The sequence below is a fragment of the Homalodisca vitripennis genome, chromosome 5 (assembly GCF_021130785.1).
Source record: "Homalodisca vitripennis isolate AUS2020 chromosome 5, UT_GWSS_2.1, whole genome shotgun sequence".
NCBI classification, from domain to species: Eukaryota; Metazoa; Arthropoda; class Insecta; order Hemiptera; family Cicadellidae; genus Homalodisca; species Homalodisca vitripennis.
The window spans coordinates 183,154,587-183,286,708 of NC_060211.1; the positions used below are offsets into that span (position 1 = coordinate 183,154,587).

Below are 132,122 nucleotides of genomic sequence, written 5' to 3' on the forward strand. Positions count from 1 at the left end.
TATCGTATTGAACGAGGAAACTAAGCACACGCATAACTCTGTAAGTATTCCTAAGATTCTCAACCTCTATCTAAACATGTATCGAAGTGTTAAATGTTTAAACATTTGAAAACAAACGATAAAGTATATTGTTATTCGAAATAGGCAGAGCACTAAAACACCCATATGAGGAAGAACAGTGGTTAAACTTTAATCAGAATAAACTTTGAAACTCCAAGACCCAATTCGTTATTTTGTTTTGTTTCTTAAGAGGTATCGTGTATGTAATACTAAATTTAACCATATATTGTATATTTTTGGTTTCATCACTTTATTTTACGTACCCTAAATCCTTAATAAACTGACGGTTTTATTCGCTTGAGCTCTACAACCTTTGTAATTAGAAGTTCGAAGCCCTCTTGTAGCACAGATGTTCTCATAGACGTTTACCGAGGATACTGCGAAAGTCTACTACGCTACGGTATAGCGGTTTGGGGTAATCCTTCTTCTCTAGACAGGCTGTTAAGATCCCAGAAGTCTGTTCTGAGAACAATTTTTAATCTGCCGTAAATCCGACTCTTGCAAAGAATATTTTTAAAATTTCAATATCTTTACAGCGCATTCATTATAATACATAAAAAGTTCTCATTCTTACTTATACAATTCTTTATGAAATTCCTAAAACAACAGACTTCCATGATTTTAACACAAGAAATAAAACTAAACTATGTTTTCCACAGCACAGAACGGCCAAGTTTGAGAAGAGTCCGTTTTACTCTTGGTATTAGGCTGTTCAATAAGTTACCGGAACGAATAAGAGCAGAAACCTCCCTTTCCGGGTTTAAGAGATCGCTGAGAAACCTCCTAAAGAGTTCAGTGTTTTATTCTCTTAAGGAATTTCTCGAGTTTAATTTTTGACTTGTAGAGTTCCTTTCAATTTTTACTTAGAAAGTTAAGATATCTCGATCTTGCTTTTCCTTGCATTGTCTGTACTTTACTCCGTTATTTTACTTAACAAAATGCGGTATTTGTATATTTTTCAATTTAATTGAATTCGTATAATTATAGGGATACATTTCGAACCAACAAATTAAAAACCACTTGATTTTATAACAATATGAAACACTAAAAATAAATAAAGTGACCTGAACGGAAGACGTAATAAATGTATAAAATGATGAAATAAGTAAGCCAAGCCTTTCAAGTAAGATTGGATCTAAATCTGGGCACCTTTCATAAACTACATCTTCATTTGATATTTTCATTTGTATAGCAGTGAATGAATGCGGGAAAGTAAAATCCACCATCCGAACATTTAGAGCAGTTTTCCGGCTCAGATGTCACATCAAACCGCGCTTGTGCTGTGTGAAAAGGTGCCTCAGAGACTCCTTCATTTGTGTGGTGCGGCTATACGGCATACACTGTAGCAGAACCTCCCGCAGCCATATTGATCCCTCCCCTCCAGCCGCCTCATTGCGTCACTGCTGACGTCACAGTGACGTCATGGCTGAAGACCCCCCTCACCGCTCGTCTACCACCACTGCCTAGAATAGACATGAAACGTGTCACAGGTACTTTTGTAGCAGGCTTGTGTTTACATGACTTTCAGATTCGTCCAACTGAAACATCAAAACTTCCATCTTTCCGACCACCAGGAAAGTCTGGATGGTTAAAGTAACCACCATGAGTATTACAAAATTACTGCAGAATTCCTCTGGACAGTATTTTTTAATCACATTAAAAACGATCTAAAATACCATTTTTTTTTAATTTAAAGAGAAACTTTTTATATACAATTTTATGTTATGTTTTATTTACCACATTGCATAAAATATTAATTTGCTTTGAAACTCGACAGAACAAGTCGGAAGAATACCAAGATAGAGATGACGTTTTTATAACTTACACAATAAATCGTGATGGTTTTCTCCTAGATCCAATATAATATTTCTTTCACAGTCCACATTGTTTTGATCCATTGTAGGGCATAATCAGTTTTCTAAAGTGATTGGCATTTTAGGCATGAGTTTTACACGCAGGTGTGCCTTACAAATAACAACTAACGGCAGGACACACTTACCGTGAGGCATGGTAATATTTTGTTGTTGGAGAGTGAATGATGTTATATATTGCCTCTTTCCTGCTGTAGGTTAATAGCAATATGACAGATGGCGATTCCCGGATTCCTACAGTTTTATGTTAGATTCCGGCCTTGCCTCTGTTGGTGTGTTGCCAAACACAGATCCCTTGCCAAAATCCATTCGTTTTACCTTACATATGAAACCTATATACCTTTATAAGACTCTGTATCGTGCAAGAGATGAGATTGTAATTACCTTCAAGTGGCTGATAAAGTTCATACTTCATAAATTAAGATATTACAGGTATTATGTTGTTATTTTCAAAGAAAACATGACTCAACGACGCATCAATGTTATGAGTCACTAGAATTTTATACTTTCAATGTTAAATTGTTTTACAAAACGGGGAGAATTAGGTAGATCTTTTTGATAACTGAAATTTTCTTAGTTTATTCTCGAGGAGTTTACACGTAATAAATATCTTGAAAACAGTTCGAGATAAAAGGTTTTGTTACAAAATGTTTAGGGAAATGCTCATATCATTTCCTGAACACTTTTTTCTAGGTTCATAAATAACGGAAATCATATGTCACATGAAATTATATGAATATGAAATTAATGGCGTACCGTACTGGCCAATGAACTTTCAAGCTGGTCAACGAACTTTCAAGCTGGCCAACGAACTTTCAAGATGGTCGAGGAACTTTCATACCCGCCAAGGAACTTCCAACGAATTCAAGCTGGTCAACGAACTTTCAAGCTGGCCAAGGAATTTCCAACGAACATTTAAGCCTGCGACGATATTCGAAAACTGAATTTGGAAAGAATGGGTCCTAAATATTAAACGAGGTCGTGAAAACGTTGATTGAAGGTAGGCATATACGATATTAACACCAAAACACCGTGCCGGTTCGTAGAGGGAGCGGGCAGCCAGCTTTGATTTTGTAACTCCGACCACAGAAAACTCCAAGATGTCCTTGCCCTATGGAAGTCAGAAGAGAAGAGGACAAGAAACCTAATTCCCGATATCTAGAAAACCTGAAAAAATACTAGAACCAATCAAAAAGCCAGAAAGCCACAGAAACATCTAGAAAGAGAACAACCATCTGGTAAAACAGATGGCTCGACCAGCTGTAAGGAAACAGCTCCCGGTCCGTCCAAAGACCAACAAAATAAAGTGGCAAACGCCACATCCTCCCCCTCTACCCCGGGAGAGAAAAGAAAAAAAAAACTCAAAAGGATAAGGTAGGAAGACAAGGACGGAAAGATTAGAGACTACAACTGGTACTGCTGTCGTTAGCAAACAGCTAGAAATAGCTCTAGTATGGATATCCTGCACGCTCGCGAGGCGCTCCAAAAGCGTAACGGCTAGAATCCATTCCGACTGACCACACTACTCCAAGATTAAATCTTTTTAGTTTAAAGAGGCTTGAGGAAAAGCCTAGTAGTAGTAAAAAAAAACTTGAACAAAATTAAACTACTTTCTGTGGTAGCTACCAATCAATAAAGGTCTGAAGTGTTGACACAAGGATGGGTTTTTTCGTTTGTTTCTACATCACTAATACGCTTGGTGGTCAAAAGGCTACAAGAGGGTGTTCCAGTAAGGTTGGGAAGGAAATTAAATAAGTGTACACTTATTAGCCAAAGCTTATTAGCCAAAGCACTTCCTAAAGTCTCCACCCTCCGGGTATCTCCACCCCGGAACCCAAGGGCCACTTAAGCACCCGAATGGAAACCCCGAACGGCTGGCGGAACTCCTTGGACCGCCGGGAGAGTATTTACTCCAGACATAAGGTCTGTATTTTTTTTCTTCAAAGATGGGAGGAACAGAAGGGATGAAGAGACCATTCCAAAGCGAAAATTAAAAATATGAGAAAATTACACCCATCATAATATCAACAGACCCAAGTTCGTGTTGTAAAGGCTAATTAGGTAAAAACCTGGTACTGGCAAAATTTAGCAAAAGTGGGCCAGTACTCTCCTCCCCCTACGGGACGGCTGAGAAAAAAAAATTTGGTGGCCAGTGGGAAAAGAACAAAACCAAGTTTTATTTTTCCATACTAGTTTTTTAAATTTAGAGACTTGGAGCAAATAAATTCAGGCTCTTAAAAGGCGTGAAGAAAAACTGTAGAGCTACGGGAAGAGCTTAAACGGAGTAAGGAAATCATTTGGTCGTGGTAAAGTGGTTTAATTAGGAACTTTTAAAAACAAAAAAACAACTAGTTTCTAAGTGTTGGCCAGGAAAGGCAAAAAAAAAAAACCCTGAAACCTACGGAAAAGAGACCAAAAAAAAACTAACTGGGCCAAAACCCAACAAAATTAGGTTAACAATCAATAAACCTCTAAAACAATAACAATAAAAAAAGCCTTCAAAGGATAACAGTAACAACAGTAAAAAAAAACACTTCCAATATTAAACACTAAACAGCAAATAAAATAAGATAGCTGCTGGAACATTTAGCAGCTTCAGAGACAAAATTATAAAGTCTTAAAGACACAAAGAGATAACAACAACAACTAAACTACAAAAAATATATAGACAAACTACAATCTTCAACAATATTTTCAACAATAAAAACTAAACCTATCCATCGCTGCTAACTTAGCTGAATAACAAAGAATTCCACCTACTGCCAAAAGACTGACCCTACTAAGCAAGAGAAAGACAAAGAAAAAGGAAAAGGGAAAGAAAATGTAAGCTTGTGTTGTAAAATGTAATGGGTTGGCCGAACCAAGGATAGCAGGGCTGCGCGACTGCATTAGGGAATGTTAAAAATAAATAAACATAAAATTCGCTCCCCAATGTACAGCCTAGAAAAATTGCCCCGAAAGCAAAAAAAATTCTCTAAACAGCCAATGCTAATCCTGATCCCCCCGTGTATATGTACTGTAAAAAGAAGAGGAGTAAAAGTATCAGAGTGTTAATGTGGTGTAAGGAAGAGAAGAAGAAGAAGAAGGAGGAGGGAAAAAACTAAACTAACATCACTATGCCCTAAACCATCCCTATAAACGTCCCGGCAGCGGTGCTTTGGTCTTAGATAGGCCCAAAATATTTCTTTAGGTGGGAAACATGGGCCGACCTAATAAGTTTCCCTGACTTGGGACACCTCAATGTCACGGTGACTGGAGAGGTAAAATCATGAATAACCAGAGGGCGTGACCACAGAGGTTGCAGTTTGGCTGAAAATTTGATTAAGCCGCATTACTCAAATTTACTCGTCGAAACATTGCCAAATCACCGATACGAAAATTAACTGGTAAACGACCTTGGTTGTACTGCCGAGCAACTTTTCGGTGTGTGCAACCTCCAACCGATCCAAGGCCTGAGACCATCTCCTCTGCATGTCTCTGGAATCTTGTGTTTGGAGGAGATCATCCAAATTCCAATTGTTTTCCAGGGGGAGAAGTAATTTTGTAGCAAGGAAAATTTCAGCAGGAGAGGTGCCAATTGACTCATGCTTAGCCGAATTAAAAAGCGGACTTGGAATAAATGGAGATTAGTGTCCCAGTCAGTATGATTTTGAGAATGGAAAATTCTCAAGGCAACGCCGAGGTTTTTATTAACTCTTTCAGCAATTGACGGCTTCGGATAATATGGCGAGGTCATAACGTGTTTGATACCAAGTTCCAGACACATGTTATCGAACTGTCTGGATTTGAAACAACCACCACGGTCGGTGACGAGTTGTGAGGGGAAGCCAAAAATACGCGAACAAGCCCTTATGCAAAAGATTCACCGTAGTAGGAGCGGTAGCATTTTTTAGCAGGCAAAATCACTGTATATTTTGAAAAGGCGTCAACGATTGTAAGAAGCCATTTGTGGCCTTTTTTTGTTCTAGGAAGAGGTCCCACGTAATCAACAAACACCCGTTGAAAAGGCCTGGTTGCTAATTGAGAAAGCCAAAGGGCCTACCTTAGTATTTTGTCCTGTTTGCATCTCTGACAGAAAGGACAAGCCTTTACCCTCTCTTGGATATAGCCTGCTTCAGGTCGGTTAGAAAAGAAAATTTGAACTAATCCGATCCCAAGTTTTCTTGAATCCCAGATGAGCTCCGAGAGGTGGACTTTCATGGTAAACTTTAAAACAATAGGTCGTAGAGTTTGCTAGGTTACCACTACTCTAGGTTTGGATTGATTAGGCAATTGGTGAACTAAAATGCCTTGAATTACAGAATAATTTTGAATTGGGATTAGTACCCTTCAAAGATTTCACAATATTGCGAATTTGAGCATCTTGCTCTTGGTGGCCTTTGATGTCTTTGAAGGCTTCCGGTACAGAAAAAGAATAAAAGCCTGTGTGTGGTCGGTTTTATTTTGAATAGTAGAACTCTGTGATGAATCGGTTTGGGGCTCAAATAAACGCGAGAGGCAGTCGGCCACAACATTGTCTTTGCCCCTAACATGCTTGACAGTAAATTGAAAGGCATTGATGAGAGTGGTCCCAACGTGCTATTTTTCCTACCTGGCGAGGATTGTTAAGTAACCAAGAGAGTGAGGAATTGTCAGTCTCAAGCGTGAAGGAACGATGCTCTAAATATTGTCTAAATTTTGTAAAGGCATAGACTACTGCCAAAGCTTCTAAATGGAAAGTTGAATAGTTTCCTCTCGTGTACATTTAAAGGGACGGCTCGCAAAAGCTATAGGGTATATTTGGCCCTGGATTTCCTGAGACAGCACTGCACCTACAGCAGTACCTGAAGCATCAGTTGACAGAATAAACGGGGCATCAAAATTTGGTAAGCGTAGGACCGGAGCAGAGACTAAAGACCGTTTAAGTTTGTGAAAAGCATTTGTTGCTCCTCACCCCATATGAAATTTACATCCTTTCTCTTTAACCTATTCAACGGCTCACAGATTGACGCGAAATTGGGAATAAATTTAGAATAAAAGGCACACATTCCAAGAAACCTGCTAAGCTGCTTAGTATTTTTTTGGGTTGAGGGTAGTTGTCGATAGGGCGAGTTCTATTTGGGTTGATGGTAACTTTCCCATCTTCGAAGACGTGGCCTAGAAATTCTATTTTATGAGAGGCAATGACCATCTTTTCTGGGTTAACTGTTAACCCTGCCCTACTAAGTCGGTCAAGGACTAAATCGAGATGTCTTTGGTGATCTTCCAGATTTTCAGAAAAAATAACAAGGTCGTCGAAATAGCAGAACAAGAAATCAAATTTCACACATCACCAAAGATTTTATTATCAACTGAGTCAGTATCATGCTACCACTAGCTAGAACCAAAAGGGAGGTAATTGTAATTCCCATTGGCCAGTGCTTGTGACAAATGAAGTGTACTTCTTGGAAGCCTCATCAAGTGGTATCTGGTTGTAAGCGGACACCAAGTCTAACATAGAAAAGATCTTAGCCTTGCCTAGAAATTGAAAAGAAGACTCTACCGTAGGCATCGGAGTTGAATCGAGCTCCAAGACATTGTTTAAGGCGCGGAAGTCAACCACCAGGCGTGAAGAACCTCCCCTTTTTAGGTACTAAAAATGCTGACTGGAGTAAGGGGAAGTTGAAGGTCTAATAAACGCCTTTCTCCAGAAGGCCTTCGATATGCTCACGAATTAAAGCCATTTTCGGGGGAGCATAATGATACGGACGGCACCTGAACGGCTTGTCTGACTTGACAGTGATAGAATAAGTCAAAAGGTTAGTTTTACCCAGCTGTTTGGTCACAGTTTCGGGAAAACACCGCAGAATATTTTTAAATGTCTGAACTTGGGAATTATCAAGCCTCTCTCCAAAGATAGGTCCCAAACTAACATCCTCTGCCTGTTCATCCTCTTGGTTTTCGGCTACAACTAGTGAAGTGTCAAAGGGAAAAGACACCTGGCGTTGAGCCGCATTAATGCTCATTTCAGAGGCCTGAATGAAGTCGAGTCCAATCAAAACAGGAACCGGTAAGTTGTTAGTAACAAGAAATGGGAAAGTCCAAGAGAAACAAGCTAATTTGAAATGAATATGGGCCAAAAATTGAAAGGAGACATCTGAACCATTTGCAGCTGTAGCCGTCAATGAAGTTTCTTCAACTTTCTTCACGACACCCTTGAGAGTTTAGAGAGAGTATCAAATACGCTTTTAGCTACGATAGATCTGGTTAGAACCAGTATCAATCACAGCAGAAGACTTAATGTTAGAAAAAGCAATAGGAATTTCTAGGGGTTTGACCTTGGGCAAAGCCGGAGCTAAAGGATTAATGGGCCTAGTCTTCTTGGGGAATGCCGGCCCTTTCAGCGAATTCCCCTTTTGGAGTTTAAATTAACCGCAGGATTAGCGGAACTATAATTATGGTTTTGATTATTCCTATTATAGGAAAACCTCCGTTCCTGGTTTGGCCTACTATTGTTCCCTGGTAGCATATTATCTTGCAATTGATTAGAATTACAAACTTTGGGGGTTCAGCCGCTGATTGAAAGCATTATCATAGCCATTTGCCCTTACTTTGGCCCTGCCTAGAATTATTGGGTTGAGAATGAAAGTTCTGGTAAGGTCTACTATTATTGTAAGGCCCGCTTCCTTGCCTTTGGTTTACCTCCAAATGAATGGTTAGGATAAAATGTGCTATGGGGGGTTCTCTTAGCGGCGTCTCGGTCGAAGTTTGTACCCGACCACGCTCTGCTACCAATCTGCGACGATATTCGAAAACTGAATTTGGAAAGAATGGGTCCTAAATATTAAACGAGGTCGTGAAAACGTTGATTGGAAGGTAGGCATACGATATTAACACCAAAAAACACCGTGCCGGTTCGTAGAGGGAGCGGGCAGCCAGCTTTGATTTTGTAACTCCGACCACAGAAAACTCCAAGATGTCCTTGCCCTATGGAAGTCAGAAGAGAAGAGGACAAGAAACCTAATTCCCGATAATCTAGAAAACCTGAAAATACTAGAACCAATCAAAAAGCCAGAAAGCCACAGAAACATCTAGAAAGAGAAACAACCATCTGGTAAAACAGATGGCTCGACCAGCTGTAAGAAAACGGCTCCCGGTCCGTCCAAAGACCAACAAAATAAAGTGGCAAACGCCACAAGCCGGCCAGCGAAACTTCCAACGAACATTGAAGTTGGCCAAGGAACTTTCAAGCTGGCAAACGAACTTTCAAGCTGGCCAAGGAACTTTCAAGCTGGCAAACGAACTTTCAAGCTGGCAAACGAACTTTCAAGCTGGCCAAGGAACTTCTAACGAACATTCAAGCTGGTCAATGAACTTTCAACCTGGCAAACGAACTTTCAAGCTGGCCAAGGAACTTCCAACGAATATTGAAGCTGGCTAACGAACTTTCAAGCTGGCAAACGAACTTTCTAGCTGGCCTCGGAACTTTCAAGCTGGCCAAGGAACTTCCAATGAACATTTAAGCTGGTCAACAAACATTCAAGCTGGCCAAGGAACTTCTAACGAACATTCAAGCTGATAAGATAGATTTTTGTACCAAGTTTCAAATAGTTTAGGCTTTTTACAACCTACGTTATATAGCATATATACATCAAACATTTTGAACGGGGAGTGGTTTTGGGCTCTGTGGGCTCTCATGTTGGTGAAATTATGCAGAAATTTTCTTTAAGTTTTACTAAGAGTAAAATTTCAATAAGTAAACCAAATCTATCTAAAATCTATACACGTTACAAACGTTTTAGTTTCATAAACTCATTACTTACGTATAGTTGCCGACTTACTTCTATAAAAATAGTTACTGACCTTCATCTCACGTATAATGGAGCCGACATTTAGACAAAAGCTGACATTTACGTTCCATTGCAAAGCTTTCTATAGAATGTCAGGAGACGAGACCGCTGCTGTCACAAACCCACGGGACCATTATTCGCCTCTATCAAATTTTAGTGTTCTCCCATTCTTTAATAGTTTAGGCAATCCGTCAAATTATATATATATATATATATATATATATATATATATATATATATATATATATATATCACTTTATTTTCGTCAGAGATGAAATTAAACAATCGTGATTTACCCGCAGTTTCACACACAATTTCGTGTATGAGCACTTCTGATTTAAGTGAATTGTATTTCGACGCCAATGTTGAGTTTTCCTTGTTGCCACGATCAAGAAAATATGCCAAAACGTGTCATATGGCCATTGTAATTTACTCCATTCTTAGCATTTCTTAGCCATTGTAGATTTTGCTTTGTTTCACCGATAATGATAATATACGTATATACACAGATCTGAGTACTTGATGTCAAAAGACAACTAATATGGGCTTTATAAAAGTCTTTAAATTAATAGTAAAAGTTAGTAACCTTATCTTTGATGTCTGAATTACAGTATTAGCCAAACACTTCATATTTAATGTTTGCTAAAATGTACAGTTGAAAGTATATTTTATCTAAAAATTATGATTTTCTTATCTTGACAAACTATGTGCTCAACTGCTATTTCAGAAAAGAATTAAATAAGAAATGTTGTTACTATCAAACTTTCAATTGTTAAATTAATTTATTAACATATCGTTGTGCTGCCATAAACTAATGTTTACAGAGAACAGTTGATTACATTTAACAGTCTCTTTCAATTAATGATATTTGTTTGCGGTTCTGCAACTTTAGAGATCAGTGAGGCGTAGCACGGAAAGAATTTTCAAAATAGGATTAGGGGTTCCTGATATTCATACCAGGGATCCTAAGAATGTACACGCAAAATTTCAGTACAATCGTTTAAATAGTTTACACGTGAGTGCGTAACGATCAAACTCACTTTCGCATTAATAATATTAGCCAGGATAGCCTGCTTACAATATTATATTTAGATGTATTACATTCTATACGTAACACAAACTAATCGCGAAGTCAAATTTCAATTTTAATGTTTACAAAATTCCTACGAGCTTGTTATATTACATTCATGAATAACACATTTGAATTCAATAATAGCAAAATCAGTAGTTGAATTTGTTCGGATTTCATTTGAACTGTTATGATATTTATATTTAATTCAGGAAGAAATTAGATTGAAAATATCTTACGTTATACTCTCAAATAATTTTAAGAGTTTGTAGAATTTATGGGTCATTAGACATTGAACAAATCAACGTTAAATATTACAATGGTGTATTTGTTTACCAATTTAATATTAGGGTATGTTTAATTGCAATGAAATAATGTGTGTATTATTTAATAATATTAATCCCACTCTCTACAGGTTTGAATAGTAATCGTAAGAGAAATCACGGAATTGTTCTTCATTAGTAATTAAAGTACTGTATTACTTCAGTATTAATTAGTATGGTTTGTATGTAATCTAGAAAGAAATTAAATAGAAGTTCTTCCTCGTTGAGTTTTTGGAAATTGGTTTTCTAAAATTAGATTCCAATTCTTGATATCTTGAATCCTCGGGAATTGAAAGCAGCTTTTGTTAAAGTTAACATTTCTAACTCGTGTAACCATTCTCCAATCGGTGATCTAAAAAGTTAAACAATTTGCTTTAAACTCTCATTTATCCATGTTCAGAGTAGTTCCCTTGCAAATTATTGCATTTCGTAATAAGCATATCGTCATGTAAATGATTGTATTTGCTACAAACCTGAAAGTCATCATCCAAGTTTACATCATCGTATACACCTTCACTGACTTCTTTCTTTAAAACAAAAAACAAAATACTCAGATTGATCATTAACCAATTAGTTATTAAACCTGGATCCGAATCCGAATGAATGCTTTCTACAGTGAATGCAGAGTAGGTGTTACGAAGGTTATAGTTTCTAAGACATCATATTCATTACAACTATCCCACTATAAGAGGTACGCTTGGAGATAACAGCTGCAGACACCGTATTTCTTAGTAACTAGTCTACCGATTGTAGAGTCTACCTTTCAAGAACAACAAACATATTTACTTCTACGTATATAAGTTAACACAAAGTTGGATGGATCCGTTCTTTTCAAAAGTGACTAATACAGATGAATGCTACCCCACATACCGGCCTTATACCCGGAATAGTATTAGGTTTTACCATATGATCCAATTCTGATTTAGTCTTAGACTTTAAGTTATAAGAACTCGAAGAGAACTGGAGACAGAACATAAAACATAAAACGGTTTGACAGCGTATCGCTTCCCCTTTATCATCCCAAAGCCATTAAAACGCAGAGTTAATTGACCACCCACTCTGTCCTAGAATTTATGTGGTCTGCAGACTCATGCAATTACTTAAATGGTAAAATTGCTGATTTCTCAAGAAATAAATGGTTATCTTTGGTTTTCTATCAATTTACCTTTAAAATATCATTGACATGTACGTAAATTAAGAGAGGTTGGCTCTACACTAAGATTTAATTCAAAACCAAATCTGAACCTGAACCCTTGATAAGGTATAACTCAGGGACTGTGTTTATCAGCAATCTGTTTAGTAAATCTCATTATTAGGTAATCACTGATTACGAGAAAAATGACTAAACTAATATTTTTCTCTACAAATATCAAAGAACTGCTCGTTAAGAAAAAGCCTACAGCACCCATTCACCCAATGTGCAGTGGTATTTTATTGTACTACCTCCTATGTTAATTGAATTACTCAGTTTTTGTTTTTGTTCAGTTTAGCCGTATTTATACCTCTGGTATATTCCCACTACTTCAACGTGAAGTACAATTCTGCGACCAATTCAATTGTCCACCCATCTTGCTTTCACTTTCTCCCCTATGATGTACAAGGAGTAGGTCATGCCTCTGCCTAGAAGTATGGATCCTATTAAATCAGTTGCCAATAAGAATATGTATTCTAGACTACTAATACCTTTTAGTCATTTTATTTGAGAGTGTCTCGTAGGTTAAAAAAACTATTTACAATAGACAGAATCAGAAGAAAGTAATCAAAACTTTATCTACTAATTGGCGTTCTAGCATATGCCATGTGTAGACATCATTGCATCAAATCTGTCAACGCCACCCACCCATCTATTTATTGTAGTTGGATATACTTTTATGACAGTTTACTTTTAAAACTATTTCTATATTACTTACTATATTAATCACCAGTAATGTGATTTTAATTATATAACAGAATTGAGCTGAGACTTCTCTCCAATAAACTGCAACCACAAATAATTCAGCTGCAATAAAGTGTAGTCGTTTTCGATTAGGCTCATCGTATACTTGATATCTTGATACTAATGCACTAATGTACATAATACATTTATATCAGTAGTATTAGCATATTATTTCCTATACTAATCTATAGAAAAATCTTGATCTGTTAAAATTGTGTAACAAAATCCTCTGTATGTTATGCTGAATAAAATGATAAAGAGATCACTCTGGTGATGTAAAGTTATAGAATTGATAAACAAAATCATAGATGTAGATTTTTCTATTTATTAGGAATGCGCAAAGTTAAGACATTACTAGATCAGAAAATGACGAAAACGTTTCATTGTTTAATTTGTAGTTTAAAATGTACTACTTTATATGGGACTACATAAATTACAATATTACATCTAGTTAGTAAAATCGACAAATAAACACGTAACATGCTTCAGTACATTTTTTTTTGTTTTTTACACTTGTATCAAAAAGGGCATGAGCAGTGGTATTATTTACCCCTCCGCACAGCTGATGGACTTGTCACAAAATAATTCACCTACTTCCTTAGAACGCTGTTAGATGGTGACACTAGACTGAAAGTGACGACTGCACTACCAACATTTAAAAATTAAACTCATAGCCTGTATATTTTTTCTGTAGTGTTGTAAAATAGTATATCACAACCCTTTAAATGACAGGATTATTATTTTCTTAGAGAGATTCTAAATCTGAATTGTATGGAAATAATTCACTGCTAAAAACTATTAGCACACGTCTCTAACATTGTTATATTCAGTATCAGTCAAACTTAATGAGGGATGTTTGTTTCATATATGACTCAAATGTTTAATCTGCTTTCAGCCATAGTACAATAAGTTCTTAGTCGGATAGTTGGAAAGTGTTTTCCAGAAAATATGTCTTGAACACTTGCTCAATTTAATTTAAAGAACTAAAAATTTTGTATAAATTCATAGTCCTCGTCTATGTTTTTGGTTTTAGAGCATTACTGTGTTTTTACATTCTCGTGTTTATAATAACCGTTAAATGCCGAATTTGGATCATATTAAGTTTGACCAATAACAACTCCGATTTCAAACACAAATTTCAAGAATTATTCAAAAATATTTAAAAAGTATGTTTTTGCTTTAAGTGTAAATGTATTTTTTCTTTTTAACCATCATTATTAAATATGGGAGAAGAGGTTGTCCAAATATTATAAGAATAGCTGTATTAATTATTATGCGTTTTAAAATCACATTTATATCAACAAATTACTGGAAATACAGAAATACATATTTTATATTAAAAAAAGAAAACAAATGTAGCATTGATATATCAAATGGTAGTACAATAATTCCAAATTGTTAACATTAAATAATTTAATGCTAAATCATATAAAAATACCTTATATGTGTGTGTAGTCAACATGAGATAAGTGACTCGGCCTCCTCACTGCTGATAATTATGAAAAACTCTTTGACTGTTTTCTTAAAACTCTCTAGAGAACGAGAATTGAAAAGCTTGAAATATCTAAAACTATTAGAATAGGTAATTTAGATATAGAATATGTAGTAAATGAAAACTGTTTGTTGTCGCAAATCATTTGTTGGTAAATAGTGTTAATTCCAACTATATTTGCATATCTCGTGTTGTAAAAATGTGGGATTATAGAAAAGGTCGAGTCAATAATTCTTTTTAATATGAATAAATAAGACTTTAATAAAATTGTTTTAATCGGCAGAATTCCATTTTCTTGAAACAGTAAATCAAAGGGATACTGTTCTACACTTCGCAAAACCAGCTTTAAGAATGGATTTCTATAGCTAAACTTTTAGTATGTGAAAAAGCACCCTCGAGCTAGAATGCCATAAGAAAAAGAAGATTGTACATAAGCATAATAAGTTATTTTAGTTTCTTCAAAACTCGAAATGCCATTTAACTGCCTATAAGCAAATATATACTTTGTTGTCTTATTTTTAAAAAAGTTATGTGATCCATCCATTTAATTCGAGAATCAAACACAACACCCAAATATTTGTATGACCAAACTTTCTCGATTTTATTACAGGCACTGACATTATTATAGTGATTATTGCAATTATGTATAATTAAATCGTGTAATCTGAATTTGATATAAGAGAAATGGGCATACATTTATTTTTTGAAACGTCATAAAACATACTGGTACATCCATTTTTTTTTAACTGTCATGAGATCACTTAAAGATTATTTTGAACATCCTGCCAAGATTTACCTTTTATAATGATTAGAGAGTCATCAGCAAAGGAAATTATAGACACAATCTGTGGTCTGTTTGCAAAGTAATTCCTAAACCGTAAACCTCTGAAGGTCTTAGAGTTTTGATTATGAGTCACGTTTTATTTTTTTTCTGTTGTACTCTTTGTTAGCCATGTCGTGTTAGTCTATGGAGAACATATTGGATGTGCATCTAATATGGAACTCTTGGATGCCACTTGTCACTTGGAACGTTGTGCGCTATTAAACGGCAAACGATGGAAACAGTGATCATACGTTTTAGCTCATTTATCCTAAAAAAGAATTCTCTCATGCCTTTGAGTATACATTTATAATGGAAGTTAAATCACCTACTTTAACTGTTCCACAGAATATGTTCACTTGACTGTGATGAGACAGAATCTGACACCTTTGGATTGGGAGCGATTTCCTCCTGGATGCCTGTATTCAGGAATTGTTTTATTCTTCTTCTCTTTTCGCTTCGCTCCGCAATCAAATCAAATTTGGAAAACCGTTGTTGGTAGGGTTAGAATACATTGTTTGTCAGTGATTTAGTACATATAATATCCATATTTATATATTATAGTAGTTGAAGGATAAGACACATCTTTATAAGGTTATGCACGTAAGTATTGATCATAGTATAAACGAATTTATATGCATCACTATTCATTATGGTACACATAAACTTAGCTGTGCTAGGTCTAGATTAAGTGAACATTTTTAAAGTTAGGCCTATACCGACCACATATATGCTTTTTAAAGTACTTGTTGCAATATATTGTTATGTGTCAGGCTGTAGTAGCGATTTACCAGACAGTAACTTATCCACATCTGTCTTATTGTAGGACCTAGAGTAAAGTTTAACCCTCGGACTGCCCTTAGTATTTTCCTTAAACGACAAGCTGTTTTCCCAGTTGGCAAGCTTTCTTTCTACAATTTGTAAAAATAGTTTTTTACTGCAAAATGTATTTGGTATCATTTTGTCCACAATTGTTCAAGTTAGTGGAGATTTTTCTTGTTATTTGCATGTACAAAAGGTATACGAATATATGTTGAATGGCAGTTGGAAGGTTAATGAATAAACATCCATGTCACATTGTCTCATATATTTTTATTTTTAAGGGAACTAAGAAAGTGACTGGACAAAAACAAGTGTGGAAGGTCTACAACATTTAAAAAAACTGAAAAGGAACTAGAAATTAAACAGGTTGACAGTGATAATAATGTCATCTGCCATCAGATTGAGCTGTGACATGTAGGTGCCGCACTCATATGTGGGTAAACAACAGAAGATGTGATGGCTGCAGTATAATAAGCGGCCACCAATACAATTGAATCATCAATATTCATGACCATCTAAAAATACTGATAACAAAATGTCGGACTAAATTACGAAAAGGTATTTCAAATAACAATAAAGTTTTGCTGGTTTTAAAATCTTAAAAATAAATATATTAATGTAAAATAAAAAAAACTATATTTATAAAATGTTTACAAACAAAACAATAACACTTACCAACCTTTACTATTTTCAAGGATAAGCGTGTCTGACTCCTTGTGAAACAAAGAACACTTTTATAATGTTATTGTTAAGCTGCCATTAGTCAATAACCATACACATGATTTCACTAAATGAGTGAATTTTTTTGAATGAATGATACGATTTATTTTTTTTTTAAGCCTAAAACGTAACTCAGTTTCGACATTATTGCTCCAAATTAATTAATTCAAAGTAAAATCGTGTTTAGAATTTGACTACTGTAATGCCGGCAATTAGAATGATGTACTGCAAATGTTCTTTGCTTCACAAGGAGTCGGGCACGTTTATCCTTGAAAGTAGTAAAAGGTAAGTAAATGTTATTGTTTTGTTTTTATATTTTATCAATATAGCTAGCGTAGTAGTTTTTTAAAATTTATTGTTAATATATTAATATTTAAGATTTAAAACCAGCAGAAATAAATTTTTATTTGAAATACCTATTACGTAAATAGGTCGTACATTTTTGTTTTCAGTATTTTTAGATTGTCATGAATATCGATGATTCGGTAATTAATAATTATTCAATTATTTTGGTGCCACTTATTATATAGCAGCCCATGTGCAAAACATCAACAAAATAATTAGTCTAATTAAGGTAACATTAAGCCCAAGCGTCCAATCCATGCCACCGGTACAGTGCCGCAATTGAAGTCAAGTTTCATTCTAACAGCACAAAGAAATCTTTGTATGGGGTTCGTATAACACTGGCAAACTCCAACACAAATCTCACCTCAATATAGGCGAATTTTCTAACATTGACACTCAACCCAGTCCTAGCAATTCTTGTAAGAAACTTTGTAAGTGCATGAGCCCCTCTATTAACAAGGTAAAAGTACAACACACTTAGGATGTGTCGTAACAGGCTTCACTGAGGTTGCATACAAAATTTCAAATTTTGCACTCAGACAGAAAAACAATCATACAAAAATTATACATCATACAACTCATTCTTGTAGAAATGTAAGTATCATGCAAAATTTGAAGTCTACATGAAAAAAAAAATATGTCTTTCTCCACATAGCCTATCTTGCCACATGATATATTCAGATTTTTGTTCATTAAATTGGGTGTCATATCAGTGTATAATAAAAGTCTACACTATAAAATTATGTTGTATGTGTTATCTATAGTTAGGGTGTAATCTCTTGGGTGTATTGAGTTTGTTTACAAACTTATTTATTTGTTCTCCTCTTTTCTCGTTGCCATCATGGTTACCCATAAGACCAATGTAAACATATTCGCTAATGCACAGCCAAATCTCATGGAGTGACATGTACCATAATGGAACTCGGTGTTCCTCATGTACAAATGAAGCTTCATGCACCATTTCAAGTCAATAGGAGAGTTAGCTTTTAAGATATAATGAGAATAGACAGAAATGAAATTTTTACAGCTCCATAAATAATAGGCTTTGCTAAAGCTCAGTCTCCAACGCTATTGTTTATGAACGCCTAAACTTTTATTACAGAACTGGAAGTATACTGCTTAATTTATACATGGTAATGCACTATTTATACATAGTTTCGCAACAAAAAAATACAGTATACAGTTTAACACTTTATACCACAATAACCCTAATAACGTAATAATAATACTAACATTAGGAAAATATGAAGAAGAAATAAAAAACTTGGTATGAAAAACGAGCTAACACAGATATATGCAGAGCAGATTGTGTATACATAACTAAAAATATACACCATCAAATGACAACAGATGCAATAAAATGTGCTCTTATCTAGAATATATGCCTAGCCAAGTATAGGAATTGTTATAATCGGTTTTAGGTAACGTAGATTTGAAGTAAATTTTATTAGTTGAATGGTATTTTAGACTTTAAATAGTCTAAAATTTGTGTGTGTTAGGTCTTTATAGACTAAATTAAATATTAAAAATTTTCTAAATGTAGACAAATTCTGTAGCCCTATGCATGAGTGAAAAAGTGTAAGAACAATGTATGCATAGAAACATTTTAATAGTATATATAACTTAGTAGACCTAACTTAAAAAAATAAAACTGTGTAACTTATTTAGTTTATCAAATAATTTTTAGTGCCATTAAATTAAAACGGACAGCTATGTCGGAAGTTTAAAATGGTTACAACTCTATTTTCATCACCTTATTTTTCTATCTAAGTATGGTTCAGGAATTGCTGATATTATTTGGCTCTGAAGTAATTTGTAAAAGATTAATGTGACGTGTTTTGCCTAATTATGGCGTTACCATCATCAATTTTATAATTTCAACTCAGTAACTTAGTTATCCTGTCACAACTTTTATCATGACTTGTTGAATAGCTTGGGCCACTGATTGATTGTTTGTGATTACTGATAACAGTGATATGTACTTGAATTGTTTGTGTTTCAAAATTTGATTATTTGGTTCAACATTAATTGTTCACATGATAGTTCATGGTGGGACAAAATAACTCAAGGTTTTAATTGTTTTATCAATCTTTTAATGTAAAGTGAATTGGGGAAATATGCTGATTATGACAATGCCCTGCTGTTTTAGCCTGAATTAAATCACATTTATTGTAGAAATGATCTGTAATTTCTCTGATACCTTTTGCGTAAGTCTGACAGTTGATTTTTAAAATACGGTCAGTGTATTTTAAAAATGATAATCAAGATAGTGATGTAATGTATATCATGACATAATTATATAAGGTTTATTGTTTCCACTTTGTATTAGAGGTTCATTTGTGTGTTTGATGATCAATTCTAATTCTTTTGCCCTATTGACAAATGGAAATTCACTGTTGATGGTTTATGTTCCAGAAAGCTGAGTCAAGAGCGTGGATTTAGCCTAATGAAGTGAACTGTTGAAACCATGGATATTTACGATTTATTTTCAAAGTTTGAACTTGATCTTTTACCACGAGACTGGGTTCAAAATCTGTGGAAAGATGATTTTTCTGAAGCTGTGGAATTTCCTACAGAGTACGAAATGTTTTTGGAAAACACAGACATCAGTGAACTCATGACTACTGCCAGTAGTTATATTAGAGAGTGGCTGGAATCAGCAGACAGCAGTTCTAACGCCAGCAGAATGTCTGTGTCTGACAACAGATCTAGTATGAACTCAAGCGTGGTGGACTCCAATTCCTGGCAGAATCTCATATCGAACAATGTGCAACACAAAGCTCTAGTCGCGATGTTGAGCATTTTCGTCCTAAGGGGAAAGACGGAGAAGCAGTTTGAAGTCAAGCGACTCGGGCTGATAGCAACAGATTTCTACCTTATGTTGCTAGCAATTCCTGGTAGTCAAGTGTTCCACATATTCAATCCAATTTTGTACTCGCATGCTGTAGAAAATTTGAAAATCTGTAGCGTACTGACTGGATCATCAGGGAGTTCAAAACCAGCACCTAAGAAGCGTAGAGGAAAGCACCAGGACGATGATGATTGTGAAGATGATGAAGAAGTACACAATGATTCTGATGACGAGGGTGAGCTGGTACCCTCGGACAGAGCTAAGGTTGTTAAACTGTTAAACAATGTTTTAACTGACTTATCGTTTACACTAAAAAGGTTTCAGCTGAAAGGTCAGGATGACTCTTTACTCATCACTATTCAGATTTTGATTCTCATCACTAGGCTAGAACGCAACTCGTCATCAATATTCTCTAAATCACCACCTCATAATAGTCCCTCGTACCTTGCTTACAAAGCGTATAAGATTCTGATGGACTTGGGTTGTCCAGAGCACGGAGATGTGGAAGACACTGTAAGGTTTATCATGAGGGAGATGATGTCTGGTTTCCTCATCTTTGATCAGAAAGGGCTAAAGTTAACACCTAAAGAAGCTCTTGTCATCAAAGATCACTCGATAAATTTTGTGCGCAACTTGCTGATTTACCTCAAAGATTCTGCGTTCAACGGAGTGTACACACTAATACAACACATCATAGTGAGGATACCTGACAAGGCAGATTTGAGAACCAAAGGAGTGCAAGTGGTTATAGAGCTCCTAGATGTCTTCCCGCATTCTTTGTACTCCAAAACAGTAGTTTGGGTGATGAGCGTGTGCCACAGTGAACAAGCAAAGTACAGGATAACTGGGTTAGAAATTGTCACTAAACTTTTATATGGGAATGAAAGAACCCCTAGTTCACCTTTAAGGCCTTTCACCCCGTCTAAACGAAGTTCGAACAAAAGAAACGGATCTGCAGATGATGAAGGTGAAGAAGAAGAGGAAGAAAATAATATTTTAAACACAACAACCTGATTTTTCTACCACGAAATACTTGTTAGGAACAATTTTTTCAAGATTCAGAGATACTTCATCGACCGTTAAAGCTAAAGCTTTAGCAATTGTGGCTAATCTCATTTCGTCCAATAATAGAAATATGAAGCATGAAATGGAATCAATTTTTGTCACTCCTTACTTACACACTGACAACATTGAAAATAGTAACGTGTATGAGAAGAATTTCTTTGATTTTGTACACTTTTTGAAGAATTTGAAGAAAGAAACGAATCCAAATGTGGACCCTTTACCAGGGGCTAAGGCAATCATTGATCTCCTTGAAATATTTGTTGAAGATGAGAAAGTATTTGTTCGAAAATCTGCTCTTCAAGTTTTGGCAAATATATTCCTTATGAATGAAAAATGGATGAGCAAAAAACTTTTACAGGTAAGAATTTTAATTCACATACAAGTCATTTTTATCACAAAACACTTTATTATATTGATTATCTACCAAATATTACTGATTATACTGTAGAGGAGTTTCAAATTACATAAATAGGACTTAATATTGAAAAAATTGTACAACTTGTCGAGACTAGTATCCAAGACATAACTATTCTATAAAAGGATTATTGGAAAATATATTGTCCATCCATATTCTCTTGCTGTACATCATAAATAAATTACTGGTCATTGGATGAAGTATTCTTTTAACATTGTGTTTCTTGTTACATGTAAGATGATAATTTTTAATTTATATGCATAACCTTACAGACTTTGGTTCATTACCTTTAAGTTTTTGTAATCCTTCTGTTCTATCACAAAATAGAACGAAAAACATACTACTGCACCCACAAAGTAGGCCATCGTTGATTTTCCAGTTGCTTCCTTTGGTTGTTGATGTTAAAAAGCAATTATTGAATTTCTTACATTATTTAGTGTTTGTCCCTAACAGTGAAGAGACAAAAACCATGAGGACACCCAGTGTATGTCCCCCACCCCCCCCCCCCCCCACCCCCCCCCCCCCCCACCCCCCCCCCCCCCCACCCCCCCCCCCCCCCACCCCCCCCCCCCCCCACCCCCCCCCCCCCAAGGCTCAATCTTCACAGTGGAACACTCATGAAGAGCAACAGCCGAAAAAAAGCAAGACAAAGTCGAAGCAATGTCAAGACAATGCCGACAGTTTATTTTGACCAGGACGGCGTTGTTCACCACGAATATGATCCAAGAGGCCAGACAGTGAATAAGGAGTATTATCTTGAGGTCCTAAGGCAGCTACGAGATGCAGTGCGAAGGAAACGACCTGAACTGTGGACAAGCCGTGACTGGATCCTGCACCACGACAACGCACCAGCTCATTCCTCAAATTTTATTCAGCGTTTTTTTGGTCAAACACAACATCAACCAACTACGACAGCCTCCCTACAGTCCTGACATAGCTCCTTGTGACTTCTGGCTATTTCCGAAATTAAAAATTCCTTTGAAAGGAAAAAGATTTGACGTTGTTGATCAAATAAAACAAAATGCGACGAAGGACCTGTTAGCCATTCCGCAAAATGAATTTAAGGAGTGTTTCCAGAAATGGGAGGAGCGTTGGAATAAGGTAGTGGCTTGTGGAGGGGAGTACTTTGAAGGGGATCAGATTGCCGTTGCCGCCGAGTAACGTCAGTTCATGCCAGACGTCTAGGTCGGATACTTTTTGGACACACTTCGTATAATCTCTTATGGTATACAGCCCTGGAATTGTACCAGTACAAAAAAACATTCTGTTACTCCAGAAAAAAGCAATCAGAATAATTACTTACTCTAACTATAGAGCTCACTGCAGACCATTGTTTATAAGTGAACCAAAACAGTTTTTAAATTTGTACATATTTTATTGTTTAGTTAGAGTTAAGCTGAGGATTGATTCTTCCTTGTTTAGGAATGACATTCACAACTACAACACCAGATACAGAGATTTACTTGATTTACCTCATGTTAGGCTTAGCAAGACACAAAACTTTCATTCTTACGTAGGCTGAAGTATGTTCAACAAACTTCCTAGAAATGCTTGTGATATTGATTTTAAATGTTTTAAAACAAAATTGTACAGTTGGCTACTGAGAAATGAAATGAAATGAAAAATGTCTTTATTAGAGGCGAAGTTAGGACTATGATAGTCCTCTCTACCACTGACTGAGGAGTCTTTTTTACAGTGTAAATGAGTTTTTAGATCTTTCAAACATTGACATTAGCTTTAATTGATGACCTTGCCTTATATGTGACATTTAGGCCTATGTTTATCTTTTGTGTATTTTTTATATATAATGGACTTTTTTACTTTTTATCATCATTGTGCATTACCTTAAATGGAACTTTAAGTGGTAATTAGTTTTGTCCTTCAAATATTGACTAACTTTCATTGTTGTACTTGGCTTTATCCATGTTACCATTTGGTAATTGTTAGTTTTAATTTTCTGTGAAGAATGGATTTTATTACTTGAATTCTATTTTAACTTTAAGTAAAGATGTACCAGTAAAGACAACTAGTTACTATTATTTGTTTTGTAATGCCTTGTGGCAATTTGACTTCAACTGTATGAGTTACCAACTTGTTTTTGTTGCAATAAAGACTTTGACTTAGTGAGCTGATAAGTCAATAACTCTTTGATTTTGTTGTAGTTTCTCAAGAGAACAAAGACCCCTAACCTGGAAGAATGGTGTTCCGAGTGGTGAGCCTTAAGCCTGGCGAGCTCTGCCTCCTTCTCCTCCAGCAGAGTCTCCAGCCGCCTCACTTTGTGTCTCAGCTCTCTGTTCTCCAGCTCCAGCTGGTTGTTGTCTCGGCCACTGCACAGAGTCTCGTGCGATGACTTCTCCGGCCTCTCGTAGCTCTTGCTGCGCGATGAATGCAGCTTCCGTTCCAGACTGCGCTTTTCGTTCTCCAGATGGCGCATCTTTTTAGACAAACATGTCTTTAAAAACAATTTTTAGCTATACTAAACTAACCATCTAACTTGCACAACACATATGTAGTTTGAAAACAATGCAATATCCAACATACTAAATAACTAAAGAAGCTAGGGAAATAATGATCTGATGAGTTTAAGTTGAGGGCGAAGTAGGAGTCATTGCTGCGTAATCGTAGCGGTTTGTGAGAGTACTGACTTACCAAATTAGACACAATACCCGGTGTTTACCTAATTATTATAAATGTGTTAATACACTCACATTCAATCTAGATATTTGTAAAACAACGTTTATGTCAATGCAGGGCTTAGTGAAGAAATTAATAACCTATTGGACAATCTTTCGAGGATTTGGTGTTCTGCAAAAACCAATCTGGTAGCTTATATCTTTATACTTCAAAGAATTGGGACCATTAATAGAAAAAGTAATGAAAGTAGAAATAGGACACATTGTCAATATACATTTTTTTATAAGTCTTACTACTATGTTAAGAGCGCTATAACCTACTTTACAAAATTTCTTCAATTTTCTGACATGTAAATAGTACACAACAGTAAAAACACGATACAAAATATAACTTTGCTGTCAATTAGATCCAGCCACAGGCTAATTAATTCGAAACAAATTAATTGAATTCAAACCTTATCATGCATGGCCTCCACTTTGATCCTCAATTCACTGCGTTCCTTCTGTAATCTCTGAAGCTCATCATCAGGCCCAGCTTCCGACGGCCAATTGGCCAGTCGAAGTTGAGACTCCAACCCTGATCTCTGCACCTCACAGTTGCTCAGCTCCTGTAAACACAGTCATTCGTACACCGAACTGATCTTTACATCTGTCTGCGTTAACTGCTAAGCACAGAAATAATTATTAATCTGTTACAATTTAGAAGATGTTGTCTACTATAGAACATTTACAAGAATCAGAATCAGATTTTATTCACCATTAAATAATATCTCTATTACAATAGGTTTCGTCATTGGTACATAAAAGTACTAAAATTAGTTTAAAATATCTAAACAATCAGAATTTAAAAATTCATCAGTAGTGTAAAAGGCTTTCATAATATGCCACTTAGAAATAGTAATTTTGAACTTATTAATAAGCTGATTCCTAACTATCATTGGTAACTTGCTTGTTAAACATCTTAAACTCTTGGTAGCTAAAGCTCTTATGGCTTTTATCAAGTTTTAATCTAGGCAAGGCCAAGTTAGACTTATACCTAGTGTCATATTCATGTATTGAACTCTGACTGTCAAATTTATTTATATTTTCTCTAGTATAAATTAAATTGCTATAAATATATAGAGAAGCAAGGGTCATACATAATATTCAAGTTTGTGAAACTGACTCGACAGGAATCACTATAACCGAGTCCAGCTATAATTCTTACTGCCTTTTTCTGTCATAGAAAGACTTTTTTTGCAGAACTTGAACTACCCCATAGTCTTATTCTATAATTAAAATGAGTATTAAAAAGGCCAAAATATGTCATTAACAGTACATCTAGGCTTACAGTAGTTCTTAACTTACACAACAGGTAGTTTATTCTTGCTAATTTCTTACAAATATTATTTACATGTACATCCCACTTTAATGTGGTGTCAATATGTATACCTAAAAGTTTGACATGTTTAGCAAAGTCACTATCAACAGACAGGTTATTATTTTTTTTTTTATTATGTTTTCTGTTTTGCTTTCATTAGTAACTAAACTATTAGCTGCAAACCAAGTTTTTGACAATTCAATTGCATTATAAAATTTACCTTTAACGTTATCTGGATTGTTACCTGAACAGAGAAACATTCAACCTGAACCAGGCAGACTGAACTTGTATGAAGCTGAAACTTACCAGAAAGAGAATTTTGACCAGAAAGTGGAACTTGGACTGAGTGAGATAGTATTGATTCTTGTAGTCAAGCCTTTATATCTTTTCAGCCTCACAGATCACAACCATGGGAAAATCTTTTAGACCAAGGATAAACTGATATTCACACCTCATAATTTCCTACCTGGCTAGTACGGGCGTGCTGGTCCGTCAGCTGCTGGTGTGCGCGGCGCAGCTCCTGTAGCGCCTGCTGCGTGGCGTCCAGTCGTTCTGCCATCACTCTACGCTCATTTTCACTGTTGGTCAGTGACTTCTGCAGCTGTACAACAAAAGCAAATTAAGCTTGTACAGCAAAGAACTATGCAATATTCATGAACTGGTTCGGAAATTATTACAATAGTGTTGTACAAATAAACAACAGAATCTGTAAACAATTTTACGGAAATATCAATAATAAGTTTATTTATATTTCCTACAGAGCCATCTCAATTTTCTTACAATACAAAATGATGTCAAGTGATTAATTTATCTACACATGTATGTACCCTCTTTGAATGTATAAAAATAACTTTCATTACAAAGTGTTATTTCCAAAACTAAGTGTAAAAGGAGGATTATAACTTAAGCCTACACAATTTGTTAAGGAACAAACACTCAATTTAAAGGACATTAACCATAATTTACCACTAATATAATTTTAGAGTTCACATTTAGCCAATTTTTCTTTCTTAAGCTCAACTATTTTTGAAATTGAGAATTGTGATTGTAAAATAGTAGAGTAGGTATTATTGTTGAAAAGGAAGTGTGTGTTTTCATGAGCTCCATTTTATTACTCCATCGTTTAGTCGTAAAGAAAGAATATATATATATATATTTTTTTTAAAGTGCTTCAATTTTAATAAACATGTCATTAATGAGAAATTTGTTTATTCTTATTGATACCTTCTGTTAAAATAATTTTCACAAAAATCAAAAATTTTTTCTGCCTAAAGACCCAAGAAGTAAAGTCCATTACTGATCATTGGTCACAGTAGTTTAGGAGATAGGAGAATAGATCAAATATGCACATGTTGAGTATAGATCTTTATCAACTTCCCCTCAGTGCAGCGTTTGAAATCTGACACTGTCACACTAGATGACACTCTCTAGATTGCAGGAGTCAAGTCTGAGACAGTGTGACTTTTAAACACTGAACTAAGCAGAAGGTGAAATGAATCTAAAGTCAACTATGGAATTAAATCAAGCTATAAATTAACATATATTATATTCCTAATTAAAGAAAGCGTCCCATAATAACAAAACCTCTCTAATTCCTCCAAACCACTAATACCCACTGAAAATCTTCAAAAATTAAATTTCATAATAGAACATAACACGATTACTATATGTATGATATCACCATCACAACTTTATACATTTAAATCACTTTTTTAATAAGTTAATGCATAAGAATATTCAGACGAAACCAGAACGACACTATAAATTAATCAACTTAAACAAACAATAAATTACAATTATAACAGGAGTTCTTTTTTTTTTCTGTAAAATGTTTTGTAATATTAATTTTTATCCATTGATGGAGTTACGATTCTCAACGCAATTGTATATTGCCTAAATGGAACCAACCTGTTTAAGTTTTTCTGTGCTTGTCTGGGAGGTTTGACTGGTATCCAGAAGAGTGCGTTGGAGACTCTGTATCTCAACTCGCAACTCTGTCTCTGTAGTGGACGCTCTCTCCAGGGACAAGTTGAGTTGCTCAATGGTTGACTTGAGCGAGGCACATCGTTCCTCAAGTGCTGTCAGACTGCGAGACTGGACCTCACTCTTCTCACTCAGTTTCTGTACATATAGAATAACTATGCTTTACACTAGCCAGGGAAGACCATGACTTGAGTGAGGCACATCGTTCCTCAAGTGCTGTCAGACTGCGAGACTGGACCTCACTCTTCTCACTCAGTTTCTGTACATATAGAAAAACTATGCTTTACACTAGCCAGGGAAGACCATGACTTGAGTGAGGCACATCGTTCCTCAAGTGCTGTCAGACTGCGAGACTGGACCTCACTCTTCTCACTCAGTTTCTGTACATATAGAATAACTATGCTTTACACTAGCCAGGGAAGACCATGACTTGAGCGAGGCACATCGTTCCTCAAGTGCTGTCAGACTGCGAGACTGGACCTCACTCTTCTCACTCAGTTTCTGTACATATAGAAAAACTATGCTTTACACTAGCCAGGGAAGACCATGACTTGAGTGAGGCACATCGTTCCTCAAGTGCTGTCAGACTGCGAGACTGGACCTCACTCTTCTCACTCAGTTTCTGTACATATAAAAATAACTATGCTTTACACTAGCCAGGGAAGACCATGACTTGAGCGAGGCACATCGTTCCTCAAGTGCTGTCAGACTGCGAGACTGGACCTCACTCTTCTCACTCAGTTTCTGTACATATAAAATAACTATGCTTTACACTAGCCAGGGAAGACCATGACTTGAGTGAGGCACATCGTTCCTCAAGTGCTGTCAGACTGCGAGACTGGACCTCACTCTTCTCACTCAGTTTCTGTACATATAGAATAACTATGCTTTACACTAGCCAGGGAAGACCATGACTTGAGTGAGGCACATCGTTCCTCAAGTGCTGTCAGACTGCGGGACTGGACCTCACTCTTCTCACTCAGTTTCTGTACATATAGAATAACTATGCTTTACACTAGCCAGGGAAGACCATGACTTGAGTGAGGCACATCGTTCCTCAAGTGCTGTCAGACTGCGAGACTGGACCTCACTCTTCTCACTCAGTTTCTGTACATATAGAATAACTATGCTTTACACTAGCCAGGGAAGACCATGACTTGAGCGAGGCACATCGTTCCTCAAGTGCTGTCAGACTGCGAGACTGGACCTCACTCTTCTCACTCAGTTTCTGTACATATAGAATAACTATGCTTTACACTAGCCAGGGAAGACCATGACTTGAGTGAGGCACATCGTTCCTCAAGTGCTGTCAGACTGCGGGACTGGACCTCACTCTTCTCACTCAGTTTCTGTACATATAGAATAACTATGCTTTACACTAGCCAGGGAAGACCATGACTTGAGTGAGGCACATCGTTCCTCAAGTGCTGTCAGACTGCGAGACTGGACCTCACTCTTCTCACTCAGTTTCTGTACATATAGAATAACTATGCTTTACACTAGCCAGGGAAGACCATGACTTGAGCGAGGCACATCGTTCCTCAAGTGCTGTCAGACTGCGAGACTGGACCTCACTCTTCTCACTCAGTTTCTGTACATATAGAATAACTATGCTTTACACTAGCCAGGGAAGACCATGACTTGAGCGAGGCACATCGTTCCTCAAGTGCTGTCAGACTGCGAGACTGGACCTCACTCTTCTCACTCAGTTTCTGTACATATAGAAAAACTATGCTTTACACTAGCCAGGGAAGACCATGACTTGAGCGAGGCACATCGTTCCTCAAGTGCTGTCAGACTGCGAGACTGGACCTCACTCTTCTCACTCAGTTTCTGTACATATAGAATAACTATGCTTTACACTAGCCAGGGAAGACCATGACTTGAGCGAGGCACATCGTTCCTCAAGTGCTGTCAGACTGCGAGACTGGACCTCACTCTTCTCACTCAGTTTCTGTACATATAGAAAAACTATGCTTTACACTAGCCAGGGAAGACCATGACTTGAGCGAGGCACATCGTTCCTCAAGTGCTGTCAGACTGCGAGACTGGACCTCACTCTTCTCACTCAGTTTCTGTACATATAGAATAACTATGCTTTACACTAGCCAGGGAAGACCATGACTTGAGCGAGGCACATCGTTCCTCAAGTGCTGTCAGACTGCGGGACTGGACCTCACTCTTCTCACTCAGTTTCTGATAGAGTGACCATGACCAGTGAGGCACATCGTTCCTCAGTGCTGTCAGACTGTACTGGTAAGGTTCATTGAATGAGATAATCTTGAAGTTGTGAAGAAGTAAAAATATAGAATGTTTATGCTTATCCATTTTTTACCAATATAATAAAAATATATATTTTCAAAATTTACTTAAAATGTTATGAATGTTCACAATAATTTTTAGAAAATTTCACAAATATTAAAATTAGAAGATTATACTAATTTTTAAACAGAATTATTTTACTGGGTGTTTATAAATAGGTATCTAAGTTTTAACACTTTTTTTTTTACATATAACTTAAAATTATAATTCATACATCAAATCAAAGAACAATTCAGTTTTGTTTGTTGTCACTTGTGCGCATGCAGACGCAATGTTTTCTCTGCCATTTGTTAGAAAGTGCTAGTAGCAAAAATGGTGTTCATGAACAGGGCTTTTTTGTGTTCTGCAGTTTGCAAAGACTGAATCTGTAGTAACTGTGCAACGTGCATTCATATATAGTTTGGTTGCGCTTTTTCAAGTGATAATAACATCCGTAGATGGTATCATCAGTTTGAAGATACTGGCTGCCTTTCAAAGGGAAGAGTATGGGACGACCAATGGTTAGTAAATAGAGAGATGAGCGAGTGAGAGAGACTTTCGCGCGTAGAAATCAGTGCGCAAGACTAGTCATGAATTAGCAGTTGCAGTGGATGACTGTGAAATGCTTACAAGTATGTTCTTGTGGTTTGCAGTTGTTACAGGCTCTAAAGCCTCCAGAGTATGGTTTACGTGACAATTTTGAAAACGAAATGTTGTTGCACGACAATGAAGATTTTCTGGATCATGTTGTTTTCAGTGATTAATCAACATTTCACCTCAATGGACATATGGAGACTCACAATGTGTATCTGGGGCTCAGAAAACCCTCGCAAGATGTTACAATTGGAGCGAGACTCCCCTAAATTTAATATTTTGTGTGCTATATTTAGGTGAAAAGTTTATGAGCCTTTCCTTTTTGGAGAAGGAACTGTAACTGGTATTTCTTGTCTTGATGCTCTAGAAGTATTTCTATTTCCTCAATTGAAAGACCCGATGAAGAACCAAACATCATTTGGCAGGAAGACGGTGCACCGCCTAACAGGCACAACTCAGTACACGATTGGTTGAATGTCACTGTACCCGATCGCTGGATTGACCGCAAGGGGCTAATGACAGAGCTTGTTTCGCATGGCCTCCACATTAATGTGATTTCTATCTTTGGGGATTCATAAAGGATTGTGTGCATGTGCCTCCGCTACCAGCTGACCTACCCGACTTAAGGAACAGGTTTGAAGCAGCTGTTGCGACAATCACCCCAGACACATTGATCAAAGTTTGGGAAGAACTGGGCTATCGACTTTATGTGTGCCGTGTGACGAATAGAGCTCACATAGAAAACTTGTAAGCTTGCAAGTATAACTAATTGAGTTGCTCTTTAATTTCATGTACTAACTATAGTTTTAAGTTTTATATAATAAATGCTACAAAATGTTAAATCTCAGAATCATTATTTTAATTTAGTATTAGATTTACAATATTTTTACATAAAATTTATTTGATAATGTCACTAGTATTTTGTACCTTTGCTACTGTAAAAATGATACAAGTTGATAAAGTTTTATCACAGAGTATTCATTCTCAAATAATGAATGCAGTATATATTTTTTTAACTTTTTTTCACATTTCACAGATTATATGTATGATTCACAAATACATTTGAAAGAATTATCACTGTAGTTGTAATATGTTTGTAAACAAACAAATGTAAAGTTTATAGCAGAAGTTCATCCACTTTGTACTTTTTATGTAAGTAGAACAGACATCAGATCATTCTGTAATCCCGGAAGGGTTTTGTTGGACAATATTAGCCGAATGAAAACAATGACTGACCTTGACTGTAGCTTCCTTCTCTTGCAGCACCATCTGCAGCCTCTGCAGGTCTCCCTCGAGACTCATCCTCTGCAACTCCAGCTTGGTGGCTCTTGCCTCGCTACGACTGAGCTCCTCCTGCAGTCCTCTCCTCTCCGCCTCCGCCCTCGACACCGCCTGCCTCATCTTCTCCAGCTTCTCCTAGGTGCAGAGTACAGGACAGGTATAAGTGGTCAATCTAAATATCACCTTCGACATCAGCGAGTAAATTTCTAACTTTGATATTAACACGTTCGCTGCTAAAAATCCCTATATAGAGTTCCGTATCTGCTGAAATTTTTTAAATATATTTTTACCTACTTTTGGATGAAATATGATAGAAATATATGAAAATTACTCATTAGTCACAAAAACTATCACTCTCTACCATTTTGGGAATGCGGTAACTGTGGTTACCGTTAAATCCTGAGGACAGTCTTCCTTGCCAGCTGGTAACTCTAGTTACCGCTCGCACTAGGGAAGACTCTTTTATGGCAGTGGGAATATTCCAAATGAATACATCGAAGCTAAGTGAACTGTATTTTATTCGTTTTAGACAAACATAACAATACAATATTTATATGTAAATGTGTAAACCAAAATTAATGTAAAATTTTATAAAAATATGAAAAAGTTTATATACATCTCTGCTAACCCACTCAAATTCAGTTATTATTTACAAATATTTGGTGAGTAATTATAACAAAACATATTTAAATGTTTACTTGAAATGATTGTAGTTTACAAAAAATATTGTAGTACATAAGTTTATAAAAATATAAGAAGAAAGAAGATATTTATATCTTTCTTATAGTTTACTAAAAAGTTTATCAAAAACGTTTTTATCAAAAAAGTTTAAAAATCAATATTGATACAAATGTGTATATAAATCCTAACCAACCCACCCAAAAGTCGTTTATTATTTAAAAATACGCCTAAAACTTGGTTGATGTACACCACTTGGTCCTGGGGGAAGATCCATTGATTGAGCAACATCACTTACTACTAAAAACACTTAAAAATCATCAAAAATAATGAAAAAGTCTAATGTGAAACGAAATACAAAAAATGGGGGGGAAAAGTACCTCCCGAGGAGCGAGAAATATAGCATTGTGATAGCTCGAGTGCTGGCCGCACACTGACCTCATTTCAGAACAAAGGCTCTGTGGTAACCATAGTTTATCGCCCGCTCCTTAGCACATCGTAGCAGTGGTAACCAGAGTTACCGCCCGCTCCTAGCACATCCGTAGCAGTGGTAACCAGAGTTACCGCCCCCGCTCCTAGCACATCGTAGCAGTGGTAACCAGAGTTACCGCCCCCGCTCTTAGCACATCGTAGCAGTGGTAACCAGAGTTACCGCCCCCGCTCCTAGCACATCGTAGCAGTGGTAACCAGAGTTACCGCGCCCCGCCCCGCTCCTAGCACATCGTAGCAGTGGTAACCAGAGTTACCGCCCGCTCCCTAGCACATCGTAGCAGTGGTAACCAGAGTTACCGCCCGCTCCTAGCACCTCGTAGCAGTGGTAACCAGAGTTACCGCCCCGCTCCTAGCACATCGTAGCAGTGGTAACCAGAGTTACCGCCCGCTCCTAGCACATCGTAGCAGTGGTAACCAGAGTTACCCGCCCCCGCTCCTAGCACATCGTAGCAGTGGTAACCAGAGTTACCGCCCGCTCCTAGCACATCGTAGCAGTGGTAACCAGTGTTTACCGCCCGCTCCTAGCACATCGTAGCAGTGGTAACCAGAGTTACCGCCCGCTCCTAGCACATCGTAGCAGTGGTAACCAGAGTTACCGCCCGCTCCTAGCACATCGTTAGCAGTGGTAACCAGAGTTTACCGCCCGCTCCTAGCACATCGTAGCAGTGGGTAACCAGGGTTACCGCCCGCTCCTAGCACATCGTAGCAGTGGTAACCAGGGTTTACCGCCCCGCTCCTAGCACATCGTAGCAGTGGTAACCAGAGTTACCGCCCGCTCCTAGCACATCGTAGCAGTGGTAACCAGAGTTACCGCCCGCTCCTAGCACATCGTAGCAGTGGTAACCAGAGTTACCGCCCGCTCCTAGCACATCGTAGCAGTGGTAACCAGAGTTACCGCCCGCTCCTAGCACATCGTAGCAGTGGTAACCAGAGTTACCGCCCGCTCCTAGCACATCGTAGCAGTGGTAACCAGAGTTTACCGCCCGCTCCTAGCACATCGTAGCAGTGGTAACCAGAGTTACCGCCCGCTCCTAGCACATCGTAGCAGTGGTGGTAACCAGAGTTACCGCCCCGCTCCTAGCACATCGTAGCAGTGGTAACCAGAGTTACCGCCCGCTCCTAGCACATCGTAGCAGTGGTAACCAGAGTTACCGCCCGCTCCTAGCACATCGTAGCAGTGGTAACCAGAGTTACCGCCCGCTCCTAGCACATCGTAGCAGTGGTAACCAGAGTTACCGCCCGCTCCTAGCACAATCGTAGCAGTGGTAACCAGAGTTAACCGCCCGCTCCTAGCACATCGTAGCAGTGGTAACCAGAGTTACCGCCCCGCTCCTAGCACATCGTAGCAGTGGTAACCAGAGTTACCGCCCCGCTCCTAGCACATCGTAGCAGTGGTAACCAGAGTTACCGCCCCGTTCCTAGCACATCGTAGCAGTGGTAACCAGAGTTACCGCCCCGCTCCTAGCCACATCGTAGCAGTGGTAACCAGAGTTACCGCCCCGCTCCTAGCACAATCGTAGCAGTGGTAACCAGAGTTACCGCCCCGCTCCTAGCACATCGTAGCAGTGGTAACCAGAGTTACCGCCCGCTCCTAGCACATCGTAGCAGTGGTAACCAGTGTTACCGCCCGCTCCTAGCACATCGTAGCAGTGGTAACCAGAGTTACCGCCCGCTCCTAGCACATCGTAGCAGTGGTAAACCAGAGTTACCGCCCGCTCCTAGCACATCGTAGCAGTGGTAACCAGAGTTACCGCCCGCTCCTAGCACATCGTAGCAGTGGTAACCAGAGTTACCGCCCGCTCCTAGCACATCGTAGCAGTGGTAACCAGAGTTACCGCCCCGCTCCTTAGCACATCGTAGCAGTGGTAACCAGAGTTACCGCCCGCTCTCCTAGCACATCGTAGCAGTGGTAACCAGAGTTACCGCCCGCAGCGAACGTGTTAACAAACATATTCTGAATCTTATTGAATTCACCCATCAGTAAAATATTTTTTTAATAACATAATATCTTTTTATTTTATTTTTTTAAGTACAGAACAAACAAACAAAAATCAATATTAAAGACAAGAAAATACAGGTGAGTTTTCCTAGTTTTTGTCTTCACGTTGAATCTCTTTAAAGTAGTTTTTTTTTCAAAAGCTATCTGAGCTTGAAACAAAATTATGATACATGTAAACAGTAAATAACCATTTATTAATTCATATTTGTACGCAAGAAATTAATACTTTTCTTACTAAAGTCAATAAAACAAATAAGTGCATATTTTTATATTTTATAGTTTTTACTAATCTCTATTGGATATCATTCCGAAGTCAAACAAAACTTAATGAAGTTTTCTTTTATAAACATTTTTTCAACACACAATATACATAACACAATAAAATAGGTTTTATTTCATAACAAATTTATTTTTTATTTTATTTTGAGCTAATCAAAGTGACTTATACTCCTTTATATTAATTTGTATTTATGATATTGTTTTAACCGTGAAAAAAGCCAAACATCCGCTACTATGAGAGCAGACTGTGAACGTAGTACGCCACTACAATAACTATATAATATAAAATGATAATATGGATTATTATTCATAAGGATTAAATTTTCAGCCTATTTTCCATTAAATGTACAAAAAGTATAACTGAAAGTGACCGACCTCGCACTGAGCCTTCTCCTCTGAGCCTCCACTGAGGCTCAACTCCAGGCTGGTCACTCTCTCCCGCAGCAGCTGACTCTCTTCCGTTTTCTGCTGGAGAGCTTCACTCTGTCAGGTAGAAATACATTTATTTATTTAACACAAGATACCAACCATCTATAAAATAATAAAATAGAACATGACAGGAACAATACTGTTATCAGCGTTACCAACAATATTGATATTCAAATTCAAAAAACTTTATTCATATAATTTGTACAGTTACATTTAAAATTATACAAATAAAAAATGGCATCAGTCATATTTTATTTAAAATATTTTTATATTTCCATAAATTCTTCAAATGAATACAACAATTTATTGGTTAAAAATGTTTTAAGGTGTTTTTTAACAATAAATCATTTTCTATATTGAGTAAGTCTTTTGGAATTATTATTAACTATAAACTTAATTCCTGCCGAGCTTGGTTTCTTATAATGAAATTCCAACTAGTGTTTATGTAGTGCCAACTGGTTTCTAATTCGAGTAAAGTAGTCGTGACTTGACCCTAATCGAGGTAATTTGTATAAAAGATTAATAATTTGTATAATCGAGGTAAACATTTGATCTGACTATCATTACTGTTTCAAGTATATACATTCCATAAACAGTTCAGATTCCCAATTTAGAAAAATAATCTTTCACAGAACCCCGGTCTTTTAAATTTAGTTTTAATCTAATTGCCTTTTTTAGAAGTTTGCAGATTTTTATAACTAGTGACCCCATACAATGTAACACCAAAGGTTTATTTGAGAATGTATGTGGGCATAGTCAATGGTTTTTTTTGAACTTCTACTAAATACTTTTGATTTTTTTTTTTAGTTATTTTATTTTTACTGCAATTAATCCAGGAAAGTCTTTACAATAACATAAAAGAGTGCATATATTATTTAAGTTTGAAATATTCATATTTAATAATATTTTGGTATTTATTACTAGTCATTGTTTCTTGAATTTATTGTTATCATTGTTGAGTTTTGGTGTTATCGCTTACATTAATCTCAAAGATTAGTGTAATATGTGAGATTTGAAGCTGTCACAGACTTGACTCCTGGAATCTGGAGTCCATATCCTTTTGAAGAGAACAAAACCCTCTTACAATACCTACATTATGTGTAGAAGACTCGGATGCTCTACATGCCTTGGGATTGTGTTTACAACTAATCTTTATTCTTTATTGAACATATTCTTAGAGAACAGTACAATCGTCAGATTTTATTTTGTTACAGCATGTTAGAAAGTTCTGTTTAAAAATTCATTTATTGTGTAGAATGGATGGTCTTGAAGCCAGAGTTTTAGTTTGTGTCCAAACTGCAGTCGGTCTCTCCTCTTCAGTTCTAGTGGGAGGGCGTTCCACAGCTTTGCTCTGACATACGTTGGCTTCTTCTCCGTGGACGCTAGGCGGTGAGCTGGAAGATGGTAGTTTGCAGCATGTCGAGTGTTGTAGTCATGTTGCTGTGCTCCAGTCATCACTTCATTGGGTGATTTCAGGTGTACGTAGGTCATAGCTTCTAGGATGTATAGGTTAACCAAGGTGAGAATCTTCAGTTCTTGAAAGGCTTGCCTGCATGATTCTCTTGTGCGTAGGCTTGCAAGGATCCGAATTGCTCTCTTTAGGTGTATTAGGACAACATCGTAGTGCACTTAATTGTGTACCTAATGACTCAATGACAACATCTCTTGATCTCGACTACACTCGGTTGGGATACCAAAGAGAGCTCTCTAGTGGTCAAGGTGTCTCAGATGTTGAAACAAAGATGATCTATAAAGATTCATGAATGCCTTTATAGAGCTCAGTTTGCTTACTCTACTGGTTTGAATATTTTGCAAACTACATTTACAGCAGATTTAAGAGTACACTGACTCAAGTCAGAGATCTATACAGGTACATGACACGAGCTAGAGAGCACACAAGGCCACAGCTATTGAAAAATCTTTTTTTGGCTGGGATCAGGTTCATAAAAAATCTCATTGAAATACCAAAATTTGAAAACAATCGTAACAAGCAGTCATCAGAAAAGGTAGTCCTTACCTGTGCCTGCAGAGTTGCATGCTTCTGACCCAACTTGGCCTCCAGATTGCTCTTCTCCTCCTGTAGCTGTCTCAAGGAGGTCAGAGCTGTAGTCAGCTTGCTCTCACTCTTTCCATGTACATCCTGCGCCTCCTGCAGCTGCTTCTTCAGTCCCAGGATCTGAGTCTTCAGGTCATCCTGTGGTAAATATCAGTAGCTGTCAGTACTGAAAGTCTTGATAAAGACAAAAGGTCCCACTTTTCTTCTTCACAAAATGTTATTTTTATGAGGCACAACTTATTGATATCTGGCCGTGTAATAATACAAAAAATGGCTAAATATCATCATTACGCTTCTACAACTTACAAATTGTTCTATTATCCAGTTTGGCTTTGGCGACTTCATCGCCATACATTTATTTGTGCATCTTTAACCTTGTCCTTGTTAAGTTTTTATGACACTGAAGAAAAGGATATTTTGTAATCCTCATAAGCATTCTATTTTTATAATATATAATGTTGGTAAATGTCCTAAATTCTTTTGTAATTTCAAATAATGCATTGTCTAAAGTTAGTTTTAAAGAAAGAACTAAGAACCCATAATCCATGTCATAAATCAAATGAAGGAAACGTCTTACATCAAATATGAAAAACATTTGCTGTACAATGGATTAAAAATTATACAACACAATTTCAGATTCAATTAAAATGGAAAGAAAAATAAATGGATTTAAAATTGTTGCTTTTAATATTTACTAAAACAAACACTTTTTACGGTCTTTGAAAATTTTAATCAATGTAAACAATAACAATAGTTCCCCCAAGAAAAGATTTAATCGTTCATTGTTCTTCAACGAGTTAGTTTTGGACTGTGTTTTTTACTCTTTTATAATTTGCATGGCTGTCACTGTAAATTTTCTTGATGGAATTGCTAATAAATTGTTATAAGAATAATGACTAATGAATATTGTTATTGTGAAGTAAACAAAATTTTGATACATACTCTCTCCCTTTCAATCTGCGCCACTTGATGCATGAGATTGCGGACTCCCTTCCTGACCACCTCAGGATCGACGTCGAGGATAGCGTCTCCTCTAGCACTGTCGCTGTGGTGGTCTTGGGCTACAAACATACATTCATTGAATGTACTTATAAACATTCTGTTGATATCCTGATTTAAAAATTAAACACCAATAATATTTGTAATTTAATGTAAGCATTAACTTGCTTTTACAAGGTGACTCTTTGTTTAAACTTTGTTATTGACGATGAAAGGTTTGAGAGGAAACAGGATTTCGGACATATCGTTTAATGTTACAAAAGGTATACCGTGACACAATGTTTCAAGTATTGGAACTTATCCTCTTTGTCAGGTGGGGGGAGAGAGGGGGTGTTAATACATACAAAAGTAAAGAATAGAAAGAAGGGAAAGAAAAGTATGTTTTAAACACAAACTTATTCAGGCTAATACATAAAATTAGCAGACCGCTAAGTTAACCTTTGGTTGAGGTTAGGCCACTTTGGGTACCAATATTAAAAAAGAACTAACTAGAAAACCTAAAAAGATTTTACCAATGAAACAAACCTCAACCAACAAAATCCAAACACACACCATGACACTAACGTCTAGGATCAAAACATAGGGCCAGAAGCGCTTTGCCTTTACCCTTTCCCCTACTATCCATCGCTTTCCTGTCCCATTGTTTCAGATGACATGACACGGTACCAAAGAACGAGCTGACATTCATTTTCTTGTTAGTATCCCACATTTACCTGTGCTGGTGTGACGTGTAATTGTGCTCATGAATTCTCGTACTCATGACTTGTGCTCGGGACTTGCATCCTGTGCAGTGACAACACCTAGACTGGACCTCAAGCAGCTTTTGGGTATGTTTGATCCTTTTCCTTTCTTCTTTCTGTTCTTTATTTTGTATGTACTAATACCTCCCCCACCTGAGGAAGAGGATAGATTTAATCCTCGAAACGTTGTGTTATACCTTTTGTAACACGTAACAATGGCATATGTTCGAAATCCTGTTATCATTCCAAGCTGACTCTGATGTATAGCCCCAGACTAGACACGTGCAGTTGGGGACCAAAGTGTTTGCTGCCTTCAGCCATATCAGCTGTCCATCAGAGCCTGCATCCTTCCTTCTCCTACCACTAGATCATAACTTACCCTGAGACTTGCAGCGGACTGGGCTCCATCGCCGGGAAGGACTGGTCAGCTTGTAGGGCAGACTGACGCTGCCGTCCAGCTGTATCCCTGCTATCCTGCGAAGAGTGGATCCAACACTACTCAGCTTCTGTTCAACATCCTTCTTTGCTGACTCTAGCTGCATCAACTGTCCGTCCAGAGCCCGTACCCTCCCTTCCGCTCCTCCTAGTCTTGCCTGGAACGAGTTCCTTGAGCTGAGTGTTTTGTCGAAATTAAACATCATCAAATGAGTTTACATTGGGAATTTTGTGTCCACAACGTACCTTTAGCTCTTGAATCTGCTGAGTAGCATCGGCCAAGCAGACCTCCAGGTTGTGTCTCTGGTCCTCCAGCTTGCGCTCTCTTGCTCTCCCATCCTCCAGCCGCACCACTAGCTCCTGTTCCCTTCCTCTCCAGCGTTCCTCCTCCTCATCCCCTCTTGTCCTCAACCGCAGCACCTCCTGTCTTGCAGCCTCCAGTCCTGCATCCAGCTCCATCACCTTTATTTCATGTATAAATTTTATTACTTAATAGGGTACTTGTTGTGGAATTTAAGATGAAACTTTTTTTAACCTTAACATTTACATCACTACTATCATTAAATATAAGTTGACAAGTCCACAAACTAAATATACAGCTACCTCCCAACTTAATAGTTTGTGGGATATTTTGATATGTCATCCTACCTTTTCAATTACAATTTCGGCTTTGATAATACTACTGGCAAATATTCCAATTTGAGTTTTTGATTGAACATTCAGCATTCTAGACACACAAACTTTTCACGATTAATGTGGTCAGTTAATTTAAAATCTAATTAAAGTTAATATTAAAGTTTTGTTTTTTTTAATTCGAAACTAAAATTTTATAGACACGCATTTGAGTTATTTTTTAACAGATTATGGATTATAGTAAGAAATTACTAAAGGTAAACCGCTTACAAAAAACACTGGGTGATTTAAGTTCACATAGGGTGGGGTAAATAGCCCTCTGCCACTGTGATGCCGCCCTCTGCCAGTATCCTCACCACTGCTCGGCACTTGCCTGCTTGCTCTATCCCCTGACCTGGCCACTGCCACTTAACGGCTAACCTCACACCAAAAAGCAAGCTCCTTGGATATGTTTTATAGCTTCATCAGTTCATTCAATTAATATTTTACGCTTGGACTGTGAAACTTGTATACGCCTACACACAACCGCTGCAGTGTACACAAATGGTGTGGGTGAGACATGATTCCCACAGCTGATAAACAGAGACAAGGACATACTCGTCCCACTCCCGAACACTGCACACCACTCTCCCTCCTGTACACGGATGCTCAGATATTTGTTTCTGCGCAGATTTCTTTGTGAGCGGTTTATCTATAAAAATCATTTGAGCTATTATACTTTAGGACATTTTCATTTTTTGCAAAAGACCGAGATTTTTAAAAACTTTTTATGGATAAACATTTTTTTTAATATTGCTTGTATGGTCACCAATAACACAAAAACCCCCAAATTTTCAAAAACCGAAATACTCCATGAATTTTATTTTGGCCATTCTTACATTTGCAGACACATAAGTACAAGTAAACACTTTCCAATCACCATTTTTTTTTACTCAGTGGGGCCTCCCATAAATTTAAAGTGGTAACAACAAATTATTCCATTTGACCTTTTAAATTACATGTAAGATATCACAGATCAAGAAACAGAAATTCCTAAATAAAACTTTTTATAAAAGTAGTCATTGGTATTAGTATGTATTTGTGTAGCATCCAACTGTGGTTGTTACCAACACAAAAGTAAAGGAAAGCCTTTGGCCTGACTCCACTACTCTCCCTGCTCTCTCACTCCTTCCAGTACCTGCTTGCGCAGCTGATGACTCTCTTGCTGGGCCCTCTCTCTCTCCTCAACCTCCGTGTGAAGCCTGGCCTGTAGTTCCCGGGCCTCCCCTTGGGCCTGATTCAGATTCAGGGTTATTCTATTTATCTCCTCCTGCAGCCCTTGGCTCTGCTGGCTTCCCTGGCACATCTGCTTCTCCATCTCCCTGTTCAGCGTCTGCAGCCGTGCCCTCTCCACTTCTAGTGAAGTCCTCGTGTCTTCTAGTGCTGCGACAGTCAGTTTATTTAATTTCTTTTCACACACATAAACATAAATTAGGAATAGGAGAAGAAAAATACAATACAATATGAATATACCAGCACTACAACTACAGACTAAGATTACATACATGATATCTTCTGGAAGGCTTCCTCTAGAGTACGAGCTTGTTCTCGTTTCTCCCCTTCGCTGCGTTTGATGGTCTCCCGCAGCTCTTTGTTACTACTGTTGTACTTCTCTTTCTCAAACGTTGCGTCACCCAGCTGACGTCTCACATCAATCAGCTCCTTGCGCAGCGACTCACCTCCGTTCTCCGCTGTGGACAATCATTCAACATTACACTACTTTATTCAGATTTACATAACATTCTTAATAACAGGGGTGGGTACCCAGCAGGGATCACTCCTAGCTGGTTTATACCTTCAGTTGAACCTACCACTGGGCACAGCAAAAACCGATGTGTCACAAATCTGGGCAACTTTATGGATGTCCAGGAGTGGTAGATCACTAACCACAAATGTCGAGATTCTGGGATTCAAGGGCAATTCGATAGGTATAGTCTACTGCGGGAGATGATTGTTGGGGTTGGTGGGGTTACTAGCCTCAACAAGGGTGTGCCCCCCTGCCTACTTTGACTGGAGAGGCTGGTTCAGAGCTGGCCTTCCCTTCTTCTGGGGGGACATGACTTTGAGATTAGTGCCCTAATTCTTCCTCGTTGATCTCGACAAGAGGCGGCTCCTACTCCCTAATCTTACCCATCCTGAATATCCTGTCACTCCGGAAGCAGTGCTAAGATTCTTATAGGACTAAGTGCAATTTATAAGCTTCTTGTCCTAAGATAACAAAAATAAACCAAAAAAGGGTGGGTTTAACATGAAGTTTGGAGGGGTCACAACTGGGAAATCTGGGATTTATGAAATACCTACCATGGAATGAGGTGTCCGGGGACTCTCCCCCGGAAAATGTTGAAAATTACACATCTTAAAACACATTTAACGCATTTTAGAGCCCAAAATGTACCTTTTATATCAAATTAAAACTAAATAAAATACATGTTAGGAAAATATTTGAGGAGAGGTTATGACCCCTGTGATCCTCCCCACTAAATCTGCCACTGTTCAGTAGACGGTTAAAATATTTCTGTACTTTCACAAAAGTAGTTGATACCAACTACTGTATACTAAACAAGTAAAACAAGAGAATGTTGTAATCTGTAAATAAGAGTGCTGTATAACAGGTGGGGTTTTCTAACAGATATTAAGGTTGGAAGTGCAAAAGAATTTTGTGAGCAATTGATGAACTAGTATCTTTATTCTGAGTTAAGAGTTGTAACCTTTGGATAAGAGGATGTAAAAGACTATTGCAGTGGTAGAGATGTTGGCATTTTGGTTGAGGAGAATACTATGATTGGAAGGAGGTTTATAAAGATTTAAGATCTTGTGGTCATTCATGTGACTGTTCATACATTTATAGAAGGATTCAGAAATTGGATGTATGTATTAGTCAGGGCAGTATTTGCATTTTACTTGGTAGGTGGTCAAATAGCATTGCTTGAGTATGGTATATATGGCAGAGGTGTAGCTGGTGAAAGTAATGAATGGTTTTGTAATTTTTTGACAGTGGTAAGAATTTGGAGTTTGGTACTCAGAGTAAAGTATGGTTAGGGTCAGGTAACGCAGAATGGACAAGCACATGCTCGTGAGAATCTACGTCTGCGATATAGGAGTAAGACGATCAACATTTTCACAGATAGTCAGGCAGCACTGATGGCGCTGGACTCTTGTGTGTTCAAAGCCAAACTTGTCTGGGATTGCTAACAAGTCGTTTCTTCCTTTGTCAGAATCAACAATGTGACTGTTGGGTCCCAGGTCATGGGGGGATCCCTGGAAATGACGGAGCTGATGCCCTGGCCAACTGGGGCTCAGTGTCAATTATGACAGGCCCTCAACCGTTCTGCGGTATTTCAAGGTGTGAATCCTTTGGGGCTGTCTCTAAATGGGTTCGCGCTGAACATGAGAGAAGGTGGAGGTTGCATCCGGGCATGAGAATGAGCAGAATGGTACTACAGTTGCCTTCCTCCAGGGTGGCGTCTGATCTTCTCTCACTAAGTATATCAATGTCTTCTCAGGTTATAGGTCTGATCAAAGGACATGGTCACCTGAAGAAGCATCTTCACAGATTCGGTATCCTTCAGGAGGATCCGCTCTGTAGAATGTGCGAAGAGCAGGAGGAAACTGCTGAATACTTGCTCTTTGATTGTCCTACCATAGCAAGGGAGCGGTATGCCATCTTTGGTAGTTTGGACAAGGGTGGTAAATTTCCCCAGGAGGACCTGATAGGTTGTTTTCGGCGGTTTGTGGAACTGCTGAAATCATAGACTGGTAGACCTCATGGTGTGATTCCGGGGTGCGCAAAAGGCCCTTGAGGCTTAAGTGCGTGGCAATAGGCCATCCCATAGAAGAAGAAGAACTCAGAATGGACACATAGTGGAGGTTTCAGGATTGTTGAAAGGTACGGATTAGATTTTTTACAAGAAGAGTTAGGATGTGATGAAACCTTCACTTACTATCAAATTGAGGCTAGATATACCAGGTTTGCAATTGGTAATCATCGAGATTACCTCCTCTTCCAAAAACCCAGATTTACAAATTTAAAAAAAGCACAATTTTTTGTATTTTTGTAAGTTGATAAATAATTGTAATGGAAATTAATACATTAGATCAAACATTCTTTTTGAACCAAATATTTATCTCAGAAGAAATTATTTTTAAATGCATTACTAATTTTTTTAATAAAATATTTTGCAAACATTGATCAAAAGATATTGTTGGTGCATTATTATTCCATATTTTGTTTTCAATTATTTTTGCACAGTGATAACAAAATTAATGAAAGCACTATCAAACAGAGCTATATATAATTCATAGCCTCCCTTTGTTTTAAATTATAATTGAAATATAAACAGTTATGTAATTTTATAACATGTTTTCCTTTATTTCCATCTCAAAAACAGTAAAGAATGTGAACCACAACCTACATTCTTTGAGTCGTCTCTGAGTTTCCTGCAGCTGAGCTTGGAGGTGGTCGAACCTGTCCTCCGAGAGATGCAGCTGAACCTTCAGCTCCTCACATTCCTGCAGGGCTGAGTCTCTCTCCTTCCTCGTCTCCTCTATCTTGTTCTCCAGCCTGATCTTCTCTTCTTCTGCCTTCACCCTGCCACATCATCCACCACATGGTATATTCACAAGAGTGGTATATTCGATAGGTGCTGCCATCGTCATGGCAGTTTGGTGGGCTTACAGAACACAATTAGTGATTTTTTACCTCTTAACTTACATATAGCCTGCCCTAGTAGCTTTACTATTGGATATTAGAATGTAACTTATCAAGCTACTGTCCTCTTCCATAGAAACTTTAAATCTTTTTCAGGCACATAAACACTAGTTGTGTTTTGAGTGTAGAAGTTCCCTCCTCACTGACCACAAAAAATAAATTTTGGATGTACACAGGACAACTGGAAATACATTTGAATTTCAAAAAGACAAATATAAATCTGGAAATTTGAAAAATAACTGAGAGAAATGTGGAAATCATGTTGAGCATTAACTGCTTGACCATGTTCAAAAATATAACAAACCAAATAGTGTCTGCAGTCAAATCTTAACACAACCTTAAAATGGAAATCTTCCAACAATCTTGTGTGCAAGGGTCACAAAAAGAATTAGGAGCATCTCAGTTTTGAGAGATGAAAATCATTCAAAATGTTTATCGGTGAAACTTATTATAACATTCCAGACATTCAAACTCTATTTTAATTAGACAGAAAAACATTTTATAATTTCAAGGAGTAAAATTATCACATTCAAGAGTGGCAAAACTGCAACATAACATTATATCTATACATTCATGACATTGTGATAAAAGCGCACCTTGCTCTGTATTGGAATCAACTTAAAATGAGTACTTATATACTACTAACATGTATTATTCAAGATGGAAATAAAATTAGTAAATACAAATTAATAATTGTTAATACTGCGACTACAAATGAGACCGATGAAAAAAATGTTACAGTCCTGAATATGAAAAATTAAAAAGAATGAACATTACTCAAGCAATCGAATATGAGTCATTATTGTTCATTTATAAAGCAGTTAAAACACAAGGAGAGAGTATGATAATGTAAGGAGAAGAAAGGTCGGAAATAATAACAGCTTTCATTGTCTTAGTTGGTTGTTAGATCAACAAATTCATTAATAAAACTACTCAATTAAGTCGAACAAATTCAGTTCCTTTCAATTTTGTTACAAAACTTCTGAAGTATATGTTTGTTTATACAAATCTAATCAAATAACATTTATTTCCACATGTGATTTGGAAATATGTTGATTCACTTGAAAACAGAAGTAAATATTTTATATTGAAAAAGAAAACAAATGTAGCATTTGGATATCAAATGGTAATACAATATACAATAATATTCAAGTAATACAATTTAAAATATTTAACATTAAATAATTTAAAGCTAAATAATATTAAAAACGTTATATCACAAAGAAATAAATCAATATATTGAAATAAAAAAAGCAATTTCAATAAAAAATATATATATACCTAGTGAATATAGCTTTTATGATTCAGTTCATTTACTACCTAATTTATTTATTTATTTATTAACGGACAAACCATTTTACAATAAATTACACAATAGCTGATACAAGCGAATTTCTGTATAATTAAAAATAACATAGGAGAAGAGCCCACATGGGCCTTAATGGCTGTGCGTAGGCTCGAGTTGAAATTTTTAGGATTAGGCATTTTACCTTGAGCAGCAGTGTGTAGATTAATTTTATAACATTTTAAAGAAAGAGAAAGTAGACAAAACAAATAAAGATATTGAGTGAACAAAAATTAATAAAAATAGGATAATTAATTATGTAAACAGATTTTTCTATCTTTAGTTTGGAGAGGAGAGGAGAGGGGACAATCACATCAGTCTATGTCCGTCTGTAGTCAACAGAGGTAAGTGACTCTGCTCCTCACTGCTGATTAGAATCAAAAACTTCTTGACATTTTTCTTTAAAACCTCAAAAGAGGGAGAATCAAACAGCTTGAAATTTCTAAAACGATTAGAATAATTTCTATATAAAATAAATGTTAGATAAAAACTGTTTGTTGTCAAAAATGATTAATGTTGGTTAATAGTGTTAATTCCGACTATATTTGCATATCATGTGTTATAAAAATGTAGGATTATAGAAAACATTGAGATTAAATGTTTGTAAATATTAATAAATAAAATAACATTTTTTAATTGGCAGAATTCCAGTTTTTTGAAACAATAAATCAAAAGATGTCTTCTACACTTCGCAAAACCAGCTTTTAGGATAAATTTCTGAACTACGGCTAAACTTTTAATAAGTGAAGAAAAAGCACCCCTCCCCCCCAGCTAGAATGCCATAGGAAAAAAGGATTGTACATAAGTATAATAAACGATTTTAGTTTCTTCAAACCTCAAAATGTCATTTAACTGTCTAAAAGCAAATATATATTTTCTTGCTTTATTTTAAAAAAATAATGTGATCTCTCCATTTCATTCGAGAATCAAACACCCAAATCTGAATTTTATGTAAGAGAAATGGGCATAAATTTAGTTTTTGAAATGTTAATACACAAACCTGGCCTCTTCAGTCCTAGCCCTGATACGAGCTAGTTCATCTCGCAGTGTATTTATGGTGGCACGGTCCTGTTCTGTCTTGGCGGTGGAGTCTCGCCGCAGTCTCTCCGCCGCAGACCGTTCCTCCTCTAACTCTCGCTTCAGACCACATAACTTGTCCAGCAGGGCTTGCTGGTCATGGTGAGCTGGAACATGAGTGTAGAGTTCATGGTTATGGAGTTGTTACTAACACAGTTGTTAAACACGACTCTGGTCAGTTTTTAAACACGACTCTAGTCAGTTGTTAAACACGGCTCTAGTCAGTTGTTAAACACGGCTCTAGTCAGTTGTTAAACACGGCTCTAGTCAGTTGTTAAACACGACTCTAGTCAGTTGTTAAACACGGCTCTAGACATGGGCGGAGGTACCCTAACAATCACATTGTTTGACAGATAACTAGAAACAGAAGAAGAATGCCACTTTCAGTTACAAACAAATTTATTCTGTGTTACAAAAATTCTTGCCTGAAATGAAAATGTATTTTTCAGAGCACTGAAATCCCAAATTGTAATGTATAATAGTATGAATGACAATAGTATTTTAGTGCTTAGTAACAACTGTTTTTATGTTATCTGGGAGCTGTGGCATATCGCTTAGTAGAAAGGAGACTCAAAACTTGTAGTGTATTTTATTTTAACCTTTTGAAAAGTAAGATATCATGCAGGGCTAAGCTGGCATTCAATACACAATAATACGAAGCAGCCTGTTGCAAACCGTTGTCCTAAACTAAACCAATGGGCACAGCAAAAACCGATGTCTCACAAATCTGAGCAACCCTATGGATGTCCAGGAGCGTCACATCACTAACCGTAAATGTTGAGATTCTGGGGTGCAAGGGTAATTCGATAGGTCTAGTCTACAACTAGTGGGGTTTGTTCCCTACCTCAGAGGTTCTTGCTAGCCTCAACAAAGGGTGTGCCACCCCCTGCCTGCTTTGACTGGAGAGGCTGGTTCAGAGCTGGCCTCCCCTTCTTCCAGGGAGACATGACTTTGAGATTAGTGCCCTAATTCTTCCTCATGGATCTCGATAGGAAGCGGCCCCTACTCCCTAACCTGAATATCCTGTCACTCCGGAAGCAGTGATAAGGTTCCTATAGGACTAAGTGCAATTTATAAGCTTCTTGTCCTAAGAGAAAAAAACATTCTTTTGCCAGCTTTGATGATTATATATTCTCTATAGAAACTAAATCCCATTCAATCCCGCTCAAACATGTTGCTACATGTCATAGAAAAATTAGGAAAATTAAAAAACACTGATATTGTTTGAAGATGTATGAGAGTCGTGTTGTAAGTAAAAATCATTTTGTAATGTACAAAAAAGTATTGTACTTAAAAGCTATTATTCATTATAAGTTCCTCATAAATTTAAACGATTCAATAAACTTCAATGAGACATATTTTTGCATTTAAAAACCAAATGATAGAATAGACATCACAGTTCACAGGCTTATGTTTTCTATAATTAACAAGGCAGAAAATAATTATTGTACAGCCACATATACTAAATAAATTGATAATAAACGATCAGCCAAGAGATATGGAAAACATGAACAATTTTATACAGTATTATAGCAACAACACATAACATGGAGGGTTTCTTCAATTACTAAGTCACACTACTTGTCAACTGACATTAAGTTGAATAAGTACTACTTATTTGTTCAGTTATACACTTTAGTAGAGCAGGAAAGCCACAGTAAGATTTTGTCAGATATTTGGTGAAACACATTCATACAACATGCTTTTTGTTATTTTCCAATCAAAAAGTCTCTACAAATAGAATTCGAATTCATAGGAAAACAAAAAGAAATCTCAATGTAGTGTTGTTTTATTATTGTGGGAGTCATTACATGAATTTTTCTTGAATTCACATCCAACACCTTTGTTGACTGGAATCTGTCAACGATTGTTGACTGATTCCTTTAAGGTATACAGATTTTATATTTTATTAATTAATTTAAGTTGTATCTAAATTTTGAAAAATCTTTAGAGGTAGGTGTAACAAAATTTGAAATTACAGAAGTCAGTCAGTTGTTACTAGATTCCAGATTTTAGGAATCAGGAAGTTGTAACTAGATTACAGATTTCAGGAATCAGACCGTTGTAACAAGATTCCAGATTTCAGTAATCATGCAGTTGTGATTCTAGATTTTAGGAATCAGTTAGTTGTAAATAGATTCTAGAATTTAGGAATCATACAGTTGTAACTAGATTTTATATTTTAGGAATCAGGCCGATGTAACTAGACTCTAGAATTTAGAAATCAGGCAGATGTAACTAGATTCCAGATTTTACGAATCAAAGTTGTAACTAGATTTTATATTTTAGTAATCAGGTAGATATAATTAAATTCTAGAATTTAGGAATCAGACAGCTGTAACTAATTTCGAGATTTCAGGAATCGGGCAGCTCTAACTAGATTCCAGATTTCAGTAATCATGCAGTTGTAATTAGATTTTATATTTTAGGAATTAGGCAGCTGTAATTAGATTCTAGAATTTAGGAATCAGACAGCTGTAACTAATTTCTCAGGAATCGGGCAGCTGTAAGTAGATTCCAGATATTAGTCAAAAATCTTTTAGAGATTTCAGTCAACAACAAAATTGAACGTGAATTTAAGAAACATTAAAGAAAAGAAATATGCCAAATAGAAGCAACATACTGATAGATTAAACAAACATTGGGAGTGGCAATTAACTTTGTGCTGTGTTGTATATGACTTCAATTGTAGTATATTCAGGTAATTAAATGAAAAAAGCAACATACTTTCAAAATTGGCAGATAAAATGGAAATTCATTAAAATGTGAGAAGCTTATGTACACTGGTCGCATTTTGAGAAACCATTATCCCAACAAAGCAGTAAAACTACAGTGTCGTTCGGCATGCTCATTCAGCTTTCAGTATTCATATTTACAAACAGAACCATATAACAGCACTATTTGAATGTGTATACATAAAGAAGTGTTTACGGCCAACATAATCCTTGTAAGCTTTAAAAATAAAGAATGTGTAAGTAATCTAAATTTTACAAATTACTTTAACTTAATTATGATAAAACTTGTATTATCTATAATTGCAATTAAGGTCCTGATTAGGCTGTGTATTTTGTCTACGAACTTTTAATATTGATGTTCCTACGTACAACTAAATAAATTGTACTTGTTAATATTTATTTCTTCTCACAATAATAATTCTTAAATATATTAGGAATCACTTATGAAATGCTTCAAATGCACATTTTAGGACTGTTAAAAAATAACTTGATTTAAATAAAGCCTTAAATTTTATTGCGTTAATCGGAGGATCAAAGAACACATGAGTTGCAGAATGTATAAAGTACGAAACATTCAACTTATAAACTTACGTAAAAGCCAACAGTAACTTGCATGTACATAAGTTTATTATATTAATCAATAAAAGGATCGGAACACGTAAGTTGTACACATTATTAGCCAACTACTACCATAGCTCTTGTGTATATGTAACTCTTAATAATTCATGAACAGTTTCTTAAATTCTACAAAATTTTTCCTTACGAGTAATTTTGTTTCCTTAATTGTTTTCATAACATTGAGACATGTGAAAAATGGCCAACAATTACAGAACATTTCGACACAATGTTTGTGTATGTATTGTGTAAGTATGAGTAGCTATAAATATGTAAAATTAAAAGTATGTATCTAGTTAATTTTTTAATGTAAACTTTGTGAAAAAAGACACATGGTCAAAACACATAATAATATTTGTTGTAACATTATTACTTTTGTGAACGATTTGGAAAATAGTCCATCACAGTTGTTTTAGAGAATCTCTTGTGGATTTATCTAACGACTCACACAACCGAAAGTCAATCCTAAGGTCTCCACAAGTTCACACACGACGACATGCTCAAACTCAAGAATGTAACTTACCGATGAGCAGAGCTTGTTGCTTGTCGTTCTCCGCACGGACCAGGGCCTCCTCGTGTTGTTGACAGATGTTCTCGATGTGTTTCTCCATCCCCAGTATCCTCTCGTTGAGCTGCTGGATCTCTCCGTCCTTCTCGGAGCCCAGCTGGAGCACAGTAGCTTGCAGACGCTTCTCCAGGCTTATTCTCACCTGGAACCCATGTTATGATGTTTACAAACAAAGGTGCTAAGTTTTGGCAGCAAATTCCTTTTGATGGATCAGACTTTCCAAGGTAAAAATGTTAGATGACTAGAGTTATCTAATATCTTCCTTAATAATGTATTCCTTCTTCTTGTAAGGAACTGCTTACTACCATAAAGTAAACCCTTGAGGAGCCTTTGTAAACCCTCAAAGTAAATCATGAAGCCTACAAATTTACAATTTTACAATTTACAGCAGTCCTGGTTGTTTATAATAACCAACCAGGTCCTTCTGAGGAAATTCACTACCCTTGTCCAGCAGGCCAAAAATGGCACAGCATTCAATTAACACAAACAAATATCAAAAAGCAAGTGTTCATTATTTTCCTTAAGCTCATTACATCATTTACAGAGCGGTGGTGAATTTTTCCCAATCTGATGTTTTTGACATTTTGTGAGACTACCAGTAGGTTCCACAGTGTATAACAGGTCTTCAAGACTTCAGTGCATAGCAGTAGGCCACCCAAAAAAGAAGAACATGACAAATTTAGAAGTAGACATTATATGATAAAGGTCAAGAAAAAATTAGATGAATTTGACCATTTTAAGCTGAATTATGGTGAAACAAGTCTATAAGGAAGATTTTGGACAAGTTAAGGAAAGTACAAAAGACGTTGGATATCAGACAGAACATAGGAGTCAGTTAGGAGTAAATAAGCAAAGCTAACAGCTTTCTCTATTGAGTACGGCTTTTAAACAAAGGATTCCTGTTTGCTCACCTGTTCCTTCTCATCAGTGAGCTTGCGAACGCAATCCTCTGTGTGCTTGCGTAAGTTGGCAATGGTCTGCTGGTAGTCAGCCTCCATAACTGCTGCTTGTTGGGTTAAAGTTGCCTTCATCTCTCTTGCTCTCTTCTCACTGTTCTCCAACTCCTTGTTCAGGCCGACAGACTTGTCCCTTGAGTGCCTCCTGGGATTACATAAAACAGTGCAATAGTTAGTTAATAAGAAATGGCTGAAGGAAAAGACATACAGTAACTCAAACCTATGCATGAATATCAATATCACTGAGTTCTAGCTCTAGCTATAACCTAAGAGAATGGTAGGTTTTATTGCTTTAAAGTATTTAAATACCCTCAACATATGATAATAATGATTTATTTCCATATCAAATTCACACAATTTTTTTCAGTTTGCAAGTATGGAAAATATCAGCTTTCCTTAAACCAGTAATGTTATAAGAATAGCAATATAGAAAAAATTTTAAATATCAGAGTCCACCTTTTATACATTTCACACAAAAAAATATATCAGGCTTATGCAGTATTACTCTTTTTTACATAAACAGTACTAGAACATAAATTATGATGAAAGCTATACTAACAACAATATAAATCATCAAAAAATAACACAAATACACATAGACTACCCTAAAAACTGTTTAAAAATTATTAAAAAATCTAAACTGAAATAAGAATAATAAATATAAACAAATATATAACAATAACAAAAGCAACTCTTAACACAGCTAAAATTAAATAATTAAAAACAAAACTGACAATTTTGGTAGTCAACATTCATTCAACCCTATTTTATATTATTAAAATAAATAATAAACAAAACACTCACAACCTAAACAGAGCACTCAAAAACATATACATAAAAACAATCAGAAATATAAATCCTTTAGTTAATTGTATTTATTCTTTCACAGAAAAAAATTTTGTTGTAATAAAGCTCTTAACAGATAGTAAAAAAATGTAAAAAACAATAATTATTTAATTTTTCCTCAATTTATTACAGATTAAAAAAAAAAACAAAATGTCATATAGTTCATGAGTTATTATTAATACCACTAGTGAGTGAATTACAACACATATTCCAATAACTCATTTAATTTTGTGAGGCCTTTCAGAATCAAGGATTCCATTGTCAGGCAACTTCATTAGTGGAATTAATTTCAAATATTTCCTTTGCTCCAAGACTCTTCATAAGTTTTTATGCTTAACTGACACAATAAAAATGATTGACAAGGTACTTTTACTTAGAAAATAAATTGATCATTTTAAAATACAATTCAAGTTCATATCTTGAAAACGCTGCAGATACAGAGACTTGCCTGTTTGATGAGCAAATCTTGCTGTTCTTTCTCCAGATACGCCCGTTTGTTATCTGTGGCTTCAAGGTTTGTCTGGGTGTCGAACAGAACCCCCTCCAGCGCCTCCTTCTCACTCCTCAGTGAAGCCAACTGCTCCTGGAGACGCTGCAGCTCCTTGTCGTTGCCCTCCAGCATCACCTGCCATCATGACAGTACATTCATGTATCAGTTTGCATTCATCATAACCTCAGTGGTTAGGATACCCCCTGTATAACTATCTAATTGCTCTTTTACTCATGTCTAGTCAAAGTGTAGTCTCTATTTCTACTTTGTATATAACCAAGAAACAAAATTAAAACAGCAATAAAATATTATTTTTATTAAAGAAAACTCACAACTATCCAATAATTTTAATTTTTTCACACAAGGTCTTTCTGCATCAACATCAAATATGCTTTTCTCAGGTGTGAATCAACAATTTGAAATAGCATATATATTTTACAATTTAAGCTTTATTCAGCTGAATAAAGTTTTAAATTGTAAAATATTTATACTATTTCAAATTGTTGATTCACACCTGACGATGGCATCTTTGATGTCGAAAGGCCTCATGTGAAAAAATTAAAATTATTGTATAATTGTAAAAAATAATAATATCTTTAATAAAAATAATAAAAACTAGTTTTCTCACTAAGAAGAGCTCCTCCTTCAAAGCAATAAAATATGTTATCTGTGTTCATAATGAAGCAAACTGTTGATGGTAAGTCTTTATGTTTCTTATAAATTATTTTATTTCAAAGTATAAATTTAATTGTGTATTTCATGCCAAATCCCCCATGCAATTAGCTCAAATAGTAGTTTTCATCACTAAGAGCAAAAGCGGACATGTTTGGAGGAGGCGGAAGCCGAGGTTGGAAATACGATCAAGTACCTAAACACAATTTTTTTCCTTGTGATAAACGATGGTTTTTATTACACAGAAATAAAAAAAACTTAAATACTTTTTATTTAATTTTTATTGCATTATAACTAAACATAGTAATACTAATAAGTTCACATAAATATTAAAAAAACATCTGTTTTTTTGTATTTTATTCTACTGAAACAATAACAAAGTTTGAGGTTAGAGCACTAAAATTACCTGAATTGTGAACCAGCTGATTTTTCACATCTATGTTATAATGCAACGAAAAACAATCACCTTATAGACCAACTTAAGTATAAAAAACAGCTGTAATTTGTGCAGTATGATAAAAACTTGTTTTTGTATTGTTGTTGGCAAAATTGCTAAAAAACATATTAACCTAATTATTTCATTTTCAAGTACAACTTCACTTTCAACATAATTTTATACTCATTTTTAATCCACTCGTCCCTTACTATTATTTCTGATGATGTAATTTATGAACATCCCCTTATCCTTTTTTAAATAAAAATGTATACGTTAAAAAATTATATTAAATATTCTTTTACTGTAAAACTAATTTATATAAGGTCTGCTGGATTAATCCTCTCTCTTTTCACAAAGAAAAGTTTTGGATCTAGGTCAAACCAGAAAACAATTCACGATGTCGGGACATACAATTAAAATACATTTGATTATACCTGTTTTTCCTCACAGTCCTTCACGAGGTCCTCGAGGTTTCTGTTGATTCGTGAGTTGGTCTCATTGGCCTGCTCGAGTCTCTGGCGGATCCTCATCAGTTCCTCGTTCAGAGCTTCCTTCTTCCTCGCCATGATGGACAGCTGGTTGCTGAGGTCTCCCCTTTCTCTGGATACTTGTGCTAGCTCTAACTCTACCTGCGGGAATACGATTTGTCAGGTTGGCTCTACACCAGGGTTCATACAAGTTTGAAAGAACAGTTAAAAATAGGCTGGCTTTACATCAGCACTCATAAAATTTGAAGAGATAAAAACTTATTTAAATTCTTGACTGAAATTCCACAGTTGCGCATTTAACTGAAATATTGAGCAATACTGAGATTGACTTAAGAGAACCAACAACAAAAACAAAAATGAACGTTTTTGTTGTTTCGTTTCATTGGGTTTAACAATTTGCAAACAAAAATGTCACATCAGCTCCTTCATCAATAATACAGTTACATTCTTCTTCTGAATCAACCCTTCTATCAGTTGGCTGAACTTTAAAGAGTTATGATCATGGTTTCTCATATTAGCTGTGTTCTAAAATTTCTATTAATTGATAACAATTCTAATTTTGCTTTACACAGTTTTATAAATATACTCAGCAATTCTCAATCAAATTAGCAAATAATAAACATTTAAAGATTATTAAGCTTTCCAAAGGTGAGTAGACTGAGATTGGTTCTTCTCAGGGATGTATATAGAAACTTATTTCTGGGGGGGGGAGGCTGTCACACTAGATGGTTTATAAATTACACCCCAAAACAGGAGCTCAGAATTTTCCCTTCAGAAATTGTTGAGCATTAAAACCTCATTATCTTGTTCTAGCTTTAAAAAATTGCTTAGTGCAATTTTAATGTTTGCCTTTGAAAACCATGGGGGGTTTGAGCTTTTAACGCTCATGGTTTCTCTGTGGTAAAATTTAGAACTTCTTTCCAAAAATTGGTGTAGATATCAAGACAATTTCCAGAAGTGCTCACATGCAAAAATCTATCCTGAAGTGAATTAAAAACAATGGATAGATTTAAAAAAAGTTAATTGACTCAAAACTACTCAGGTTAATAACTGATATTATTAAAAAATACAGGTCTTGCAGGAAGATCAACAAAAAGCCAATGTAGAGATTTCTTGGAACTTACTTTCTCTTTCTCAATCTCCAGGAACTTGAGTTTTTCGTGGAGTGAGACTTTGTCAGAGTCGAGGTCTAGCCTGACTTGCTCAGCTTGCAACAGCTCCTTGCGCAGAGAGCCCAGGTCGTTGTTCTGGTCAACCACCTGACTCTGCAGAGCTGCCTTTTCTTGCTCCAGCTGTCAAAACACAGAGATACAAGGTTAGTCCGTATTTATAACACCATGTAAGAATCCTATCTATTAGCACCAACAGCATTATGGACGATTTGGATGGTAAACAATAATTTGTTATCATCATAGCTGAATTTTTAGTACAGCTTTTAAGCATTCTCTATTCCATGAGGATTTCAAACTGAGATTATTGTTTACATACCCGTCTGATGTCTTCGAGCAGTCGTTTCTTATCATGTTCAAGGGCAGCAGCGAGACCTTCTGCCTTGGACAGTGAATCGTGGACATCAGACCTTTCCAGCAGCACTCTTTCCAGTTCCAATTCCACATCTCCTATCCTCACATACATACAACTATTAAATAGCTGAAATTCTAGACTTGTAAGAGTTATTATTAATCCAATGAAGTTTTTATGGCAACCTCAGTACATATATAACATAGCTTTAGTGGGAAGTTTGATTTAATGTGAATGTTTAGTTCAGCTCAATTTCAATTTCAAACTTGATTCCTAGAATCTGAAATCCACATATGAAAAGATCTAAAAAAAAGTCAATGACAAAGAAGCTCAAGATAAATCTTTTGCATTGTTTCAACATAAGAGACACCTAGACTACAAAATCAAGTGTAACCTAGATGAAGAGGTGTTATTATCTCATCAGCTGCATACTTGACAATGCACTATGAGAACACCTCTTCGTCTAGATTTACTGGCAATTTCAAGTTTTTTCTTAGTGGGTTTTATGAGGTCTTTTTTTTAGCATTTTTGAAAAAGTTAACATTTGATATTTGTTCATATTAATTTACATATCGAAGAAAAATGTACATGTACGCCATAAATATTTTCAAGACCGTCAAGTATTGGAAAAATAATTTTTGTGTGGCAACATTTCTTTAATTTGATCTTGAGTTAAAAGTTAATATTAAAAAGTTCCAAAACATTTTTTGTGTTGTAGTTTTAGACAGGTAATTCAAAGATGGTTTCAATAATTTAAAGAAAATGTGCTAACTAATTATTGTGAGCAGTCTCAATTAAAAAATTTAAAAAACAAAAAATTAAATTTTTTATTGAACACTGAAATGATTGAACAGGGAATGAATGATTTTATAAACCTGCTTTGTCTGAATGAGGAGTGATTGCAACAAATGTGTTGAAGAGCTTGACGCTGAAGAGTTTTATAAAAGCTACACTAACCACTGCTCATCTCCACCTGAGCAAGCAGAATCTCCGCCTCCGCCTTGTGCTGCTCCAGCATGTCCTTGGCCAGATACGCTTTCTGAGTTGAGCAAATGTGATGAAGAACTTTATGCTGAAGAGTTTTATAAAAGCTACACTAACCTCTGCTCTTCTCCACCTCAGCAAGCAGAATCTCCGCCTCAGCCTTATGCTGCTCCAGCATGCCCTTGGCCAGGTACACTTTCTGAGTTGAGCAAATGTGATAAAAACCTTGACACTGAAGAGTTGACAAAAGCTACACTAACCTCTGCTCTTCTCCACCTGAGCGAGCAGAATCTCCGCCTCAGCCTTATGCTGCTCCAGCATGTCCTTGGCCAGGTACGCCTTGTTGAGGTCCTCCCTGACTGTGAGCAACTCCTCCCGGAGTCTGCTACAGCGGTCCTCTTCTGTCCTCAGAGACATCTCCCTGGCACACCAATAGAAATGTCTACACTCTCTTGGTCAGTTGATGAGGACAACACTTATAACAGTACTAAGCGCTAAAGCTCATAACTCATTTGAAAACATGTAGTTAGTACTTTTAATCCTTGCAACTTTTATTCTGAAACAAATAAATAATTAACAGTTTATATTATAATAAGTTAAGAACTGACCTCATCTCTGCGTCCTTGTTCAGTCGATCGACCTCGTTTTGCAAGTAAACTTTCTCATCCTCGAGAGTGTCCACCATCTTCTGAAGCCGACTGTTGGCCTTCTGAACCTTCTCATAGTCAGCACTCAGAGTCTCTAGCTGTAACATGAATATTGTAATATTCTGTTTTTATGTATACAATACTTTAGCTCAAGATATGACACAAGTTGTAGTTTGCTGTAAACCAATTATGTGACTAAGGGAAGGATAAGAGGATAGAAAAAATACATAGAACGACAATCTAACTTGTTTCAACTACAGCAGGTTTACTTTGAATTAGGCCTGTATAAATTTAGATTTATTCCACACACCCCTGTGTGGTGTGCTCTTCAATCAGAATCATCCCCCCAAAGCCAATTCCTAGTTACACCACTGCTAGACACATATTACATAATTTGGTGACATTGCATGATCACTAGATATAAATCAAACCAAAAGCCTGCAATTTCTTGTATAAAATGTGAATCATGACAGCTTTTCAATATAGAGAAGCATAGTTTAGGGACAGGATTCCAAGATCTTGAGGAATAGAAACACTCCCAGTATCGTAATGTTGACCAATAATTAAATATGGCGGAGACTAACTTGTAAGATCAAAAATAAGGCTACATTAACTTTCTCAATGGCAATGCCTGGGTAAACGAACATTTTAAAAAACATAACTGGAATACATTATTTTGGGAGTGCCAAGCTTTATATTTTTATTTTTATTTATAGCTTTATATTAGATGGCCAAGCATACTAAGACATCGGACTATGGATCAGAGTTAGAGATAGCGCAGGTTCAAATCCTGTCTGTGACCGTAGCACTTTTTATCAGTACCATCGACCTTGTACTGTATCGACTCTCCCCCTTAATCTGTTACATAAAATCTCACACAGGCCAGTGGCCCATGAGGACAGGTAAAATAAAGATTAAAAGGAAATCAGCCGCTCCTTTAAAAAAATTGTATTTTTTCATAATAATTCACATGAAAGATTAACATTTTTTCTATTAAACGTGCAAACGCAGCTGATCAATCAGTAGAACTAACAAAAGTCAATAATCAAAATGGCACATTATTTATAAAATATTATATGTTAATTTTGGAGAAAATTTGTAGGTACTTAAAAAAAGTGTTATTTAGTGTGCTTGGTTTCATTCAGTGTGCAATTTTGTATGTACTTTGAATGATAACCCTCAAAATGTCTTAAAAATCAAGATAATATTTTATATTTTGGTTTTTTTTATTTTATTATTATATTTTATATTATATTTTAAGAAACGTTTGACTATAAAAAATGTTACCACATATATATTTTTGCACAAAACGAAAAATTGACGGATACAAATATAAAGTTAAGCCGTTTTTTATAACTGTAAGTTAATTGCTAAAAATAGGGGAACTTTTGACTAATATACCAAAAAATTCGGGAACTGAAAATTAAAATCAAATACTATTTCTTAACTGTTGGATTTTTGTAAGTCTGTTCACTAACCTTGTTGATTCTATAAAAATCCAACATACCATTGTATTAATTTCCAGTCGGTTCTTGTCCCAAAAAGCGTTCTTCTCCGCACGAGCAGAGTCCAGAGACTTGACGAGCATCTCCCTCTCAGTGGCCAGCTGAGTGGCCTGTGCCCTGGCAGTGTCCAGCTGAGTGGTCAACTCTGCCACTCTAGACTCCAGAGAGTGAGTGGTCTCCTCACAGTTCTCAGTCTGTCCTCCTTTGCCACCGACAGTTGCTCCTTGCTGGCTTGTAACTTCACCTACACAAAGTATGACATCAAGAATAGAATAATTGTTAAAACAGGGATAGGATAAAAAGCATAAATATTTATTATTATTATTATTTGTTATTTACTATTATTATTCATTATTATTTTATTTATTTATTTATTATTAATAGTAGGTCAGAGTACAGGATAATATGCTGGGGAGGAACTTTTATACGAGCTTTTAAACCACTTGTACATTGCAAAAAGTATTTGTGAGATTGATTTTAAAGGACAAATTCAATTCGCCTTTTCCATATTTTCAACAGTTAAAGATTTTACCCACTAAGATCTCTATTTCTATATTAAAGTACTAAAAATGTTTTTTTTTATTAATATGTGTGCAAATTCTTAGTTGAAGGGAAAATATTTACACATTAAGATTAAGAAACCTAATTGAACATTTTATACTAGAACGTTTAATTTTTATAGCTCTAGATTATTTAACAAATTGCCAAAACAACATAAGCCATGAGACAAATTGTGGCAAAGTTATAAAAATTATTGAGAGAATGGTTAGTGTTTCAACAAAACATGGAGACACTTTAACAAATAATAAGTTAGTTATAATCTAGTATTGTTCAATTGTATATGTCAAAGCTTTGGTTGGTTAATTAGTTGTTAGCAAAAAGTTATGTATTTTTAATTTTCATTTGTAATACAGTAGTTATTTTGTTGTTATCTAAAACTATCATAATAGGCAGTAAGCACAGTTATTAATTGTGATGTTCAAGCTGATTTTAAATGTGTATAAATGTTTTGCTCCAAGCTCTGAAAAACTTTAAGTTTTTATTTCCGATTAATGAAGGAACCACTAATCAGGTTAATAGTAATCTTAGGGGCCATATATTTTTCTCAATTTTTTGTATTATTATTTTTATTTAGTAAATGTCTTATAATGAGTTTAAAAAAAATAATTAGTTATATAGGTCAGCCTGGATAAAATGTATATTTTTTGAAAAGTATTATTATTTTTGACATGTTATACATAACATGTTTTAGAATGTGTTCTTGAGAAAAATAAAAAATTTTGATTTATTGATTGATTTACTTTGTAGCTGCAAACTATCCAGCACATGAGAACATATATTACCCACCACGTCGTAAACAATTTGTTTTCTGTAAATGTTTGTATTTTTATTTAATTACTTGTGATTGTGTTGTTGTACCTGTTGTGGTATTAATTTAACTTAACACAAAACGTGGATACTTAAAGATGTCTGAGTGTTGACAAAATGCCTCGTAATTTCACAGTATTAAGGAACATCAGAAAGTAAATTCATTAATATTATGGACGTTCCAGTAGTATGAATTAACTGCAAAAAAAATGCTAAAAAGGATTTAGAGGTAGTGATGTTATTATTATCATATGTTATTCTGACCTGTAGTTCGTGTATGTGCAGCTGGTACTTGTGCAGTGCTGCCTGAACAGCTGAGATAGTGCTCTCTGCAAATGCTGGGGACGTTGGAGTTTCGCAGTGGGGCCTCGCTTGGGGGAATCTGTAAGGGAAAAATTTAATAAACCAACCAATATACAGTTCTTTGTTTAAAGTTTGTTATTGACGATGGAAGGTTTTAATAGGATAACAAGGATTACGGAAATTTTTCCATCGTTATGGTTACAAAAGGTATAACACACCGTGGAGAGAAATTTGAGAAATTTTTTAAATGTAAACATATTGAGGCTTCATACATAAAATTTGCAAACCAACTGCTAAGCCAACCTTCGGTTGAGATTAGAGACCACTTTTGAGTAATCAATATTAAATAATCAAAACCACTTAACTAGGAACCCTAAAAAGAGTTATACCAATTAAAGAAACCTCAACCAACAAAATTCATACCCACACCATAACACTAAGGTCTATAACCAAAACATAGGGCCAGAAGCAGCTTGCCCTATAACCCCTTCCAACTTCTCCTCCTGCCATTCACCTTCCTGATCAATTGTTTAGATGACACGACGCTGTGCCAAAGAAGGAGCCGACATAGATTTTCGTGTTAGTATCCCACTTTCATCCATGCCGGTGTGATTGTGTTTCTCGTACTTGTGACTTGTGCTCGGGACCTCGTTCTCTGCAGTGACGCCTGGACTAGGAAAATACAAGCAGCTTTTTGGTTGATAGTTTAAACCATTTTCTTTCCATTCTTTTCTTCTTTCTGTTCTCTATTTTTTCATGTACTAATATGATAACCCTTTACCAGGAAAAGTAATAAATGTCCCAGCTAACACAGCAGAAACCAGGTCCTTGGAAGAATCAAGAATAAAAACAAACAAAGGTAGTGAAATATCTGGGTATAATACTGGATGGGAGGCTTACTTGGAACCCACATATTGAGAAAAAAAGTACAGTGAAAATGGGCCCTTGGGCGGCCAAAGTGACTTTGGACCTCCCGGCATGCCTGGGTGGGGCCTGTAAGAGGACTCTTTGGATTTAAATGGGGATTGAAACCCAAAATGATATACTGGATCTATGAAACTATAATAAAACGCGATGGTCACATATGCTGCTTTAGTGTAGTGGCCGAAAGTAGAACAAACAAATCAGCTGCTAAGAGGCTACAGAGTCTTCAAAGGCTAGCTTGCTTACAGCATCACAGGACCGATGAGCTCCTGCCCAAACAACACTTGCAATTGGAAGCGGGTCCTGGGAGTTACACTCCTCTGGGACAGGAGGTGATGAGGACAGCCGCTCTAAGCGGAATGAAGCTTCTTCTAGGAACAAAGGTAATAAATTACCTCCAGGGGTCTTAGAATGGTCACATGAAGATAATGCAACAATTTCCTTAACAGCTGAAATTCTAACCAATGTGTCAGAAGACAATGGTTAAGAAATACTCCTTTAAAAAAACCATATACTGTCTCTATCGATGGAAGGGAGAAATGGATTAAAGAGGAGGCCTACCCTACAAAAGGAGTCCTGAAGTTTTACACAGATAGTTCACCCCGCCTAGTTTGGGGACTCTAGGGCAGGATACGAGAAATATATGGACCAGGAGTTAAAATGGCAGTGCCCCTGGGAAAACATGCCATGGTAATCCAAGCAGAAGTCATGGCAATAGACTCACATGTATCCAGAAGACTCATACAAATGAGGACAAAAGGAAGGAGTTAAAATACTTGATACTATCTGATAGTCAGGCTGCACTAAAGGCACTTGATACCTGTTTGTCTGACTCGAAAGCAAGTCTGGGTAATGTAAGAATGCTCTAGCTGAGCTGGTTACGAATAAAACAGAGTAACACTGGGTTGGGTGCTGGGACCATGAGGAAGCATTCATGGAAATGAAAAAGCAGACATCCTCGCCAAAAAGAGAGCGGAGTCCATAATGGTGGGGCCTGAGCCAGGCTGTGGGATAGCCTTCTCCAACAGCAAAGCTCTTGTAAAAGATTGGGGAAAAGAGGATAAGAAATATTAATTGGAGTAGAGCCTCAGAATTAAGACTATCCAAAATGTTTATCTCTCCTTACGCTAAAGGATGGGCAGCTCTCAGAGTAAGTAACAGAGTATGATCAGAGGAATATTAGACTGATATTAGGGAATGTTGACAGGACATGGCCCCCTAAGGAAACATTTTATGAGGGTTGGGCCTTAGCCAGACTGACGAATGTAGACTCTGTGGAGAAGAGGGGGAATCAGTAGATCAGATAATTTGGTTAGATTGTCCTGCCATCTCAAAAATTCGGATTCCTGGGAGCATATCTCCTCAAGCCCCAAGCATATCAGAGAACAGGAGCCTTCAAATCTGATATGCTTCTGTAAAGCTTCAGGCTTTGAGGACACAAATTTAAGTAAGGGAGGTGCAAACGGTCCTTTTAGGACTAAGCACAAAGGATAAACTGTCCTTCTCCCTCAGGACAAAAAAGAACACACAGGACCTCTAAATATATTGAATTGCCAGCTGGGACTACAGGCCAAATTTTATTAAAGGAAAATTAATTACCTCTTCCATTACTATCAACTGGAAAAAGACTTTTCCAGAGTCTATTCATACTAGATAGGACCTCTGACCACAAATTTTCTCATTAACAGATATGCTGTTCAGCAATGAAAACTAAAGAAAATCTTGTTTAAAATGTTTAGTTTAGACAATCAAACTTGATAGCTAAAAATGGATGAACAGGATAGGTAAAGGAATAAATTGAGGGGAATTAACTAAAAGATAAGAATTTCTAAAAAGGCATCTCCAAATTGATATCTTCATCTTGTAGCCACAGCCTGACTCAGTTCATTGGTCAGTTACCTAGGAGGGACTGCTTTGTGACGGGGTGAGATGCACATGAGGAGTGGGCTGTGGCTCAGGGTCTCTACCCTCAGAGTCCTGGATGACAGCATGTGCGATGTCACGTAGTGCGCTCTGCAGAAGCTCGATCGTCCTCCTGCAGCCGAGTCACTTGCGACACTCCAGTTTCCGCTTGCGAGCACCTCTCCTCCTGCACAGAACCATTAGGATATACACTCTTTTAATTGTATTAAGAGATGAAAGATAAACTGTACTTTGGTATTGTCCAGAGGATACTCTGTCCCTATCTACTAGTTGTTGGTAGGGTTACTAAATAAAATTATTAGATAAATTCATGAGCACTTATATAGAAAAAGAAAAAAACTTAAGTTTACAATTTAATATCGCTCACATGATCTAAGCTTGATTTGGGTACTATCTTGAGGGATGCTTTTCTTTTTTCACCAGAAGTGCAGAGTGGCACCGAAGTTTTGCTCTGATGGCCAGTGGCATTTCCGATCACTACTTTCCCAACCTCATATCACGTCCCAACTTTTCTGATGTCAGATTACCTTGGACGATTGTATCAGATTTGGCACGTGATTTTGAGGTACAGAAAGTACCGGATAGGAAACGCCCTCGGTCAACAGTGCAAGCTTCGGTGCCACTCTGCACTTATGGTAAAAAAAGAAAAGCATCCCTCAAGATAGTACCCAAATTCAAGCTTAGATCACTTGAGCACTTCTAAAGGTATCTTCAACTTTGGTACTAATAGTAACTAATTTATGATAACCTAATTTTAAACCTACTTAAATCGTTGGTCTTAAATCGTGTGTGATAAAAAGTAGTATATAGGGACAGAGTGGCCTCTGGATAATACCAAAGTACCAGACAAAATAAAGAAGTTATTTAAAATTATACTCAAAGATTGAATTACTTTCTGATAACAAATACAAAAGCTACCAGTTTAATAAGTATTATTTAATCTTGAATCTTACTCTACCACAACGAACATGAATAAACTGACACCATTCACTTCCGCTTCTTTCAGTATTGTTGTTAGTATTACTACAATATTTATTATTTGTTACTTACTACTCATTGTTACCTATTATTATTGTTATTGTTGACTCTTACTATTGTTGCATGTCGCTCTTTGTTATAGTTGATTCTATGTTGTTAAATAATGTGCGTTATTGTCCACATACATTCATCACATAAATACAACTCTGTTATTTATGTTTGATACTGTAGTTATTACTATTATCTGAGCCACTACTACAGTATGTCTATTATTTGCTCTATTATTGTCTATTATTGCTATACTGCTATACTTATATTTTAATAATTGTTATTTTTCCTCTTTTTTGAACTTATTTTCACTAGTATTTATTTTGCATTGTATAGCCTATGACTGCATTTACATGTTTTTGGTGGATTGTTAACTATCTTGGAAAATACATAATTTTTGTGCTTGATATTGTGTAAAACATGTGTTGCCATTGTAATTAATGAATAAATAAATTACCCGAGGATGTTACCTAGACTTAAGGCCACTGTTAATAATGGGACATTAACATACTTTGTAAAACTACAACTAAATAGTTACAAAATTGTATGTCCCCCCACCCCCCCCCCCCCCCACCCCCCCCCCCCCCCACCCCCCCCCCCCCCCACCCCCCCCCCCCCCCACCCCCCCCCCCCCCCACCCCCCCCCCCCATTGTTGATTCGTATTGAACTAGATTTTTTTTGGAAACTAAAATCAGTTTTGAAAGTATAAAGGTTTAAGAAAACTGTTACAATAATAATAATAGTAAGCATGGAAAAGGGTTCTAATGTAAATAGAATAAATAATTTGTATAACTTCCGTATATAAAGAAAATGTGTTGGATACATATAACTTAATGTTTAATAACAGAATGTTTGACAGACTTATGTGTGTTTGTGTAAACTCCTCTATAGTTTTAAAAGCTTGACATTGAACCAGTGTTACAGTTGTTGAAGTAAAACATGTTGTTCACCTTCCCCTTTTCTTGGCATTTTCCATGTAACAACTCACCCCTGGAGACGCATCTCTCAGGTTTCACACTTTTTCCTGTTGAACCTCGGATAAAATTGTAATTCAGTAAAATATAGTTCAGTTGTAAAATTAAATCATCTTGATTGATGTATTGCAAATCATACTTTGTACAGTTTAAAAAGCTAGACAACAAAATTCAAAGGTCAATTAGACAGTAATAAGAAGTAAACCACTCTTATGCTGATACATTTTAGGAATATTAATTGATCATACCATTAAATCATTAAATTCTGGTCTTGTACTTACTGTTAGTTAATGAGCACCTTTGTGGTAATGAGATCAAACAGAGCATTGCGATCTGAACATTAAGAGATCCGTATTCGATATTATATATTCTCCATAGTTTGAACTAATTAGAATAATGTCGATACAGCTAGTAGAGTTTTTTTTAGTTATTCATAAAGATTTCAAAGTTACCAATGTAAAATCCAAACTGTGCTATAACATTTTGAAAAAGTTTTCTGAATTATTGGTTTTCAAAATATCTATATAAAATCAGACGTTATTAGTAATTTTTTGTTTTATTCTCTCTGTAATGCTTGCATAGGAAATTTGAATTGAAATAAATAAATTTGTATTGTTGTAGCCTGGTATTTTTTATATAGCTATAACAATGCACTTTATGTATGCGGTTTAATTTCAAAAATAGAAAGATCCTTCAAAAATTATTGTTTTCATTGAAAACAGCAAGATCAGAAGATCTAGATAATTGTTTGTAGACCCTTTTTAACCAAAATACATGAGCCATCCCAAGATTCGTCTCTGAAAAATCCAAACTGTAATATGAGAGTATATTTAAAAACTTATTTTTTATATATTACTTAAGTTGTGCTCATAACAATCTGTTATCTTTAACTTTAAATTCAACTGTGACAGCAGAAAGAATCTTTTATTTGGAACTCTTAACGGAAATTAAGAGTTTTGTAACAACTTGTAGGAATTCGAATGCACAAAGACTCTCCCCCTACAAGTTTCTTTTTTTTGTTCTCTTAGGACAAGAAGCTTATAAATTACACTTAGTCCTATAAGAAACCTTAGCACTGTTTTCCGGAGTCACATGGTATTCAGGATGGGTAAGGTTAGGGGGTAGGAGCCGCCTCCTATCGAGATCCATGAGGAAGAATTAGGACACTAAATCTCAAAGTCATGTCTCCCCGGAAGAAGGGAAGGCCTGCTCTGAACCAGCCTCTCCAGTCAAAGCATGCAGGGAGGTGGCACACCCTTGTTGGGGCTAGCAAGAACCTCTGATACTTAGGGGAACGAACCTCACCAACTACAATTTTCATCTCCCACAGTAGTCTTAGACCTAACGGATTACCCTTGCCCTTGCACCCCAGAATCTCAACATTTGCGGTTAATGATGTGCCGCTCCTGGACATCCATAAGGTTGCCCAGATTTAAGTGACACATTGGTTTTTGCTGTGCCCAGTGGTAGGTTCAGCTGGTAGGTATAAACCAGCCAGAATTGATCCCTGCTGGGTTCACAAGTTTGTTTACAAGTTAACATTGTCTGTGTCTCAGGTCTACTCTGGACAGAAGCGGTGAGGTAGAGAAGTATCGCGCAGGCCAACTACAAGCTGAGAGATTGCTAGATGCCCGAGAAACAGTCCCACAGACAGCAAGTACAGAGGCTTGAGAGTCAGGTTGGTACTGTTTTCTTGCAGAAGAAAAATTAGTTCCACCCACTTTTTTGTTTTTGTAAGTGTTTTATAGTTTTATAACAAAATATTACTATATCTGTATGTATAAAAAAACTGGACTAAATCTTTTACCTTTAGGTCATTAAAATTTTACAAATTCCAAAAACATTATTATAATAACTGTATTATATAAGGTAAGTATCCCTTTTTTTTAGAACATACTATAAAAAGTTTTGTTTTCTACTAACCATAAAAATAAAAGCCGTAGGTTTTCTCAAATTATTTATTGTTTTTAGTGTTTTCTAGTTTATTGTAAATAAAATGATACCAAATATAGTTAAGTTTACAGTTCATAACAGGTGATGAACATTTTTACAAATTTATGTGTTTTTGATCGCGAAAACCACACTTCTTGTACTACTTTCTGTTTTTACAATAAAACTAATTTATTTACCCAAAGACTCATAGAAATCTATACATTTTCTACAAAAAAACTAAATTTGTGACGTTTAGGCTGTTTTAGAATTTGAAAATGTGTATACTGAACTATATTTTCCAGTCACACCACCCCTCCTTTTTACATACAAATAACAAAAAAGACTTTTGTCACTCATTGTAAAAAATTATGAAAATATTTATCCCAGTTACATATTATCATTGTATTTTACTATTAATTGTAAACAAAATAATACCAAATACAGTTAGGTTTGCAGTAAATTGTTTTTGCAGAAAAATCTGTAAAAGATTTTTTTTACAGAGTTTAGGAAAATAGCTTGTAAACTGGGAAAAAACTGCTTGGCGTTTAGGGAAACTTTTTTTTGTTTGAGAAAAATACTATGGGCAGTCAGATGGTTAAGAATTGAAGTCACCAAACGAACATATGTAAAATTGCGACAGGTCCAGTTGTTGCGAGACCAGCTGAGTCAGGAGGTGAAACGGCGGCAGATGTACGTGTTGCGGAGCTCGCGCATGGACCGTGAGGCGTCGCAGCTGCGCCAGGTGCTGGGAGACTCCCTATCCCGGGTCAGTCAGGACCCGTCGCTGGACGCCGGGGTGCTGGAGCAGGAGGCACGCAAACTGGACACGTCCCTGGTGCCCCTGGCCCTACCTGCCCCTCGTCCCCCACACCCCCCACAACTAGCTACGGATCTGCATGTTCCTGGAAGTGGTCCTGCACAAGGGATAGATCTCAGCTCCCTTGACACAATCCTTTCCCGTGGTACTTCACCAATGGAAGTCAGATGAATTTACGGCTGCAAGGCTTCATGAATAGAGTACCGCACTTTGGAGAGCGATCAACGATAGTAACTCAAGTAACATCTCATAAATATATGTTCTGTCTCGTTTTCCTTAGCAAATATGTGTCCGTTTGAATTTATGTGGGTACTGATAAAAGAAAAACTGTATATTTATTTTGAGGTAAATTTTCCTGTGATTATATAAAAACATCATCAGATATCAATAAAAGAAACTTGTAGCTAGAATGAATTTTTAATTAAAATAGCTAAAAAAGACGAGAAATAACATATATTTGTAGACTGTTAGGATAGTTTAATATTATGATGCACTGTATGAAGTATGGTTCTTCTTACTGAACACTGTATAGCTACTGTAATGAAGCCCAACATGGAATCGACCACAGAAAGCATTTCTTCTGCATCCACTTGAATGTGGAGCAAACGTTATGGAGTTTATCAGCTAGAAATTGTGGAGAGAGTGTTTTCAAGGGAAAACAACCCTTTTTAATTAAGCCACTGTTGTTTTTGAACCTGTGTTGCATTTTTCACGTATGACGTATAAAACGAAATAGAATATATTTCAGTCTTGAATTTATAGTCTAAAAAAATGGCAAAGAAAAATGTCCTGACTGTTACTTGAAGTTTAACTTTCCAATTTCAGAAAATATAGAGAATGGTGTATGCTTTTCAGTTTTTGTTTAAGAACAAAGTGACTTATATTTAGTTATATTTAGCCTATCGTTTTTAGTTACCGAGAATTTCTTCCAGGAAACCCCTTTCATTTTATAGTGTAAATTTAATTTGTTATGAAAAATATTACCTACTTAGTTAAAGTATTTTTCTTATGGACTTTCATTCTTAATATAATAGAATTTCACCAGGTCAACAAATTTCGATTTCTGTAATTTTGTTTTAAATCTGTCACAGATTGAGTAAATAGATTCATTTTCAATGTTTTAATGAATTATGACAATCAGATGTCATAAAATTTTGAAAATCCAGTGTATATTATTTTTTATTGCATTTACTAATAATTTTTGTAGCGATTTTTAAATTCATAAAAATAAGGAAATGAGTTATATTGGAAAAATCTGTTTATTAGTTTTAATTTTACTAATTGAGACTAAACTGCCATAATTATTGTAGAAATAGTTTAGGTTAGTTGTGTCCGAGTCTGCAAAAAAGGCTGCCATTGAATTCTGTATACAGAAAACTTCCAAAGCGGGTTTCTACTTTTTCACTTTTTATGATTGGGGTAGTTTAGTTATTAGTTTAAGTTACGAGTGTTTTAAACGAAAAATATCAAAATGATTATAGACTTTTATAACCTAACAGATTATTGTTGTTTAATTTTTGTTTGATTTATTGTTGTTGTAAATTGTGTACATAGTAAGCAAATTATAGTATTCAAGGTATGTGTACTAGAAATATAGTAATTACTTAATTTGTATATATAGTGTTGTTCTGAGGTTTATTACTATCTTAGCGATAGTACTGTCTCGCAGTTTTAGTATATAATACTGTATTAGTATATTGGAGTAGAGGTTATTTTGATGTTTGTTGATTAAACAACTTTCTGTTTGACAAAATTTAGTAAAAATTGATTTTTTTGTTTTGGAAATCGTTATGGATTCTAGATTTACTCAAAGACTTCAGTTTGTACTCAATTTTCACCTAAGTAACCTAAAAATTGGATAAATAAGTTAAGAGGAATTTTTAGTTAGCAGAAATAATTCCTCAATAAAGCCATATTAAGTCAGTTATTACCTAACATGTATTATAATTTACTGTGAGTACATATGTACACACTTTTACGCACTCACCGACTGTACTGGAATTTAAAACTCTAGAACCAGTAGAAAAGTTTCCTAAATTATTACATGTTTGTATGAATATTCCTCATCAAATTAGGTATTTAATTTGTAAATGAGATATTAAGATACATTTGACATTTTTAGTAAATTTACAGAATTCTGTAATTCCTCTCAAATGTATATTATGTAGATAACTTCCTGAAATTTCTCTACGTAAAAGTGTGTATAGATTAAATTCTTTGAATATGTCTTGAATCCATTTTTGGAATTAAAAAATCCATTTGAGAGTTAGAATACAAATGTTGTGTTTTAGGCAAACACAAGAAAATGTTAAAAAATTGATGATTACGTGCAATTTTATAGATAATTTTTTACGTAGGTATGTTTAATTTTGTTCTATTTGTCAGTCACACGACGGTGTGACCGTTAAAGTGCTATTCTAAGTCTCACAGTAGTTAGATTTAGTTTTACATTTTTGCTGAACGAAGCACTCTACCTAACATATGAGTGATGTGTGTGATGGTGAGGAGGGGGAGGGGAGGGGGAGATAACAAAACATTAAACCCTTCTGTTGTTTTTATAGTAAAGCTTACCTTTCTTTGTGGTCCAATCACTAGTAGTATGTAATGATTTGTTTGTTTTGGAATACTCATAATTAACTATTAGGGCATTTACTTTAGAGGTTATTAATTTAGTACATTGAAATAGTACAGAAAATGTTTATACATTCTTATAAATTTCAGTTTTGAGAACAATTTAGTATTAGACTAAATAAATTTACATGTAATTGTGCACACTAAAATCTCACAAACGATCTTTCATACATAAGCCTTGTAACATTAGTTTAATGTATGGTTGGTTATTTGAATTTTTCAGAAATTTTTAAATAGTCCAACGAATTCAGTGACATTAGGTGATACAAAAGAAGTTTTTTATATCAATTTTTAAATCAAGATTAAACTTAATATCATAGATTTTTCACAATTTTATATATTTTATTATAACACATCAAATTAAACCCAAAGTTCAGGGAGTAAACTCACTTTTGTGAAATAAATTATTATTTTGTTTTAGTATATTCTAAATGCGTAGTTTTAAAAACTCTTTTAGTAATAATTATTTTCACCTAATTTGTATTAATAATTAATTTTCACAGAAACATTTCTAAATTATCTCGAATTATTCATATTTATTTGTTTCTCATTACTAAATAGCATCTCAAGTGTTGTATTTTTATTGCCTGTTAGTATTCTCACTTCAACATTCTAGATGTTATATTCATATAAAAATGATCACTATGACAAAAACTGCATTTGCAAACAAACACTTAAATAGTAGTGAAATAGCACTAAACACTCAACACTGTGCAACACGTGTAGTCGTCAGAAGCGTTTATGATTTTGTTAATAGTGATATATTAATATTTCTAATTAATCAATGAAATAGTGTTGTTATTTCTTTGTTATCATACTGTAAAATATTTCTTAGCTAGAAAAGGAGAACCAAAATAATTAATTCACTTTAATGAAGCACAAAAAATATACATGTTTTATAAACACAAAGCAATGTATTTTAACATTAATTATTTTAATTATTCGTACTTCTAGCTTTTACATTGTCCCCTCTTTACAGCATATGTGTTAGTAACAACATACATTACTGGTAATCTTAGGTTTGTTCAGACAGTGTCAGCTACCGCATTTTCGTATATTTTGGAAAAATTTAGTGTTAAAATCATACTTTTTTCTTAATTTTTGAAAATGATCGTATACATAGTAACAAATTTTGGTATGTCCCATCAGTTGTCACAAATACAAAATTTAGAAGTTGGTTATTAATTTATTTTGTTTTGTAGTGCATATAATCATCTAGATTTTAGGCATATTTTGGAAACATTTAGTGTAAGAATTATATTTTTTGTAAATTTTAATATATTATCACACTTCACCAGGGACAGTCCCACCACTTAAAAACATTAGTATTGTAATTTTTGTATAGTTTATGAGTAATGATTTTATACCATAATTATCTTCACATTTTTCTGAACAAAATAATGTATTACACGTATAGGTTTATAGTAAAAATGGGTTTTTTATGTTTAAAGTATGGTTACAAAATACTGCAAAATGGCTGCCATCTGTGGAAAAAAATTACTGCCAGTCTGAGGGTCGTGTGTACATTCATAGCCAGTTATTTGTTCATTATGATATAATTTTCGTGATGGAATCAAAATTAAAATTCACCTCACTTAGATCAACACTCGCTTGTGCATTTAACCAGATAGGAAAGACTAGTTGTAAACACAAAGCATAATAAAGAGCATTGAAATTTCACCTGATTTTGTAACGACTGAACCAAGGATTGGATGCTATATTTAATCACGTATGTAAACAATGTACTGTTAAAACCCCCACCAGACACACACACATCACTCACACATTTATTCTAGTCATTTCGTGTCGACAAGTAGAATATTGTGGAAATTAGAGGTTTAAGTTGTGTATTATAAGTTTTGACGCAAATGTTAACCTCAAACAGCCTCCCATATGTGTTCACTCTAGTGGTACAAACAATGTGCAATAAAAACTATATTTACTGTAAGTGTATAGATATTTAGGTAGAAGGTTTTGCCTTATCGTAGTGAAAACTTGCAACGATATACAAATCGCTCCGAGGGAAAGTATTTTACAATTTAAACTATCACCAACTAGCCTTTCACTAAAAATCCTCAAATAGATTTGTCAGTAAAAATTGTGTTTATTTCGTATCCAACTTTTTATAATTTCTAATAAATATGGACACTTCGAAACAGTTATGTATCACATCTTTTATCCAAAGTTGAAACATGTAGAAAATAATTTTTTGGATTTTCCTGCAATATTTCCAACTTGTGAGAGATTTAAATTTCACTAATTTGAAGTTATTTTATTGTGGAAACTCTTTGGTAGGAATCATTTCTTTATTTTTAGGAATCATTAACTTTATTTAATACGGATACATTTTGGACTTAATTGGAAACCCTTAAGTTTTCCCAGTGTTTTTTTTTTATCAAACCAATCTGAGTCACTATGCACTGCTTTTAAAACTTCAAAACTATTCCCTAAAATCACATTAGTATTCCAAAAGCAGTAAGTGATTCTTTAGTGATTTTTTTGTCGTATGTGTACTTATTTTAATTACAGCAGATACCAGTATATGATAAGTTTACCAGTACATTGAGCTGAGGATTTACATTATAGTCCAGGAGCCGAGAGCTAATTTCCATTGTGTAAACTAACTGCATCGTTTTTCATCAAATTGTTGAAGAATTTCCAATAAAAAAGAAATTGATTGTCAGCTGTGCTAGTTTTTGAGAGGGTCGAAGAGAGATTATCCCTTTGTTAAGTGTTCTTTTCCTCTTAGGACAAGAACCTTAGAAATTGTTCTTAGTCCTTAAAGGACCTTTGCGCTGCTTTCGGAGTGACAGGATATTCAGGATGGATAAGGTTGAGGTTAGAGGCCGCTTCCTGTCAACATCCATAAGGAAGGATTTAGGGCACTAATCTCAAGTCATGTCCCCTCGGAAGAAGGGAGAGCCAGCTCTGAACCAGCCTCTCCAGTCAAAGCAGGCAGGGGTGGCACACCCTTGTTGAGGCTAGCAAGAACCTTTCTGAGGTTAGGGAACAACTCCAACAGTCATCTCCCGCAGTAGACTAGACCTATCGAATTACCCTTGCACCCCAGAATCTCGACATTTGCCGCTCCCAGTGGTGTGCCGCTCCTGGACATCCATAAGGTTGCCTAGATTTAAGTGACACATCGGTTTTTGCTGTGCCCAATGTGGGTTCAACTAGAAGAGTAAACCCTCTAGGGCTTATCAAAGTATCAAAAATATTTTTTTTTCTCATATTTTTTTTGGCTTGAAGCACTTCAAACCACAATTAGATAGGAAATTTCAATCAGTGTCATCCAACCTCAAGAAGACTGAATATTTGGCTAAAAATGACGACTGTCCTTTTTATCTCATGATGGGTTTTAGCTTTTATTTACATGCTAAACATTTGGTCATAAGAGTGTCATGAAAAATAATTATCATTTGATATTATTAAACCTACCATTACAGCACCCACCACTACTAATCCAACTGACAGTCAATTTCTTTAATGGGGGAAATTCGTACATCGTTTTCACAAACCTGGGTCATACAATAAAAATTGTCTCTCGCCTCCTACACACAAATTTTACTATAGTTTTATGCCTCGTTGAATACGAACAACAAACCCTGTACGTGCCACTGAAGTCCAATATAATTAAGTAGTGAAGTTGTAAGTAAGATAAGATAGTGCCGTGTAAGGCACTGACGTATTGTCCAGTACTGCCAAACCATTGTGGAACCACTCACCGAGCGCACAAATACATTGTCTCGCACTCATTTCAAACTCATATTTTATAGAAGATTTGCAAACTTTTAGAATAAATACAGATATACAGACTGACAACTGCGTTTTATTTAGCAACCTGAGCTTTGGCAAAGAGCCATGGGATTTTTGTCATATGGGAATGGGAGGCTTGCAGAAAATCTTTCAAGATGTACAGCTCTACTGAAACTATTTCGGGTTTGTTCCTTAAAAGCCAGCTCTAGTAGTGACCATCTAGATTTAGTCTTGTATATGGTTGGCACAAAAATTCTCAGGGTTTGGTGTTACTGTTTTTATGTGTATGTAGAGGATCCTGGTGGGAGCTGACCCATCCACTATAAACGGCTTGAAGGATTCTGCAGGAACTAGGCTTCAGTCAACATGCAGTCTTAGATGGTTTAAAACATATAGGAAGGGTGAAGAGCTCGAAAAGTAGCACTCACGATTTGAAACTCTTTTGGATCGAATTGTGATGTGCGATGAAAAGTGGATCCTGTATGGTAACTGGACACGTTCGGGACAGTGATGGGACTCCAACAAGACAAGCCCCCCAAGCACGTCCTAAACGAAAACTATGGTCACAGTACGGCGGTCTGCAGCCGGCGCGATCCACTACAATTCTTTGGACGTTCACTAAACCATCACAGCAGAGTCTTATTATGAGGAAACTGATAAAGTATACCGAAAATTGTGTTAGACAGCCGGCACTGGTCGACAGAAGAGATCCGATCCTGCTCCACAACAATGGCCGTTCACATGTTACACAAATCCTTGTCCGAAAATTAATTGAATTGAACATCGAATTTCTGCCCCACCCACCATACTTCCCAGACCTCTCGCCAACCAACTACCACCTTTTCCAGCATTTCAATAACATTCTCACTGGTAGAACCTTTGCTAATTGGGGTCAGGTGAAAACGGCTGTTGTTGACTTCATCGAATCCCGAGTACCAATTTTTACGCTGACCGAATCGATTCAATTTTAACATGTGGGCAAAAATGTGCTGATTGTGCTCTCACTCATTTCGATTGAATCGAGTCAATACTACTGAAGTTATACCATTTTGAACTTTACCTATTAAAACCCTGAGGACTTTTGTATGAACCTAATAATAACAACATTAATCCCCATGCTTTTTTACAACCTTATTTTTGGTCTTACAATTATAGAGGGTGTCTCATTTAAAAAATATAACTAATACAAGTTCAAATGTTTTTTGTTGTTGTTAAAAACATACTTTTACAGGTTATTCATAAAAAAAGGTTTTTTTTAATTAAAAAAAGTATAGACATTTAAAAATAAACATTCAGGAAAACACATTTTTATTTGTTTCAACGCAAAACCGATAATTATTTGATCAATATAAGTTTTTTATTCTAATTTATAAATAAATAATGTTTTTGGCTAGACCAAACTTTTATATATATTTACTGGTGTTATAAAGAAAAGTAACAAGTTCAAATTTTCATTTAAATTCTAAAATAAATAGCTAAAATTTCAATGTATATATCCATTTTCCATCAAAAATGCAACTATAATTTACAAGTTTTAGGTGTTGACTAAACAACATGATATTATCAATCAATTCTTTCATTAGTATTTTCATTTCCACAATATTGGACTATTTTTAACGGTTCTTGTTTTTTTTTTTTTTTTTTTTTTTTTTTTTTTGTTTTTTTTTTTTTTTTTTTTTTTTTTTTTTTTTTTTTTTTTTTTAATAAGATGTTATTAAACTTGAGGTCCAGTAGAAGGGCTTCACAACAAGCCCTATCTGGAAAACATGATGATTTCATGCATTGTAGAAGTAATTTAATTCCCTTAAATTGATCTAATTTTGTATAGCTGCTCTGACCCCAAAAGACTGTAGTCTCCAACAAAAGAATCACCAGAAATTCTTGCATGACCAATAATGAGACATCTTGAGGAAAGCTTGAAGTCAGGCCTTCATGGCCAGTGAAAGAATACGCAACTCACCTCTCAGCAATTATCTCGGAAGCTTGCAGCATGCAGTAGAAGTGCCATAAGCAGAACGTCCATAAGCGTTCTGAAAAATAATAAATTTATCCTTGAACATAATTTGCAAAATTTTCTACCTATAAACCCCACTTAGTCTCACTGTGATGGGTAGAAAGTTCATGGTCATCATAGATGACCCTTATCCGATCCTTTCTGAGATCAGTGGTGAGAGAAATACCCTGATGTTGACATTTTCCCTGCTTTATTCAGGTCTTAACTACCTGAAATACTTTCTGATTAGCAATTTTGTATCAGTATTCAGGTCTTAATTATTTGAAGTACTAACTTATTAGCATTGTTTATCAATATTCAGATCTTCATTATCTGAAGTACTAACTGATTGGCAACTTGTATCAGTATTCAGGTCTTAATTATTTGAAGTACTAACTTATTAGCATTGTTTATCAATATTCAGATCTTCATTATCTGAAGTACTAACTGATTGGCAACTTGTATCAGTATTCAGGTCTTAATTATTTGAAGTACTAACTTATTAGCATTGTTTATCAATATTCAGATCTTCATTATCTGAAGTACTAACTGATTGGCAACTTGTATCATTATTCAGGTCTTAATTATCTAAAGTACTAACTGATTAGAAACATTGTATCAGTATTCAGGTCTTAATTATGTGAAGTACTAACTGATTAGCAACATTGTATCAGTGTATAAAGACCTGCTGTAATTCAATGAAGCGTACAACATTCTTACTATTATACAGCAGTAATACAGTGAAGGCACATTTTGCATTGCATCAACTGACATTGGCAGTTCTGTACCATTTGATTTGTGTTGCTAAAAAATCCAAGCTTTACTATTCCCAAAATATTTATCTAATGAGTAAGTGTTTAATAAATCTGCATGAATATTTACATCACATTAAGTTGTATTCTTAATATGAATTAATTCTGCTATTAATCCATCAAATTTTACATAAACTATTTGTAGTTATATCCAACTCATATTATGTATTGATATCTCAATTAGGCAGGAGTGAAATTTTAATTTATCGTCAAACAACTTTAGCTATTAATATTCTGGTAATAAAACTTCTTGAAAAATTATTCTGTAAGTATTTTATGTTTTTATTCACCATATAGTACAGAAGCCTAGTTTGCAACCTAGTTTTTCTTGATGAAAAAGAAATTAATCAGCTATGCTATTTTTGGTGGACGTTAAAATGGGAGGGTATCATAAGGGTTAAAAATATAAAACAAAAGTTTCTTGTCACTTCATATTTTTTCCAGCTTGTCACATTTAAAACTGACGGTTTTATATATAAATAATACTTATATGTGACTATCAGGAGACTAGATAGAGAGACTGGAAAATTCAATAATTTCAGGGCTGATTTAAAATTCATTTGCATGTCTGATGATTGGTTTTAAGTCAAGGTAAGAAAAATATGATGTAAAAAATGTTTGTTTCATTTTTTAACTCTTTTTATACTATCCCATATCTAGAAAAAGTAGAATGGCTAACAAATGATTGGTTTCTTTCTTAGAGAAAACTTCTCTTCAAGAAAATCAGATTGTATGCTTATATAATGGTTCTCAACTCCCGAACTAGTTGATTAGGTATACAGGTAGTGTTAAACACACCATTATATCATAAAGCTTATTACGTTTATGTAAATAAAATCATGTATTTTTAAAACAATTTGAAACTTTTTAAATAATTTTTACTATTTTTTAAAAGTTTTTTTAAATATGGTCCATTTTTATAAAGAAATTAAAAAGTATTTAGAAAAAACTTTGACATGAACATAACTTTCTCCACAACGAATGAGATAAATAATCTACTTGGAAATCCAAAAGATAAAATTTTAGATGAAATTATACGTGGAATTTACAAAGTTAACTGTGAAGATTGTGATAAGATTTACATTTCCGGACAAAAAGAACCATTAAAAAGGATTTAAAAAACATCAATGCCATTATAAATACGGACAAACTGAAAAAAAAAAAACAGCTATTGTCAAACATTCATTAGAAACTAATTACACCTTTAAAACCTTCACATTATCAAAACAAGAAGAACTCGACACTTATGAAACATTATACATATAAAAACATAAAGATAAAATATGAAACAGTGATTTTGGACCAATTCAAAATTCACCCTTCCTTTAAAATATAACCAAATTCTTTTTGACCCAAACTTTTATACATATATTAATATTTATTTTATTTTACTTTTAATTATAAAAAACTTGTATCAAGCTTTATTCAGCTGATAATTGTTTTAAATTGTAAAATATTTATACTATTTCAAATTTTTTATTCACACCTGACGCATCTCAGATGTCAAGAGGCCTTGTGTGAGAAAATTAAAATTATTGGACAATTGTGAGTTTTCTTTTATAGAAAATAGTTTTTCCAATAAGAAGAACTTCCTTCTTTAATGAAGTATATAAAATGTTTAAAATTGGTTTTTTTTAATATTCACAAACAACTTTGACACACAAATAACTTTTCACATTAATCAGGTGGTGTCCACACCACGAGTGTTTTAGATCTAGCTTAATCTATTGCAGGAGTCTTGCGAGAAGATGTAATCTGCGTAGGCTTGTCTGATAATAGATTGGTTAACAGTGAGCACATGTTGGTAGGCTACTTGTAATTAATAGCTAGCAACTGGTTTGACCGTCTGACCGCAGATGTCATTGAGTCGCAGCCTCGTGGAACTGTACACAATTTTAATTACGGTTACAGTACAAATTAACAGTCCCAGATTGAAAACAAACACGACACAGTTTGGGTTAACCATTTTTGTGCGAAACCAAGGGTTAATAAAGGGTTTGACCCATATCTTTTCCACCAAGATGGTCTGTATGGAAATATTAAAATATTACTTTGAATGTGTTATGTTCACAGCATAATTTTGGTATTTTCATCTTTATTATTTTAAGGAAGTAGGACTAATAAGATATGTATCTATATTATCAGGGGTGGATCCAGTGCTGATTTGCAGAGGGGGCCATCTTGGTTTTAGCTTACCATGATTATCTTTACAGCACAATATGTGTAGTATTTTGACACATCAAAGAGTAAAATACACATAACGTAGCTATGGTAGGAAGGGTTGGTTCAATTTGAATGTTGAGTTTAGCTTATCTTCTTTGAGTTCAGCATCAGATATCAGACGCTATAATAAAAGGAAGGTAAATTAGAGCTAATCTCACCATAAAATATATATTTAGAAAAAATTAACCAATTCTAAAAGTTTAATAAGTTAAGTTAATTTTTTTTCTTATGGTTAAATACATGAATGATTTCATATAAAAATATATTTTTCCAATATTATGGTGGGGGCTTGCCCCTCCCCCATATAAATTTTTAAATCCGAAATTTTGTTTATCAAGAACAGAAAATGAAAGGTTCAAAAGTTTAAAAATAACCCTCTCCTTATATATTGTACTACAAACCTTGATGACTTGAATTTGAAGGGACAAGGACAGTTCGAGCTATTGGATATTTTTAGTAAACAAGCATCAAGTCACCATATGTTTAAAATTAGCTACCGACAAATTTATAGACGGCCAAAAGTTTATTAAACTTATCTAGAATGTGTTTCTAGGTAGTAAGCGTATGTAATTAGTTGTTTACCTCAACATCATGATACAGTATTATGCACTTTTTGTAATTTTAATGTATGTCTTAAAATGTCAGGTTTAGACAAGGGGGAGGGGGCTTGAGCCCCCCCCTTGTCTAAACCCATGAGGTAATATATTACATTTATAGTTGTGTAGGATAGCAAATCATAGAGCTTGTTACAGAATACTGCAGTAAACTGGTGAATTTACAGTCAGACGTGGGGTGGGGAATGTTCTTGTCACAACATGAAAGATTGCATGGTAATTGTTGGTTCTCTTACCAGCCTAGTTGCTGTTGATTTATTGAAGTGCCTCAATGAACTTCGAGTAATAGAGGTGAAATTTATTGGAACTGTCATCAATAATTTAAGTCCCTGAGGTTTGATATCAAGGTTAAAACTGTATAAGAAAATTTAGAATAGGGTATATAGTTCAAATTTATTGGATCAACTTATTTAAAAAAAGCTAAAGATCTTTTTATGAGAACTCATTTTCATGCAATAAATTCTTCAATTATCACAGGCACAGTCCTAAAAACTATACCAAATCATTAAAAAAATAGTAAATATGATATATCAATATAATTTGGAAGCAAGAAAATCAATTTAATACAATTCCCTCCATTAGTGTGGTAATTACTATCAATCTCCCAAATGCATAAAAAATTACTCTTAAAAAGCATGGTCTGCATAACTTTTTGTTCAAACCTTGGTTTTGTATGTTGCACAGTTATACATGAATTGGGGAACATCTTTACAAAATTTTACTGTAAAGAAACAGTAGGTTTTTTAGTCTTTTGCATGTTATTCAAAATCTAACAACTACACAAATGAATTCCACTTTGTGTTTACGCTTGATCCAAATTTATATTCGAATTTTATTAAGGCATCTTTCCTAAAAACTCCGCTACATTAATAAGGTTTTTTTAATCCATATGAAAGCTCTACTTAAAACCACCTTTACACAAGAAGACTTCCAATTTCATTATGACAATTCTTGGCTCCGAAATAGCCAATAGGCATACTACTTCACCTCAGCTGAAATCATCTGTGACATTTCCAATTATGTAAATTTTTGAACATGCATATACATACTCCAGGAATTTTTTAATGTATCTAGATCTCCATAATTGAATTTAGCATGAAACTAATTTGTAAACTAAAACTTTATTTAATTACTAAAATTTATTCAGCTAATATTCAACTGCGTTTAAAAGACACAAGAGCGGATAAAGGTTGGGTACCAACACATAACCGCAAGCAACCGAGTTGGCCTCGACACGTGAGTCGGCCGATTGTCGGTGGCGGGCTCGGCTTCGGTTACCGTGAGGCCACACATAGTCCGTAATGCTAGTTCCGTAGCGCAACAATCTCCACTGTTTTTGTACTAGAGCATGTTTTCTTTTGAATTTCAAAGTGTGTATAGATAACTCTAAAAAAATTATTTGGAAGATTAAGTATTTGCTTGAGAAAATTGTTACATTTCATTGTTGTTATGTTTATTTTAGCTGAGTGGTGAATGAAAACATTACATTTGCCAATGCTAACAGTAAAGCTTTGTTACAACTCTAGCTAGTGTGGTAAAAATTTGTAGAATAATATCAATTATCTTGGTTATAATGTTTAATGTATAATTCTTGTTTCATTGTGTATTCATTGCAGTGAATTTCGGTACAAATACCACTATAAAACAGTGTATTTGGTGTTTTTTTGTTATATCGCCTCACAACCTCCCAAGAGCATATAGTGTGATGCCGAGAGAGTTTGCCATCGCGGTTGCAAGCTCTCGTTTATAATAATTTGTAAAAACATAGTACAATATTTGTAAAATATATCACTGGAGAACATTAACAATAAAAACGAAATTTTTACAAAAATTATTCTCTTTTTATAGCTCCTGAGGACAAATAATTTGATAGAGCCAGAAATAGTCAAAAAATAGTAGAAAGCATAGAATATATATTTCTAACAACAAAATTAGAGTATGGTTGATTGGTCAAAATGATATTGAGTTATATGTTATAAGATAATATATTAGTGTTATGATTAGTCTTGTCACTGCTAAGTTATAATAATATTTAAAGTGTAGAACATTATAAAATAATTATTTATTGATATAATATTGTAGTAATGCTACATGTGTAAAAGCCTAATATTTGAGAATATTGTAAATCATGCAATAAATCCGTATTTTGTTTTAAAATACAGGCAACAATATGTTTGATACTAAGTTTTTAAACCATGAGAAAAACGTAATTAGTACATTATTTACTACATAAGAATTTTTTATACAATACACTAATTTTTATAATTTCATTCTTGCTCGAATCCGCTATTTTTTATTTTTTTACCCCCTTTTTTGTTATTTATAGTATCCCCAACCACAGGGAACAGCCTACTTAATGGGTACCTAAATTTCCCTTATTTTGTAAAATCTATTGGCCTAATTATTAGGTCGTTAAGAAAAGAACAATGAAAAAGTCTAAAAAGGATGTAACCTACTTTTTTAATATTTTATTACCTAACTATAGTACATTAAATTTAGAAATAGAAGATAAGTTAGAAAACATTTGTTTCTTATTTGCTATTTTAACTGCTAATTGGTAAAATACTTTATGTCGATAAGTCTTATTTATTACTAAGGCACTGGAAATAAATATTTTATTTTGTCTAATATTACAGTTTGTTATTATGGGGAAATAAATGATGTTAGTATTTATTATTATTTATTTTAATACATTGTGGTTTTTTCTTGTTTGTAAAATCTTATTGTAAAAAAATATTTTTATTTTTACTTGTTAATTGAAGTGAAAAAGAATAATAATATAAAAATGGTCATAGAGACATTCTAAAAGTATGACTCTCCTTACCAAAATACCGGAAATAAAAATTGAGAGAGCTTACTCAAGCGTAACTTCAAAAACATCAAAGAAAAAATAGATATTTGCTCAAATTAATTACAATGCTCGGTTATTTTTTAATTAATGAAAAAATTGTTTTATAGACTTTTAATAGGTTTCGAATTTTAGTTGTTATTTAAAAATCACTTAATCAGTACAACATGGTTTTTCCACACAAATTATGTTGTAATAATAAGGAAAAATACTGCACAATAAGAAAATATGACTAAGTTTACTCTAATGGTAAGAATAATGTAAATAGGTCTGCCTACTTTTATATCAATAAATCTATGATTTTTGTACGCCGAACAACAGGATGTAGAGTTTATGTGAAGGGGGGCTAATAACTAAAATAATTCCAATAAAATAGAAACGGTGTAAGACTACTATAGAAAAGTAGTTTTCTTAAAAAGAAGGAACGCAACAGTATTAACCAACATAATGATTGCCGCTCGTAGGACCGGCAACCGTGCCCGTCAAAAATTCAATACTCCACATATCGGTGACGGGTGCGGGCACGGTGCGGTCCAACGGACGGTCTGGTGTCGGTGGCGGGACAACGTATGGGACTTGCAGGTTGGAAAAGCATGCGCTGCAATCTCCTTTTCACCCGTATGACGGCCAGCATACGGCCGGACTAGACGTGTCGGGCGCGGTGCGAGTTTATGTTGTGGTCCGAGACCTTAAGAGAGGTGGTTTTCCTGAAATGGAAAGTTTTCACTGAATGAAGCAAAGCAGTAGAGATTTTCTAAATTTAAGGGACTGTAAAAAAATCGTCCCAAGTAATTTTAGTTATAGACTTGGAGTGGTGTACATCATTACAGCTCGGGTTGTCGAGGCGATGTCCCCTGTTTGTTGACTTTGCTTTTAATAACGGAGTAATTAACAGCCCGAAGGAAACGTCCCTGTTATTAATATCCAGTTCCTGGGCGTTTGACCTTCGAAGAAAGGCTGAGCGAGCGACGGTTAGGCGGTTAAGAACAAGCCTGCGAGATGGCTATACAGTTAAGAAACAGCCAGTTTCCAGTTTCCTCAATTCCTCTCAGTTTGAATAGCTCAGTGAGCTTTGAATGTACAAATTAATCTTGCTTTGTGATAAGTGACTTCGTGACGGATGGTTGGGAATATTATTGCTAACAAAGGTGATCCTTGTAATGATAAGAAATCTTTATGAGAACAACGTGATCTATGACAATGATGTTATAAATATTCACATCATTGTCAAGATCACGTTGTTATCATAAAGATTTCTTGTCATTACCAAGATCACTTTGTTATCATTAATATTACAACCATCGTCACGAAGTCACTCTATCACCAAGAAAATTAAATTGTCATTACAAAGATCACTGAGATATAAATATCACATCATTGTCAAGATCACGTTGTTATCATAAAGATTTCTTGTCATTACCAAGATCACTGCACTATAAAGATCACATCATCATCAAGTTATTATAATGAAGATTCCTTATCATTACCAAGATCACTTTGTTATCAATAATATTCCAACCATCGTCACGAAGTCACTTTATCACCAAGAAGATTAAACTATCATAACAAAGATTACTTTATCATTATTAAGATCACATTTTTATCATGAAGAGCGCAAGTATAGTCTTCATGAAGTAGAAGTTTATATTATTACCTCGTAGTTCACAGGTATACAGTAATACATTGCATTAAAACAAAACAGCATTCCACGCCCACTCTGGCCTTGCCCTCGTCTTTGCAAATAGCACTTTCACAAAAATAAATGATGGCGTAATTTAGATTATGGTACTGAGGTGTGCAATAGGTAGAATTGAGTGAGCTACATTTTTAAGTCATCACATGCTAAAGTCGAGTAAAAGTGATATACATCGTAGAAAAAAATCAAAGCACAACGAACAGACAGGGTTTGCAAATTCAAAGGAAGAAAGAACTAACAACTTTGTAAGAATATTCTTCAACCATACAAGTGACCGCAAAGAACACTTTGTACCTCTGGACAAAAGCTTGTTTCGTTTTCAAAAACAGGCCGTGGTGTTGTTTTGAAAAGCGGCACAAAACAACAGAACTAAGCGTGGCACAGAAAGTTTAGAATGCTGTTAGTTTCTTCACCCATTTCTGTGGTGTTTCTTTTCTATTTAAGCGTTACCGTTTCCTTTGAGGCAATTTAAGTCGTTTCAAAATATCTTATTCACAATGTGTGGTTTAAGAAATAAACCTTGAGTCCTAATTTTAATAGCTTACGTTTTGAGAATGAGTTAATGATTTCAAAAAGTAATATCTCTTAAAATTTCTTTAGTAGTACTTTCTTATTTATTCAGTCACACAAGAGCTACTGCATTTTATTATAAAAACACAAACGTTTTATTCAACGGCATTTATTGGAATTAAATTTGTAAAAAGTAGTTCATCAGTGGTGAACATTATACTCACACACCTTATCATCAATTGATGATAAGAAAACTTACCTGAGTATATTGGTAATTGAAGCATTTTCATGCAGTCATTTGGTTGACGGGATAGGGAGTTTTTGTAAGGTTAGTATATTTCTAATATTATACTTTGAGATTGTTAAAAGAGAAAAAGGGTACTGGAAAAGGTTTGTTTTGGTTGGTATATAAATAGCCAAATCTATAGATATATCGTGATTCTTCACAGTGGGAGGAAGTGTGCGTCACTTATTATTTCCTATAATAAAAACCCGTCGATTTCTGCGTATACTCGTAACCCTTACTTTACGGTGACGCGAGATTTCGTGTAGACCCTTCAACGCGAGGTCTCCATTTATTTGCATATATTTGTATATCAACGAACTCATGATCATAGCACATGCAAGCGTGCTTTCAGACTGTTGCCCAGGCATAGATCACCGGCATGAAACTAATACACAAAACCTTTCGATAGTTAATCAATATAATGATTAGTCAATACGGATTAAAATTTTTTTACCTTGGATACAATTTATATTTCCTAATATCCTGGTATTGTTACCAGGATATTAATCCAAACTGGATCACACAGTGGACCCGGAGTATATTAATTAACATATGCATCCAAATTATTGATTCTCGAAATTTTCAATCTCACTTGATTTAGTTCCGACCACTTTCGTAAGTGTTACAAATAAGAAACTGTAAAATATCTTTATTTAGGCTTTTTTATATACATATAACCATTATCCACGGCTCTACCAGAACTTGATCTTCCGGTATTGAACGGACTGATATACATTCAAGTTGTCAGTCAGCGATGTGATAAGCGTGTTAAACATCTAAGACATTTATTTCAATTAACTCATGGTAATAAAATAATTTTGTAATTGCAATGTTTCCTAGTGTGCATTAATTGATAAACCGGTCAAGCATTGACAAAATTTGCTTGTGCTAAAAAATACCAAAATGTACAAAAGTTGTTGGTACTCAGAAATGCTAAACATTTACAAAGACTACGTGTACAAACCCACGTAATTCCGATCCGAAGCAATATTTTCACCAAAGACCTTAGTCTTTCAACTAACTAACGTTTAAAGAAGTGAAAGAATGTTTTATTTTATCAAATCAAATCAAATAACTTTATTATTATTGTATACATAATGTACAGAAGTGCAAATTTAGGGCCATAAGGCCCTGTCTTACAATTAACCCTAATACGATAATACTTGTTAAGTCAAATAAAACTACTATATTTAAAATAAAACGAAATTATATAATAAGGGTCTTTTTAAGAATGTAATACGAATTCGAAGTACACACACATTCATAAACACATTCATTAGGACCCCATCCTTCCTCCAAGACTTACTCCAACTAACCCATCACTGACATCGTTTCTAGCATTAGGTAAAGTTAGAGTTACTACTCTAGGTAAAACTTTCTAACACAATCTGGGGACCGAAGGCTTAAAGGTAAGTTCCGACCCACCGCAAATGGCCGAGCAGGCGGGCTGCTTTCAAGGACAGGATTGCTCAGCGGTCACCCATCCAAGCAGCAGCCACGCTCGACATTGCTTGATCTGGTTATCTTGCGATATCCCACGTAACCGGTTAATTACACTGCATCATTACGCTACGGATAATCTCGTATACGGCTGATCTTGGATATAGAGCTTTTGAAGTGTAGTCATTGTTCTTACTAATATCATGAAAACAGTTTCTTTTTTTGTCCTCTTAGGACACAAGCTTATAAATCGCACTTAGTTCTATAAGAACCTTAGTGCTGCTTCCGGAGTGACAGGATATTCAGGATGGGCAAGGTTAGGGGGTAGGGGCCGCCTCCTATTGAGATCCATGAGGAAGAAGTAGGGCACTAAATCTCAAAGTCATGTCTCCCCGGAAGAAGGGGAGGCCAGCTCTGAACCAGCCTCTCCAGTCAAAGTAGGCAGGGGGTGGCACACCCTTGTTGAGGCTAGCAAGAACCTCTGAGGTTAGGGAACAAAACCCACCAGCTCCAACAGTCATCTCTCGTAGTAGACTAGACCTAAAGAATTGCCTTTGAACCCCAGAATCTCGAAATTTGCGATTAGTGATGTGCCGCTTCTGGACATCCATAAAGTTGCCCAGATTAAAGTGACACATAGGCTTTTGCTGTGCCCAGTGGTAGGTTCAACTGGAAGGTATAAACCAGCCAGAACTGATACCTGCTGGGTATCATGAAAACTTATTAAAGTACTTTGACATAATATTCCAGTGTGTCATCTGTGTCAACGCCAAAGCCACGATGCAGACCTCTCCTTGCGGCCACCGGGTCGTCTGCCGCAAGTGCTTCGTCAAGACCATCCAGATGGCGGTATCCCAGCGCCTGCTGCCTCTGCGCTGTGTCATCTGCCGCGCCAAGATCCTGCGCCTCAAGCAGACCTCTAGCCTCCACAAGACCTGGGTGCTGCCGGCCAGCGCCTCCGGGTACTCCATGGGCGGCAAGACTTGGGTCGTCCCCTCGGCCAGCCAGTACAGCATGGCAGTCCCCAACTCCGAGTCGCTCTCTACTCCATGGCGTCCGGCTCTTCCTCTCTATCAGGTCAGGACCTTTCAATTTTGACGTGGTAGGTTATAGGGAAAACAAGGTTACCTACCTATAACGTATAAATACAGTTATCCCATTTACTTTGTGAGGCAGAGCAGTGATGGATTGGAGGGTAACGTTTCTAATTTAGTCCCAGGGATTTAGTCTAAGATGGATCACTGAGATCTAGGGGATAAGGCTATGATGGCCTAAAGCAGGGTCCTCACTAGGATTTCCTGAAGAGCCTTATTGCTTGTCTTAAATAATCTGAGGGCTGCAAGTACATATATTTAGTTTTTTCTGAGATATACATGTATTATTAAAAACCTAGTAAATTATTACCTAAATATGTTTAAAATACTACACTTATTTAAGATAATTGGAAATGAAAGAAAGTTTATTTTACATTAAATTTATTTTACATTAAATTTATTTGTAATTAATAAGTAATAAATATGAACGTAAGTGTAATACATACAGTAATAGTAGTGTGGTGTGTGTGTGTGTGTGTGTGTGTGTGTGTGTGTGTGTGTGTGTGTGTGTGTGTGTGTGTGTGTGTGTGTGTGTGTGTGTGTGTGAATTTTAATAAAAAAAGTGTAATTGTAATTTTTTTCATATCCTTAGGTTAGGTTAGGAGTTAGGTTGGTTACGTTATGTTACGGCAGGTTATGTTAGGTTACGTTGGGTTAGGTTGTTACGTTATCTTATTATGCTACAAAATCTCGTGTTTTGTAGTAGCGCGACCCACACGTTGATGTGTGGAGCCTGATTTCGACTGCCGTCTGCGACTGATTTCGTAATTTAAGTGTATTAAAAAAGACGAAACATTTTAAGTACTTTTATCATTTTTACAGGTCTTACAAAAATTTTAAAGTGTTGGTAACTTACAAATTAATGCATTTCTAGAATGGTTTTAGAACAGTAAAATCTTTTTTCTTTGTAATTAGAGTGAACAATAGGGAGCAAACAATACTCGTATTATAGAATTAGATCGCAGAATTGTTCTGTTGTTTACTGGATACCATGAAAAATATTTCATTCTTTATCATGTGTGTTACGATAACCTCATTGTCCACGGTTATTAAAGACTAGAAATTAATTTTGAAATTCAATTCTTTAAAGAGTTTTCATTAAATAGTGCAAATGTTACATGTTATGTATTCTGTATTCTACTAAAACGGAATTATGTATTAAAAAAAGTGTTGATATATTGATTTACAGTCCAATCTCCATAATCCGACATTTGCCAGTCCAAGACGCTCGAAAAAGGCTATCGGCAGTCGGCGCTGGCCGCTCAGGCCACTGTAGTACTGTACAAGTGTACATAATCTTTAAGTGAGAATAAGAAAGAAAAACTGTTTTTTATTTTTTTTTTTAAGTGTAAAGATGGTATTTTAAGAGTTATCACTTATGTACTATTTAAGCACAGTTTGTTCGTTCTACTATAGTTAGGTACAATTACAATACAATAAAAATGTTTGTTCTTACAGTATAGTGTTTGCTTATTTTCACGTTTCTTACTGATTATAGGTTATTTATGCATTGCATAAATGGCACTCTTGGTTATCCGGACTCCTTGGTAATCCGACAGTGTGCTGGTCCCATATCTGTCGGATTATCGAGATTGGACTGTATTTTTACGCATACCCATTTTATCTTAAGCAATATGTTTACTAGAACATTACTGCTATTTATGCTCCTTTGATTTAGTTCATCTCGCTGCGGAGGCACTACAGCAGTTTAGATCACCAATTCTGCAAGTAACCTGTGACAGGTGAACTTATGTATTTGATGTTGTCAGGAGTGTCTTCCGTGAGCTCGGCGACCACCTCCAGCAGCGGCAGCGGGGGGGACAAGTGCCGCTACCCCCGCCAACCCATCTCCGGACCCCTCCGCAAGTCTCAGGCCCAGTCGATGAAGGTAGGCCTCAGTAACAGTCTAACCCTTGCACAGTCTGAAAATTATCTGAATCCTGTTTTTGATCAATAGTACACATCTCACATTATTACGACCATACCTTTGACAGATCTAAACGCACACAATATACGTATATAGACATAAAATTGCTAATGCACACAGCAGGGAGAGACTCGTTAAGGAAAAAAATACAAATACGATTATGGTTATTTTTTATGTTGAGATGTTTGGTTATTTGCTCACCGAAACCAAACACCAACAACAACCAATATAATTCTATGCTTATCATTGGTTATCATAGAACTTATAATTTTTATCACATCATCATATTTCAACCACTGACTTCATACTCATGAAGTCAGGTTGGTTGAAATAAACTATATTTACTATACGGTGCGTACGCTTTCAGTAAAAAAGAATAGTTGGTACTAGAAACCCTGAAATTTTATAGAACATTATAACCACCAATAATGTAAAATTAGCTTTTAAATCAATTAATTAAATTTATTAATTAGGGGAATAAAATTTGGCAAAATTATTTATTATATTTATATTTTCAATACATTAATCTAATAACATTTTAATTGATACTCACAATACAAATTTTTATTTTTATTGGTTTTATGTCAGATTAGATTTTTATTATTGGAGACGGTGGGAGGGAGTTTAAGATACCCTATTAAATTATAATTATATATTTTAATATACAGTTCTAAAAGAAAACAAACAAATGTTACGGTACATTATTCATTATGAACATATTTCAAAATATCTTCTTCCCAGAGTCTTGAGAAAGAGGGTATAAAATAAGGCCGTACTTATAGTCAATCACAAACAGATGGTTAATTAATTTGTTGACATATAGTAAAGGTTTGATAATGGCAACATATTTACAGATCACCCATGTCTTCCAGAACCACACATATTTATGCTTTCGTGTTGTACAGCATGATTTAAGCATTTAATAAACATAAATCCCTTAACCTTTATGAGTTCATGATGGGCCGCTGGGATGAAAATGTTTGAAATTAACAACCACGAAATCCCCGGTTCTGGTACATACAAGAATCGTATTGCATTGTATGTATTTACCTTGACCAATATCATTTATCTGATGTACTTATCTACTTTATATAGTTACGTTGACGCATGCCATGCAATATTGTAATTGTTTCACGCAATAAAGGATATTATTATTATTATTATTATTAGTAGATTGTATAAAGAGTTACTTGCTAGATTTTTATTTATAAATTTATTTCGGACGCAATGTATATAAATAGGTAGCACTCTTCGACTTCCTTTTTTGACTTTAGAATGTAGTTTCGTCAAACATGGACCTAAATCTCTAATGACTCAATCTACAACATCCATTGTTCTTACTTTATTCATACGCGGATGAATGAGAGAGATCGCTCGAAGGCTGGAACAATAACAGAAATCGTACCGGAGCGTGACACAATGAGAATAAAAGAACTGGGAGAATCATTAGAGAGCTTTCATTTGAGCCGAGGGCGAACACAGGGCGTTACTCTGCTCGGCAGCGCTGACGTGAAGGGAGACAATTCTCAAATATATAACAGGATAATAAGGCATTTTGAATTGTTATAATATTATTTAAAAAGAGTAAATATTACGTTTCGAAAACCAGTGGCTGCTGCTCTCTTCGTTAGGAATCGAAATCTAAAGTACAATATAACGCATGGGCATATATAAGAAAGGGCTCAGCCCCCCCCCCCCCCCAAATGTTAAAACAAAAACATTAAAATTGCACACAGCAGTTTGTTTTAAAGCTGAAAAAATTATCAGGTCTTTAAGCTCAGCAATTTCTAGGGGTAAGCTTTCTGAGTTGTTGTTTTTGGAAAATATTTTATATTTCATAAACCATCCAGTATGTGTGATCCCCTCCCCCAAAATAATTTTCTATACACGCTACTGGTATAAAGTATGTACTTTAATTAACAACTCAACTAAGGATGGTAATGAGAATGTCAATTGGGAGTGCCGATGGCCGAGATATCTAAGACGTTGGACTTTGGGTCTCAGTTAGAGATAGCAAGGGTTCAAATCCTGTCTGAGACCAAAGCACTTTTTATCTGTAACATCGACCTTGTACTGTATCGAACTCTCCCTTTTATTCTGTTGATAAGATCCTCGCACAAGCCATTGGTCAATGAGGACGGCAGAATAAGGCTTTACAGGGGATCGGCCGCTCCTTAAAACACATCATACTTTGTGACAGAAATATATATACTCAAAACTCTAACATCTACCTGACACCCAACACAAGATAACAGACATGTTACGGGGCTCCTGTAACAGTTACTCATTTGTCCCAAGAGTAACCGTTACTTCAAACTCAAAGTTCCCGTTACAGTTACTCTGTCGCTGTTACAGTTACTCTGTCGCCGTTACATTGACTCTGTCGCCGTTACAGTTACTCTGTCGCCGTTACATTGACTTTGTCACCGTTACAGTTATTCTGTCGCCGTAACAGTTACTCTGTCGCCGTAACAGTTACTCTGTCGCCGTTAGTTACTCTGTCGCCGTTACAGTTACTCTGTCGCCGTTATAGTTACTCTGTTTCCGTTACAGTTACTCTGTCGCCGTTACATTTAATCTGTCGCCGTTACAGTTCTGTTACAGTTACTCTGTCGCCGTTACAGTTACTCTGTCGCCGTTACAGTTACTCTGTCGCCGTTACAGTTACTCTGTCGCCGTTACAGTTACTCTGTCGCCGTTACAGTTACTCTGTCGCCGTTACAGTTACTCTGTCGCCGTTACAGTTACTCTGTCGCCGTTACAGTTACTGTGTCTCCATTTACAGTTACTCTGTCGCCGTTACAGTTACTCTGTCGCCGTTACAGTTAATCTGTCGCCGTTACAGCTACTGTGTCTCCGTTACATTGACTACATTTACTCTGTCGCCGTCACTGTTACTCTGTCGCCGTTACAGTTACTCTACTCCGTTACAGTTACTCTGTCGCCGTTACAGCTACTCTGTCGCCGTTACAGTTACTCTGTACCGTTACAGTTACTCTGTCGCCGTTACAGCTACTGTGTCTCCGTTACAGCTACTCTGTATCGCGTTACAGTTACTCTGTCGCCGTTACAGTTACTGTGTCTCCGTTACAGCTACTGTGTCTCCGTTACAGTTACTCTGTCGCCGTTACAGTTACTCTGTCGCCGTTACAGCTACTCTGTGTCTCCGTTTACAGCTACTGTGTCTCCGTTACAGTTACTCTGTCGCCGTTACAGTTACTCTGTCGCCGTTACAGCTACTGTGTCTCCGTTACAGCTACTGTGTCTCCGTTACAGTTACTACTGTCGCCGTTACAGTTACTCTGTCGCCGTAGCTACTGTGTCTCCGTTACAGTACTGTGTCTCCGTTACAGTTTACTCTGTACCGTTACAGCTACTGTGTCTCCGTTACAGTTACTCTGTCGCCGTTACAGTTACTCTGTCGCCGTTACAGTTACTCTGTCGCCGTTACAGCTACTGTGTCTCCGTTACAGCTACTGTGTCTCCGTTACAGTTACTCTGTCGCCGTTACAGTTACTCTGTCGCCGTTACAGTTACTCTGTCGCCGTTACAGTTACTCTGTCGCCGTTACAGCTACTCTGTCGCCGTTACAGCTACCTGTGTCTCCGTTACAGCTACTGTGTCTCCGTTACAGTTACTCTGTCGCCGTTACAGTTACTCTGTCGTCTCCGTTACAGTTACTCTGTCGCCGTTACAGTTACTGTCCGTTACAGTTACTCTGTCGCCGTTACAGTTACTCTGTCGCCGTTACAGTTACTCTGTCGCCGTTACAGTTACTCTGTCGCCGTTACAGTTACTCTGTCGCCGTTACAGTTACTTTGTCGCCGTTACAGTTACTCTGTCGCCGTTACAGCTACTGTGTCTCCGTTACAGTTACTCTGTGTCACCGTTACATTACTCTGTCGCCGTTACAGTTACTCTGTACAGTTACTCTGTCGCCGTTACAGCTACTGTGTCTCCGTTACACAGTTACTCTGTCGCCGTTACAGTTACTCTGTCACCGTTACAGCTATTCAGACTCTGTCGCCGTTACATTACAGTTACTCTGTCGCCGTTACAGTCGCCGTTACTGCTATGTCAGTTACTGTCGCCGTTACAGCTACTCTGTCTCCGTTACAGTTACTTGATCTCCATCACGTTTTGACGTTACAGATACTCCAAGTTACTCCCACCTTTTTAGTTATCTTTTTAGATGTAACCGATTTAAATGTGTTTACTGAGAGACCTCTCTAAGTCTCTACGAACACAATAACACTAATTGCCAGCAGCTTACAAATAACATTAATTTCATAGTATTCTGGAACAACAAGATGTAATGTGTTTTTCATGTTGCTTTTGATAAACTAGTTTTTATGAATGAATTATTTATTTTTGTTATTTTTGTAAACAATAAAATAGTCTGCTTCAATATATTTTTAAACTTAATTATTTTGTTAATTCTTATTTTAATTTAAAATTAATTGTACCCAAAATGTGTTTCTCATAATGTTTTGACTGATTTTGTAACTGATGAATATTTTGTAATCGTTACTTGACTACTTGTAACGGTTACTGAGAAGTAGGTACCTACTACAAGTTAGCAGAGACACGCACACAATACAATCTCACTACTGTGCCACACGACGCACATTCCTCTGTAAACGTCCAGGTAAATGTGGCTGAGCAGGAAATTCCATCTTGATATGACCCACGTCATCGCGACTTATAGACACATGGGCGTAAATAAGGTGGGGTCAGGAGACTCAAGCCCCCCCCCTAATTTTAAGCACAACCATTAAAACTGCATCCTGTAGTTTGTTTTAAATTAGAACACTTACAGATGTCTTAAAGCTCTACAATATCAGGGGAAGATTCCAGAGCACCTACCTACGTTTAGAAGATGTTTTATATCTCCTAAACCACTCAGTGCGTTAGCCCCCTCCAAAATAATTGTCTATATACGCCACTGCCTAAACAGGCGTGTTTCTTATTTGCGTACAACTGACTGTTGTATAGTATAACGTTGTTCTTTTCATCACTATATATTGTGATGGTTTGTTAATGTTTACGATAGAATTTACCTTATCTTTCATCGTTAATAATGAGTGTAAATATATTGGCCTACATAACAGTAGCGCTGTTCAGAAGCTAATACTACTGATAATCTACCCCTGTAATAGCTGTCAAATTAGGGCCAATGCCCATTACTACTGCCTACTGCCTACTATTTGCCACTGCCTATGTTTTACCAGTTTAAATTTCTACGAAAATTTTCTCGAGAACTACTTAAGATAGAAAGCCTTCAGGATTCCTTTCTTCGAGGTGGGTAAAAGAATTCACACGCGAAAGCAGTTCCTATACTGCAATTCTTGTTAACAAAATATAAACTGAGTTTTCTTGATTTAAATTTCACTGGTTAAAATAATAAAAAAGGAAGCGTTTCACAAATTTGGAGAAAATCGCGTAAAATGTGGCCTAAAAATGGCTACATACACACACGCACACACAGATTTGTATATATTTATAAAGACAAATACATAATATACAAGTTTCATTATGTACTTACTACAGTAGGGGCCACGAAAGAGTGCACGGCACACACACAGACCGTTATCTCTGTGCTGTGATGTACAAACCTCAAACTAACGTAGTTACTCAGCTCAGCCCTCATTGGCTGCTCCGAGGTCAAGCGCCAAATAGGCTCCTCCCTCAACTGCACTCTCTGGTGGTCCCTACTGTAGTATTGGTCTGCGTTTTACTTTTCTGTGCTTTTGGGTTACTAGGACGTTCCAAAAAATCATTTCTCTGACGTAATTCGCTAATAAGACCATTTACAATGTTTTCACTTTGTATTTTTACTCTCAAAATTAATAATGCAATGTTCCTATTTATGTAATGCAACCCATTTTCGAAGAATTTCTTGACAGAAACGTTTAACATATAGGCCTATTGACAGTTTTAGGTGTCACTTTGAATCAATAACTGTCGATGGTAAATGAAATAATTAAATTTTTAGTATTGTTATGTTTGAACGTCTAGAAATCTTTTCCCTTTATTATAATATTTGTAAACATAGAACACACACCCCCGGCCAGAAATAAACTGCACACTACATTAACGTTCTTTTTAGTGGGCATCTACCAATGATTTGATGTAAGTCTGCACCACAGTCTGCAAGAATACGAAGTACATACATATAGAGGAATTTAATGAATACTACCTTGAAAAGTCCAATAAATGAACTGGCACCGAATAATACTACTTGTAATATGACCTTGACCCTTGACTTAGCTCAACCCTAACATTGACTGTGAATGTTGTACAGATCCAGTTCACCTTCCTCTTAGAGCAGCGTCTAGCATCTGACGCTGTCACAGACTTGACTCCTAGAATCTGGAGTCATGTTTGTCTGAAAAGATCAAACAATGTCTGCAACGAAAAGCTAAAAATGAACTCTTTACGTCGTTTCGACGTCAGACATTAAGGAAGGTGATCTGGAGCTAAACTCAACACTCAACATTCCACTCTTCCCACCATAGCTACGCTACCATTATTGATGTAACCTCATAATCTAACGAGCACACACTGGCCCTGTTCTAACCTCATAATCTAACGAACACACAATGGTCCTGTTCCAACCTCATGATCTAACGAACACACAATGGTCCTGTTCCAACCTCATGATCTAATGAACACACAATGGTCCTGTTCCAACCTTCATGATCTAGCGAACACACAATGGTCCTGTTCCAACCTCATGATCTAATGAACACACAATGGTCCTGTTCCAACCTCATGATCTAATGAACGCACAATGGTCCTGTTCCAACCTCATGATCTAACGAACACACAATGGTCCTGTTCCAACCTCATGTTCAACCTCATGATCTAACGCACAATGGTCCTGTTCCAACCTCATGATCTAACGAACGCACATGATGTTCCTGCCAACCTCATGATCTAACGAACCCCAATGGTCCTGCTCCAACCTCATGATCTAACGAACACACAATAGTCCTGTTCAAACCTCATGATCTAACGAACACACAATGGTCCTGTTCCAACCTCATGATCTAACGAACGCACAATGGTCCTGTTCCAACCTCATGATCTAACGAACACACAATGGTTCTGTTCCAACCTCATGATCTAACGAACGCACAATGGTCCTGTTCCAACCTCATGATCTAACGAACACACAATGGTCCTGTTCCAACCTCATGATCTAACGAACACACAATGGTCCTGTTCCAACCTCATGATCTAACGAACACACAATGGTCCTGTTCCAACCTCATGATCTAACGAACCCACAATGGTTCTTTCCATGTTCCAGCACCGTCTGCAGGAGTACAAGGAGCCTGTGAGGGTAGAACCACAGGAGAAGCCTCGTCTGCCGCCCATCCAGGAATTCCAGAGAGAATTCCGCGCTGGAAAGGAACGTTCTACTTCAACCAGAATCCGGTCGGTAGTTATACATCCCCTGCTTACCTCCGGTGTCCACATAACTTGTTTCGGACAGTTTGAAATCAAAGTACACCTCTACAAATTATAATGTTGAATGCAGTAAATACAGAGTGTACAAGAAACTTAAAGAGTCATATAAATCATTGTAAAGTATACACACAATATAATACATTGATTAATCAAACAAAATTTATGTAAAAAATAACAGCATTTTCAAAACCGTATTTATTTTTGTTCTAATGCAACTAAGTTTATGGGGGTTGTAATTGTTAAGATTAAACTAAATTTTAACTATGAGATTACAACTTTTCAATGTGAACCACATCAAATTGGAATTAAAATATTTTAAATAATAAATTTTGTTGTCTTGTCCGTAAATACTACTATTAATTAAAAACCATGTATTAAAGCCTAGTTATTTAGAGCTGTATCAACTATTTCCACCATGTGTTTGATATGTTCAGTCATAAAACTGATCCATTGTTGATTTATAAATGAACAAACGCAAACGCATACTTATGGGAGAAACATCATGTATGTAATTTATTATATGTAACCTAAAATATTTTTGTGTTTAAGCCATGAAGAACATTAATGACCATCCTGTCTAAAATGATACAGGGTTTGTAATCTATGAAATCAAGACAGTGCTTGGAAATACATTCTTCTGAAATGTTTAACGAACATATCAGAACCTGTTATTGTCAATTCGGTCATTTCAGTTTAAATAAATAATTAATCATTTTTATCTATTAATTGATTCCAAAGAAGATGCTGTTCAGTTACTGTTTACATTATATACGTTTACGACCATCATTCTGAAGCGGCTCTGAACAATTTTTATTCTTTTCAACTAAAATTTTTATTTATACTAGACTTTAAAATTACGTACTACATGTAACGACAGATCATATGTTTAAACATTAAAACCTGTGACACTCTAAGGTACTATCTATTTTGTAACCGTTAATAGCATCTACTGCTTTTCTCAATTAATTATCACTTAAAGAAGAGGATATGAGTTGATTTCGGCTTCTCCTATCAACCGGTTTTCCCGTAATCAATTTTAAAATAAAATTATAATACAAGTTGGGTTATAACAACTTGTTTATTATTTATTCTATTACATTTTTAAATCATGATTAGGGTATCTGGAGTGTATAGTGTGGGATATGACAACCTTTCGAAATAAATTTTAACATCAGCCCTTATTTTAACATCGATAAAAAAACTGTTTCTTTCATATGTTACCATGAGCTGAGATTGTAATCCATGTGAATTTGTTATCTATTAAGTTTACACCCAAAAACCCCATAATATGCATGAGCCAAGAAATATAAATCGGTAATACTATAATTAAAACAATAAATAACATTGTTATTGTGTTTCAGATGCGCACAAAAAATAGTGACTCAGTTGGAGACAACACCCCTCGTGAGCAATAACAATAAAACGTACTTCCGATCACCCCTGAAGCCTCCCAATAAGGAACCGGAGAAAAAGAAGAAGGTGAATGAAAATCAGAAACAACGAGTGAAAGAAGAACGGCACAGAGATGAGAAACGCAGTGACAATAAGAAAAATAACGAAGAAAACATAGAAAGAGATCCGACACCTTCGACCAAAGAAGAGAAGTGTAAAAAGGCTGACAAGAGAGAGAAAAAAGAGGAAAAGAAGGAAAGCAAGAAGGAGCCCAAACCCGAAAGGCCCAAGGAGGATAAGAAAGAGCTGACGAAAGCGGAGAAAAAGGAGATAAAGAAAGAAGCTAAAGCCGAAAAGAAGAATGCTAAGAAAGAAGCTAAACTGGAAGCTAAAAAGGAGAAATGTGAAAAGAAAGAAAAAGTCGAGAAGAAGGAAAAGAGTGACAAAAAGGATAAGAAGGACGAAGCTGTTAAGAAATAATTTACTATTAAAATAATTTGTTTTCATTAAGAGAGAAATATTCACATTGATAAAGGTTAAAGTGACATAAACTGAAAATGTTTCAAAAATAGTGAAACACCTCACAAAAATCTCAAACTAAAGTAAATTAATTGAAAGTAAAATCTTGAATTAAATTCAAAGTTACTTTCAGTTTACAATGTTTTTGAGATGAGAAATTTACAAATATATCACAAACAATTGTTAATATTTATTAATATCGAAATCATATCTCCAATATTTAATCGAAATATAAACTAGGATGTACTGAGCAAAGTATTTTAGTAGCAGTTGTCAGTCTATTATAAATAGTGAGGGGGTACATAACTGACTTTGCCCACCTCGCATTGTATAGTAAATCGAGAGCAAGGTAGTAAAGCAGACTGAATCTTATCTGTAGTAATAATTGGAGTAAAGATACTCTGCAATATATAACAGTTTGCCTAACTTCAAACACACAATATACCCTACAAAGTGTAACCTTACAAAACAACATGTTTGTCGTTGATAACGACCAAGTCAGGAGTTGAATAACAATTAAGTGAGAACGCACTTAATATGTTAAAAATACGTCGGTAACTAAACCACTGTTGATTTTATTGGATTTTACAGTCTCAAATGATGTATGCGTACCGTACTCTTTCTAGCTATGAGGTAAGTGAAGAAACTTAATGCGCACGATAGGTGAATTAATTGGTCGTGGAAGGTGTTCCCCTTTTGCTAGACTTTATATATGCTTTGTTCCTGCTCAAATCAAAAAATGAGTTTAAAAAAATCCGCCTATCACATCCTGGCAACTAAATTATAGCTTAAAAATACAAATATAAATATATAAATTTATATTTTTCAATTCGAGCTTTCAACAGAACAGTGAATTGCATCCTGTAATCTAGGTTAGTACTTCACTCTAATACTGGACTAGTTCACATTTGAGGTTAGTTGAAAATATCAGTGTGAATTGATTACATCACGGTCTTTATCAGAATTAAAAATCGTATTTAACATTCAAAGGTCCATCTGTAAGATAGTTTATGTCACGTTAACCTGACAATGTCATATTTCTGAGTACGATTCAACGTTCCTTATCTGTTACATTGTCATGACAAAGTCTATTTTTTGTAGTATCCTAGCGGTATGTGGCTGACATATCTTGCTGATAAGCGATCTGGATCGGCATCAAACATTACATATTGTGCAATCAATTTTAAAGTAATAATTAATAGTCAATTAACTTTTTATCTTTTCACAATTTAATATAACTTTAACTACAGTATTGCGTTTTAACGTAGATATAAAATATACTGTATTAGACCGGAGTGTTGTTGGACACGAACGAAGAAGAAGAAGAATCGCCAAAGAGGAAACAGGTCGAAGGGAAGTAGAATGTGATATTGTAGCAAGTGAACATTGTTTTGTTGTTTTCAGTTGTTATTTAGAAGAAGAACTTGAGATATTAAGCGTTTAATTTGCAGTGTGTAATTAATTATGGTTTAAATTACTTTTCGTACAAAACAGTTAAATAATCATTGATACATTATAACAATTGGCTGACCAGCTGAAATAAAACACTAATGTTCTCCAGGATGTTGTACATTGGGACAGTGTAAAACGTATTTTGTAAGTAGTATTTGCTTACATTAACGGTTGTCAAAATAACAGTTTTTTAGTCTATAATGATAGCTGTACTGCGAGTTGTAAAAGGAAGAATTCTCAACAAACAAAAAAAAACATTTTTTTTTGTAAACGAATGCGATCGTAACGAATTTTATTTTTAAATGTTTTATTTCAATCCCACATGACTAAGCTGTCCCTTGTAAGCTTATGTTTTTATTGAAATTACTAAAGTGACCATTGTTGACACGATCTTTTATTTGGAAAGTTCTCTTTGCCACAAGTATCATTTATTTTATTTTTTACTTTGAAAGAAAATGTATGTCAATGAAACATCTTATTTTCAGAGACTTTCTTTAGTCGAGGCATAAATTGGTCTCCATTCTTGAACATTTTATGGATCTAATTATGAATTATAATATTTCGCAGTTATGTGTACAACATTCTGGAGACAGATTTGGACTTCCAGGAATGGTGACGAGGCCTTAGTTAGACACTTTGCGTACACTAGCGTAGTAGCGTAAGCGATATTTTGTAATCTTTTGTAGGTTCGCTGTGTAGTATAGAATAAGAGAGTTAGTTGTAATTTTTCATCTACCCTTTTTTGTAAGCAGATTGTTGGACTCGAAGGTCGCGTTAAGGTAGAATGTACTCGTACTTTGTCTGAAGGGCAGTGTATACAGGCTGGTATTGATCTTGTTTAATTCCAAGTATTATTTACTATGTTTACGCTAAACAGTTTTCTGTTTAAATCAGCACAAACACAGTCGTGTCTTTCCATTCTAAACTAGTCGCAAATGAGTGTATAATTTGTTGTTAATAAAAACTGCTACAGGTAGTTAGTTTCTCGTGAAAAAGATTATCAATCGATATCGCAGTGTATATTGAAAATTTTTATTTCTCATTTTCACTATGATTTATTCTTAATTATTGCAGTAATAACTCCCAAAAATTATTAACAGCATGGTAAAATACCAAATCAAACACTGTATAAAGTAAGTAATAAAACTGTTAGTTTAATATACACCCGTGAGTTGAGTAAAGAAACTATCCAGGTATAGCCTAAGTGTAAAGATAACATAAGTTACACATACACAATAAATTAATTATCATATTAAACTTCACCAGAGTATTTTTCAGGCCGAAATAGATAAGAAATGTAAGTTTTATTTTGTCTATTTTATCGCATGTTTGTCTATTTGTATTCTTAACAAATCAACCGTACCCTTCAATTTAACAAAACTATCATGTTTAAAGTTTGCGAAATTGTCAGAGTAATCAAGTAAAAAGTTTAAAAAGATGTCTTTTCTTCAAAATAACGACCATATAAAGTTTTCAAACTGTAATAACTCACAGTTGTTATTTTTACTTTTAAACAATCTTAATGAAGTGAAAAACAAAATTTAAACCCTAAGTTTGATATATTCACCAGGCTTAATGGTTTATTATTTCAACCTATCAAATCGTTTAGTAAAGATAGGAAGAATAACGGATTTATGATCACCCTGTACAATATAAGAAAGAAGAAAGCTATATTGCCCTTTACAAACCTCATGAAGAACAGGAATAGTTGTGTAGAAGGTTTCCAGGGGCGTATCTAAAACACAGCTTTGTAGGGGAATGGATCTGTTAAAGAGCACATTTATAGGCCTACCAGGGGGTATAGAACAAATATGAATATATCAACATTTTTATTAATTAGATAGGCCTATTTCAAAGTAAAAACATTTAACTGCCGTATTTCACTCAATTTGGATTGTTATTATACGCATATTTTTGAAATAATTAGAGCTTTGCTTTTAAGGGATATATCCCCATCATTCCCCCCCATAGTTACGCCCCTGACTATTCCGTCAGTAGACAAATATTGTGGTTAGTTTATTACGTTCTATTTCAACACCTGCAGTATTAAAGTTTCAACCCAGACCAGTTCAAGTTCCAGGAACAGACGAAATCTTTTTAGAGAGAATAATAAAAACTCAACGGACAGACTGGTTGGATGTTATTGCCTCGACCGCGCATGCGCATTAACTGCTTCATAATGTCATACTAGTTTCTTTACTCAACTCACAATCTGGACCAAAGCCACGTTATACTATTATTATTTATTTTCTTAAATTTCACGAATTTTGAAGTAAAGTACTGCTGTTTGTTGTATTTATACTGAAATGCTACAAAAATAATGAATAAACGAGGATAAATATATCTTGAAAAGTAAGTATAATATAAATTATTCTTAGTTACTTATTAAGTTACCGAATTGATTGATTTCCATTCAAGCCAATTGTCTTTATGAATTGTAAAGCTTAGTGCCGTTTTATAAAGTCTATTTTTGAGAGCTGGTGGTTTAAGAAACCTAGCAATAACAGAACGACGGGACACACGATCCTAATTTGTATATTCTAATCTTGATGTATAAGATTTATTAAGATTTTTATATGACAGCCCGATATCTTAGTCTTAGGCCACCAGAGAGTATGTAGACGTCGATCGTGTATATTAGCCTATTGGTATCGGTAAACATATTTTTACTTACAGTTTAGAAATATCATTTTTATATAGAAACTCGGTGTTAGTAATATTAGTTTATCAGTGTAAGAACACTATGTTATAGTACAATATTTACGTGTCATATTTGGTTGCATTTATTTTATTAATTGTCTAATTAGGGTTACTAAGAATGTTTTCAAAGCTTTTGAAATCCTTATTTGAAGGCTAAACAAGACGGATGATTACGTAATATTTGATCTGATAACGATTACTCATTCGAACTCTATCTATGAAGTGCCTGCAATTAAGCTCTTCTTTCTTGTGTTTCAGTCTTGATCTTAATGAAGTGACAAGGTAAGTTGAGATCTCTTGGCCGCTTTGTGCGTATTGGGTCCAGTAAAAGCTGCATTACTGAGATATCCCCATTCAAGATTATTTCTTTGTCACTCCGGACAAGAAACTAATGACTTTCCCACGCACTTACTTCTAAAAGGTGCTTTGCGCTTGCTGACAGAGTAAAAGGAAATTCAGGAGGGTTGTTGGTAGGGCTCGCCTCCTGTCGAGATTCCATGAGGAGAGAGAGCGGGCCATTATCTCGGTCATGTCACGTCAGAAGAGGGAGGCCAGCTTTGTTCCATCCTCCTCCAGTAGGGGACAGTACTCCCTCATGTCTAGGCTAGCAGCAGTCTTTAACACTGAAGGAGGTCCAAAATATTATCCTCCGAAGTAGACAGGACCTATCGATCAACCCTTTCACCCCAATATCTTGACATTTTGGTTAATGATGGACATCCATAGGTTGCCCAAATGTGACACATCGCTCCTTGATGTACCCAGTATAAGTATAAACCAGCCCGACATGAACCTTGGGTTTCACTCAAGGACATACTTGGGGTCTATTATTGGACTTTTAATCCGGTTTGATTGTTGGCGGGTTTCAGAAGAACGATTCGTAATTTACTTGTATCAGCCTAATCCGGCTAAAATCCACTAGTGGACGAGATATCATTAACCACGAATAACTTTAAATTCTAATTACATCCATAAATATTTATTGTCTAAATAATAGTTTTGAATTGGGATGGTTTTAAAATCAAATGTTTTCCTAAAAGCATACACGTGAATGCCACATTTTAAATCACATATTGCCGTTTATTAGTTATTGCCTCACGTGTAATCCACATTTTAGAATCGTGATGCTAGTAGAACCTGGGGTACTTTAGTCCAGAGCTATAATCGGCCTCCAAAAAGTATTCTTATCGATGGGATGTGGAAGTCAGTCAGTACCTCAAATTTCCTTCGTAAACCCCTCTGCAGCTCTCGGCCAATCAAGGTTTCTGTTTAGGTCACGTAGTCCGGTCTTGACGAATTGGTTTTGGTAGACTTAAAGCTCCGTTGAAGGGTCGAGCCTGTTAAGGAATGTCCTAGAGTTGTTATTATAATTGACGCTCAGATCCTGGAGGGAGTCCTTAAGATGGATGGCTGGCAAGCTTAAAATATGGGGGAATCTGGTGATGGCACATATTTGAGGTTGGGTTTGTGTCAATACTGCAACTGTAAAATGCATAAAACTGCCGTCTTCACTTATAAAGGACCAGATTAGATTAAGGTTGCTTGCTGCAGAGACTATACAAGTTAACTATTACTATTACTTAGTTAACAATGTATTCTTAGTAAATCATTGTTTTCAACTCAAAAACATAACACGAAAGTTATTTCTAAGGATTCTGACTACCGTCACAACAAAAACCTTCCTAGTAACTCTACACGTAATCTATCTATGATAGTACGAAACATGCACAGTGCATTGTTACAATTTTGTTTCTCCAGTTTTAGTGTCCATTTTATAAGTGAACTACTGTAAATACAATGATCTCACTGCTCTGTTTTGTTTAGTTGTGAATAGCAAAGTTTATTTTTCTTGAACGTTCCTATAAAATGTAAGGGAAAGATAACAGGTGGGGTACCAACAGCGAGATAGTCCCCTTGCATGTGCCAAACTCTAGTCATTTGTTAAGTAGGTCAACTTGAGGTTGGTGGTCCATACAGAGTAATGTTTTAGGCGAGTAAAAATGAGCTTTGCTCACAATTGGGACAATTAAAACTTTAAGAGACAGCTACGATTTGGAGACAGATTGTTCCTGAAAATAAGAAATGATGTCCTTCAAATTCAAGTGGAACATAGATTTATGTATTTTATTAGTTAAAATTGCATACAATTTAAAAGAGACACACGCTTGGTGCAATGAAAATTTGCCAATCCTAACCAATTAACTCAATTGATCCTTGATCTTTGCACGTTTGGTAGACCTGATGCAATTGCCCAGGTTCAAATCCTGTTTATGACCCAAAAATTTTTCACCAGTACTATTGTACTATACTGACCACTTCTTGGTCTATTTGACAATCTTCTTGCACACGTCAATGTTCCCTGACAAATATTATATTTGTAAGGAAACATTAAGAATACGAAAGAAATCAACAAGATCATTCTATTTTGCAATGCAATGCCACGTACTTTATTAACCTCAGATGCTCTTGTAGATGATCTTGCTATTATTGGAAAGTTACTCCATACATTTTAAAAGAAATCAATTCTATCAGATCATATATTATTAATTTTGTTGTATGGGGTTTTTATAGTAACGACAACATTTACTACTTCCGATTAGTTAATGTAATTGAACCATAGTATTGAAATAAATTTAATTTAGCAATGATGAGTTTTTTCAAGTACAATTAATTTTTACCAAATTATTTTGGTTATAATTCTCAAAAAGTAGTTAAAATCATCGCACTTTTAATTTTAGACTTTTTTGAATAATTTAAAAAGAACCATGCTATGGCAGTCAGTCCTGTCAGTATTTGAAGCATACGTAATGTTCTTTCATTCTACTTTTTCACTTTCGTTTAGTTTACGTAATGCAATTTAAGTAGCGGCTGCCACAATTGGTCTTATAAATTCCTAAAAGGTAATAAAGATATTGAAAAATTAATAATGCTACAAATAACGGTTATGAATGTACCCAGGTACTGATTCCAAGGGGAGGATAAGTTCGTGGGTCAAGAGGGGATGTGTACTATCAAGAATTAAAAAAGGTAATAAAGGATATGTATACAAGTTAAAAAATATATAAATGTATGATAACATATTCTTAAAATATTGATTGATTTCAGTTGCATCTGTCTCAAATAAGATGAAACAAAATTTCGAAGGGGGGGGGGTAGATTACCTATACCCCCCGTGTACGCTCTTTATACCGACAACTGGTGGAAAGGACTCCTATTGCGAAATAACATGGAATTTAAAATGTAGTCTGTCAAATTTCAAGGATGTAAACTGCAATAATTATGCTCATGATTATGAAACTGGTTTATAAAAAAGTAATTGTTTCACCATAGTAACAATTTCAATATTTACAGTTTTTTTTTATTCAATTAAGTATTTTCCATTGCAGTTTTTGGCATGCGAATTTTATATTTTTGCACTTTTAATAATATATATTTTTAGCATTTGATTTTTATTAAGGTAAAATATCTCAAAACATCTTATTGTTTCATAATTGGAAACAAAAGATCTTTTTTTATCCATAACGTATGTTACTTATACAAAAATACACAATTGTTTTTAAATTGTTTCTTATTCAAACTTCTATAAATTTTAATCTCTGTTTTCACCGCTTTATTTAAAAAACTCATGACCCTCGATGAAGTAACAAAATAATGAGTAACAGCTCTCGTTTATGTTACTCTGTATGGACCACTAACCTTACCAATACAATAATGCTATAAAATTGGATTAACTTAATACTGTATTTATTGTAAAACTTTGTAGCATAGTAATATAATAAATATAATATTATGAAATAAATATGTTGGGAAGAAGTTCGTTTGTTTATTCGATTTATCACCTATGGGACAGAGACACAAAAATTCGGTACATACATAGATAAACATGTACAATACACATTTACATGTACAAGTTACACATATATATATATATATATAACTTTTAGATACAACTTCAAAAAGTTAGATACTTCTAAAGGTATTTCACAATTTTACTATAGTACAGTACAATATGCAGAGACATGTTTTTAAAACTAACACATCAACATCTTATATTTACAATATCATCGTGATATAATAAAAGTAATACTTTCTCGCACAACTCATAAAAACTCACTTCACCAACAGAGGATGGAGGATGAAACAACTATTTATGAGCTACCTTCTCAATAAACCGGATGTGAGTACTCCTACTACCACTTTGAGAAATCCCATGATATGTGAAATCGTATATGACTGTTTAATAAACCCTAAATTGAGCCAAAACCATTAATTAAAATTACACATATAATTTTGAAAATAAGTTAAAAAATGTAAAAACCGAAAAACTATTTCAGGTCCTAACAGGAGAAAATGAACCCATGTATTGCTACTCCACAGAATGCTAGTAACAAGCATGAGAAGTCAAAAGCACAAACACACGTCGCACCAGCACAGCCGAAAGAGAGACACTAACAAGAAAAGTTTTAAATGTAAACTTATTGAGGCTTCGTAAATAAATTAAAATACCAAACGCTAAATCAACTTTCGGTTGAGTTAAGCCATTTTGGGTACAAATATAAAAAAAGAACAAACTAAGAAACCTTAAAAAATTTTAACAAACAAACAAACTTCAACCTACAAAACTCATACCCACAACATGACATTAAGGTCTAGGATCAGAATATAGGTCCGGAGGTGGCTGTATTTGCCCCTACGGACCATCGTCTTCCGATATCATTGTTTCAGATGACACGCCGCGATACCACAGGAAATGCCGGCATTGATTTTCTTGTTAGTGTCCCACTTTCGCGTGTCCTAGTGTAACGTGTGTTTTCGTAGTCTTGATTTCCATGTGCAGTGACAACGCATGGGTTCATTTTCTCCTGTCTGGGCTCAAAGCAGTTTTTGAGGATGTTCACCTGTGTTTTATGTTTCTTTCTTTTTTAAGCGACAGTCCATTGCCGCACGATGTAGTTTTTAAGTACATTTATATGAACTAATCGTCTTCTATAGATTTCAACCTTCAAAACTTAGTGTTGTACATTTTGTATTATATAACTATGGAAAATGTCCGAAATTCTATTGTCCTTCTAAACCTTCCATTGTCAATATCAAACTGTACAAAGAGAATTTAAAATAAGGTTTACCAGAAATACTCATTCAAAAACTGTATTACTGGTTAATGCTGACTACAAAAATAACGATTCATTAATGACAGCGTCTTTTAACACAATAATCTTTTGAATAACGTTTTTGGTACATATAAAATGTTCTTCTCAGTGGTAAAACAATTTTTAAAGAAACTTTACTTTTATTACATCAATTTTCAACATTCAATAACGTTTCGTTTTTTGGGCTTTTTTGTTAGCCCATATCAAATTATGCAATCCGTTATCTAGGTTTGTATACATTCTGTTATTTGATTCTTCTCTGAGGTATTTGTAATCAGACCTTCTATAATTTATTCTCTTCTGTGATTTTAATAAGGAGCTATGGTGACATCAATAATACTATAATTAATTTAAATAGGTGTAACGAAGTTAGTAGGCTAATATAAAGCTGGTTCAATTAACTACTATATAATAATAAACTTTAATTTGTTTTAATCGTTCTAAAGTTGGTCATTACATCTGAGAAAACATGATTTTAATAAGGAGCTATCGTGTCCTTAATGCTACTGTAACTACGGTACTTTAAATTGATGCAACGAAGTTAATATAAAGCTGGGACAATTAGCTATTAATAATTAATTTTTAACTGTTTTAACCGTACTAAAGTTATTTAAACGTTTGCTTTTGGACGTCAATCACATTTAAATTGATTTTTGGGTGTGAATAATGAGATAATAATGTTTACTAAAATGTCGGCTGGTATACTATTTATACATTGATTTCAATTTGGGAGGGTTTGGTTTAATAATATACATGTATGAACAGCACAAAATATGAAATCACTGCTATATAATTTATTTTTACCAACAGCTATAATAAGTACAAAATAACACAACAACACAAATTTATTACTCTTGTTAACATGGAACTTACATAAATAAATCGATTGGTTTTGTTAAAATAATACTGTCGTAGTAAATGAAGGCCTTTTTCGTAAACTTTATAGACATTTATTACTTTGTCATTAGAAGTGAATTAGTTTTTAAAAGACATTACTGTTATTGCACATTTAAATAAAACACATTACAACTATTCTACAGATCACAAATTAAATAATTCATCACCCATTGATGCGACGAGGTGGGCCATCATCCGAATCTGAAAACACAAATTAATCCATTAAAAAACAAACAACTGTAAAACAATAATATAACTTTATAGGGTTTACCGGTGATCCTTGAGGACTCTTGGTAATTTTTGAATAGTTTAAAACTGAGGAATACTATGCTCACAAACATATTATACTAAATGCAGTTTTTGTCACGTTGAACCAAACTTCTACTACCTTTAACACGTACATAGATTTCTGGGAGATGATATGAACTTTTAGGAAGACCTGACTTGTGGCAAACAGTTTAATTCTTGCATTCTTACATTTTGGGACATTCTCATAAATCTAATTCATGATATAAACTAAGCAACATGTTGGCCTAATTTTGAAAACTTTAAATAATCGACTTTTTCAGAGTATTTTCAACTTCCATGTGATCATTCTCTTTCGTGCTTATTAACAAGTGAAATGCACTTGATTTCTGCCCTCATTTCGATTTTTCATTGATTTATTTTGGGGTATCTTTAAGAGGGGTATCATGACGTATATGAAGTAACTTCAATTATCTTCAAAAATGCCATTCACAGTATAGACCCTTGTTATACATGTAACCACAGAAACGCTAGATTTATTCATCCATGTCAAAATATATGATTCTTTCGTAGTACTAGGGTTATACAGAAAGTAGATTATGTTTCGCTCTGTAGCCGCTAGTGGCAGGACTATCGCGGCCATTTTTATGTCAGGCAGGGCGATCCTCCGTTCAGTGGCTATGCAGACGTGCTAGTGAGAGGTTACTGTAGTTCCTTGTTGTTTTACAATACCAATTCAAAATGTGTGACGTAGCTGAACATTCCGTGGGTATCGAAAATCTGAACAGAAACCCATACAAATCAGCGTATGGTTGCTTCATTGAATTTTTAGACACGTACGAAAAGATGGTGATTCGCTGCTCGATCAAATCAATAAAGGAGACGAGACTTGGGTAAAACAAGTGAATTCTATCAAAATATCTATCAAGCCTCATCTTCACAAAAATGACAGAAATCAACACACCTAAAACAATTCGAAGGTTATTAAACGCCGATGCAAAATTAAATAAGTTTTCTTGTTATTATATATATATATATATATATATATATAAAGGTTTCTTCCTTTGTTTGTTTATTTTATTCTGTGTTATTATTGTGTACTTGAAAAAGTTGTTAATACAACGAAATATTGTACAAGATAATTGTAGTTTTCTTTTGAACTGCTTAAGAGACTATATATATATATATATATATATATATATATATATATATATATATATATATATATAATTAATTACTCTAAAAATAAACAGAATAAGGTTTTATATTTGCGTAAATCGTTGGCTGATAAACTATTTTTAGGCAACATTAAACAAATAATTACTACTGTCTCGTATAATAAGTTAAAGGTGGTTTTTTTCTGTTTCAAAATGTTGAGTTATAAATCACTCTTTTTGTAAAACATAACGGAAAAACTTTTGTATGAAGTTTAATTAATCTGATACACAACTGAAACGATTGTTCAGTTGTGATTTGGTGAAGCAATTCAGATACAATCATCAGCTTATTTCCACCTTACATAAGCTGTTATTTTGAGTGAGACTGTAGTTTCTGGTATTCGCGTTTTCCTCTACCACCGCAAACGAACTGAAGCGATGGCCGCCTACTCGCGATCATCACTGATGACGCAACGTTCCTGTTATTTTCTTGGAGTTCTGTAATATAATCCGGGAAATTATAAGGCAGGTTGTCTCAAGTTTGCAAGCCTATTCTACAATATTTACTGTGGTAGAAATGCTTGCACATCAAGCAAGAAATCAAGCACACACAGTACATTGAGTACCTCACATCTAAATATTCCATAAGGAAATATGTCCATGAAATAGTCTAAATGTAGACTTGATGTTTGTCTTTGTGTGGAAAGTTGCAACATTATCAGAATATATCAGACAATATTTATCTGTCGTGTGTATTATAACATATAGAACTGGCGCTAATTTGTACTCTCCAAAGCAGACTAAATAGTTTTTTTTTATTTGATGTTAAATTTAAAATGTTGGGAGAAGGACAAGTCAAAGGTTAAAACAAATTAAAATGACTTCACCAAACATGAAACGATAAAATGAGTATTACACTAATTTCAAACAGAGAATAACCGATTAACCAGCTGACTTACCTACAATTTGTTTAACATCAGGTCTCTTAAACATGTTAGGGTCTCTTAAGGATATTGAGGATCTTCTAAAAAAGGATCTCTTTAATTGGAGCTTTACAGGCTATAGTTTAACCTGTTATAACTCACAAAATTGAACATCTTATGTCTGAGGAAGAACCTGTAGACCAAAGGATAAACAAATAGGTTTTAAAGATAAAGAAGATTAAGAAAGTTAAAGCTTCCAGTACCAGGGGGATCAGATGTCGGTCTGCAGGTCGAGTATCGGCGGCCAAAGTTGGTCCCATCCAAAGACGCTGTGCAGTCATCCTTCAGGTTAAAGTGAAGCATGGCGAAGTCGTCACAGTCCGACACACTATCTCCATTGCAGTCCTGTAAGTTGTGGGAGAAAAGATTACACGTGGAAATTCAAACCTAGCTTCTTCTCTGGCGTACTAAAACTAATTCAATAATGTTTTAACGAATCTAGTCAGCCCGACCATTGTTTTCAAAATTAATGCGCTCTGTAAGAAAGATTGGGGGCGGTCTGTAATCCGCCATGTTGTTACGAATATTCAAATCAAGTATTGTTCTCTGGGGTGAGAGCAACTTTTTTAAACATTGTACAGCTTTTTTTCTAGTCAGGTGGTTGAAGTTTATACATTTTAAATGATGATGGACAATGACTTCATCAAGGACTGGGACTCCAGCCTACCATAAACCAGAGGATTAAGTATTCATTTCTCGAGACCTTTTTATTGACAATATTGCAATGTCTCCGTGGTCAAACTAGAATTGGTCATGAATAGTATTTCGTCCTAACTGAAGACGGCGTCTGAGATTCTATTGCTTTTAATATGACCATCTATTTTTCCTGTGGCCCCCGAAATATAACTTAAATATTCTTTTAACAGTATGCAGTGTCTCTATGAAATACAAATTTTGGATTTGGTAATAATGCAAAAATGAAGAGCATAATTCAATACGACGGGTATAATAGAAAGATTAGTTTTTCACCTGAGTCTGTTTGTAATATTTTTTAAGTATAAACTTATTAACAAAAACCACTTATGCTACAAATTTGAAAATTCATAGAGTTTTACTGCTATAAAATAAATTTTCAACACTGTAAAATCTATCCTTAACCCTTTCACTACACATATGTCACAGCAAGGAAAAACTCTGGACAGAAAGTGTTTAAAAAAATGTTGAGGGTATTATTGTTTATACCCTTTCATTTTGGGTATTTTCACTTTGCTGTGTTGGTATCTCAACCAGCAGTAGCACTCAAGTGTTATATTGTTGTCATTTTGTTTTTACCATGGAGTTCACTTTTGAGGTTAAATGGCTGTGCTTACATTTACTGGCTCTGTAGGAACAGTTATATTAGTATGTCCAGCAACCAGCCCAACGTTGCCGACGGTGGGAACATTTCTCTAGATCTAGATGCGTTTACATCCAGCAACCAGTCCAACGTTGCCGACGGTGGGAACATTTCTCTAGATCTAGATGCGTTTTTACGTCCTGCAACCAGCTGAATGTCATCGACAATAATGAAGAGGCTCCTGAAGATCCAGGTGAGGGAACTTGCAAACAGCAGAATACCAATAATATGCAACGGAAGAAACAAGGTAACAAGAAAACTAAGCAAGTTGAAAAGCTTAACATTATTTGAAACCAAGTGAAGAAGACTTTCAAACCTAGAAAATCAATTCACCCAAACAACAGCCTGTAGTATTGGCCAACAAAACCTCTATCAAACTTAAGTTTTCCCTAAGACCCTTTTCATGTTCATTGCCCACTGCACTGACAAGTGATTAGATATATTGCTCAAACAAACAAATAAGGATTTAAATAAGACAAAATATCATGTTATAGTAACTGGTTGCATCTTATCATGTGTTACAACTGCCTACCAACCATTTAGGATTACTGGTCCATGCAAGAATATATGGGAACACAGCCATAAAGCGAGTAATATCAAGAGATAGGTTTCAGCTATTGATGTCTAAATTTTACTTCAACTTGCCAGGAAAGCTAAGAATTTTAATAAAAATGACTATGTACGTAGATGGGCTAGTTTTGCGTTTCGAATCTATTCTAGGACTAGAAGTGAAACGACTTTTCAGAGCATTGATGGGCCAATGGCCAAGTTGAAGAGTAGGTCCACTCCAAAACAATATACTCGTATAGAGGAGCATCAAGATATGGGGAAGGTATGGATGTACCAGTGGTTACTGCTATGATTGAATGTTTGTGCTAGTCAAGATTTGGAAAACAGTGACGGTTTTTTGGGGTGAAAGAGTTGTAGGCTAACTTTCATCAACTGTGGTTGTGCTGTCTTTTGATACTTTTTACCTCTGTCAAAGTACTGTTTGAAATCGGCCATCCAAGTGTTGCTAATTGCATTGGAAACAGGGTAAATCCTCCCAAGTTATAAAAAACATCTTGAAAAGTATAAAAGCGATTTTGTATGTTGCAATTCAATTTTCCTCTAAGATAGCACTAATCATAATTTTTTCCTAATTGTTTTTTTTTAAATTTCTAGTTTAAAGAAACCCGGAATATAAATAACAAAGTAGAGTATTGAACAGTAATATTATTAACATCAATCTATAAACATCATATCATCATTTCTTTCTTTAAAGTATGTTTCTGATTATGGATAATTTGAAAATATAGTAATATTTCGGAAATTTTCGATAATGTATTAGGAATGAAGAAGATGGTAGATTTCAATCCACGAAACGTAGTGTTAAAAAAGTTAAAGAATGTATTATTTTACTAGGTCTAAGAAGCCCTCTCTAACACTTAACCTAGGGACTAACGGCTTGGAGATCATTTCAGAACTACCACCAATGGCCGGGCAGGCGGACTGCTTGCAAGGACATGATCTGATCACTCAGCGGTCACCCAAGCAGCAGCAACGCTCGACGTTGCTTGACTGTTATCTTGCGATAATCGTGCCCGCTACACTGCGCCATTGGATTAGGCTTGAAGTCTTTTGTAACATGTAACGATGGGAAATTCCCGTACTCTACTATCCTTATATACCATCATTGTTTTACAATCTACACATGTTAGAGAAAGACGTCAAACTTTTCATCTTTGCTGATGAATTACTTATTAATTATCATCAAATGTTTTTTGATAAGCTGTTTTTAGATGTATATTACAACTGCAATGAAAGTTATCAAACTAGTTTTATAGAAATGTATTCATTATTCTAATTCATACAACAATAATAGGTAACACCTCGATATCACGTAATACTTTTCATAATACTGACCTAATTATAACAACACGTGAGAAAACAAGAAAACTCGTACTTTACGCTGTTTACTTTACAGATATATCCCAAATTTTCGAAAGGCTTTTATCAATACCACGTAGGCTATAATAGTAAGACATACATGAGAGGGTTACTTACGCTTCCGAATCGGATAATATATTCTTCCACAATTCTTTGGGCACAAGAGTAATCCTGAGCACAATCCAAGAATGCTGGAAACAGACAAAAAATCAAAATCAAAAACTCTTATCATATTTCACAATTTAAAATAATTACTGGGTAGGAGTGAGCCACGTCACACGTCAGAAGCTAAATTTCAAGTGTTATCTCATTTCATTCAAAACCAATTAAAAGAGAAGACATCTTTTAACTGAATATGGCCTTCCGTAGGAAGACCGAAGAAGTAGTAAAACATAGAAGATACTCATATAGAACACGAGCCGCAGAAGCCTTAGAACTATGATTGCAATACTTTTTTGTGAAAGAAATTAATCCATATATAAATTTCGCTAAAGCATAACCTCCCTTCTTTGTCACTTGAAGAAGAGGGTACATTTTAATTCTCGAAACACGGTGTTTGTTATAATTTTTTTAACATTTAACTAGAGGTTCTTGCTAGCTTCAACAAGGGTGTGCCACCCCTGCCTGCTTTGACTGGAGAGGCTGGTTCAGAGCTGGCCTCCCATTCTTCCGGGGGGACATGACTTTGAGATTAGTGCCCTAAATTCTTCCTCATGGATCTCGACAGGAGGCGGCCCCTACCCCCTAACATTACCCATCCTAAATACCCTGTCACTCCGAAAGCAGCGCTAAGGTTCTTATAGGGCTAAGTGCAATTTATAAGCTTCTTGTCCTAAGAGAACAAAAACAATTAACGACAATAGGTGTCTGAAATAGATGACCCTTTAACGCAAATATGTTCCCATAAGGTTATCACCATACAAACCTCCATCTCTGGAAGGATTGTCATCTGGAAGTACGTGAAGTCCAGCGTCCCTCCAGTAGCCGCGGCTCAGCTGGAAGGGGCCGCAGTAACCATCCACACATCCCAGGGTGAGGTTGCAGCTGGAAGCGGCGTGGCACAGGCACCTCATGCAGATAGGGGTGAGGTTAGACACGTACACACTCGACACCTGGAGTACAACTGGAAACAGATAAATACAGTTTTAGGTGTGTCTGGATTATCGTGGAACGGTGGTTCCTGTCGGTTTATCGTTTTATTCGATTGCTATTATCGATTCGATTGCTATTATCGAATGATTCGACTGCTATTATCGAATGTCTCAATTGCTATTATCAAAATGTCTCTGTTGCTATTATCGAATGTCTCTATCGCTATTATCGAATGTCTCTATCGCTATTATCGAATGTTCCGATTGCTATTATCGAATATGTCGATTTCTATTATCGAATGTTTTGATTGCTATTATCGAACGTCTCGATTGCTATTATCGGATATCTCGATTGATTTCAAATATCTCGATTGCCATTATCGAATGTTTCGATTGCTATTATCGAATGTTTCGATTGCTATTATCGAATGTTTTGACTGCTACTATCGAATTTTTCAATTGGTATTATCGAATGTATTGATTGTTTTTTACCCGTGTATTACAATTGATTTAACTTAGCATGTGATTTCAACTATTAGTTATAGTAATATTGACGATGAATATCAGGAAACTATGTAAGATATTTCTCACAAGTGACAAGATTTGTAGCTTCAACATGTGGCTTTGGTTTCTGGTAACACATGGGGAGAATTCTTTCCTCCATTTCACAAAAGTGGTTACTCATTGATATCAAGCTGGCCAAGTTATAAATATTGTAAGGTTTCTTTGATATCTAGTCTAGGTCATAGTCAGTTTTGTTGTTTTGTAATGTTATGGTAAACTTTATGTTTTACAAATTGCATGGTACAAGATTCTTCTTGTTACGGTATTTTAATATAACTTTTGTTGCGTACAATTTTTAAATATCGATGATGGAAATATATCGAATTGTTCGATAATATCAATCGAATAAAGAGTGTAGGCCGTTTATTAAAGTCTTCCCCGTTTATCTACATCCATATGACGACTAATTCCGTAATAAAACAATACCATATACGAACAACTGAACAATTAATTTATATTAGCATCATTGGATCATTTAAATTAAATTCTTAAATTACATTTACGCACATGCGGAATTTGGTCGAGTTTGTTTTACTCTTTTATGAGGTAGATCAAACAAATTACTTGTCCTGTATGTTTTTCGTAATAAACAATTGGAAACGGTTTTGCCCCAACATTTTCGTAAAGATGAATAAAGAAACCACGTATTCAAATATATGAAAGATGTCAAGTTTCTACAACCCGACAATTATCATTATCATAAATTTCTGCAATTAGGCAAAAATGTATGATAATGAGTCAGTCAGTATGTCACTACAGGAGAAATCTGTTCGGTCGATGAGGGCTTTGTAACCCCTATCCGGGTGCCTCCATGTTGCGTCGGTCTCGCAAAATAAAATAACTCACTTCTGGAGCTCTCTAGCCGTTAATACAAGATGGAAATTAGATGGAATTTTAATCAAGTAAAGGGGGAAAACGATTCTTTTTAAATTACGGATGGTTGTACTAACCTACAGAATAACAAACATTCTGAACACCGGAATAAGAAATTTACAAAAAATAAACTACTACCTGCACATTACCCTTTTTATGTCAACTCCCTCAGGGGGACTGTCCGTGTTGGAATCGAGGTGGTGCAATCTATTTTGGACGTGGAAAATATTTGTTATGTCAAATTCATAGACATAATTTCCCTCTTTAAGGGAAATTCCCCGAGTACAAAAAGAGTAGAAAAATATGTTTTGAATACTCCGCGTGAAATCACAGTTATTAAAAGTAGACATTTACATAGACATAAAGTAGACAAAAAGTAGACATAAAGCCCAAAAAACGGATGAAGATTGAAATTTGAAATATTTACGAGATCTACATGAGTTCAAGGATTGACATGTTTTTATTAGTTTATGACACAAAAAATTATTGTTTTTTAATGAGATATATTTTAAAAACGAAAAATTAAATAAAAATCACGTTTTCTTAATGAATCATAATTCTTTCATTATTTTAAACAAATTTGATTTTTCTTTAATACAAATATGTCACTCCCTGCAGCTGAAAAAGTTCAAATTTTTATTTTCAACTATTTTTAATTAGTCCTGATTACAAAATGGTCAACATTTAATATCTGTCTTTCGCGTGTTGTGATAAAATTTTTTTTAACTTTTTGTATTCAGGGGAGTCCCCTTAAACAAATATGAATTATTTTACATGAAAAATATTTTCCTAACCCAAAATCTTTTGCACGAGGTATTAATGTAAATGTAGGTTGTTAGGTCAAAATGCTTATCGTATTAAAGAGTTTGTCGAGATTACGTGTATATAAAAACAATGCCATTTAGATACACTGAGAAGTGGCACTCTTTTTTTTTAATATCGGATATTAAACAGGCAATATCATTAATTTCATTCCCACGAGAACTATCGTATACATGCTTTCGGAGCGATGAACTGCACTAGGATAAAATTGATTTGTTTGAGTCAAAAACCTTCTCATATCCGGAAAAGTTAGATGGCTTATTTACAATCGTGTATTTTATATCGCACTTTGCAATATTGTTATTTTCTCAAGGTTGTCCAATTTTTGTACTATTTATAATACGTTTTTTTTTCAAAATAAATCATTTCTGTTTTAATAATGGCAGCCATTAAATACAAAAACTGCCATATCATATTTTACGTACAACAAAATAGTTTGTCATGGAACATAGACAACTAGGATTTTATGGCAAAAAAAAATTAAATATCAAGGGTGTCAAAGAATATAAAACCAATTTTAATAGTGTGTATGCTAGGTGTTTTAGTACGTAACACTCAAATCCACGTAAAGATTCATGATTGATGTTTACACTTACTGTAAAGTAATATAGACGCCAGGGTCTGGACGTGATATAGTATAAGCGTTATAGTGTTATAATGGACTAATTAAAGTACAGAATGTTACTTTATTAACACATGACCAAAAATGACCGGAGATCGCATTTTTATGTGACCCTGATTCAGTGAATCGAACACAAGAAAATATGTTTAGTTTTTTATTCCATAAATAAACTAACCATACGCCATATCAGAAATGAAACTTTTCATTTGATTAAAGTAAATAAACAAAAAAAACTTTGGCTTAATACAGGCAACTTTGATGTGTGTTGAAATTATATTACAAAAATGTGGAATTGAACCTTTGAATGGTCGCCATTTATAAAACTGTTAAAATCTGTTATTCATTATTGTTTCAGTAAGGACTTCTTAATAAGGAAAACTTCTGTGTACAATTCCAATTACGAGTTATGCATTGTTAAAAGAATAATGAAGGACATAAATCCATGTTTTGTATCAAGTATTCTTCCTTTTCTCTGAGAACAATACTCGGACGTTGAGGACGTAAGGAGAGTTCATAACACTTTAGAGGTTTAAAGGTACATAATCAGTACAGTTTATAGCCTACATATTGTACCCACCTGCGTCGGGACCGTTAATGAAAATACAAACCGCCCTTGACACAAATTCAACACTTCCACAACTAATATAAATTTTACAATTTATTATATCTCTTTCTATTGTATACTAGAGTCAATACAGTACGATTATGCGTGGACTTCCGTTTATCAGACGAATTTTCTTAATTACTAAATAAATAATCCATCTTAATTACGTATCTAAATTGTACTTTGTCAAGTACGTAATTATTCACGTTTTTCTTCCTTTCTTCCAATTCACATTACATTGTTTACTCGATTTGTAACCATAACGTGTTTTAAAGAGCACAAAATATGACCATAAAATGGTTTCTTTGCAATAAGCAAATAGTATAATTTGTTCTCACAGTGTGACATATGCGTAAAAACTATAGCAGAGAAATGTTTGTGCATTTTTTAAATCAGTTGGTGATATTCAAAGTCTGTGAGTTTGAATACATCTCACCTGAATATTTGTCGCACCCGAAGTGTGGAATTTTATAACATGTCACCTGACAACGGGGGCCCAGCTTCTTTCTACTCTACCGAAATCGTTGGTCTCAACGAACCCTATTTTCTATATTTGCAAATATCAGTGTTGGGTCTTGTTACACATACTAATCGTTGACTCAACGACCCTTTCTGAAAAAAAATAACAAATAACAGAGGGTATTTTACTCTACGAAGCGTGTGTGACAAACGACCCGATTTACTAAGAAAACTAAAAGTTCAATCCAATGGTTCTTTGTCACAACGACCCATATACCGAATATAAGAAATAGAACTACAAGTGGGTTCGTTGACACAACGGACCCTTTTTTTCTATATTTTTTTATGCTAATTCATTAAATTGGGGCGCGTTTACACTTACGGATCTTTGTATCAACGGGCCCAAATATAAATTAAAATGTTGAAAAGTAGGAAAATAGGTTCCGTAGAATCAACAACCTAGCTTTCAGAATATAGTTGATAATATATGTATTAAGGGGTCGTTGACTCAAAGACCCTATAATGCCATACTAAACCTCAAATAAGGACATTCTAGGGGCGTTTACTCAACTGATCGTTGTTCTCAACGCCCCTCCCGTCCCAAACAAGCCACTTTCAAACGACGAAAAACAGGGTCAAATCAGTCAACTCCTAGCCCGGTAGGGCATGTGAAGGCGCTGCGTGTCTGTGCCGAGTTTATTCCTAAACATCTTGATATAAGGGTAAATACTCTTGTATAAGATAATTATAGTCTAAAATATTTTGTTTTATTATACGTATATATTATTGAAACTAGATTTAAAGTCCTGGTAACAGTTGTAATTTTATAAAATATAAGAAAAATATTTTTAAGACACGTTACATTTCTAGTTATGATTCCCATTTCTGGTTTTTTATGTATTAAAATATATTTTCACATCATGTACATTAAACTGAAAATAATAGTAACTGTCCATTCATATTTCTACTTTCTGTTCGGAAACAGGGTTGAGGTTTCTAAATTAATTATTAAATGGGTTAATTCAAACAGTACCTCAACGTTTCAAATTAAAGTTACAACCCCGAAAACATTGCAAACAAATGAAAACACTAATACTAAATTTTGACAACTACAACTCCAAAACATGTGCACTATGAGGAATTCGATTGGACAGTGCCGAAGCCCACTCATCTTGAGAAGGACGAAAGATTTTAATTTCTGTTATGTCTAGTATGACCGCCACAATATATCGAAAACGAATTGACTTTAAATATGGTTACTGATCGATTTATAGCGATTCACTTTTAAATTGCTATTGCGGTTAACCGTACAGTGACGGGAAAATCGCAGGAAGAAAATATAAATTTGGTTAAGTCAAAACTGTGTTACAGTCATTATGACTTGTTTTTAGATGTGGGCATGGGTAACACAAGTACCCTATCCATCCGCAAGATATTTCTAAAAATGTCATTTTGTTGTGTGGCTTTTAAATTTTTTATATGAATCTTTATTATATACATAGGACAAGAAGGAGCTCCCATTATTGGCGGCATGTATAACTCATTTTTTCGGCCTCTGGAGGCGTAATATAATTAGGTATATTTGTAACATATAACGATACTTGAATTCTGTGCGCTCCACTACCCGTGTTATGTTGTTATTTGTATTATAACTGATTTGAGTTCCATTTATAAGGTCTAGTGTGAGATTTACGTGTAAGTCTGACACCGTGATATACATACATGGGCAGTTGAATAGTGCAAGAAGCGGTTGATGTGCTTACGGGGGCGCTGGGGGGAGCTTAGTGTGGCATGTTAGCTAGAGTTATGCTGGGCCGAGGGTGTCCGTGTTGTGTGATAGAAGCGAGGTGGACAGGAGTATATGCGCCATGCTTCTTCTAGTGCGAGGTCAGTACACCTCAGTGTAGCTAATCCCAATGTGATAACTGGCGCGTAAGATTAGTAATGTCTAGATGTTAGCGTATCAACTATACCATGTAATCGATTTTTTGCGTACTATTCACATGTATAACGTTAGTTCACACACAAGAGGTCTCTAGCTTTCTGACACATTCTAGTAGAGCATGATGTCATTCAGATACATACACAGAGTTTTAAACAGTTCGGATTAAATTAATCTTATGAGTCGTAATATATCAAATGGAATGTTAAATTCGTGGGGCACGCTAAATCATAATACAGATCTAACTACACAGATCATGGGACTATACTACGCAGATACAACAATAGTGAGGTTAGTCTCAGGTAAAGGCTCGGGTGAGGTGGTTCCTTCCTCCAAAATGGTGTCCGTTAGCAGACAATGCAATAGTTTTATTGTCAACCGGTCTCGAGTTTACGTATATCAAAACTATACGTACATGTATATTTTGGAAATTTAAACAACAGAGGACACACCTTTCTTATAAATAAGTGTGCCTGGTAGCAAAATAGTTAAACCCCCCCCAACAAACCCCCAACCACCACAAAAACCCCTTCCTACTAAAATTATCCCATTAATCTATTATAAAAAACACACCCCCCCCCCCCCCCCCCCCCCCCCCCCCCCCCCACCAAAAAAAATAAAAAAAAAAAAAAAAAAAAAAAAAAAAAAAAACCCCAAATAAATATATATTATATAATTTTATATAAAAATACTAATATTAAAAGGAAGTAGTATATATATATTATCCCCCCCCCCCCCCCCCCCCCCCCCCCCCTCCCCCCCCCCCCCCCCCCCCCCCCCCCCCCCCCTTTATATATATTTATATTATTATTTATTTTTATAATATATATATATTTTTTATATATATATATATATTTTTTTTTTTTTTATTCCCTTTGTAGACCCAAAGGTTTGATAAGGCTTGCCGCGATACATCTCCCTTTGATGATATTATTTTTCCATATAAAGCCATCCTATAATTGACAACAATGACTGTAATTTCTAAAAAATTAATTATACCAAATAAATTGCAAGTAATGCTCCATACAAATACATTGGCCAAAACATCTAACCATTTATGAATCCTGTATGACAGGGCATAGGTTTTGATACTATTCCATAAAAATAAAGAAAAACCATTAGCAAGTACATGGTCTAGAACATAAATAAGAGGTGTTTTTTACATTAAAAGGTAATACACCAACTACCACCATTCCCTATGAATTGAAAATTAACCAACAGATTTAAAAAAACTAAAGCACGTAGAGCAAACTCCATTAAATCATGTTGAAGGCAAAAAAACCCATTTGGGTCTAAATTTAATTACAAATTTTTAAAGACATAAATTTTGAAATTATTGTTAAAGATGTAAAAATTTTGTCAAAAATTAAAAGTTTATTATTGCCATCCTTTCAAAAAATCAAACTGTTTCGAACAAGATGTTTAAATTAAGAAAAATTTTTACGTCAGCTGGACTTTATCAAATGTTATGCACTGTGTTTAAAATTTATCATTTCATTGGATTCTTGTTTACGTTTTATAGATTTTGTATTAACTTAATTTTTAAAACTTCCTGAAGACGGTTATTAAATCCCCTGAAATTATAAAATTGAAATAATGGTTCTTTTTTTTTCTTCTATTTAACACAGTGACGATAAATATTATTGAAACACTGCATAATTTTGTTATAGGTGAAAAGGAGATTATATATTTTACAGTATTATTTCTTTAAGTGCAATAGAGTTTTTTTAAAGTCTCCATAAAAGACAAAATTAATAAAGATGCAGCCTATTTTAGCTTTGTGATAATGCAGCAGAAATAAGGAATGTTTTTGGTAAGTTTTTATTGAACATTAAAACCAGCTCATTCACAATAGTGTGTTTTCTTTTTAAACTAATTACTAAGGATTTTTATCGCTTCATTGAAAATATAAAAAGAAATATTTTCATATTCATTTACAACTTTATTGTCACAATTGACCCTCCGCCACCCCCCCATAGCTACAGACAGTACTTGAGTACTTACTAAGCTGTTTATAGAAATTTGTAACTACTGGGTAAGTTGGATCAATTCATAAATTCAAGAAGAATGTCAGATCCTACAATGGCATTCAAGCCCCAATAAGAAAGGAATGGGCGGTATTTCTATTTATAAGAATTATTTATCTATCAACTAGTAATTTCAGGTCATGGCTTGCCATCTCGACACGGTTGACAGGTAACTGGTGTTGTTGCAAATCCGTGAATAATTTGATTTCTTCCCACTGAGATCTTTAATGCGTCCAGGGGCTACTCATCTAAGATCTTTTGATAAGAATTGTGGTCGACAAGGTATTTTGCAGTGGAAATCCATCAAGTGTGGTTCCGCCTCGGCAGAATTTTAGGTCCAGGCTTGACAATTCCTAGACCGCCGACCAAGAGGAATTTTTGCTGTGGCAGTCCATCAGAGGTTGTTTTCGTGCCTCGGAGGAATTTTCAGGTCACAGGCCTTGACATCTAGGACCGCCGACAAGGAATTTTGGCTGTGGCAGTCCTTCAGAGTTGTTTCCGCCTCGGAGAATTTTCAGGTCCAGGGCTTGGACAGTGCTCTAGACCGCCGACAAGGAATTTATGCTGTGGCAGGTTCCATCAGAGTTGTTCCTGCCTCTGAGAATGTTCAGGTCCAGGCTTGAAATCTAGACCGCCGACAAGGAATTTTGCTGAGTGGCAGTCCATCAGAGTTGTTCCGACCCGGAGAATTTCAGGTCCAGGCTTGACATCTAGAACCGCCGACAAGGAATTTTGCTGTGGCAGTCCATCTGAGTTGTTCCGCCTCCCGGAGAATTTCAGGTTCCAGACTTAACATCTAGTACAGACTGTCGGACAAGGAATTTTGCTGTGGCAGTTCCATCAGAGTTGTTCTCCGCCTCGGAGACCCACCCCCCCCCCCCCCCACCCCCCCCCCCCCCCACCCCCCCCCCCCCCCACCCCCCCCCCCCCCCACCCCCCCCCCCCCCCACCCCCCCCCCCCCCCAACCCTTTTTCTGTAGCTTAAGTAGTTTATCCAAGTTTTTTTTTTATGTTGAACCATATAGACTTATTCCAAAGTATATGTGAGACTGAACATGTGCATGATAGACTGATTTTAACATTTGGTGATTACATAGATATCTCATTTGTCTAAGTGCATAAATTCCTGAGTTAACTTTACTTATTACATGTTTTACATGGTCGTCCCAACTAAGGAACTTATCAATTTTCAGCCCTAGAAAATTTGTTGTATTTACTTCTTCAACTAAATCCGTATTATATAGTACCCTTGGTTTGTCAGCATTTCCATTCTGGTTTTGTAGCAAAGGCAACAAATTTAGTCTTTTCAATATTTAAAGTCAGATTATTTGTTTTTAGGAATTGGTCTAACTAATGCCAATTTTTGTGCTCTAGTTCTTGAAGAGTTTTTGCAGAAAATTTTAAATTTGAGTCATCAGCAAATAAGGTTAAGTATTGGTTTTTATTATTGTTTTATTATTTGTGGCATATCATTTATGTAACATAAGAACAGGATTGGATCCAATATACTCCCTTGCGGTACTCCAAATTTTATTAACTGCAAATCTGAATGAATTTTATTTTTTTTGTTATTTTGAATGTATGTATGGTAATTCTACAAATTGTTTTCTGTTTGATAAATAAGATTCAAAGAGCTTGAATGACGTTTTTGTAACACCCATTTTTTGTAACTTATCAAGAAGTACATCATGCTTAACGCTATCAAACGCTTTAGACAGGTCCATAAAAATTCCTACTGTCTTCTCCCCCTTATCGATTAATTCAATTACTGACTCCAAGAATGAGGTGGCCGCTGTAATTACTGATTTGTTTGCACGAAATCCGTGCTGGGCAATATTCAAAATTTGATTCATTTCTAAGTATTCTACTAATCTATTATAGATGGCTTTTTCAAACATCTTGGATATATTAGATAACAGAGATATGGGACGGTAGTTTGAAATGTTTTGCTTGCTTCCTTTTTTAAAGACTGGTATTATTTTTGAAACTTTTAATAAGTTTAGAAAATTTCCAGTAACAAATGCAGAATTAATAAGATGACTTTAAAATTCTAGATAGATTTTTTTTAGCCGCTTTTACTACTGAAATCGGTATCTCGTCATGACCACAAGAGCTCTTATTTTTTAGAGAATCTATAATATGTTCTATTTCAGACTCACTTACTGGTTTTAGGTAAAATGCTGGTTGAAAGATATTATGTCTTTGGTAACTAATTTGATCAAGTGGGTAACTCATGCTATCCAGAGATTGTTTACTCCCCACACAATTTACTACATTAACATAGTAGTTATTGAATTTTTTACTTATAATAAAAGGATCAGTGTAGAAGTTATTATCAATTGTTAGAGTGATATTTTCAGACTGATGATGGTTTCTTATTTCCAATCTCAGAATTTATTACTTTCCAAGACGCTTTTGAAATATTTTTGGCAATTTTTATTTTATGATCACAATAGTTTTTCTTGGTTTTGTTTAGTTTCATCTTAAAAATCCTATTTCTTTTCCTCAGGTACTTAAACAAATTATTATTTTTACTGTGTCTTGCCATTTTATATATTTCAGTCAACTCTTGTTTTTCATCTTTAAGTTCAACTGTCACCCATTCGTTTTTCTTTTTTGTTCCCTTAATTGTTTTAAAATGAAATGATAAGTCAAAATAATATTTGAATATATCATAACAAATTTTGTACTTAAGGTTCGAATTTGCAAAATATACTTGGATCCAGTTTTCCTTCTCCAGAAAAGAATTAAACGTTTCAACACACTCTTTGGATATGACACGCTTAAATTCTGATATTGAAATGTTTTCAGTTGTAGAATTTTTTCAAATTTAACAAGTCAATTAATTGGCCATCGTGATCAGATAGCAGTGTTATAATCCCTTCAACTTTTATTTTACTTGTAGGGATATTAGTAAAAAACATTATCTATAGCAGATTCAGAGTCCACAGTTGAGTCGGGTTGGGAAGTTCACTAAGTATTTCAATCCATGACTTTTTAAAATATTATTCAATTCAATTTTATCTGGTTTGTTAAGTAAAACATTAATGTTAAAGTCACCTACAATCAGAATATTTTTTAAATTTTGCTAAAATATAATCAATTAGAATATCTAGTCTGCTCAAAAATTCATATACGTCAGACGATGGGGACCTATACATTCCAACAAGCCTGCAATTGTTTGCACGACGTCTCTGGGGTTCAACTTTAACAAAATTCTAACGGCTTTCTTTTGAGATCTAAAAACTCTTTGAAACATGTTTTTGGAACAACTGCCCCACAATATCAAGCCGTAAGACAGATATGGATGTATAAGACCAAAGTAGGCAAGTTTTAAACATCCAAGGAACAACAATTTGAAGAATTCAGACTTTGCTCAGTTTGGTTTCTTATAGGAAAAGGACATAACACTAACTTTATAATATTTGGAGAGGAAACAGGCGGATTTTGTGAATGAATTCAAGCGTTTGTTAATATTGTTGAGGTTTCATAGTTATGTAACACTGCCAAAACCATTCATTCTCTTGATGCAGGGTGTTGCTTGATTTATGGACAGCCCCTACAGTATAAAATATTCAGCTAAACACAAAAAAGTGACATTTTACACACTCACAGCTGATCATGTGATTATTTCCCCCGTCCCTTACTGCAGTGTTGCCAGTCTGCGAGGTAAAATTATTCCACAGAACGCCATTCATTCAGCGCCTCTACAAACCAGTTAAAAATAACCGCATGCACAAAATATCACTCGAACACGGAGACAGTGAGGGAAATTAACTTTGGTTACTCCTTGTAGAAAGATTGTAACATTCTCTGAACCTCTCAAAAATATAGGAAAAATCAGTTTCATTCTAAACTTTTAGAACACCACATGAAGACAATACTCTAGTAAATACATATTTGTATTATTTTACATTTTTCTTTGGTTTCTAACAAAACCATAATTTATATATAACACTTATTACTTAGAATGTAGTACATATTAAAAAAAAAATATCTGAGAAATATGCTGCACAAAGATAAAAACCAGTGTATTATTCTGGGAGTTTCTTATTATTAGTTGGAGGGTTAAGAAGTAGTTATGTGATCGTTGAACTGTTGCAGGCTTGGCAGTTAAGGTTTTCTCACCTGGTGGGCTATGGAGCCAAGTACTACTCGTATCTGCTGAGTCGAGCCGTCGCCTCGTGGATCTGGCAGTCGTGCTTCAGTCAGGAGCCTCTGAGTCGGGCACAGGGTGAGCGCTACCGGCGGGACTGTCTGGCACACGGTGGGGGCAAGCCGGCGTACCGCTTGGTGTCGGACCTGCTACAGCGAAACCCTACCCCCTCGAGTCTGGCTCAGGCCCTCATACAGGACCTGGACTCCCACAGGACACCTCTGTAGCATCAATAAATAGTGTACATACGTCTCTGCTGTCTTGCTTTCCTACCGGCGCCGCTATTCTACATCATAGAGTAGAGGAAGTGCACTTTTTCTATTCTTTATTTAATTATTCTTTGTGGTCAAGTCCGTGCAGTTTTATTACAAGAGTAAACACCTCACCATTAATGCAGTAACAATATAAAAAATACAAATTTTAAACTAACATAACAAAAATTCTCAAGAAAAATGATAGCAATAATTAAAATTTCTAGAAAAAAAAACAAACCTAACAACAATAAATAGAAACAATTATAACATATGCATAATTTTTAACTTAATAAAAATATATTCAAAAACAAAATAAATAAATAAAAATATTTATGTATTGTAATATGTATTTTATATATATATATATATATATATACACATACACATAATATATGTTACCTTAATTGTATTTTCAATAACAATCATAACAAACTGTCAACAATCAATAATATCAGTTAATTATATACAACAGATCCATCATTTAGTATAATATGGTCCCTGGGGATAAAACAGATTAATGCATCTACAAAGAAACAAAACAACACAACAACCTGTAATATTAAATTTGATTTTCCCATAACAATTCTTTTAACGCAATTTTAAATAATTTACAACTCAGCATTTTTTACATGGTTTGGGAGCACGTTAAAAACTGTAGGCACATAAACTTCCAGAGATATACGTCCATATTTATTGCTGAATTCAGGTACAACAAGATAGAAACTATGTAAACTCTTAAATAATCATAATTAATTATTAAAAATTTAACAATTTGTCTATTTTTAATCGATTTAAGTATTGGAAAACATCAGCATCTGGTAAAACTATTTAATTATTTGGCATAATACATACAAGTGTCCGTTTTTTTTTGTAGGTTTTCTATACTTTTTAAATGATAGTTGGATGCATTTTCGCAAGCCCTGAGTTCATACCTTATAACAGATTCACACAGTGCATCATATACTATTAACAGTTCACAGACACTTTCTATGTGCCTATCCCACTTGGAATTGTGATCAACCAAAATCCCTAAATATTAAAAAACTATTCAAATTTTCTAAAATACTACAATGACAATTATTAAAAATGTATGTTGTAGCATATAAACAATTATAATCATGTTTAATTTCAACATTTTTACATTTAAATTTTTTCCAAAGATAACCGCAGAATTGTTCCGTATTCTCAAAGACTAAGATGTAATTATTTTGTCCTATTTAGAATTGGAACAAAACACATAATACCCTGACCTTGTTTTATATGGTACAGTAAAACCAGTTAAATAAAATATGGAGAAGCAGACATTTTAGTAACTAATTTTTCAGTTAACTTAATTGCATTTAAAAATAACCTATTGAATGTGTGCATAGAGGAAATGAATTGCATATAAACTATTTATGTAAGTTATACTTTGGAAATGGTGGTAGACATGACTGACAGTAGTGGAGTGTGTTGGTTGACGCGGCGCAGCGCAGCAGGAGAGAGTGAATCATCGTTATTTACTCAGTCGACGCACCAGTCTTTTGTACAGGGGCGGAAGATTGGCGCAGAGTTCTCCTGTCTATTGTCTGCGTTTCATTTCTGGTACGTTATTGAAGTGCTACTGCGTGACTGGTCAATCACTTTTTGAAAGAAGTTGTACTCTGGTACTCAAACCTCAAGGTACCGAGTAAAAGTTTTGGTCAGATTCCATTATATGCCCCCAACGCATAATCTTTTTTCAATGAACTTAGAACGTTATAAAACAATGTAGTTGAGTAACAGAACTAACATTCCATCAATCAACAAGCATTTCCAGGTATTGTGATCGGTATTGTTGTCGCTGTTATCTTATCTTTTCTCGAGAATCCCGATTACGGCAGGCTGCGTGGCATCACATGATTATTTAAGTTTTTTGCACGGTAAATAATTTCCTTTCCATTACAATTCAATTTATATTTCTGATCAGTCCCTCTAGAATTTGATATTTTACTGATAGGTACTATCTCGAGGGATGTTTTTCTTTCGTTGACATCAGCGCGAGCTGAGGCAGCACCTTCGGCCGGAGGCACTCGCATTTAGGGTGGCGGAGTGTGATCGAGCATAAAAAAAAGTTTTGTGTGTTTTTTTCAATGAAAAGTTTAGTTTTTGTTTGGTAATATTTGTTTTTGTTGAATTTTTTGTGTTTGGAGAAATGTAGGGGTGTGGTCGATATAATACGCAAGTACCCTTTTTTTCTTAGCTAGTAACCAATTGTAATTCATTATAAT

The 132,122-nt window shown here is 35.3% G+C and overlaps 5 protein-coding genes across 5 annotated transcripts; 3 read left to right on the forward strand and 2 right to left on the reverse strand.

The window, feature by feature from the left end:
• The first annotated feature begins 15,663 nt into the window (after positions 1 to 15,663).
• On the forward strand, positions 15,664 to 21,131 carry LOC124363772 (condensin-2 complex subunit D3-like). Its single transcript, XM_046819034.1, has 2 exons — positions 15,664 to 15,982; positions 19,682 to 21,131. Exon 2 carries the CDS (start codon positions 19,734 to 19,736, stop codon positions 21,129 to 21,131), a length of 1,398 nt encoding a protein of 465 aa, XP_046674990.1. The 5' UTR covers positions 15,664 to 15,982; positions 19,682 to 19,733.
• Positions 21,132 to 23,015: 1,884 nt separating this feature from the next.
• Positions 23,016 to 65,107, reverse strand: LOC124363773 (rootletin-like). Its single transcript, XM_046819035.1, is given in 31 exon segments — positions 23,016 to 23,034; positions 23,787 to 24,031; positions 24,686 to 24,838; positions 26,057 to 26,191; positions 27,499 to 27,711; positions 31,705 to 31,884; positions 35,573 to 35,680; positions 37,644 to 37,820; positions 38,625 to 38,743; positions 39,801 to 40,014; positions 40,103 to 40,318; positions 41,667 to 41,911; positions 42,034 to 42,219; positions 44,941 to 45,116; positions 47,582 to 47,765; positions 51,532 to 51,718; positions 52,488 to 52,649; positions 52,651 to 52,677; positions 53,827 to 54,003; positions 55,411 to 55,605; positions 56,589 to 56,756; positions 56,953 to 57,083; positions 58,230 to 58,390; positions 58,578 to 58,714; positions 60,124 to 60,318; positions 60,321 to 60,365; positions 61,754 to 61,860; positions 63,318 to 63,336; positions 64,616 to 64,744; positions 64,746 to 64,805; positions 65,060 to 65,107. Coding segments are annotated over 31 exon segments (4,518 nt in total).
• Positions 65,108 to 68,193: 3,086 nt separating this feature from the next.
• Positions 68,194 to 74,994, forward strand: LOC124363305. The gene is made up of 2 exons (XM_046818535.1): positions 68,194 to 68,318; positions 69,213 to 74,994. Exons 1-2 carry the CDS (start codon positions 68,268 to 68,270, stop codon positions 69,558 to 69,560), a joined length of 399 nt encoding a protein of 132 aa, XP_046674491.1. The 5' UTR covers positions 68,194 to 68,267; the 3' UTR covers positions 69,561 to 74,994.
• Positions 74,995 to 76,243: 1,249 nt separating this feature from the next.
• On the forward strand, positions 76,244 to 107,122 carry LOC124363774 (probable H/ACA ribonucleoprotein complex subunit 4). Its single transcript, XM_046819036.1, is given in 6 exon segments — positions 76,244 to 76,675; positions 88,952 to 89,239; positions 89,242 to 89,278; positions 91,065 to 91,183; positions 98,538 to 98,665; positions 100,060 to 107,122. Coding segments are annotated over 6 exon segments (1,515 nt in total). The 3' UTR covers positions 100,571 to 107,122.
• A 3,561-nt stretch (positions 107,123 to 110,683) lies between these two features.
• Positions 110,684 to 117,601, reverse strand: LOC124363306 (lysozyme-like). The gene is made up of 4 exons (XM_046818536.1): positions 117,385 to 117,601; positions 116,577 to 116,650; positions 113,398 to 113,539; positions 110,684 to 111,009 (listed from the first exon to the last, which is right to left on the reverse strand). Exons 1-4 carry the CDS (start codon positions 117,530 to 117,532, stop codon positions 110,972 to 110,974), a joined length of 402 nt encoding a protein of 133 aa, XP_046674492.1. The 5' UTR covers positions 117,533 to 117,601; the 3' UTR covers positions 110,684 to 110,971.
• Positions 117,602 to 132,122: the final 14,521 nt, after the last annotated feature.

What these genes read in the sequence shown, in the direction of transcription:
- LOC124363772 (XM_046819034.1), top strand. Translation starts at nt 19,734, where the DNA reads ATGGATATTTACGATTTATTTTCAAAGTTTGAACTTGATCTTTTACCA.
- LOC124363305 (XM_046818535.1), top strand. Translation starts at nt 68,268, where the DNA reads ATGCCCGAGAAACAGTCCCACAGACAGCAAGTACAGAGGCTTGAGAGT. An exon ending in TACAGAGGCTTGAGAGTCAG is followed by an intron (nt 68,319 to 69,212) that starts GTTGGTACTGTT and finishes AAATTGCGACAG; the next exon opens with GTCCAGTTGTTGCGAGACCA.
- LOC124363306 (XM_046818536.1), bottom strand. Translation starts at nt 117,532, where the DNA reads ATGAGGTGCCTGTGCCACGCCGCTTCCAGCTGCAACCTCACCCTGGGA. An exon ending in CAATCCTTCCAGAGATGGAG is followed by an intron (nt 116,651 to 117,384) that starts GTTTGTATGGTG and finishes GTCTGTTTCCAG; the next exon opens with CATTCTTGGATTGTGCTCAG. An exon ending in ATATTATCCGATTCGGAAGC is followed by an intron (nt 113,540 to 116,576) that starts GTAAGTAACCCT and finishes CACAACTTACAG; the next exon opens with GACTGCAATGGAGATAGTGT.